At 43.9% G+C, this 141999-nt stretch overlaps 7 protein-coding genes and 1 pseudogene across 14 annotated transcripts; 3 read left to right on the top strand and 5 right to left on the bottom strand.

The window, feature by feature from the left end:
• Positions 1-34827: 34827 nt before the first annotated feature.
• LOC119229891 (nucleolin-like) lies at positions 34828-36560 on the top strand (annotated as a pseudogene).
• A 10001-nt stretch (positions 36561-46561) lies between these two features.
• Positions 46562-55507, bottom strand: zbtb40 (zinc finger and BTB domain containing 40). 2 transcript variants are annotated; one of them, XM_037448156.2, is made up of 12 exons: positions 55374-55507; positions 54822-54994; positions 53723-54159; positions 53410-53603; positions 52568-52787; positions 52040-52435; positions 51528-51734; positions 50922-51086; positions 50571-50785; positions 50312-50468; positions 49488-49741; positions 46563-48097 (listed from the first exon to the last, which is right to left on the bottom strand). In XM_037448156.2, the coding sequence occupies exons 2-12, from the start codon at positions 54971-54973 to the stop codon at positions 47873-47875; spliced, it is 2622 nt and encodes an 873-aa protein (XP_037304053.2). In that variant the 5' UTR covers positions 54974-54994; positions 55374-55507; the 3' UTR covers positions 46563-47872. The 2 variants fall into 2 exon arrangements, with proteins under 2 accessions (XP_037304054.2, XP_037304053.2); XM_037448157.2 differs by lacking the exon at positions 55374-55507 and having other exon boundaries at positions 46562-48097; positions 54851-54945.
• Positions 55508-57564: 2057 nt separating this feature from the next.
• usp48 (ubiquitin specific peptidase 48) lies at positions 57565-71863 on the bottom strand. Of its 5 annotated transcripts, none has more exons than XM_037490748.2 (28): positions 71724-71863; positions 71102-71261; positions 70504-70624; positions 70237-70378; positions 69509-69636; positions 68139-68263; positions 67772-67880; positions 67177-67310; positions 66982-67067; positions 66426-66605; positions 66022-66159; positions 65648-65797; positions 64537-64737; positions 64029-64140; positions 63540-63670; positions 62992-63066; positions 62763-62887; positions 62141-62263; positions 61963-62024; positions 59836-59946; positions 59561-59691; positions 59357-59463; positions 59172-59279; positions 58853-59029; positions 58648-58773; positions 58467-58515; positions 58355-58381; positions 57565-58198 (listed from the first exon to the last, which is right to left on the bottom strand). In XM_037490748.2, exons 1-28 carry the CDS (start codon positions 71728-71730, stop codon positions 58176-58178), a joined length of 3168 nt encoding a protein of 1055 aa, XP_037346645.2. In that variant the 5' UTR covers positions 71731-71863; the 3' UTR covers positions 57565-58175. The 5 variants fall into 5 exon arrangements, 4 of the variants coding, with proteins under 4 accessions (XP_037346645.2, XP_037346646.2, XP_037346648.2 ...); XM_037490749.2 differs by having other exon boundaries at positions 71102-71239; positions 71724-71858; XM_037490751.2 differs by lacking the exon at positions 71724-71863 and adding an exon at positions 71402-71684.
• Positions 71864-72005: 142 nt separating this feature from the next.
• LOC119229833 (calcium/calmodulin-dependent protein kinase type 1D) lies at positions 72006-85990 on the top strand. Of its 2 annotated transcripts, none has more exons than XM_037490592.2 (13): positions 72006-73078; positions 73964-74075; positions 77024-77149; positions 77426-77500; positions 77882-78020; positions 78336-78459; positions 78889-78964; positions 79682-79794; positions 80861-80939; positions 81033-81120; positions 81642-81961; positions 84933-85028; positions 85135-85990. In XM_037490592.2, exons 2-12 carry the CDS (start codon positions 73990-73992, stop codon positions 84994-84996), a joined length of 1290 nt encoding a protein of 429 aa, XP_037346489.1. In that variant the 5' UTR covers positions 72006-73078; positions 73964-73989; the 3' UTR covers positions 84997-85028; positions 85135-85990. The 2 variants fall into 2 exon arrangements, with proteins under 2 accessions (XP_037346489.1, XP_037346488.1); XM_037490591.2 differs by lacking the exon at positions 72006-73078 and adding an exon at positions 73264-73598.
• On the bottom strand, positions 85925-101534 carry lamb3 (laminin subunit beta 3). The gene is made up of 22 exons (XM_037490589.2): positions 101347-101534; positions 99901-100055; positions 97229-97343; positions 96487-96560; positions 96180-96371; positions 95673-95736; positions 95412-95602; positions 95177-95297; positions 94642-94830; positions 94405-94560; positions 93724-93917; positions 93534-93630; positions 91020-91392; positions 90725-90885; positions 88964-89175; positions 88575-88781; positions 88305-88449; positions 87958-88165; positions 87605-87746; positions 87342-87518; positions 86873-87029; positions 85925-86788 (listed from the first exon to the last, which is right to left on the bottom strand). Exons 1-22 carry the CDS (start codon positions 101420-101422, stop codon positions 86649-86651), a joined length of 3546 nt encoding a protein of 1181 aa, XP_037346486.2. The 5' UTR covers positions 101423-101534; the 3' UTR covers positions 85925-86648.
• A 2704-nt stretch (positions 101535-104238) lies between these two features.
• On the top strand, positions 104239-105629 carry LOC119230206 (G0/G1 switch protein 2-like). Its single transcript, XM_037491278.2, has 2 exons — positions 104239-104332; positions 104465-105629. The coding sequence occupies exon 2, from the start codon at positions 104506-104508 to the stop codon at positions 104857-104859; it is 354 nt and encodes a 117-aa protein (XP_037347175.1). The 5' UTR covers positions 104239-104332; positions 104465-104505; the 3' UTR covers positions 104860-105629.
• A 2150-nt stretch (positions 105630-107779) lies between these two features.
• ldlrad2 (low density lipoprotein receptor class A domain containing 2) lies at positions 107780-125385 on the bottom strand. 2 transcript variants are annotated; one of them, XM_037491277.2, is made up of 5 exons: positions 125111-125385; positions 120670-121155; positions 119864-120013; positions 119519-119659; positions 107780-109622 (listed from the first exon to the last, which is right to left on the bottom strand). In XM_037491277.2, the coding sequence occupies exons 1-5, from the start codon at positions 125196-125198 to the stop codon at positions 109318-109320; spliced, it is 1170 nt and encodes a 389-aa protein (XP_037347174.2). In that variant the 5' UTR covers positions 125199-125385; the 3' UTR covers positions 107780-109317. The 2 variants fall into 2 exon arrangements, with proteins under 2 accessions (XP_037347174.2, XP_062419982.1); XM_062563998.1 differs by lacking the exon at positions 125111-125385 and adding an exon at positions 123321-123412.
• A 1580-nt stretch (positions 125386-126965) lies between these two features.
• Positions 126966-140136, bottom strand: nampt2 (nicotinamide phosphoribosyltransferase 2). The gene is made up of 11 exons (XM_037490927.2): positions 139251-140136; positions 136877-137012; positions 136580-136683; positions 136373-136501; positions 135417-135575; positions 134920-135050; positions 134540-134765; positions 133850-133969; positions 133004-133144; positions 131107-131232; positions 126966-130065 (listed from the first exon to the last, which is right to left on the bottom strand). Exons 1-11 carry the CDS (start codon positions 139296-139298, stop codon positions 129904-129906), a joined length of 1482 nt encoding a protein of 493 aa, XP_037346824.1. The 5' UTR covers positions 139299-140136; the 3' UTR covers positions 126966-129903.
• Between the last annotated feature and the right edge of the window lie 1863 nt (positions 140137-141999).

The raw sequence follows: 141999 nt of genomic DNA, 5'->3' as shown, positions 1-141999 counted from the left end.
GTGCAACTCTTTGCTACTTGGTGGCCATCAGTTGCAGCTCGATCAACAGTACTTTGAATAAATGCAAACTCTGGAAGGCACCTTCTACCATGAGGTCCAATGGTGACTTGTGAAGTAAAAGACAACTGACCTGAAGATAAATCCCATGCAAAATTAAGGACTTAAGATTTAGACATTTTATACAAGATTCAGACAAGACATTTTAAATGAAACACAACTCCAACACACAATAGTCAGAGATCAACAAAACTACCCCAACAAAAAGCACTTACTGTATTAAGAACCAAAGTGAGTGTTTTTGTAAGGGTAATCATGAAGACCAAATGTAGACACACAGAGGAGTATTGCACTTCATTCAGTTCCATCTGATTCAAATCACTAAGACAACCCCAAAGAGAAGCACTTATGAACACAATCATCACCAGTGGCTCTATTTGAAGTTATCTGAGAGTTATTGCTCAAACAATGTCTTCTTCTTCCATGCTACTTTTTTATCCTTGAAACCGCTCTCTGTTGAAGAACACTCAACCAAGACAACCCCAAAGAGAAGCACTTATGAACTGAAACATCATCAGTGTCCCAGTTTGAGGTTATCTGAATTGGATTTCATTGACCTTTACCTTCGGTTTTGGTGTGTAGTATTTGTCATGATCATCCGCCCCAACAAGTAGCAATTACTGAATTCAAACACAAGCCAATCCTCAAGTTGAGGCAACATTTAAGACTTCCAGTGAGATGTGATGAGTTCACCTGTAGTGCAGCTGGATCCCTCGTCGCATCCTCTGTGTTGTGTCCTCGAAGGCGTGAAACTTGTGTTTCTTCCACAGATTTACCCATCTTAAATACTCAATCCAACCAAGTCACATAAACTCCACCTACTATTTGATGGAGTTTAAATGGTTTAGACCGTGTAAGTAGACAATGGAATAATGAAGAGGCAACCGTTATCTTAAATGAATGCATACCATTAGCATTTCATAAGTGGTCAATGACTGCAATCGTTCGGCATTGTGCAACTCTTTGCTACTTGGTGGCCATCAGTTGCAGCTCGATCAACAGTACTTTGAAGCAATGCAAACTCTGGAAGGCACCTTCTACCATGAGGTCCCATGGTGACTTGTGAAGTAAAAGACAACTGACCTGAAGATAAATCCCATGCAAAATTAAGGACTTAAGATTTAGACAAGATTCAGGCAAGACATTTTAAATGAAACACAACTCCAACACACAATAGTCAGAGATCAACAAAACTACCCCAACAAAAAGCACTTACTGTATTAAGAACCAAAGTGAGTGTTTTTGTAAGGGTAATCATGAAGACCAAATGTGGACACAGAGAGGAGTATTGCACTTCATTCAGTTCCATCTGATTCAAATCACTAAGACAACCCCAAAGAGAAGCACTTATGAACACAATCATCACCAGTGGCTCTATTTGAAGTTATCTGAGAGTTATTGCTCAAACAATGTCTTCTTCTTCCATGCTACTTTTTCATCCTTGAAACCGCTCTCTGTTGAAGAACACTCAACCAAGACAACCCCAAAGAGAAGCACTTATGAACTGAAACATCATCAGTGTCTCAGTTTGAGGTTATCTGAATTGGATTTCATTGACCTTTACCTTCGGTTTTGGTGTGTAGTATTTGTCATGATCAACCGCCCCAACAAGTAGCACTTACTGAATTCAAACACAAGCCAATGCTCAAGTTGAGGCAACATTTAAGACTTCCAGTGAGATGTGATGAGTTCACCTGTAGTGCAGCTGGATCCCTCGTCGCATCCTCTGTGTTGTGTCCTCGAAGCCGTGAAACTTGTGTTTCTTCCACTGATTTACCCATCTTAAATACTCAATCCAACCAAGTCACATAAACTCCACCTACTATTTGATGGAGTTTCAATGGTCTAGACCGTGTAAGTAGACAATGGAATAATGAAGAGGCAACCGTTATCTTAAATGAATGCATACCATTAGCATTTCATAAGTGGTCAATCACTGCAAGTGTTCGGCATTGTGCAACTCTTTGCTACTTGGTGGCCATCAGTTGCAGCTCGATCAACAGTACTTTGAAGCAATGCAAACTCTGGAAGGCACCTTCTACCATGAGGTCCAATGGTGACTTGTGAAGTAAAAGACAACTGACCTGAAGATAAATCCCATGCAAAATTAAGGACTTAAGATTTAGACATTTTAGACAAGATTCAGACAAGACATTTTAAATGAAACACAACTCCAACACACAATAGTCAGAGATCAACAAAACTACCCCAACAAAAAGCACTTACTGTATTAAGAACCAAAGTGAGTGTTTTTGTAAGGGTAATCATGAAGACCAAATGTAGACACACAGAGGAGTATTGCACTTCATTCAGTTCCATCTGATTCAAATCACTAAGACAACCCCAAAGAGAAGCACTTATGAACACAATCATCACCAGTGGCTCTATTTGAAGTTATCTGAGAGTTATTGCTCAAACAATGTCTTCTTCTTCCATGCTACTTTTTTATCCTTGAAACCGCTCTCTGTTGAAGAACACTCAACCAAGACAACCCCAAAGAGAAGCACTTATGAACTGAAACATCATCAGTGTCCCAGTTTGAGGTTATCTGAATTGGATTTCATTGACCTTTACCTTCGGTTTTGGTGTGTAGTATTTGTCATGATCATCCGCCCCAACAAGTAGCACTTACTGAATTCAAACACAAGCCAATCCTCAAGTTGAGGCAACATTTAAGACTTCCAGTGAGCTGTGATGAGTTCACCTGTAGTGCAGCTGGATCCCTCGTCGCATCCTCTGTGTTGTGTCCTCGAAGGCGTGAAACTTGTGTTTCTTCCACAGATTTACCCATCTTAAATACTCAATCCAACCAAGTCACATAAACTCCACCTACTATTTGATGGAGTTTAAATGGTCTAGACCGTGTAAGTAGACAATGGAATAATGAAGAGGCAACCGTTATCTTAAATGAATGCATACCATTAGCATTTCATAAGTGGTCAATGACTGCAATCGTTCGGCATTGTGCAACTCTTTGCTACTTGGTGGCCATCAGTTGCAGCTCGATCAACAGTACTTTGAAGCAATGCAAACTCTGGAAGGCACCTTCTACCATGAGGTCCCATGGTGACTTGTGAAGTAAAAGACAACTGACCTGAAGATAAATCCCATGCAAAATTAAGGACTTAAGATTTAGACATTTTATACAAGATTCAGACAAGACATTTTAAATGAAACACAACTCCAACACACAATAGTCAGAGATCAACAAAACTACCCCAACAAAAAGCACTTACTGTATTAAGAACCAAAGTGAGTGTTTTTGTAAGGGTAATCATGAAGACCAAATGTAGACACACAGAGGAGTATTGCACTTCATTCAGTTCCATCTGATTCAAATCACTAAGACAACCCCAAAGAGAAGCACTTATGAACACAATCATCACCAGTGGCTCTATTTGAAGTTATCTGAGAGTTATTGCTCAAACAATGTCTTCTTCTTCCATGCTACTTTTTTATCCTTGAAACCGCTCTCTGTTGAAGAACACTCAACCAAGACAACCCCAAAGAGAAGCACTTATGAACTGAAACATCATCAGTGTCCCAGTTTGAGGTTATCTGAATTGGATTTCATTGACCTTTACCTTCGGTTTTGGTGTGTAGTATTTGTCATGATCATCCGCCCCAACAAGTAGCACTTACTGAATTCAAACACAAGCCAATCCTCAAGTTGAGGCAACATTTAAGACTTCCAGTGAGCTGTGATGAGTTCACCTGTAGTGCAGCTGGATCCCTCGTCGCATCCTCTGTGTTGTGTCCTCGAAGGCGTGAAACTTGTGTTTCTTCCACAGATTTACCCATCTTAAATACTCAATCCAACCAAGTCACATAAACTCCACCTACTATTTGATGGAGTTTAAATGGTTTAGACCGTGTAAGTAGACAATGGAATAATGAAGAGGCAACCGTTATCTTAAATGAATGCATACCATTAGCATTTCATAAGTGGTCAATGACTGCAATCGTTCGGCATTGTGCAACTCTTTGCTACTTGGTGGCCATCAGTTGCAGCTCGATCAACAGTACTTTGAAGCAATGCAAACTCTGGAAGGCACCTTCTACCATGAAGTCCCATGGTGACTTGTGAAGTAAAAGACAACTGACCTGAAGATAAATCCCATGCAAAATTAAGGACTTAAGATTTAGACATTTTAGACAAGATTCAGGCAAGACATTTTAAATGAAACACAACTCCAACACACAATAGTCAGAGATCAACAAAACTACCCCAACAAAAAGCACTTACTGTATTAAGAACCAAAGTGAGTGTTTTTGTAAGGGTAATCATGAAGACCAAATGTGGACACAGAGAGGAGTATTGCACTTCATTCAGTTCCATCTGATTCAAATCACTAAGACAACCCCAAAGAGAAGCACTTATGAACACAATCATCACCAGTGGCTCTATTTGAAGTTATCTGAGAGTTATTGCTCAAACAATGTCTTCTTCTTCCATGCTACTTTTTTATCCTTGAAACCGCTCTCTGTTGAAGAACACTCAACCAAGACAACCCCAAAGAGAAGGACTTATGAACTGAAACATTATCAGTGTCCCAGTTTGAGGTTATCTTAATTGGATTTCATTGACCTTTATCTTCGGTTTTGGTGTGTAGTTTTTGTCATGATCAACCGCCCCAACAAGTAGCACTTACTGAATTCAAACACAAGCCAATGCTCAAGTTGAGGCAACATTTAAGACTTCCAGTGAGATGTGATGAGTTCACCTGTAGTGCACCTGGATCCCTCGTCGCATCCTCTGTGTTGTGTCCTCGAAGGCGTGAAACTTGTGTTTCTTCCACAGATTTACCCATCTTAAATACTCAATCCAACCAAGTCACATAAACTCCACCTACTATTTGATGGAGTTTCAATGGTCTAGACCGTGTAAGTAGACAATGGAATAATGAAGAGGCAACCGTTATCTTAAATAAATGCATACCATTAGCATTTCATAAGTGGTTAATCACTGCAATCGTTCGGCATTGTGCAACTCTTTGCTACTTGGTGGCCATCAGTTGCAGCTCGATCAAAAGTACTTTGAAGCAATGCAAACTCTGGAAGGCACCTTCTACCATGAGGTCCCACGGTGACTTGTGAAGTAAAAGACAATTGACCTAAAGATATATCCCATGCAAAATTAAGGACTTAAGATTTAGACATTTTAGACAAGATTCAGACAAGACATTTTAAATGAAACACAACTCCAACACACAATAGTCAGAGATCAACAAAACTACCCCAACGAAAAGCACTTACTGTATTAAGAACCAAAGTGAGTGTTTTTGTAAGGGTAATCATGAAGACCAAATGTGGACACAGAGAGGAGTATTGCACTTCATTCAGTTCCATCTGATTCAAATCACTAAGACAATCCCAAAGAGAAGCACTTATGAACACAATCATCAGCAGTGGCTCTATTTGAAGTTATCTGAGAGTTATTGCTCAAACAATGTCTTCTTCTTCCATGCTACTTTTTTATCCTTGAAACCGCTCTCTGTTGAAGAACACTCAACCAAGACAACCCCAAAGAGAAGCACTTATGAACTGAAACATCATCAGTGTCCCAGTTTGAGGTTATCTGAATTGGATTTCATTGACCTTTATCTTCGGTTTTGGTGTGTAGTATTTGTCATGATCAACCGCCCCAACAAGTAGCACTTACTGAATTCAAACACAAGCCAATGCTCAAGTTGAGGCAACATTTAAGACTTACAGTGAGATGTGATGAGTTCACCTGTAGTGCAGCTGGATCCCTCGTCGCATCCTCTGTGTTGTGTCCTCGAAGGCGTGAAACTTGTGTTTCTTCCACAGATTTACCCATCTTAAATACTCAATCCAACCAAGTCACATAAACTCCACCTACTATTTGATGGAGTTTAAATGGTTTAGACCGGGTAAGTAGACAATGGAATAATGAAGAGGCAACCGTTATCTTAAATGAATGCATACCATTAGCATTTCATAAGTGGTCAATCACTGCAATCGTTCGGCATTGTGCAACTCTTTGCTACTGGGTGGCCATCAGTTGCAGCTCGACCAACAGTACTTTGAAGCAATGCAAACTCTGGAAGGCACCTTCTACCATGAGGTCCCATGGTGACTTGTGAAGTAAAAGACAACTGACCTGAAGATAAATCCCATATAAAACTAAGGACTTAAGATTTAGACAAGATTCAGGCAAGACATTTTAAATGAAACACAACTCCAACACACAATAGTCAGAGATCAACAAAACTACCCCAACAAAAAGCACTTACTGTATTAAGAACCAAAGTGAGTGTTTTTGTAAGGGTAATCATGAAGACCAAATGTGGACACAGATAGGAGTATTGCACTTCATTCAGTTCCATCTGATTCAAATCACTAAGACAACCCCAAAGAGAAGCACTTATGAACACAATCATCACCAGTGGCTCTATTTGAAGTTATCTGAGAGTTATTGCTCAAACAATGTCTTCTTCTTCCATGCTACTTTTTTATCCTTGAAACCGCTCTCTGTTGAAGAACACTCAAACAAGACAACCCCAAAGAGAAGCACTTATGAACTGAAACATCATCAGTGTCCCAGTTTGAGGTTATCTGAATTGGATTTCATTGACCTTTATCTTCGGTTTTGGTGTGTAGTATTTGTCATGATCAACCGCCCCAACAAGTAGCACTTACTGAATTCAAACACAAGCCAATGCTCAAGTTGAGGCAACATTTAAGATTTCCAGTGAGCTGTGATGAGTTCACCTGTAGTGCAGCTGGATCCCTCGTCGCATCCTCTGTGTTGTGTCCTCGAAGGTGTGAAACTTGTGTTTCTTCCACTGATTTACCCATCTTAAATACTCAATCCAACCAAGTCACATAAACTCCACCTACTATTTGATGGAGTTTCAATGGTCTAGACCGTGTAAGTAGACAATGGAAAAATGAAGAGGCAACCGTTATCTTAAATGAATGCATACCATTAGCATTTCATAAGTGGTCAATCACTGCAATCGTTCGGCATTGTGCAACTCTTTGCTACTTGGTGGCCATCAGTTGCAGCTCGATCAACAGTACTTTGAAGCAATGCAAACTCTGGAAGGCACCTTCTACCATGAAGTCCCATGGTGACTTGTGAAGTAAAAGACAACTGACCTGAAGATAAATCCCATGCAAAATTAAGGACTTAAGATTTAGACAAGATTCAGGCAAGACATTTTAAATGAAACACAACTCCAACATACAATAGTCAGAGATCAACAAAACTACCCCAACAAAAAGCACTTACTGTATTAAGAACCAAAGTGAGTGTTTTTGTAAGGGTAATCATGAAGACCAAATGTGGACACAGATAGGAGTATTGCACTTCATTCAGTTCCATCTGATTCAAATCACTAAGACAACCCCAAAGAGAAGCACTTATGAACACAATCATCACCAGTGGCTCTATTTGAAGTTATCTGAGAGTTATTGCTCAAACAATGTCTTCTTCTTCCATGCTACTTTTTTTATCCTTGAAACCGCTCTCTGTTGAAGAACACTCAAACAAGACAACCCCAAAGAGAAGCACTTATGAACTGAAACATCATCAGTGTCCCAGTTTGAGGTTATCTGAATTGGATTTCATTGACCTTTATCTTCGGTTTTGGTGTGTAGTATTTGTCATGATCAACCGCCCCAACAAGTAGCACTTACTGAATTCAAACACAAGCCAATGCTCAAGTTGAGGCAACATTTAAGACTTCCAGTGAGCTGTGATGAGTTCACCTGTAGTGCAGCTGGATCCCTCGTCGCATCCTCTGTGTTGTGTCCTCGAAGCCGTGAAACTTGTGTTTCTTCCACTGATTTACCCATCTTAAATACTCAATCCAACCAAGTCACATAAACTCCACCTACTATTTGATGGAGTTTCAATGGTCTAGACCGTGTAAGTAGACAATGGAATAATGAAGAGGCAACCGTTATCTTAAATGAATGCATACCATTTGCATTTCATAAGTGGTCAATCACTGCAATCGTTCGGCATTGTGCAACTCTTTGCTACTTGGTGGCCATCAGTTGCAGCTCGATCAACAGTACTTTGAAGCAATGCAAACTCTGGAAGGCACCTTCTACCATGAGGTCCCATGGTGACTTGTGAAGTAAAAGACAACTGACCTGAAGATAAATCCCATGCAAAATTAAGGACTTAAGATTTAGACAAGATTCAGGCAGGACATTTTAAATGAAACACAACTCCAACACACAATAGTCAGAGATCAACAAAACTACCCCAACAAAAAGCACTTACTGTATTAAGAACCAAAGTGAGTGTTTTTGTAAGGGTAATCATGAAGACCAAATGTGGACACAGAGAGGAGTATTGCACTTCATTCAGTTCCATCTGATTCAAATCACTAAGACAACCCCAAAGAGAAGCACTTATGAACACAATCATCACCAGTGGCTCTATTTGAAGTTATCTGAGAGTTATTGCTCAAACAATGTCTTCTTCTTCCATGCTACTTTTTTATCCTTGAAACCTATGGGGCGCCGTTTGTAAAATGTTGCACGTTCTAAAATCCTGCGCAGTTTTCGTACATTTAGCGTTATCATATGAATAAAAAAAGCAGGACAATATTCACATGTCACTTTTTCAAACATTTAGAGACAAAATCATGTAAATACAACTTTTCCAAGTACAATGTTTGCTACCCAGCAGCTAAAGCCCGTCGCCATTTGTTTGGATATTACGTTACATACACGACCGAAATTTCATTCAAACAAGTTTTTGTAGAGAGAGGAAAGAAAAATGCCCAAACCGACTAGATCAGAGACGAAGCAACAGGGAGATGTGGCGACAACGGAAGAGGAGTACGTAAGCCTGAGTCGAATTACTGAGTTACTGGATAAACAAAAGGACATCTTTAAGGATCTGCTCCATCAACAACAGGAGAACTTTAGAGGATTCATAAAAATAATAATGGAATCTACTAACAACCGATTGGATTTACAGACAAAGGACATTCAAGAGCTAAAAACAAGCCTGCAGTTCACGCAAGGTGAGGTGGGAACTTTAAAAGAACAGAATCTGAAACTCACGGAGCGCACAAACACTTTGCAAACCGATTTTTATAAAGTATGTGACAATTTGCACATTATCACGGATAAACTGGAGTATCTGGAGGGACGGAGCCGCAGAAACAATCTGGTCTTTGAGGGAGTGTTGGAGTCGCCCGGAGAGACTTGGGCCGACGCCGAGGAAAAAGTGAAGGAAATATTCAAGGAGAAGCTCCAGCTACATCACGCGGTCGAGGTGGAGAGGGCTCACCGCGTAGCGAAACCGGGCAGCGGGAGAGACTGGCCGAGACCCATCATCGCCAGACTACTGCGGTGGAAGGATCGAGAGGAAATCTTGCAGCGCGCTAAACGACTCAAAGGAACAAAAATCTTCATTAACGAGGACTACACCGAATTAATAAAAAGAAAACGTAAAGAACTGATGCCGGAGCTGAGAGCTGCACGAGAAAGGGGGGAGATCGCCTTCTTGAGATATGACAAACTCATTATACGTCCACGCAGCAGTACACCACATCCAGTATAAACACCGGGAAAAACGTATGGATTTTGGTATGTAAAAGCACATAATTTCACATGTCTAGTAATACATATAGTTCTATAGGAAACACCGACTTGGACTTTTCAATAAGGAGAATTGCTGAAGCAAACTCCCAGGATTTTACATTCTCTCAATACGACTTACAGAACACTGAGATCGACATCGACCCTGAAAATAACTTTTTTTCTAGAGCTACCAATGACTGTCAATACTATACAGAGGATCTTTACAATAGTAAACTTAAGAACGTTAAGGCATTCACTGTAATCCACTTCAATAGTCGAAGCCTCTATGCAAACTTTGACCACATCAAAAGCTTCTTAAAACAGTTTTCCACACCATTCAGTGTCATTCTAATAACAGAAACATGGATTAATAATGACAGAGAATTTGAGTTTTCTATTGATGGTTATGAATGTGTAAGTATGAACAGAAAGAACAAGCATGGTGGGGGCGTAGCAATGTTTATAGACTCCAACTATAGTTATAAAGTAATGGAGAATAAGACAATGGTGGTGGATGATACACTTGAATGCCTTACTGTAGAAATTACAAGGCAAAAAAAGAAAAATATTATTGTGAGTTCTATTTATAGAACACCTGGGTCTGATATAGATGTTTTTTCTAATTGGATGGAGGAGCACTTTCCAGGACTAAATCATAAAGTCATGTTTGTGGGGGGAGACCTCAACATCGATCTGTTTAACCACAAGGTATACGACAAAAACTGCCCAATGAAGAAATATTGTAAAAACAGAAAGTGTAAAGAAACACCATGGATATCTAAAGGTTTACTAAATGCTTGCAAGAAAAAAAATAATCTTTACAAAAACTTTATAAATAACAAAACAAAAGAAGCTGAGGATAAATATAAGAAATATAAAAATAAACTGACAGGTATCATTAGAAAATGTAAACAGGATTATTATAATAAGTTGTTAGATATTAATAAGAATAATATTAAACGTTTATGGAACATCTTAAATAGTATAATTAGAAATAAACCAAGAACGATTAATTATCCAAAATATTTCAAAGATGAGGATAACACTTTAAATAATATGAATGAAGTAGTCGAAACATTTAATAAATTCTTTGTAGATAGTGGACCGAACCTTGCTGCAAAAATTGCAAACGTTGAAAACTATAATTGTGAACTGATAAGACACAAATCCTATGTCCTTGTTCCTCAGTCCTGTGGAGGAAAAGGAGATACTGGACATTGTTAAAGGGTGTAAAAATAAGACCTCAACAGATTACCATGACATGGACATGAAAACTTTAAAAACTGTTATTGAAAGTATCTCTAAGCCGTTACCTTACATCTGTAACTTATCGTTGCAAACTGGACAATTTCCGGATAGTATGAAAGTGGCAAAAGTAATTCCTCTGTTCAAAGCAGGAGATAAACATCTCTTTACAAACTATAGGCCTGTTTCCCTTTTACCGCAATTCTCTAAAATCTTAGAAAAGGTTTTTAACTCTAGACTTGACAGCTTTATCGAAAGGTGTAATTTAATCTTGGACAATCAGTTTGGTTTTAGGATTTGATGGGTGGAATTCTATATATCTCTGTGTTGTTGTTATACGGACTGTCTCGTGTTCAGTGTGTTACGTCTAAGATATTATGTCCCTTAAAATGCTGCCGTAGGGGAATACGGGTGGTTATAGGCAAAAGGGTGTTGGTACTGTGTCATGAGTGCATCCTCCACCAGCCCAGAATGCTCTGTTACTTTGGTGGCAGCGATGGTTCATGTGCACCGACTACGGCCCGCCTCGACTAAGTGACGCGTCGGCATCTATGCGCCTCCTGGGTTTAGCTTAGCTCTTTCAGATTAGCTAGTAGGCTGAATCCACTTCTGAGAGCTATGCGCCGCCGGAACCAGGCGTAGAGATGAAGACCCGTTTAACAGCTCATGGCTATTCGGCAGACGGTCGGCCAGCAGAGATCCATATTGACCTGCCTGCTCCGTTTTCTAAAATAATAAACTCATTGTAGGGTTGTCAAGCCTCACGCATTATCCGTGAGACACACGCATTTCAACCACCTCACACGCCACACTTTGATAAGGACACGCCAAACAAGTTGTCCTGCTAACGTTGATGCTGCGCACGTATCGTTTTCCCCTCGGCGTACGCTCGTTACTAGGCAACATACAGCGCGAACACACGTGTCCGGTGGATGCTTTTGATGAAACAAGGCGCGTTACATACTTATAGGAGCTTAACATTTAGTGACTGTACATATACGAGTTTTTTCTTGATTTGGCTGTTGCTGATTATTTTAACGGAACTGACGACCCGGTTCATAAATTAGACCAATTAATAAAATGTATGCAATACTGCATACTAAAAATAAAAACTCTACCTAATCAACTAATGACGTGCCTGTGTCGATAGCAAATGTTATTATTTGGAGCACTGCATTAATGTGATGTTTTAATTTCTTTAGGTATCAGCAGTGATTTCATCACAAAGTACAGCGACCACATCACAGAGATCGGTAGGTTTTGAATTCATCAGAGACCTGGACCAAGCCTGTTTTGTTGTTATCAAAACCTCCATCTTTTCACCAAATTCAAGACCTGTCATTTTTTGTAAGCGTGTTTTTTAGTCGTTTTCAAACGAGGTCCTGCGGGTACCATTGAGTAGTATGTAGCTGCAATTGCAAATCTATGAATTATCTAGGTCATATCTTGTCAGAAATGTTGCATTCATACATTTGCAAGAGTCAATTGCCCATATACATTAAGTTAATTTTTCAAGTTAGATAGAGAATGTTTGTTTCTGTTCAGTCACAATTGAAATCGTTTAAACACGGTTGTTGGAACTTAAATCTTTTGGTATCTTAAGTAAAAAGTGAATGACTGTAATTCAAAGCTGTATTATGTTTCAAGTATCCACTTTGCTGTTCTTCCAGGATGGTAACCTTGGACAGCAGAGCTCCATTTCCAAACAAGATATCGAAAATGTGCTGTCATTAAAGACCACACTGACAGAAGTTGCTTCCATCCTCTGCATTTCCAGACCAACCCTGTACAAACTCATGAGGGAGCACAACATCTCAAGAACAAAGTTTGTACAATTTAGTGATGAGGAATTAGATTCTGCAGTATCTCAGATTAAAGCAGAACATCCTCATGTGGGAGAGGTCATGCTTAATGGACATTTGCGTTCAAGGGACATTGTGGTGCAAAGAAAGAGATTAAGAGAGTCAATTAAAAGGGTTGATTCTGGGGGTGTTGAGTCCAGGCGGAGAACAACGATATCCAGGCGTGTTTATTCTGTGCCATGTCCAAATTTTATCTGGCACCTGGATGGTAACCATAAACTGATAAGATGGAAATTAGTTGTACATGGTGCAATGGACGGCTACAGTAGGATGCTCATGTTTCTCCAGTGCTCTAACAACAATCGGTCTGAAACCGTTAAACAGCTTTTCACTACAGCAATAAGACAGTTTGGCAGACCTCTGCATATCAGAACTGACTTGGGGGGAGAGAATGTTCTTGTTTGGGAGGATATGCGGGAAAGCAGAGGAGAAGAATCTGTTTTAACAGGAAGCTCTGTACATAACCAGCGCATTGAACGTTTTAACAGGGACTTAAATAATAATTGCAGTCATGTCTACTCACCCATTTTTTATGAACTGGAGTCAATGAATGTGCTAGACTTGGACAATGAAACAGATATATTTGCTCTTCATTATGTTTACATTCCTAGAATTAATCGCACATTAAATGAATTCGGGGCTGCTTTTAATAATCATTCAGTGTCCTCAGAGGGAAACCGAACCCCTCTGCAGCTTTTCACATTAGACCGCCATCTGCAGAACCTCCACAACCCAGACACTGCATTAGAACAGCTCTGTAATGAGCCCGCAGCACCAACTCCTATTTATGGAGTAGATTCATTTTGCCCATTACAAAGATGGGATTTACAGGAGCTTTCCCTCACTGTAAACCCTCTTGAAAATGACCATAATAATGGAAAGACATTATTTCAAAGAGTGCAGCAGTTTGTTTTCAGTAAAATTGTAAGCTCACATTTGCATTCTGAGTAATGCCCTCTTGGATTTTCCCATCAACATTTACCATACATGTTCTGTTGATCAGTCTGCTTATTTTCTACTGTTACTTGTTTGGTTCCCCTAGGGTATTGAAGTTGTGTCATGTGTTCCCTGTCTGGTCGTCATCTAAAGCCTGTTAGAGACCCGCTTTTTCTGTTAAGTGTCTGCCCATGTGGGATAAGTTTTGATTTGTTTTGTTTTTCCTTCTCTTGATGGAATTTTGAATTAATTTAACCCTTTTTGGAATCATTATTTTTCAGATATTTTGAGTGTAACCTTAATAAAAAAAGTTTCTGCTCACATCTGGTCTTTATTTGGATCATTTCCTACAAAACCATAACAGCAACATTTGTAGGTTATCCTAAACATTGTAAAGTTAACTATAGCCACTGGAACATAAATATACAATGCAGTTGACAGGTTAGTAGTCGAAACACACTTAAACCATGTGTGACAATGTGCCGTCACTACAAGTGTCCTTAAATGGTGCTAAACAAGCCTCCATTCATCAGGGCCACCACAAAGCAGTACTCAAATTCGTCATCATCAGCCATGTTTTTGGCATTGACAAATATGAGAAGCTCATTTGAGCAGGTGTGCGCAACCGGATGACGCTTAATCTCGTCATGAATGAAGACGATTTTGGGATTTGGCTGGAATCCAACAGCTGGAATTTTGCTGGTCCCTGTTGCAAAAGCCAGGATGTGACCGAGGCCCAAGTTCTGAACAAAGTCCTTCTCTTCTTCAGTCAGTGTTCTGGCCCCAAGGATTTCACCAAGCTCTTTATCTTAAGAAAACAAAACAACCCACATATGAGAACAACATTATTGCAGCTTCAAAATAATTAGCACACGGTCTCTACAGACACAAGTGGCATGAAGTGAAGAGTGCATGTGCCCACTTACTCTCCACACACTGGAGAAATTCTCTGAACTTTACAACCATGAGCTCCTCTTTTGGCCTTTTGTTGCTTCCCAGGACAGAGTAGCTTGGCTTTAAGACGCAAGCAAGAACTTCTGCTGTGACCTCATCTCTCTTCTCAGGCATGTCAAGAAAGATTCTCATGCTACGATGTTCCCTCAGAAGTGGAAGTACCTTTCGGGGGGAAGAAAGGAACCATGGGAATAGTTTTTGTTGCAGAACTAGCTGTTTTGTACACCATGGTTGATGTTTGTCTCATAAGTAATACATTACTTACTTACACTTACTCCATAGTAGGACAGACCATCCATCAGTTGATTGAGTGAATCTGAAATCTCCATGTCTCACAGCAGTCCAGCGCTTCCGCTAGCTCATCCACTGTGCTTGCTTGTTTGACCTGAAGATGAGATCAATTGCAGAATTTACTATTTAAACAAACTTTAGAAATTACCTTTTCATGTAACAGCAAACTCTTCAGAGAATCCCTTAACTCCGCGTCAGCTATGTCATCAGGAGTGACACGTACTTGCAGGATATCTTCAGTCACAATGTAGTCCACTACGTGTGGTGCAAGGAATGCTGGTGGTTCACCACCTTGGACTATTATGGTAGACATCATCTTTCCAATGGTTCTGTACACTCCATTTTGCACATGAGCTATGTTCAGCTTTGGAGTAAACCCGTTGGGAGACTCTGAGGAAAAGAAAAACAAACATAACAGCATTATTGTAGGATTACATTAGGGCAGTATACAACAAAATCAGCTCACCAGGTCAACTGGCATGCATGCTACTTTAAAAACATTTTAAAGACTGTTCAAGTTCAAACAAGCATCGGAGGAAGATATTAAATGTAGCTTAAGCGCAAGTTCAGTCAGGAAGACAACCGGTCTGACTCTGTTCGCCTCCTTTGTAATTAAGTAACAGCTGATTGGGGGCGTGCACATTTTAGTAACCAATCAGATTCTACACACGGTTTCCTTAAGCCAATCACGTTGTTGCTGTCAATCTTTAAATGTGTTCTCCTCTCTGTTGGCTGTCAGCTGTCATTTCAGCGTGTAGCTGAAGCGAGGCGAAGCAAAGCAAAGCGTTCAATTAGCGGGTCCGGCAACACAGTGTTGCGGTAAACTCTAAACTCCGATTGGACGATGATCGATTGTGGAGAAACGAAATCAATAATCTGAGCCGTCGTGCAGCCCGCCGAGGTACCGGTGTAGTAGCACTCGCCTACGAGGCGCAGCAGGAAGCAGTTACGCTAAACGTAAGAGCGCGGTACCAAGCCTCCTCTGCCCAGGTGTGAGTGGGTAAGGCTCACAGCTGGCAGAGAGCGAGCCAACCGCACTAGGACGGGCGGAGTGAATCGGAAACAGACCATTATGTTTTTATGTCACGTCATTCACCATAAGATATAATCCAAGGCACAATAAATGCATTCAGCAGAGGGTACAGAACAAGAAGCAAGAGAGTACAAATAAGTAAGAAGGAAGCCAAACTACAAGTGCTTTATTAAGAGCCAGGGCATAAACAGTCGGGTTGTTGTTAAGGGGTTACGTTATATCTCTCTGAGGGAGCGACAAGCACCCGCTACGCGGGCTAACCGGGAGAGCGCTACACCCCGGACGGGCTCTCCAGCTACTGCGGGACATCGAGGACGGGACTCTCCTTCATCTCCAACGCCTGGGAAACACGCAGCATTCCGTCCAGCAAGCAGCATAGCAGCCTCTCAAAAGGCTAACACGCGGTAAGGCAAGTCGACGCTCCCCATCCACGTTAAACTGCTAACGTAACGACACGCTCAGCTGAAGCTCCGCGATGCAAAGCTATACCCCGGTTAGCATTTATCCGTCCGCCCTCTATGTGATGCTAGCGCAGCGTCTGGTTAAGTAAAGCACTGTTTAAAGTACCGCTCCACGGTGGAGAAACGTAGCCCTGGCGTTGTTTGTTGCGGTGTAATGTAATGTATACCCTGAGGGGGAGCATGAGCTAGACTCGTACAGAGCTGGGTAGCGATCTCAGCGCGAACTACGGGAGTAATCGTTCTGCCACCAGTACCGTAAAACTTTCAAAACAGTCCTCAGGCTCAGTCCACCGAATTGACTACAATAATAACTGCTTCACCTGGACTATTCTATAGGCTATGCTGTAGATACTGTATATGTCGTGAACGCAAAGCAAGGACCAGACTTGAGACTTTAATCAAAGCAATATGACAATGTTTATTTGTGACCGGAGTATTCAGTCCTGCAGTCATACGTGCACGGACCTGTTGCAATCTGTCTAGCAACAGCACTGAAAGGGCCCTTAATACAAAGTGCGCTCGGAATATATAGTCCTTAAGAGCATTCTTGATTGGTTCACTATGATGGAGGCGGCTCCTTGTTTATGACCTTCGGAGAGCCCCATTGGAGCACAGGGATGTCCATCCCTTCAGGCTCTCGGATCATCACGTTTCCTGTTGTTCATGAGTTCACTGCATACTCGAGACAGTTTGTGTGTGAGACATGTTAGTCTCAAATATTCTATTTTATCTACATTTGACCTGGGAGTGCGTGCAGTTCTTTAGCAACAGGTTCGCTCCATTTTAAGGCTGTTTTGCGTGTGAGCCATGGTCACCCAGTCCCATGTATGGACGTGACCCTGAGAGTGCGTGCAGCCTTTTTATCAACAAGTTCGTGTGCTCCGGGTCATACACGGCCTCCACTCGTTATTATTCAATTATTGTTCAAGTGTAATTGCAGTCTAGCGTGAGCATGCATGATTATATTTAATCCTCAACATATAGCATAAATAAATACACTACAGGACCACTAGCAATAGAATAGAATAGAATAAAATAAATAATGGTATGTCTGTATGCAGGTACATGGGTTTCGAGGCTTTCAAGCAAAAGAAGTTAATAACCACTTGGACAGGAAGCTTTCAAGGAACTCTACTTTCTCGACAGTCAACTGCGGTCTCTAGCCGTGCGGCATTGGGTTACCCAGCTCCGATGGCCTGTCAGCGACGCGTCAACCACCTGCTTTGGACATGGAACAGTCATTGCGGCAGCAAGAAATCTTCGGGTATGAAGTCCTAAAGCCTAGTTTATGGTCCTGCTTTTCAGAGAAACGCAGGGGCGTGCTTGGTTCCACCCTCTTGCGACCGATGTTCTTGCGGGATGCGATTGGTTGGCTAACATCCTTTCCATCCATCCTTTTCGCATAATACCAGCATTTAAAAGGATGCTAAGCGATGAATCAGATTGAATAGCTTCTGTCGGAAGTAATGTGGAAATAGGACCACTTATTCAACCAGTCATTGGCAAACTACAAGGACACCCAGAGGGACTTTAATTCATGGCGGGAGATCTCTGCAAACGTCGGGTGGCTGGTTAAGGGGTCCGATAGTTCTGCAGGAGAACACGGGACAAATATGTCCGCGAACGGTGGAAACAAATGAACAAACCAACGGCTTTCATAAACCAGACGTCGTTCTCTGGGTTGTCTTCAACAAGGGACGTTGCTCCACTGTGCTGGCAGTGAAGTTCTTTGAAGCACGTGCAGGCCCCTTTTAGAAACACTAATTGGGACGAGTCATCGACACAATTGCGCGTAAGATGGAGCTGCATTGCAGCACCATGCAAGCTAAACTACACTCGCAGCATGTTGACGAGAGATTGCGGTAGAGTGAGAGGCTCTTTTTCCATATGCTTCATCTCAGGCGGACCTGCGTTTCCGTGCGGCTAGCAGGACATGGCGTCTTTGCAAACTGAATCTGGCAACAGGATCGGTACGGACAGAGCGTGGATGGCAGGGGTTTCATATGATTAGGGTAACCGCCACAACAGCGGTTCTGATCAGCAACTTGAGACAATGCAGGCCATCGTTTTTTGGGGGAAGTTCAGTCAGAGCCACAGCTGGCTAGACCATGGCCTCCTTTCTTCAGATGATGGAATTTAGTGTGACAATAGAGTGCAGCATTAATATCAACTAAGGTTAGCTGGCTGAAATATTAGATGGTCCACTTAAGGAAGTTAGTATCTACAGTATGCAAGGCATTCGTTTAGGGGCAGCTACGTTAAACTATAAACCAAGGTATCTCCTCTTCATCCCTGCCACTAATGGGTTGTTGAACTGCGGCAACCCCTACAGTCACAAACATCGAGGATGGTAAGTTGGGTTCAGGAAAGCTCTTTTCGTTGGGTGGTTGCCCCATGCGGCTCCGGACCTGGGCCATGCTCAAAGCTCCACTACAGGCTGACCATAACACGGTACTTGCAAAGATCCCTGAATCGGTAAAAGAACAGGCAAACATGCATATAACTGGTGGTGGTGGTGTATTCCCTTCCCTTGCGGGAAGGTCACTTCAGCGTCCCCTTACAGTGGACCGCCATGGTTCCTTAGTGTCCCTTGGAAGAGAGGCCGTAGGGTCCCATCAGGAGATCATCATGCAAAGTTTGTGGGCCATGTGTGTAAGACCCACCAGATGCCATGATTCAAGTGAGGGCCGTATGTGTAAGTCCCAGCAAGATGTCATCTTTATCATGGAGGGGCCGGCTGCGTAAGACCCAGCAGATGACATCATTCAAGTGAGGGCCGTATGTGTAAGTCCCAGCAAGATGTCATCTTTACTATGGCGGGGCCGAATGCGTAAGACCCATCAGGTGACATCATTCTAATGAGGGCCGTATGTGTAAGTCCCAGCAAGATGTCATCGTTGCCATGTCGAGGGCCGAAGCCGTAAGTCCCAGCAAGATGACATCATCCTAAGTTTGTGGGCCGAGTGCGTAAGTCCCAGCAAGGCAACATAAGTTTCAAGGTCTGGGGCCGATTTCGTAAGACCCATCCAGGTAACCTTCTTTCTAGGTCTCAGTCTGGTTAACCCGGTGGGCGATCGGCAGTCCATTGCGACGTCCTATTCTGGGCTTTGACTCACCAGATCTCTTACCTCTGTTTGACATCAACCCATGCAAGTTTAACTTCTGTCATGACTAACTTTTGGTGTTTGCTTAGGAATTTCACTACGGCAGTGGGTAAGGTATTTATTTATTTATTCATTTATTTACTTACTTATTCGTAGAAATAAATGTCTTTTGGGGATTGGGATTATTGGACCTCACTATCCCTGCCTTCGGGGATAGTACGTCATGATGGAGTCCAATCGCCAAAGACCTTGCACAATTCATATTTTATGCTTGTGTAATAAATTATTGTCTTACTATTAAACGAGTCTCTCCTGATTGAAATGTAGCTTAAGCGCAAGTTCAGTCAGGAAGACAACCGGTCTGACTCTGTTCGCCTCCTTTGTAATTAAGTAACAGCTGATTGGGGGCGTGCACATTTTAGTAACCAATCAGATTCTACACACGGTTTCCTTAAGCCAATCACGTTGTTGCTGTGAATCTTTAAATGTGTTCTCCTCTCTGTTGGCTTTCAGCTGTCATTTTCAGCGTGTAGCTATAACAAAACAAAATGGTGAATTTTACCTAACAAGCCCACCCTCGCAGTATGTATATATATATATATTGAGGATACTTCCTATTTCCCAAATTACCGGCTTTCTCTCTACACTGTTTTAACAAGCATCATCGGGGCTGCCCCGCAACCAAAAGGTTTCGATAACAACATAACAGGCTTGGTACCAGGTCTCTCATGAATTCAAAACCTACCGATCTCTGTGATGTGGTCGCTGTGCTTTGTGATGAAATCACTGCTGATACCTAAAGAAATTAAAACATCACATTAATGCAGTGCTCCAAATAATAACATTTGCTATCGACACAGGCACGTCATTAGTTGATTAGGTAGAGTTTTTATTTTTAGTATGCAGTATTGCATACATTTTATTAATTAGTCTAATTTATGAACTGGGTCGTCAGTTCCGTTAAAATAATCAGCAACAGCCAAATCAAGAAAAAACTTGTATATGTACAGTCACTAAATGTTAAGCTCCTATAAGTATGTAACGCGCCTTGTTTCATCAAAAGCATCCACCGGACACGTGTGTTCGCGCTGTATGTTGCCTAGTAACTAGCGTACGCCGAGGGGAAAATGATACGTGCGCAGCATCAACGTTAGCAGGACAACTTGTTTGGCGTGTCCTTATCAAAGTGTGGCGTGTGAGGTGGTTGAAATGCGTGTGTCTCACGGATAATGCGTGAGGCTTGACAACCCTACAATGAGTTTATTATTTTAGAAAACGGAGCAGGCAGGTCAATATGGATCTCTGCTGGCCGACCGTCTGCCGAATAGCCATGAGCTGTTAAACGGGTCTTCATCTCTACGCCTGGTTCCGGCGGCGCATAGCTCTCAGAAGTGGATTCAGCCTACTAGCTAATCTGAAAGAGCTAAGCTAAACCGAGGAGGCGCATAGATGCCGACGCGTCACTTAGTCGAGGCGGGCCGTAGTCGGTGCACATGAACCATCGCTGCCACCAAAGTAACAGAGCATTCTGGGCTGGTGGAGGATGCACTCATGACACAGTACCAACACCCTTTTGCCTATAACCACCCGTTTTCCACTACGGCAGCATTTTAAGGGACATAATATCTTAGACGTAACACACTGAACACGAGACAGTCCGTATAACAAGTACACGGAGATATATAGAATTCCACCCATCAAAGTGGCTAACGGGAGCGACCGCTTTACCCGCCGCAGCCGAAATGTATCTGCATTTGGCGGGTGCTAATGTCAAGACCTGCCATTAATCCCTGTGGTAGCTTTGTGGGCTTCAACATGGCTAATTGGAGAATTAGCTAGCTAGCATAGTTAGCTTGCTAGCTACCGTTCCCCCTTAAAAAACAACCGTATTTACGAACTTACCGAGGGCAATGATGTGGTGTCTGTTGCGACGAGACTTGTTCCTGGTGTAGGCGTCGGTTGGTCTTGGAGGGCCGCCCTAACGCCAGCTGCAACAGCTCGCTCTATGACAAGGGCTAATTCAGGACTGGCCATCTTGCCTTGCAGCATGAAGTGACTAAAATACCGCGCTTTCTCCATGCGTTGTTACACAACGGGAACACAATTACCGTAAATATGGGAATGTTCGATCCTCGAGTCTAACATGTCAACTCAACATTTAGATTTAGATTTAACATTTAGATATAGATTTAACATTTAGATTTAGATTTAACATTTAGATTTAGATTTAACATTTAGATATTGATTTAACGTTTAGATTTAGATTTAACATTTTGATTTTGATTTAACATTTACATATACAGTAGATTTAACATTTAGATTTAGATTTAACATTTAGATTTACATTTAACACTTCTATTTACATTTAATATTTATATTATTTAACAACTTTTTGTTACTGCCAAACATTGTACTTGGAAAAGTTGTATTTACATGATTTTGTCTCTAAATGTTTGAAAAAGTGATATGTAAATATTGTCCTGCTTTTTTTATTCATATGATAACGCTAAATGTACAAAAACTGCGCAGGATTTTAGAACGTGCAACATTTTACAAACGGCGCCCCATAGGTTTCAAGGATAAAAAAGTAGCATGGAAGAAGAAGACATTGTTTGAGCAATAACTCTCAGATAACTTCAAATAGAGCCACTGGTGATGATTGTGTTCATAAGTGCTTCTCTTTGGGTTTGTCTTAGTGATTTGAATCAGATGGAACTAAATGAAGTGCAATACTCCTCTCTGTGTCCACATTTGGTCTTCATGATTACCCTTACAAAAACACTCACTTTGGTTCTTAATACAGTAAGTGCTTTTTGTTGGGGTAGTTTTGTTGATCTCTGACTACTGTGTGTTGGAGTTGTGTTTCATTTAAAATATCTTGCCTGAATCTTGTCTAAATCTTAAGTCCTTAATTTTGCATGGGATTTATCTTCAGGTCAGTTGTCTTTTACTTCACAAGTCACCGTGGGACCTCATGGTAGAAGGTGCCTTCCAGAGTTTGCATTGCTTCAAAGTACTGTTGATCGAGCTGCAACTGATGGCCACCAAGTAGCAAAGAGTTGCACAATGCCGAACGATTGCAGTGATTAACCACTTATGAAATGCTAATGGTATGCATTCATTTAAGATAACGGTTGCCTCTTCATTATTCCATTGTCTACTTACACGGTCTAGACCATTGAAACTCCATCAAATAGTAGGTGTAGTTTATGTGACTTGGTTGGATTGAGTATTTAAGATGGGTAAATTCAGTGGAAGAAACACAAGTTTCACGCCTTCGAGGACACAACACAGAAGATGCGACGAGGGATCCAGCTGCACTACAGGTGAACTCATCACAGCTCACTGGAAGTCTTAAATGTTGCCTCAACTTGAGCATTGGCTTGTGTTTGAATTCAGTAAGTGCTACTTGTTGGGGCGGTTGATCATGACAAATACTACACACCAAAACCGAAGGTAAAGGTCAATGAAATCCAATTCAGATAACCTCAAACTGGGACACTGATGATGTTTCAGTTCATAAGTGCTTCTCTTTGGGGTTGTCTTGGTTGAGTGTTCTTCAACAGAGAGCGGTTTCAAGGATAAAAAAGTAGCATGGAAGAAGAAGACATTGTTTGAGCAATAACTCTCAGATAACTTCAAATAGAGCCACTGGTGATGATTGTGTTCATAAGTGCTTCTCTTTGGGGTTGTCTTAGTGATTTGAATCAGATGGAACTGAATGAAGTGCAATACTCCTCTCTGTGTCCACATTTGGTCTTCATGATTACCCTTACAAAAACACTCACTTTGGTTCTTAATACAGTAAGTGCTTTTTGTTGGGGTAGTTTTGTTGATCTCTGACTATTGTGTGTTGGAGTTGTGTTTCATTTAAAATGTCTTGCCTGAATCTTGTCTAAATCTTAAGTCCTTAATTTTACATGGGATTTATCTTCAGGTCAGTTGTCTTCACAAGTCACCGTGGGACCTCATGGTAGAAGGTGCCTTCCAGAGTTTGCATTGCTTCAAAGTACTGTTGATCGAGCCGCAACTGATGGCCACCAGGTAGCAAAGAGTTGCACAATGCCGAACGATTGCAGTGATTGACCACTTATGAAATGCTAATGGTATGCATTCATTTAAGATAACGGTTGCCTCTTCATTATTCCATTGTCTACTTACACGGTCTAGACCATTGAAACTCCATGAAATAGTAGGTGGAGTGTACGTGACTTGGTTGGATTGAGTATTTAAGATGGGTAAATCAGGGGAAGAAACACAAGTTTCACGGCTTCGAGGACACAACACAGAGGATGCGACGAGGGATCCAGCTGCACTACAGGTGAACTCATCACAGCTCACTGGAAGTCTTAAATGTTGCCTCAACTTGAGCATTGGCTTCAATGAAATCCAATTCAGATAACCTCAAACTGGGACACTGATGATGTTTCAGTTCATAAGTGCTTCTCTTTGGGGTTGTCTTGGTTGAGTGTTCTTCAACAGAGAGCGGTTTCAAGGATAAAAAAGTAGCATGGAAGAAGAAGACATTGTTTGAGCAATAACTCTCAGATAACTTCAAATAGAGCCACTGGTGATGATTGTGTTCATAAGTGCTTCTCTTTGGGTTTGTCTTTAGTGATTTGAATCAGATGGAACTGAATGAAGTGCAATACTCCTCTCTGTGTCCACATTTGGTCTTCATGATTACCCTTACAAAAACACTCACTTTGGTTCTTAATACAGTAAGTGCTTTTTGTTGGGGTAGTTTTGTTGATCTCTGACTATTGTGTGTTGGAGTTGTGTTTCATTTAAAATGTCTTGCCTGAATCTTGTCTAAATCTTAAGTCCTTAATTTTGCATGGGATTTATCTTCAGGTCAGTTGTCTTTTACTTCACAAGTCACCATGGGACCTCATGGTAGAAGGTGCCTTCCAGAGTTTGCATTGCTTCAAAGTACTGTTGATCGAGCCGCAACTGATGGCCACCAGGTAGCAAAGAGTTGCACAATGCCGAACGATTGCAGTGATTGACCACTTATGAAATGCTAATGGTATGCATTCATTTAAGATAACGGTTGCCTCTTCATTATTCCATTGTCTACTTACACGGTCTAGACCATTGAAACTCCATCAAATAGTAGGTGGAGTGTATGTGACTTGGTTGGATTGAGTATTTAAGATGGGTAAATCAGGGGAAGAAACACAAGTTTCGAGGACACAACACAGAGGATGCGACCAGGGATCCAGCTGCACTACAGGTGAACTCATCACAGCTCACTGGAAGTCTTAATTGTTGCCTCAACTTGAGCATTAGCTTGTGTTTGAATTCAGTAAGTGCTACTTGTTGGGGCGGTTGATCATGACAAATACTACACACCAAAACCGAAGGTAAAGGTCAATGAAATCCAATTCAGATAACCTCAAACTGGGACACTGATGATGTTTCAGTTCATAAGTGCTTCTCTTTGGGGTTGTCTTGGTTGAGTGTTCTTCAACAGAGAGCGGTTTCAAGGATAAAAAAGTAGCATGGAAGAAGAAGACATTGTTTGAGCAATAACTCTCAGATAACTTCAAATAGAGCCACTGGTGATGATTGTGTTCATAAGTGCTTCTCTTTGGGGTTGTCTTAGTGATTTGAATCAGATGGAACTGAATGAAGTGCAATACTCCTCTCTGTGTCCACATTTGGTCTTCATGATTACCCTTACAAAAACACTCACTTTGGTTCTTAATACAGTAAGTGCTTTTTGTTGGGGTAGTTTTGTTGATCTCTGACTATTGTGTGTTGGAGTTGTGTTTCATTTAAAATGTCTTGCCTGAATCTTGTCTAAATCTTAAGTCCTTAATTTTACATGGGATTTATCTTCAGGTCAGTTGTCTTCACAAGTCACAGTGGGACCTCATGGTAGAAGGTGCCTTCCAGAGTTTGCATTGCTTCAAAGTACTGTTGATCGAGCCGCAACTGATGGCCACCAGGTAGCAAAGAGTTGCACAATGCCGAACGATTGCAGTGATTGACCACTTATGAAATGCTAATGGTATGCATTCATTTAAGATAACGGTTGCCTCTTCATTATTCCATTGTCTACTTACACGGTCTAGACCATTGAAACTCCATGAAATAGTAGGTGGAGTGTATGTGACTTGGTTGGATTGAGTATTTAAGATGGGTAAATCAGGGGAAGAAACACAAGTTTCACGGCTTCGAGGACACAACACAGAGGATGCGACGAGGGATCCAGCTGCACTACAGGTGAACTCATCACAGCTCACTGGAAGTCTTAAATGTTGCCTCAACTTGAGCATTGGCTTCAATAAAATCCAATTCAGATAACCTCAAACTGGGACACTGATGATGTTTCAGTTCATAAGTGCTTCTCTTTGGGGTTGTCTTGGTTGAGTGTTCTTCAACAGAGAGCGGTTTCAAGGATAAAAAAGTAGCATGGAAGAAGAAGACATTGTTTGAGCAATAACTCTCAGATAACTTCAAATAGAGCCACTGGTGATGATTGTGTTCATAAGTGCTTCTCTTTGGGTTTGTCTTTAGTGATTTGAATCAGATGGAACTGAATGAAGTGCAATACTCCTCTCTGTGTCCACATTTGGTCTTCATGATTACCCTTACAAAAACACTCACTTTGGTTCTTAATACAGTAAGTGCTTTTTGTTGGGGTAGTTTTGTTGATCTCTGACTATTGTGTGTTGGAGTTGTGTTTCATTTAAAATGTCTTGCCTGAATCTTGTCTAAATCTTAAGTCCTTAATTTTGCATGGGATTTATCTTCAGGTCAGTTGTCTTTTACTTCACAAGTCACCATGGGACCTCATGGTAGAAGGTGCCTTCCAGAGTTTGCATTGCTTCAAAGTACTGTTGATCGAGCCGCAACTGATGGCCACCAGGTAGCAAAGAGTTGCACAATGCCGAACGATTGCAGTGATTGACCACTTATGAAATGCTAATGGTATGCATTCATTTAAGATAACGGTTGCCTCTTCATTATTCCATTGTCTACTTACACGGTCTAGACCATTGAAACTCCATCAAATAGTAGGTGGAGTGTATGTGACTTGGTTGGATTGAGTATTTAAGATGGGTAAATCAGGGGAAGAAACACAAGTTTCGAGGACACAACACAGAGGATGCGACCAGGGATCCAGCTGCACTACAGGTGAACTCATCACAGCTCACTGGAAGTCTTAATTGTTGCCTCAACTTGAGCATTAGCTTGTGTTTGAATTCAGTAAGTGCTACTTGTTGGGGCGGTTGATCATGACAAATACTACACACCAAAACCGAAGGTAAAGGTCAATGAAATCCAATTCAGATAACCTCAAACTGGGACACTGATGATGTTTCAGTTCATAAGTGCTTCTCTTTGGGGTTGTCTTGGTTGAGTGTTCTTCAACAGAGAGCGGTTTCAAGGATAAAAAAGTAGCATGGAAGAAGAAGACATTGTTTGAGCAATAACTCTCAGATAACTTCAAATAGAGCCACTGGTGATGATTGTGTTCATAAGTGCTTCTCTTTGGGGTTGTCTTAGTGATTTGAATCAGATGGAACTGAATGAAGTGCAATACTCCTCTCTGTGTCCACATTTGGTCTTCATGATTACCCTTACAAAAACACTCACTTTGGTTCTTAATACAGTAAGTGCTTTTTGCTGGGGTAGTTTTGTTGATCTCTGACTATTGTGTGTTGGAGTTGTGTTTCATTTAAAATGTCTTGCCTGAATCTTGTCTAAATCTTAAGTCCTTAATTTTACATGGGATTTATCTTCAGGTCAGTTGTCTTCACAAGTCACCGTGGGACCTCATGGTAGAAGGTGCCTTCCAGAGTTTGCATTGCTTCAAAGTACTTCTGATCGAGCCGCAACTGATGGCCACCAGGTAGCAAAGAGTTGCACAATGCCGAACGATTGCAGTGATTGACCACTTATGAAATGCTAATGGTATGCATTCATTTAAGATAACGGTTGCCTCTTCATTATTCCATTGTCTACTTACACGGTCTAGACCATTGAAACTCCATTGTGGTGGCGGGCGTGGTTTTGGCTCGGCTGCAGGGGAGAAGAGAGGGGGAGTGGTTCCGGGATTGGCGCCAGGTGGAGGCAATGAGCCTCAGCTGGGGGGAAATAATAATCAATTGTGTCCCCATATAAGCTGCAGGGAGGTGGCGAGCGAGAGAGAGACGAGCGAGCAGGACGCCTCACGAGCTGGAAGAGCGGAAAAACCCTCAAAAGACACAATAAAAACATATTGAACCTCCACTCTCGCTGCCTTTGTCCGGAGCCCTTGCACCCACAGCGTTACAGTGGCGCCCAACTCGGCGGGTGACGGGCGATGGCAGACAACGAGCGCCAGCGAGAAATACCGGCCCAGCCAATTATGGCGCTGGGCCAGATTATTGGCGAGCTGGCGGCCATCCAGCGCGACCAGGCTGAGGCGAATCGAAAATTCCTGGGAGCACTCCAGGCCCAGCTGGGGAGACAGGCTCAAGCACTGGAGCAACTGGCGGCCAGGCACCCAGCACCCAGGCCCACTCCACTAGCCGGCCTGACGCTCCACCGCATGACGGCGGACGACGATGCCCAGGCGTTCCTGGAGGCCTTCGAGGCGATGGCGGAAGCATGTGAATGGGCGGCGGAGGAATGGCCGATCAGGCTCCTACCTCTCCTGACAGGAGAGGCACAGACGGCGGCCATGGGACTGCCACCGCCGGCCCGACGGGACTATGCGGCCGTGCGTAAGGCCGTAGTGGACAGACTGGGGCTGCTGCCCGAGGACCACCGACGGCGGTTTCGGGCGGCCAGGTTGGGGCCGGAAGACTGCCCGTTTGCCTACGGGCAGCGGCTTAAAGACGCCGCGGCCAGATGGCTGCTGCCGAACAGTGCCGGAGGGGGGCAGGCCGTGATGGATAAGGTGATACTGGAACAGTTCGTGGAGGGGCTTCCAGCCCGGACGGCAGCGTGGGTCCAGTATCACCGCCCGCCAACGCTGGAAGCGGCCACCACCCTGGCGGAGGACCACCTGGCGGTGCACCCCGGCGGGCAGAGGGACCGGGGGGGCGAGCCGCCCTCCACCCGACCAGCACCCACAACACGGAGGCAGAGCCAGCAGCAGCAGCAGCCAGCAGAGCGACCCATACCGGCCCCACAACGGGCACTTTTCCACCCAGCCCGCTACTCGCCGACTGCAGCAAGCACCGGCACCCTTCCCGACCCACAGGGGGGTTCTCAAGCGTCAGGGCAGGAATGTTGGAGGTGCAGGCGGCCCGGACACCTTCGGAGGGAGTGCCCGCTGATGGAAGTGGGACAGGTGATCCGGGTGGCCGGCGCTCCAGCACCCTCCCCCGGCCCGGGAGCGACGTACCGCGTTCCGGTAAGAATCCAGGGGGGTACACGCCAGGCGATGGTGGATTCGGGCTGTACGCAGTCCATGATACACCAGAACCTGGTTCGGCCCGGGGCATTGGTAGAGGCATCACGGGTGAGGATAAGGTGTGTGCATGGGGATATTCACGAGTACCCCGTAGTGTCCGTGGAGCTTAGGTATATGGGGAAAAAGCATAGCGTGAAGGTTGCGGTTAGCTCCCGCCTGACGCAGCCCGTAATTTTGGGTACAGATTGGCCGGGGTTTAACAAGCTAATGGGGCGGACTGCCGGGGTGCGTTCACGGCCGACAGGGACATGCGATATGTGTGCTGTGCTCAGCGGTGACGCGAGGTCGTCCGACGCCGCCGGGGGAGAGGGGGAACCGGTGGAGCCTCCCGGGGAGACTCCGGCGGTTCCCGAATTCCGCTCCATGGAAGATTTTCCACTCGAGCAGTCTCGGGACGACACTCTACGCTCAGCCTTCGACCAAGTGATAAGAATTGATGGTCAATGGGTGCGCCCTGACGCAGCGCGGTCATATCCGCACTTTTCATTGATTAGGGATAGACTATATCGAGTGAGTCGTGACACTCGGACGGGACAGGAAAACACCCAGTTGCTGGTGCCGAAAAGCCGCCGGGAAACTATTTTCCATGCGGCTCATTATAACCCGATGGCGGGTCACATGGGGTATGAGAAAACACTAGACCGGATAATGACCCGATTTTATTGGCCAGGCATCCGGGGGGACGCGCGCCGCTGGTGTGCGTCCTGCCCGGAGTGTCAGTTGGTTAATCACCCGGCCATCCCGAGGGCGCCGTTACGTCCTCTACCCTTGGTTGAGGTTCCGTTTGAACGCATCGGGATGGAGCTCATCGGGCCATTTCACCGGAGCGCACGCGGATATCGCTTTGTGTTAGTCCTCATGGATTACGCAACCCGATATCCGGAGGCAGTGCCATTGCGCAACATCTCGGCGAAGAGTGTCGCGCAGGCTCTGTTTCAGGTCATCTCCCGGGTCGGAATCCCGAAAGAGATTCTGACTGACCAGGGCACATCGTTCATGTCACGTACACTGAGAGAACTTTACGGGTTACTGGGCATTAAGTCCATTCGTACTAGTGTGTACCACCCGCAGACAGACGGGCTGGTGGAACGTATGAATAAGACACTGAAGTCCATGATCCGTAAATTTATTAGAGACGATGAACGTAATTGGGACAAATGGCTTGATCCTCTGTTGTTTGCAGTCCGGGAGGTCCCCCAGGCCTCCACGGGATTTTCTCCCTTTGAACTTTTGTTTGGCAGGACACCGAGGGGGGTGCTGGACCTCATTAAGGAAAACTGGGAGGAAGGTCCGAGCCCCGGCAAGAATGAGATCCAGTACGTCCTGGACCTGAGAGCAAAGCTCCACACACTGGGTAGGACGTCACGTGAGAATTTGCTCCGGGCCCAGGAACGGCAACAACGGCTGTACAACAGAGGAGCGAGGCTGAGACAATTCACACCGGGAGAAAAGGTACTTGTATTACTTCCTTCTTCCAGCTCTAAACTCCTGGCTAAGTGGCAAGGGCCCTTCGAGGTCACACGCCGGGTGGGGGATGTTGATTATGAGGTGGTGCGGTCTGACAGGGGCGGTGATACACAAATATACCACCTGAACCTCCTCAAAGCCTTCTATGGTTTCCTCAGTATCAGAACGAGAGGACCTTGGGCCGGAGGTGCCAAAAGCGGCCAATCCCACCCCGCTCCCGTGGGAGGACCATCTCTCTGAGGACCAGAGGACAGACATTGCCCAGTTGCAGAAGCGGTTTGCTGACGTGTTCTCCCCCCTGCCAGGCCGGACCAACCTGATAGTTCACCACATCGAGACTCCCCCAGGGGTGACGGTAAGGTCACGACCCTACAGGATGCCCGAACACAAAAGAAAAGTGGTTCGGGAGGAATTAGCGGCTATGTTGGAGATGGGGGTAATAGAAGAGTCCAACAGTGCCTGGTGTAGCCCCATCGTTCTGGTGGCTAAGAAGGATGGGGCTGTACGGTTCTGTGTGGACTATCGCAGGGTGAATGACGTGTCACGATTTGATGCCTACCCAATGCCCCGGGTCGACGAACTCCTGGACCGGCTGGGCACTGCACGTTTTTTTACGACCCTGGGTTTAACTAAGGGCTACTGGCAGATTCCCCTGTCGCCAGAGTCCAAAGAGAAAACAGCTTTCTCCACTCCGTATGGTTTGTACCAATTTACCATGCTTCCCTTTGGCTTGTTTGGGGCCCCGGCCACGTTCCAGCGCCTCATGGACCGGGTGCTGCGTCCACACGCCGCGTATGCGGCCGCCTACCTGGATGATGTCATCATCCACAGCACCACCTGGGTGGAGCATGTGCGGCGGGTGGGTGCAGTGCTGGAGTCGCTGAGGCGGGCCGGGCTCACCGCCAACCCGGGGAAGTGTGCAGTTGGACGGAGGGAGGTACGGTATCTGGGGTACCACTTGGGGGGCGGGCAGGTGCGCCCTCAGGTAGACAAGACAGCAGCTATTGCGGCCTGCCCGCGTCCCAAGACGAAAAAAGAGGTGAGGCGGTTTTTGGGGCTGGCGGGGTATTACAGGCGGTTCATCCCCGGCTTCGCGGACCTCACCAGCCCCTTGACCGACCTGACCCGGAAAGGTGCGTCAGATCCGGTCCAGTGGTCGGAGCAGTGCCAGCGGGCGTTTGAGAAGGTAAAACGGACTCTCTGTGGGGAACCGCTCCTCCACACACCTAACTTCTCTCTCCCCTTTACTCTGCAGACCGACGCGTCGGACAGGGGGCTGGGGGCCGTTTTGTCCCAGGAGGTGGAGGGGGTCGACCGCCCCGTGGTTTACATCAGCCGGAAACGGTCGGAAAGAGAGGCCAGGTACAGCACGGTGGAGAAGGAGTGCCTGGCCATCCGGTGGGCGGTGGGCTCCCTGCGCTACTACCTCCTGGGACGCTCGTTCACCCTCTGTTCGAACCACGCCCCGCTCCAATGGCTCCACCGCATGAAGGATACTAACGCCCGGATCACTCGGTGGTATCTGGCTCTACAGCCTTTTAACTTCAAGGTGGTCCATAGGCCGGGAGCGCAGATGGTCGTGGCGGACTTCCTCTCCCGCCCTCTCGAGGGAGGGGGGGGGGAGTGGGCTAGGCCGGACGGCTCCCCGGCCTAAGTCGGGCGGTGGGGGTATGTGGTGGCGGGCGTGGTTTTGGCTCGGCTGCAGGGGAGAAGAGAGGGGGAGTGGTTCCGGGAACGGCGCCAGGTGGAGGCAATGAGCCTCAGCTGGGGGGAAATAATAATCAATTGTGTCCCCATATAAGCTGCAGGGAGGTGGCGAGAGAGAGAGAGACGAGCGAGCTGGAAGAGCGGAAAAACCCTCAAAAGACACAATAAAAACATATTGAACCTGCACTCTCGCTGCCTTTGTCCGGAGCCCTTGCACCCACAGTGTTACATCCATCAAATAGTAGGTGGAGTTTATGTGACTTGGTTGGATTGAGTATTTAAGATGGGTAAATCAGGGGAAGAAACACAAGTTTCACGGCTTCGAGGACACAACACAGAGGATGCGACCAGGGATCCAGCTGCACTACAGGTGAACTCATCACAGCTCACTGGAAGTCTTAAATGTTGCCTCAACTTGAGCATTGGCTTGTGTTTGAATTCAGTAAGTGCTACTTGTTGGGGCGGTTGATCATGACAAATACTACACACCAAAACCGAAGGTAAAGGTCAATGAAATCCAATTCAGATAACCTCAAACTGGGACACTGATGATGTTTCAGTTCATAAGTGCTTCTCTTTGGGTTGTCTTGGTTGAGTGTTCTTCAACAGAGAGCGGTTTCAAGGATAAAAAAGTAGCATGGAAGAAGAAGACATTGTTTGAGCAATAACTCTCAGATAACTTCAAATAGAGCCACTGGTGATGATTGTGTTCATAAGTGCTTCTCTTTGGGGTTGTCTTAGTGATTTGAATCAGATGGAACTGAATGAAGTGCAATACTCCACTCTGTGTCCACATTTGGTCTTCATGATTACCCTTACAAAAACACTCACTTTGGTTCTTAATACAGTAAGTGCTTTTTGTTGGGGTAGTTTTGTTGATCTCTGACTATTGTGTGTTGGAGTTGTGTTTCATTTAAAATGTCTTGCCTGAATCTTGTCTAAATCTTAAGTCCTAATATTGCATGGGATTTATCTTCAGGTCAGTTGTCTTTTACTTCACAAGTCACCATGGGACCTCATGGTAGAAGGTGCCTTCCAGAGTTTGCATTGCTTCAAAGTACTGTTGATCGAGCCGCAACTGATGGCCACCAAGTAGCAAAGAGTTGCACAATGCCGAACGATTGCAGTGATTGACCACTTATGAAATGCTAATGGTATGCATTCATTTAAGATAACGGTTGCCTCTTCATTATTCCATTGTCTACTTACACGGTCTAGACCATTGAAACTCCATCAAATAGTAGGTGGAGTTTATGTGACTTGGTTGGATTGAGTATTTAGATGGGTAAATCAGGGGAAGAAACACAAGTTTCACGGCTTCGAGGACACAACACAGAGGATGCGACCAGGGATCCAGCTGCACTACAGGTGAACTCATCACAGCTCACTGGAAGTCTTAAATGTTGCCTCAACTTGAGCATTGGCTTGTGTTTGAATTCAGTAAGTGCTACTTGTTGGGGCGGTTGATCATGACAAATACTACACACCAAAACCGAAGGTAAAGGTTGCCTCTCAAACTGGGACACTGATGATGTTTCAGTTCATAAGTGCTTCTCTTTGGGGTTGTCTTGGTTGAGTGTTCTTCAACAGAGAGCGGTTTCAAGGATAAAAAAGTAGCATGGAAGAAGACATTGTTTGAGCAACTCAATAATAATAAATTATTAATAATTTCTCTTCACTAAAATGAGTGTTCTTACTAATGGAAACAGAGAAAGAAGAGTTGTTTTCTCATTTGCTCTCCCTTGATGCTTTGGTTAGCTATTTAACAATTTGGTTTCACTTCAGTATTGGTAAAGAGCATGTACTGCAAAGGTGTAGTGATTCTGTGTGAACTTTAAATGTATTCTGCGTGCTTCTCACGTCTTTACTGTTTTGTCCCAATTCATGTCATAGGTTTTATTTGTCTGTAAACCTTTAATAAACAAAAAACTACTGTGACACAGGCCGGTCGTCTAATTTGTAACCACTAGGATGCCACCACCCCTACTATATATACGGGGCGGTGATACGTCCCCTGTTCTGTGTATCGGTTGGTGGGTGTGTTCTGTTTTGTGTGTGTGTGCATACAGGTGGTACTGATCATCCATGATCTCCATTCATCTTGACTCCACCCCCGCTCGTACCCGGTTCAGCTGTTTTCACTCATCTCCAATCCCATCATGCCCTTCTGTCAGTATATGTACCCCTGTGTTTGTTTCACCTGTGTGGGTGGCACTCTGGTTGTGTATACGTGAGTGCTGGTGGACGGTATAACATTTGTATTCCCAGTGATTTGGTATAACTGTGTATGAAATTAATACGTGTTCTTTGTTTATTTGTTATCTTTATTACAGGGGGGGGGGGGGGGGGGTGAGGAGTAGTTTAGTCCTGCTCCGGAGTTTACATACCTGCACGTAGTGTTACTCCCCTGTCTAACAACACTAGCTACACCTGGCTGGGCCACCCATGTAAGTTTTGTTAGGGCGCCTTGGTAGTGTGCCAGTTAGGTTGTTGACAGGTAAGGGGATGGGAAGCATTTTGTTCTTTTCGTTGCTTTGGTACCGCCAGCTCTCCTCATTTCCCCTGTTAACAGCGATATAAATAAAAACAAGCCTGTTAACCCCAACTTCAAGCCCCAGTCTGTTTTCTTGCACCTTCAACACCACACGCTGTTTATTGGCCACAGGACGCCGTCAAGCAGTGGCGTGGATCCCACTCCCCTCCTGGGGAGGCAGAACGTAACAATGTTCCACCGAGTAGGCTGATCCACGTCTTTGCATTAGCTGTTTCGTTATTTGTTCCTAAACGTCCAGTTATTTGTGTTTCACTGAAACGCACAGCAGCACAATGGTGAAACTTGCAAAGGCAGCAAACAAGCAGGCGACTCAGAAGAAAAAGGCCCCTCTACCCCCCAAAGAAGTGGAGGAGGAATCCAGTGAGGAGGAAAGCAGCGATGAAGAAGAAACAGCCCCACCACCCCCAAGAAGGCTACTCCAGCTGCCAAAAAAGCCGCAAAGGCTGCTAAAGAGGAGTCTGAGGAGGATGATGAAGAGGAGGATGAAGACGAAGATGAATCTGAAGAAGAGATGGACACCACTCCTGCGCCAGCAAAGGCCAAGAAAGCTGGCATGGTCAAGGATAAGGAAGAATCTGAGGAAGATGATGATGATGAGGAAGAGGAAGCCCCAGTGACTCCTGCAAAGAGGAAGGCAGAGGGCAAGAATGACACACCTGCTGCCAAGAAAGCAAAGCCAGATGGCGAAGGATTCTGTCTATTTGTTGGAAACTTAAACGCCAACAAAGACTTTGACGAAATCAAGGACGGTCTGAGGAAATTCTTTTCCAAGAACAGCCTTGAGGTCGCCGATGTGCGGTTGGGTGGATCCAAGAAATTTGGATATGTTGAATTTTCATCTGAGGAGGACATGCAGAAGGCTCTTGAACTAAATGGCAAGAAGCTCATGGGTCAGGAGTTGAAGTTGGACCGGGCCCGAAGCAAGGACAGCTCTCAGGATGGCAAGAAAGAGAGAGATGCACGAACGCTATTTGTGAAAAACCTTCCCTTCTCTGCCACAATCGATGACTTGAAGGAAGTCTTTGAAAATGTAGTTGACGTCAGGTTACCACCAGGCCAGAACGGTTCTAATAGAGGAATTGCCTACATTGAGTTCAAAAGTGAGGCTGATGCAGAGAAGATGCTGGAGGGGGCTCAGGGAGCTGATGTGCAGGGGAGATCCATCATGGTTGACTATGTTGGTGATAAGAGTCAGGGTCAGAAAGGGTCCATGTCACAAGGTGCCGGAGCAGCCAGTAAAACACTGGTGGTGAATAATCTATTGTTCACTGCCACAGAGGAAGCCCTCCAAGCTGCTTTTGAGAAAGCTGTTTCTATTAGGATTCCACAGAGAGATGGCAGACCTAAAGGCTTTGCTTTTGTAGAGTTTGAGAGTGCAGAGGAGGCAAAGGATGCTCTGGAAAACCTCAACAACACTAGCTACACCTGGCTGGGCCACCCAATGTAAGTTTTGTTAGGGCGCCTTGGTAGTGTGCCAGTTAGAGTGTGGTTTTGTTGGGAGATAGGACAGGTAAGGGGGTGGGAAGCATTGGTCGTTGCTTTGGTACCGCCAGCTCTCCTCATTTCCCCTGTTAACAGTGCTATAAATAAAAACAAGCCTGTTAACCCCAACTTCAAGCCCCAGTCTGTTTCTTGCACCTTCAACACCACGCGCTGTTTATTGGCCACAGGGCGCCGTCAAGCAGTGGCGTGGATCCCACTCCCCTCCTGGGGAGGCAGAACGTAACAAGTGGGGGCTCGTCCGGGATCCTCGCTCTGCTGCTTGGGTGTCCCTGTGGTCGGTATCTTTGTAGTGTGGTACGGGTGTGTGTGAGGACTGGCTTGTTGTGGTTTTTTGTGTACATGTTCCTGATTGTTCAGTTTGGTGTTTGTATTGGGTGTGTCTTTGTTTATGTAGTTAGTGGACTCTTGGCGTACAGCATGGCGTCAGGGGCAGTCGATTTGTTTATTGCGGACCCTTCTCTTGAGGAGCTGGAGAAGCTTACTAAAGTAGACCTGTTGGCTGTCGCGGAAAATTATGGCATCAAAACAACCAAACAATCACTCAAGGCCGTAATAGTTGCAACCATATCACAGCATTTATTGGCTCAAGGCTCAAGGTGTTTCCTCACAAGAGGAAGAGGAGGACAAGGAGGAGGAAGGGTTGGAAAGGGTGGAGGTTCCGCCGGGCACCTCGCCTATACGGCCGGAGGCTGGTGTGGGGGTTGAGTCCCGGGTGCCTCTAACCCTGCCCAAGTTTCAGCCGTCTCCTGAAGAGTCTGGTAGGTCGGTGGAGACCGCTAGGCTCCGGCTTCGTGTAGCCCGTCTCGAAGCTGACCTTAGGGATAAGGCAGAAAGGAGACAACAGGATTATGATATTAAGAGGCTGGAACTGGAAACCAGCAAAGAGATAAGGAAAATGGAGTTACAGGCAGAGACTGAGGTTAAGATACAAATACGGCAGCTGGAGCTAGCTGCTGGTGTATCCTCCTCCTCACCAGTGGGTAGAGGGGAACTTTTTGATGTTGAGAAAAACATAGCTATCGTACCTCCATTCCGTGAGTCAGAGGTGGACTCCTATTTCTCCGCCTTCGAGCGAGTAGCAGGGGCGCTTCACTGGCCTAAGGAGGTCTGGCCTTTGCTACTTCAGTGCAAGCTGACAGGGAAGGCACAGGAAGTTGTGGCGTCTCTGTGGAGACGAACGTGGACAGTATGACCTGGTGAAAGCTGCTGTTCTTAGAGCTTACGAATTGATTCCAGAGGCCTACAGGCAGCGCTTCCGGAACCATAGGAAAAGCAGTAATAAAACATTTGTAGAGTTTGCTAGGGATAAAGAGTCTCTGTTCGATCGCTGGTGTGTTGCTAGCAAAGCCTCCACATACGCTACCCTTAGGGAGTTGATGTTACTGGAGGACTTTAAAAATCACCTCCCAGACGACATTGTTGTTCACCTGAATGAACAGAAGGTAGCAACAATGGCAAAGGCAGCGGTTATGGCAGATGAGTATGCTTTGACCCACAAAACCGTGTTTTACCCTAGCATGCCTACCCATGGAATCAGAACGAGTAACTCACAAGCGGTCAGAACTTCTCGTGCTCCTGCTGCCCAGCCCTCCACTAGGGGACCTAGCAAAGTAGAGAGGGAATGTTTTTATTGTCGGTTGCCAGGCCACCTAATCGCTGACTGTCCTACGCTAAAGGCTAAAGGCTAAACCCAAAACCCCTCTGTCGCCATCACAGAGTAAGGGTGTTGGCTTTGTGAGCCCAACAAAGCCCGACTTAGTGTACAGCCCTTTTCTCTCTAAGGGGTCGGTGTCTCTGTGCGATGAGGAAGCAAGCTAGCAGCCAATAACAATACTGCGTGACACAGGGGCTGCTCAGTCTATCATTGTATCTACATCGCTACCTTGGTCTGAGAAGTCATATTGTGGATCACATGTTTTATTGACAGGAGTTGAAATGGGCACAATATCTGTGCCGTTGCACTGGGTTTACCTGTCATCGTCTATCGTCTCTGGCCGTGTCCGTGTGGGGTGGTACCAAAGTTGCCAGTAGATGGGGTGTCATTTCTACTGGGCAAACGACATAGCAGGGGGCAGAGTGGTCCCGGTCCCAGAGGTTGTGGACAACCCTGATCCCGCCTACACTGAAACAGAGACAGACAGGGCAGTGTTTCCTGCGTGTGACACGTGCGCAGGAAAGAAAAATGAAGAAAGTATATGATGTGTCATCCTTATGCCAAGGTGTGTGTGATCCAGACCCACTGCATCCCAACAAAAAGGAAGTAGGCCGGGGCGAGGTGCGCCCCAATTAACAGACGCCAGCTGCGGCGATTTGTTGGTATGGTTGGTTATTACTGTACATTCTGTAAGAATTTCTCTACGGTAATGGCCCCACTCACCTCATTACTAAGTCCAAAAGTGCAATATGCATGGTCGGCAGAGTGCCAACAAGCATTCGAGTCGGCTAAAGCTCTTCTTTGTGCCTCCCCAGTTTTAGCTGCTCCTGATTCCAGCAAGCCCTTTAAGCTGGAAGTCGACGCCAGTAGCATGGGTGCCGGAGCAGTTCTGATACAGGAGGATGACAAGGAAATCGATAGGCCCGTGTGCTACTATTCTAAGAAATTCACGCCCTGTCAAACACGATATTCAACAGTCGAACAGGAGACGTTAGCACTACTATTAGCGTTGCAATTCTTCGAAGTGTATGTTGGGTCTAGCGCCTTACCCGTGACGGTGTACACCGATCATAACCCTCTAGTTTTCCTCAGCCGGATGTATAACAGCAACAGGCGGTTGATGCGGTGGGCGTTGATTGTACAGGGGTACAATTTGACAATCCAACATATTAAGGGTTCTGACAACGTTGTTGCGGATGCACTCTCGCGAGGCTGGTGAGAGATTTGTTGCCAGGGGTCTTCGTTGGCAGGGTACGTGGTGTACTGTCGGTGTGACACTAACTGTATGTTGTGTCTTTTTGTGGTGGGCGTGTTACGTCCCCTGTTCTGTGTATCGGTTGGTGGGTGTGTTCTGTTTTGTGTGTGTGTGCATACAGGTGGTACTGATCATCCATGATCTCCATTCATCTTGACTCCACCCCCGCTCGTTACCCGGTTCAGCTGTTTTCACTCATCTCCAATCCCATCATGCCCTTCTGTCAGTATATGTACCCCTGTGTTTGTTTCACCTGGTTGGGTGGGGCACTCTGGTTGTGTATACGTGAGTGCTGGTGGACGGTATAACATTTGTATTCCCAGTGATTTGTTATAAGTTTGTATGAAATTAATACGTGTTCTTTGTTTCTTTGTTATCTTTATTACAGGGGGGGGTGAGGAGTAGTTTAGTCCTGCTCCGGAGTTTACATACCTGCAAGTAGTGTTACTCCCCTGTCTAACAACACTAGCTACACCTGGCTGGGCCACCCAATGTAAGTTTTGTTAGGGCGCCTTGGTAGTGTGCCAGTTAGAGTGTGGTTTTGTTGGGAGATAGGACAGGTAAGGGGGTGGGAAGCATTTTGTTCTTTTCGTTGCTTTGGTACCGCCAGCTCTCCTCATTTCCCCTGTTAACAGTGCTATAAATAAAAACAAGCCTGTTAACCCCAACTTCAAGCCCCAGTCTGTTTCTTGCACCTTCAACACCACGCGCTGTTTATTGGCCACAGGACGCCATCAAGCAGTGGTGTGGATCCCACTCCCCTCCTGGGGAGGCAGAACGTAACAGGCGGTCACCCAATAAGACTGAGCAACCCAGATTTGTTTTACTCAAGGGACAGAGACATCTTCACCTTACAAAACAAAAATTTATTGGTACAATAGTATAAGGCACAATAGATATTTATGAAAGCTTACTCGTAAAAGATCTATATACTCGCCCAGTTCCCTAGCCACGGCGAGGGCAGGGCGGCCGTCTGTGTGGGGACAGCGAATCTCCCCGTACGTTTAAACACCCAGTGCAACCTGTGAACATGCAACAATACAAACACACACACACAATGACAACAAGAAAAGTTAAAAATGGTTCATTCAAGTACCATATTACACTATATGCGAGGGTCAATCCAAGTAAAGTGCCCGCGCTATTCCTCCACACAGCGAGCACCCCCCACTCAAAATCAATAAAATAAAATGAGGCAAGTACAAAAAAGGGAGATCAACAAGGACACAGGGAGCATACAAGATCACAATGCCATCATGATTACCAATACTCGATCGCTATTCTGCAAAACGTGAAGGAAAACATGGAGCAAAACAGCAGCTGTGCGCCACCTGGAAATTAAGCAGATTCCCACAAGTTAAATAATACGGTGGTACTACAATCGATTCCTACCTGGAAAGGCTGAGAAGTTAGACCCTCCCCGACGAAGTTTAAAGGAACCCCACTCCGCCGGCAAAACCTACAAAGATGTTTTGTAAACCGACCTGAAAGTTAACGACCTACCTGCCGATTTCCCTTTTGCTTACGCTAAGGAACCGGGAGACAGCTGAGACGAAGGCCCTTTCTCAATATGCGTTCTTGTGTGGACTTTTGTTCTCGTGGACTCGTGAAACTGGCCGAGGACGGTCATAATACCCGGATGTGACTCGCCCCGCCCATTTTACCGGATATGCATCGGAGCTGGCTCGTCTGTTCTTGTGAGAGCCAAATATCCCAGAATGCATTTCACCTCAGCAACAGGCAACAACGACAGAGGAAAATAAACACATCTTTATTGTAGCAGGTGGCACCATGGGGTGGCGCTGTGGGGTCAAGGCGGTGCACCTATAAAAGGGGAAGTGGCACTTTACCATGAAGTGCCAGTTTCCTGTTGGGTGGCCAGGGTATGGTTGGGCCCCCAGTAGTGGTGAGAAAGCTCCATTCTCTTTTGATTTGTAAATATATTTGTTTATTCTTTCATATGTACGGGTGGTAGATTTTAATGGAGGTTGCATGACAGGATCGGGAGGAGAGGCACCGATCCGGGCAAAGAGGGAATGAATGGGTGTGAGAGTTTGATGCAGCAGGTATGTTGGGTTTTTTAATCAAATTAAAGTATGAATTAAAGTTTGTTGTTGGCAATTGTGTATCCTTGTGTTTGTTATTATCCCGCTACCTGCTGTCCTTTTGTTAGTTTTGTTTTTTGTTTTCAGCTGTTAGTCCGTTGGTCCATTGTATTTTGTTTTTTTGCGTGTTTTAGATGTACGAGCGGACTAACCACTTTAAGTTTATTTGTTTGTTTTCTGATCACTTTCCCCACATTCCAAGGTACACTTCCTCCAGTGCTCCGGGCAAACCCTGACCTATGGGCCCTTTCTCAATATGCGTTCTTGTGTGGACTTTTGTTCTCGTGGACTCGTGAAACGTCATCAGTCGCAGCCCGAGTACTGTTCCAATTCCAAGTCCGCATCTGGCAGAGAACGGTCATAATACCCGGATGTGACTCGCCCTGCCCATTTTACCGGGCATGCATTGGAGCAGGCTCGTCTGTTCTTGTGAGAGCCAAATATCCCAGAATGCATTTCACCTCAGCAACAGGAAACAACCACAGAGGAAAATAAACAACTTTATGTCGATATTTATAAATACTACATTATTTAAGTAATGTAATTTTATGACTGAAGTTAGTTTTTTAAGCAACTTTTGTTGTTACAATCTGCTCCGTGGATGGAGATGTGAGGTGTAGTTAACGGACCGTCAGACCCTCCAGCACCGGGCGGTCAGCTCATCTCAGCCCACAGAAAGCAGCCTTTTTTCGGCGAGTCTTCTGTGAAATGCTCCGCCGATTTTCCCATCTCCGCAGCGGTTATTCCCTGAGATTTACCTGTACTATAACGAGTCTTCATACGTTTTAATGTGGTGTCACTGGTTTACGTCTGTTTGAGGACAGAGTTTAGATTCATAACTTCATGTTTAAATGTTTTAACGTATTGTCTGTATCCGCAGAGTGCAGCTTGTTTATTGTCCATTGTGCAATAAAACAATGTTTTAATTAAAGGACAAGACTCTAAATCGGCAGTAGAACTTCAAAGAAGCTCTGAATTATAATAATGAATAAAAAAATTCCACATATGAATTATTGTATAGTTCTCTGTAAGATCTTTGATGTGTAGAAGTGCACCATCATTGTCTTTGGCAGGTTGAATTTCTTTTACATTACATGTCATTTAGCTGACGCTTCTATCCAAAGCGACAATAAGTGCATTTTCACATAGAGATACAAACTCAGAAGAACAAGTAACAAGTACAATTTTCATCAAATAAGCAGTTTCAAAACATTTTATAGAAAAGTGCCATTATAAGTACAATTTAAGTGCTACCATTTGTTAGTGCTACGGTTTGCTAGTGTTTTAGTCAAGGTAGTTTTCGACGGAAGATGTAGAGGCTCTCTGCAGTCCTGATGTCATCAGAGAGCTCATTCCACCATCTGGGAGCCAGGACAGCGAAGAGTCGCGATCTTGCAGAGTGCTTTTCTCTCGGTGATGGAGGAACAAGCAGCTTGGCAGATGCAGATCGTAGTGTGCGGGTTTCACCATGTCCTGGATGTAAACTGGTCCAGATCCATTCACAGCATGGTACGTCAGTACCAATGTTTTGAACTGGATGCGGGCAGCCACTGGTAACCAATGAAAAGAACGGAGAAGGGGGTGTGGGAGTATTTCGGAAGGTTGAAGACCAGTCGAGCTGCTGCATTCTGGATGAGCTGCAGGGGTCGAATGGCGGTAGCAGGGAGACCTGCCAGGAGAGAATTACAGTAGTCAAGGCGGGAGATGACAAGAGCCTGAATCAGTACCTGTGCCGCCTTCTGAGTGAGAAGGGGTCGTATTCTCCTGATGTTGTAGAGCGTGTATCTACAGGATCGTGTTGTCGCTGTGATATTGGCAGTCAGGGAGAGTTGGGAGTCAAGTGTCCTGCCGAGGGTCCTGGCATTCTGAGTGGGCGTTAACACAGAGGTTCTGAGTCAAGTCCTGAGTGGGAGAGTTTTATCCAGGGAAGAAAAGTAGTTCGGTCTTGATCTTTAAGTGATGAGCGGACATCCACTGGGAGATGTCAGTCAGACATGCAGAGATCTGTGCCGCCACCTGAGTGTCCGAGTCGGGGAAGGAGAAAATTAGTTGGGTGTCGTCGGCATAGCTGTGATAGGAAAAACCATGCGAGCGAATGACGGAGCCAAGGGAGTTGGTGTAAATTGAGAAGAGGAGGGGACCCAGGACGGAGCCCTGAGGAACTCAACAGTAGTAAGAGGACAAGGTTCCGACACCGATCCTCTCCAAGTTACCTGGTAGGTGCGACCATCAAGGTAGGATGAGAGAAGAGAGAGCGAAAAAAGGTCCAGAAGGATGAGGACGGAGGAGAGAAAGGCGGCTTTAGCAGCGTGGAGTTGCTCCGCGACAGCGAGGAGAGCAGTCTCTGTGGAATGGCCCGCCCTGAAGCCTGACTGGTGGGGGTCAAGGAGATTGTTACGATGTAGATAGGAGGAGAGTTGGTTAAAGATGGCTCGTTCAATAGTTTTGGTCAGGAAGGGAAGAAGAGATACCGGTCTGTAGTTGTTTACTTCAGAAGGGTTGAGGGTGGGTTTCTTCAGGAGTGGGTTAACTCTTGCCTCCTTCAAAGTCTTGGGGAAACAGCCAGATAACAGCATTGTTAATGAGACAAGTGATGAAAGGAAAAAGATCGGGGGCGATCGACTGTAGAATGTGGGATGGAATGGAGTCGAGGGGGCAGGTGGTGGGACGGGCAGAGGTTACCAAGGTAAGAACTTTGTTAGGAGACAGGGGTGTGAAACAGGGAAGTGAGGGCGATTGAGGCAAAGTCCGTGGGATATATAGTTGGAAGGAGGTGGGTTGGAGAAGGAGGAGCGTATGTCAGCTATTTTTTTGGTAAAGTAGGTGACAAAGTGTCCTGGAATAAGGGTGGAGGAGCGAGGAGGACTGGGGTTCGAGGAGGTTAGTGAAGATCGAAAATAGTTTTTGGGGGTTGGAAAATGAGGACTCAATTCTGGATTAGTAGAAAGCACTTTTTGCAGCAGAGATGGAGGCAGAAAAAGAGGAGAGAAGCGACTGAAACTCATGCAGGTCATCAGGTTGTTTGTATTTACGCCATTTCCTTTCGGATGCTCGCAGAGTGGCTCTCGTAGCACGCACCGGTTCAGACAACCACGGAGCTGGAGGGGATCTGCCAGCCCGTCAAGTCTTAAGCGGACACAGCGAGTCGAGAGAGGAGGACAGAGTTGTTAGGAGTCTCTGTAGCAATGTTCGGATGCAAAAGTGCGAAAGAGTCGGTTGAGGGGAGAGCCGATAGAACGTAGGAGGCCAGGGAGAGGGGGGAGAGTGAGCGAATGTTATGGCGGACGGGTGTTACGCCGTCCTCTAAAGTGAGGATACCATAACTCGCCGTCACACGTGAGCTGGTCACAGGGAGGGTGAGGTGAATCCAAAACAGTGGGCGCACAAGCAGGACAAACAAAAACACCGTACCGATCAAACCAGGTTTATTTGACCTATAATACGGTAGTGGGGGAAAAGGGGCTGAGCGGAACCAAAGCAAAGAAATGAATGAAAAAGACCCCTAATCTACCTAGTCTAAACACATGTTTGTTAAACTCTCTGAAAAGTACAGGTGGGTGGTCCGCCCAGATCTTACCTAGTGTGTATAGACAGAGGTTTATCTACGGGTAGTATGTAAACCCCAGGGTCTCTTACCTACACACTCCCATTGTGCGGTCCCCTTTTCCCTGCGACAACTGAAGAAACAAAAAATGGAATAGTACAAACAATGGGTTAAACACAGACAGAATAACAAAAATAGCTTAACCTTGACCAGTTCAAAAGTCCACACCAACGTACACAAAACAAAATGAAATGGCCCATGAACACCACTCTGCTCAACACACAAGTTTGGTTATTCCTTCCCACAAGTTCTTTTTCACGACAGTCCTTCTGCTCTCTCTCTCTCCAACCGCTCTCCCTCTTGTCTCTCGCAACCTCCTTTTAAACCACTCCATCCTGCAGTTGATTGGCTGTGGGTGAGGGTGATTAGTGGCTGCAGGTGGGAGCTGGCAGGGGAGATTATTGGCTGGTGGGTGTGTCAGAACATCTGTGGGAACACAAAATCAAAACATACACACACCCCGTCCCACCAACAGGCCGAGGCACGTAACAACGGGTATAGAGTCGATTGATGGGGTGGGGTCGTTAATTGGGGAGAGCGGAAGAGAGTATCAGAGACATGCAGTGGAGTTACAGTGAGGTTAGTTGTAGCGCAGTTCTTAGTGAAGATGTAGTCAAGGTGATTGCCAGCTTTGTGAGTAGGAGGGGAGGGATTGAGTGACAGTGCAAATGAAGAAAGTAGGAGTATGAGGTCAGATGACTTCTCTGTCGGGATGTTGAAGTCTCCTAATTTCTTCAGCTGCCTCAGGAAGAACATCCTCTGTTGAGCCTTTTTGGTGATGGAGCTGATGTTCAGCTCCCACTTGAGGTCCTTGGTGATGAAGGAGCCCAGGAAACGGAAGGAATCCACACTGGTGACGAGTAAGTCACACAGGGTGAGGGGGGGAAGGTGGGGCTGTGTACTTCCTGAAGTCCACAATCATCTCCACTGTCTTTAGCACGTTGAGCTCCAAGTTGTTCTGGCTGCACCACGTCACCAGGTGGTCAGGCTCCTACCTCTAGGCAAACTCATCCCCACCAGAGATCAGTCCAATGAGGCTGGTGTCATCAGCAAACGTCAGGAGCTTGACGGACTGATGACTGGAGGTGCAGTTGTTGGTGTACAGCAGGGGTCCCCAAACTTGTTCCTGTGAGGGCCAGATAACTTTTCCCTTCTCTGGAGGGGGCCGGGGTCAGAAAAAGTGTGACGATTGCACTGGGTGCCTAAATGTAAACATTTGTTTTCCAGAAAGCCACATATAACCAAATCATTTCTTCACAGAAAAAAAGTCATGAAAATAAATAATATCACTTAATGAAATAAATAATAACCAAATAACCTTCTCTGGGATCTTTACAGAAGAAAATGAAATAAATAATAACCGCTACGGCCTCTTGACAGATGAGAGCATTGAACAAACAAATAATCGTTTGACCACTGCAGGTTAAATACCCTGCATTCTAAATCAACCTTTTCCCCATTATTCCGTTCTATTTCACAGGGGCTTGTCTAGGATTTGCGTGGCCAGATTGAAAAAAAAATCATAATGCCCCTCTGGTATTGTTCAGGGGGCCGGGCCAAATGTGGAGGGCCTTAGTTTGGGGACCACTGGTGTACAGGGAGAAGAGCTGAGGGGAAAGAACGCAGCCTTGGGGGGAACCGGTGTTGATGGTCCGAGAGGCAATGGAGACATCCATTCCTCAACACCTTTTTGTTTTTTCACTGTTGATAAACCATTTCAGGAAGTTGTATAATGTTGGGAGGTTAAATTGAATAACAAAACTAGGAATAGTACATTCTCCACTGACAAGTGGAATATAACTTTTATTCATATGGAATTATAAATATGAGCCCCTTTTACGTGCTTTGTGAAAATAATCATTCCTACATTTTTACTAGCACTTTTTGGTATGATGTCTTGAGAGATCGGGACCATGAGGTGAGTCCTGTAGTCATTCATCGTTTGCTTTCTTCCATGTTCCTCCTCGGTAACGTGATGTTCCAAACTCCCACAACTTTTTCTTCTTCAAACAGACCAGCTCGCGTCGGGGCAATCAGCATCATTGTCTTCAGCTGGGCAGTTGTTCCATGCAGCCTTGCCAACTATGGGAGCTGGTTCCCTCCCCTGCTGCCCTGCTGGGTTGTAGTCCCTGCTGCAACCACTAGGTGGGAATATACCTCCCATTGAGGACCAGACCATCACATTGGCCATTTTCTGCTATTTAAATTAAATGAAATATTAGAAATTGTTATTTTGAAACTGTGAAGTCATAGGAATCCAAACAAATGCAGTATACAAAATATGTAAGACATTTATTAAATACAATCAATATGATTGTGGATCTTCCAAATTATACTCTTAGACACTTGCACATAGTAATTACAAACAAAGGCGTTTGACACATCAGAAAAAAAGTGGCATTCTTCTCATAATTCATAACCCTCATTTTGGAGCGCAAATGAGTAAAGTGGGTTTGCAAAGTTTTAAAAAGCTTGATGAACCAAGAGTGAAAGTGTGGTCCATAAAAATATTTTCTAACTCATGGCCTGGTCTGACTCACCGGGTACAGCCTGGAAGTAGAAGCACAAGCTCTCTTTTCTGCTGCTTTACACATTGCAGAGTATATCCACCTCTTCCTCAGTGACCTTCATGTGTGTGTAGTACACACACTTGGTCTAAGCCAGGCACATACCTACATTGATAGGCACCCTCACTGTGATTGGCTTAAAGAGACAAAGCTCAGACTCTCCCTTAGTGCTGTGGCGATGAGCCGGCCTCTGTGAGACCACTCGTGGCCGCACACTCACCTGCTCTTGTGTCCATATTCCGTCGCTGTGTTAGGAACTGGAGATGCAGCGCAACGAAGCTCAGGTTGGTTCAGGTGCGTCTGTGTTTAACACAGCGCTTTAGCCGACCCGGGTTTTTGTATATAATATAAAGTCAAACACACCACGTTAAATTCAAACTGCCACGCAGACGCTGATGGTGGGCCGAACATGGATGAGTCCTAAGCTTGCGAGTTGTGTCAGTGCAGCCTGCTGTAGCTTTCTAATGACCAGAAGAGTCATCACACCAGGATGCTGCTCTCTACTAAACCTCCAGCGGTCAGAGTTCATGGCGAAGGGTCAGGACTTGGCGGCTTGTCCTCACAGATGAAGGTGACCGAGCTGTTCAGCAGGTCATACATGTTGACCTCCACCACATCCGCAGACTCCGCCCCCTCCTGTCCACCAGTCAACGCCACAAACACTTGCTGGGCAGCTGCCAGCTGGGCCTGCTCCTCAGAGAGGATTGACGACTCCGCCCCTCTGTTGTCTGTTGGATCCGTCGATATCTCCTGATTGGACAATCATATTTTCTCAATATTAGTTCATTTTAAAAAGATAAAAATGCACAGTTCAAAGTGTTTGCACTTCGGCAACATGGTAGTCAGCATTTTCCATCAGGCAAAGCGCGATATGACATAATTAATGGGGTGTGGCCAACGCTGTCCAATAGCATGGTTCTAGACAGTTAAACAGTGCAATGCAGTTTGAAGTCATTTTATGATGGAACACTTTTTATTAATAACTTGAGACTCCAATGATAAAATTGACAAAATAATAGCAAACCTTTCCTTTCTTTGTCTAAAGTCATGTTTTTGTATTGTTTATGACATGTTATTGTTTGTATGAGCAATCACATAAATTGAATTAAAATAATCGAGACAATCTAACTCAGGGGTCCCCAAACTTGTTCCTGTGAGGGCCAGATAACTTTTCCCTTCTCTGGAGGGGGCCGGGGTCAGAAAAAGTGTGACGATTGCACTGGATGCCTAAATGTAAACATTTATTGTTTTCCAGAAAGCCACATATAACCAAATCATTTCTTCACAGAAAAAAAGTCATGAAAATAAATAATATCACTTAATGAAATAAATAATAACCAAATAATCTTCTCTGGGATCTTTACAGAAAAAAATGAAATAAATAATAACCGCCACCGCCTCTTGACCGATGAGAGCATTGAACAAACAAATAATCGTTTGACCACTGCAGGTTAAATACCCTGCATTCTGAATCAACCTTTTCTCCATTATTCTGTTATATTTCACAGGGGCTAGTCTAGGATTTGCGTGGCCAGACTGAAAAAAAATCATAATGCCCCTCTGGTATTGTTCAGGGGGCCGGGCCAAATGTGGAGGCGGGCCTTAGTTTGGGGACCACTGATCTAACTGATAAATGACTTACTGGAAAATGTGCAATATGAATACACAATGCAACAATAGTTAACAAAAGTAATTTCTGGCTTTATATATTATATTGAGTTATTGTTAATTTTTTTGGTTTATTTGATAAGGGGCCGTGCACATTAATAAAACATGCTGTAAATGTGCCAATTAGCCAAAAGTCTTTCATCATCTGTAGTCCCAACAGCGTACAAACAGAAGATAGGATTACATTTAAACAATAGTCATGCTTTTTAAGGTATGGATTCTGTTTTTAATTTATAATACTTGTCTTTTATTGTGTGTCTTTTTACTGTGTCTCTTATTTGCACTTGAACCTGTTGTAAATCCTCCAATTTCCCCGCTGAGGGACAAGTAAAGGATTATTTCACCTGATAATCAGCTGTGAATAGGTTTTTGATCACTATCAGTTCCACTATCTATTATCTTAGCAGGGGGGGGGGGGCTGTACGTGTCAGCTGAGGGCTGAGACTACACCAGCACGTCCCTCCTTACTTACGGCGTGGGAAGTGGAGGCCCGCTCCTCCCCGGCCTCCTGGGTCTCCATGTGGCTGGCGAGCAGGTGGTCCTGCAGCTCCAGCTGGGAGGAGCAGACCAGGGAACAGAGGGGGCAGCTGGACGCATCGGCGCTGTGGCCAACATGCTGGCTGCCAATGTGCTCCTGCATCTCCTCCTCCCCCCCCAACAGGGAGGGGCAGTAGGGACACTGCAGCGTTGCCGCCGCCCCGGCCGGCGACAGACAAACTCCTGTACCTAATGCAACAAAGCAGAGGATGTTTAGACGTGTCGTAACTGTGCAGCTACCAACTAGATGTGTTGTCTCCCTTAAATTCATACAAGAATGAACACTGATGGGACAAACGTCTGTTTCATCAAGTTTGGGGTTTTTCAAGATGACGATTGTGAGGATGTTTGTTGACATCAGTGAACACAAAAGTACACAGCAAACTCCCCATGCGATGCCTGGAGATTATTTCCTCATGACATTTCTCAGAGATACATGAATACATAAAGAAGCTCCATGACAGAGAAATCTTTGTGTTTTCTGGGATGTTTTCATGGAACAGGTCTGTTTGAGGAATGATATTTAAAATCTAATGCTGCGTTCACAAAAGCAAGGCCACCTTTTCGTGCTAGTAGATTCCATGAGTCAATGCACAGAGGCAATTGGTTGCAAACGACACAAATCTTCCACATGTGGCGCAAATGACGTGGCGCGAAGGTGAGAATTTGTCTTTTGCCTGGTGAGTGGAAATATTAAAATGTTTCTACTTCAAACCTTCAAGTAGAGAGAAAAAGACTGAAAAGCCTGCGGCGTCTCACCTTGGTGCTCAGCGGCTTGGTGTTTGGCCACAGTGGCGGCGCTGGGAAAGAACTTGAAGCAGACGTCACACTGGACCAGGGTCTTAAGCTGCCGGGTGTGGTTAGCAAACACCTCCGGATGGTTGGTCCTGTTGTGGTACCAGAGGCCTGACAGTTGCTACAGCAACAGAGATAGACAAATGCACAAACCTAAACATCCAACGACCCTCAGTCCCCTCAAACTGCCCGGTTGTGAAGCTGTGAACCTACGCAGTCCTACCTGGTAAGACTTGTTGCACAGGTCGCAGCTGAAGGGCTTGGTCCCACTGTGCGTGCCTTTGTGTTTGTCCAGGAGAGCAGCACTGGTGAACATCTTGCTACAGGTGGGACACTTGTGGAACTCCTTTGGGTGGACTTCCTGGATGTGCTGGCGATGCTCCTCAAGCGAGGAGAAGCTCAGGCAACACTTTTGACAGTCATGAGGCTCCGACAAATCTGACCGAGAGCGGAAATGAATACTGGGTTTTATGACACCACATGTTTATATTGCCCCAATTACTCCAGCATTACAATATCGGTTTGGTCTAATCATGGTATATTGTAAATGATGCATCCAAGTGTGTGGCCTTACTGTGGAAGGTGTGCAGGTGGACGGTGAGTCCGCTGGCCTGGCTGTACCCTTTGCCACACTCTCTGCACACATATGGCCGATCCCCAGTGTGTGTTCTCACGTGACGCGTCAGCTCAATGGACTGGGCGAACACCGCCTTGCAATACTGACACACGTACATCTTTCCTGAACACAAAAGAGACAAGTGCTGACTGAGCTGAGAAGAGATTTGAAAAATCCATCTGCAAAGGTCATAATTGCTCTGACAGGATAACTTCATAATCTTCAGTGACAAGAGCAGTAGACTTTGGAATTTTGAGTTTTTTGTGTCTCGACCCCATTTTCTTATGGTTTTGTGTCTAACTGACTACTTTCATTACTGAGGGAGAAACCTGCAGAATGCTGCTGCTGACCAACCATCGTGATGTAAAAAGACAGGAGGGGAGCAGACTGAGAAGGGAGAACCAGCTGAGGCTCTTTGCACCACGAAGGAAGAACGCTAAAATGAAAACACTCACTTAATGGAAACATCTTGAAATCCTCCGAAGGATCCTCTGCATCATGGTGTCAGAATATTAGAATGTCAGTGTCAGTATTGGCATGCAGTGGGATGATGTGTGTGTTTACCCTCAGAGTGCTTCTTCTTGGTGTGGTATGCAAGTGCGGCAGCTACACCAAAGCTCATGTCACAGTGTTTGCAGCGGTATGGTTTCTCTCCCGTGTGCAGCCTCATGTGATTCTTCAGAGACGAGTTGGCACCAAACTTTGCGCCGCAGTCCTCACAAGTGAAAGGTTTCTCCTCAAAGTGCTCGGTGCGTTTGTGGTAAATCATGCCTGAGGTGTGAGGAGAGGGAAGACACACATTCCAGGCGAGGTTACAGAGGGCCCCTTCTTACCATGATGAGTAAATACACAGAAAGACAGGTGCTGCATCTAATATCAGATATTCATCCGATGGTCAGTCGCAAAGCAGTGAAAGGTTGTTGTTGCACTAATGAATTGGCACAAAGATAGAACTTTTCTTAGCGACAGTGGCAGAGATAGAAAGGACAAAGCCGTGCGAGCCGCCACGCGGGGAGGACTCCCACCCATCCCTGAAGCCCTTTTCTAGGTCAGTGTTGCCGACATCCCTGACTTACCTGATGGGTGGGCGAAGGTCCTCCCGCAGAGGTCGCAGGCCACCTTGATCTTCTGGGCCCGTGTGGTGATGCGGTGGGCCTCGGCCCGGTGCCGCTGCAGGGCCCGCTGGGTGGCCAGTTTCATCGGGCACTGAGGGCACTGCTGCTCACACTCCTGTGTCATGGGGCAGCGCTTCACGTGGGCCAGCATGCGACACTTGTAGGTAAAAGCCTTCTTGCACCAGCGACAGGGGTAGGGCTTGGAGGGAGACGAGGAGGAGGGTGGCGGGGAGGAGTCTGGCGAAGCATCAACCACCTTCTCATCATCCTCGGTCTCCTCCTTAATGCTTCCCTCCTCCTCCTCATCCTCCTGCTGCTGCTCTTTACTGCTGGTGGCGTTCCGCTTCTCTGAGTCATCTGTAAAACATATACAAAAAAAAGCAAAGCTATATAGACAGCGCAAAATGGCCTGAATGAACAGCTGAACCTAGACTTTTGGTTTTGTTGGAGCTGACACTGTGAGATTCAAAGTCACAAAGGGCTCTTTACCTCCAGTTTGGCTTCCTTCTGGCTGCTGGGAGTTCCTCTCCACCTCCTCCAGCAGAAGGAGCAGTGGGGAAGGGAAGGAGGAGGGGGTTTTGTGTTGAATGGCCCGGAGTAGCCCAAAGAGCGCTCCCTCACTGAGCTGGCCGGCCTTCACTCTGCTCAGCAGCATCTCCAGCGCTGACCTGGGGTCTGCCCCCGCCTCCTCACAGCACTGACTCACAACCTGGCACAAGCACAAATGCCGCCTTGATTATCTGAGCGCAATGCTATCAGAAGCAGGCCTGATTCCTAGTAGTACCTTCTACTAAGAGATCTGATCTTATCGTCTTTATAGAAATTTTTACTCCACTACATCTCAGAGGTAATTACAACACTTTTTACTTCACTAAATCTCAGAGGTAAATATAGTACTATTATCTCAGGCAATTGATTCCATTGTTTTAAATGTATTCTATTGTAGTCAAACCTCTGGTGAAAAACAACTCAAATAATAATTTGATCTTATATGATTAAAACATCACACTGTTGTGTTTACAGAAGTTAACAGAGTCTTATATCACGCATTATGGAACTACTCTGGGTACAATAATTATTTGCCTTAGTGAGTCCTCAATCTGACGTACATGGGAAAGTACAGCAGTTAATGTACTAACGCCGTTCTGATGAAACAATCCAGTACGAGTACTGCATTTAAAACGTAATCAAGTACGTTATAATCAGCTAAATGTACTTCAAGTACCCATGCAGTGAAATTTTCCCTGTCAGTGCCGTACTATTCTCAATGATGTGTATGTCACATGTTTGTAACTCCTTCCTATACAGCACCTCTACACATACTGTCCTACCTGTCTCTCCTGTTCGTCCACACTTGTCTGCGCTGCCTGGCTCAGCAGCTCCAGGGCAGACGGCATGCTGCTGAGGAGCTCCACAAGTTGAGAGGAATGTTCCAGGAAACCAGTGGCAGGCTCGTCCGATGCCTCGGCCGCCGTTCTGTTGTGCTCTTCCTCTACCTTTTCGGTGGCTTGTTCTCCTTCTGTGCCTGTGCATGCGCAGACATAAAGACAAGGCGGTCAGTCGCAAAGCAGTGAAAGGTTGTTGTTGTTGTATTGGATTGGGTTTTAGTAAATGTGTATTCCTGGCTGATACCCTGACGCTCACCTGACGACTCGGAGAGCTCCACGCAGGCCTTTTTACATGCTGGTTCCTCTTGGTCCTTATTGTCCCTCTGAGCCTCTTTCTTCTTCAGCTCAGGGCCAGGCTCTGTTTTGTGTAGAGTCGAGTCCTCCCCGGGTACAGCGGGACCTTCAGGGGTCATGCTTTGGGCTTTGTTGATCATGGTGAGGGCCGGGGCCTGTGTAGTGACGGGTGGGACTGGGACTGGGACTTGTTTTCTCACAAGACTGGTAAGGACATTTTTGAATCCGACAGCCACGTCGAACATCTGCAGGCTGTCTGCAGCGGCGACAATGCGGCCCACGTTGTGTTTGCCGAGAGGCAGCTTGCCGGTGTAGACCATGTCCAGCAGACAGCTGAACTCCTGCGAGGACACCATGGCTGTGTCGATGGAGATGGTGTCGGAGTCGTCCAGGAGAGACCTGAGAGGAAGACCGTTTGGTTGCTTTTCTATTTCCATGGGTGCTAAGGCTGCAAACCTGACAGTTGCACTCTAATTCTATTTATTCACACCACAGAAATTACTTTGGATGAAGACATGACCTGTGTGACCTAAAAGATAAAGATTCAAAATATGACATGAAAAAACAGATATGAGGCGGGAAAAATCCAAATTGGGATAAAATTAAATCAATATTTGAAACCTAGTTCCAGTGTCAATGTAAAAATGGTCAGCTTGCAATCTGCCTACAATCACTTGACATGGTTTTAGAATTGTTATATAAATACGTTGTTTTGAATCAAACAATTTATTCAGATATCAAATGAATGCTTTGATGGTTTCGGAGACGTGTCTGCTAGATGAGAAGAATAGTGTGCAGTCAGAGCTCTACAGCATGCTCGACCAGGCTGGTTTATTAATGTTCTTTCATAGGTTGTTCGTGCAGATGATCTTAATATGTGTATAATAAACCTGAAAACCCAACCCAAGACTCAACACTGAAAAAAAAGATCTTATGGATCTCTTACAAGTTTTCTCAAATGCACAAGGAGTCTAACAGCAGGAGACTCTGGACCATCCTGAGCCCCCTCACACCCATCACACAGCTGAATGGATCACCTGCAGACCCCAGACTCACACTACCTGAAGAGCATGCTGGAGGCGGCCAGTACCAGTTTATGTGCGCGGTGGGGGCTGTCTCCCACCAGGATGGTGCAGTCGCAGAAGTGGCCTTCCTTCCTCAGGGCCCACAGCTGCTGCATCAGCTGGCTGCTGTAGTTCGGCAGCTCTAGCATCCTGTTGGCCGTCCCGCCCCTCTGTGAGGTGGAAAGTAGATGATAGTGCTTATGTTACATCAATACATTGAACACGAGGCAGAATATGGTGTTGGGAATGTTTCCTCTGACAAAGTGTCGTGTCAGGCCATACGTGTCCGCTAACGTTCCATCATGAAGCATCTTCGTGCAGTTTTAAGATGCTGAGGGCAAACGTTACGTGCGCTAGCCCTCTCTAGCAGGCTAGCAGACGCTAGCTTTAGCTTTAGCTGCCGGCGCTTATGTCGTCTCGAAAGGTTACTATCGTTAAACCAGTGGAGCTCATTGGGATACATGCGCGCGGATAAAGTGGACCAGGACCAAACGGCCGCCAGGGACCGTCCGACATGCAGCTCGCAGTCAATGGAGGTTTTGGTATTACCTTGAATTATTCAAACGATCCGTCTCTTTATTTAAACTTCGTCGCTGAACAACTGCTCTGCGCAATAAAGCTTTCGTCGTTTTGAAAATGGCGACAGGCGGTACGGCAGCAAAATGGGTCCGTTTCCGGTTAAGGAAAAGGCTCCGAGTTTTTTCTGCTAACCACTTTAGACCCTGCTAATCTCATGGAAATGGCTAAATTCTATTGGCTGTGGCGATTCCAATTAGGTGTCAATCACGCTATTCGGTCAATCGTTCGCCGAGGAATTGCCTTGACCGCTGACCACCAGTTCCGCTAGACTCCATGGATTTTCTTGTCATTTAAAAAAAAAAGGTTAAATACATAAAAGTCTGGGTTAAAAGCCCTACATCTTTGCATGTGATGTATTGAACACAATTTGGCCCTCAAATAAATAGTTTATAGGTATAGGTATAGGTTAATAGGTATATGACAAAAAGCAAAATGATAATCTTTGAAAATAAAATTCTGTAAAATAGTCTCTTAAAAGTGTCCTTCACATTATTAAAATCATCCTTTGCAGGAAGAATAATAATATATTGTGCTACGATCTGGTCGAGGTTTACACCCATATTATAATACCGAAGGGATAATCATCAGCAAAGTGCTTTTTTTTGTGTCAAACCTGAAAATTATCATTTTAATATTGTCTTAACTTGTGACATATATGCGGATATTTACACATCTGGACCAAAATCTCTCAAGTGTTTCATTATAACACGCAGATTATTTAAAGAGAACTTATTGTTGTTGAGATATTACTTTTTTAGCATGGGTTAGAAGAGTTTTTTAATATTTAATTAGAAGTTGACACTTGACTCCCAACTCTCCCTGACTGCCAACACCACAGCGACAACACGATCCTGTAGATACATGCTCTACAACATCAGGAGAATACGACCCATTCTCACTCAGAAGGCGGCACAGGTACTGATTCAGGCTCTTGTCATCTCCCTCCTTGACTACTGTAACTCTCTCCTGGCAGGTCTCCCTGCTGCCGCCATTCGACCACTGCAGCTCATCCAGAATGCAGCAGCTCGACTGGTCTTCAACCTTCCGAAATACTCCCACACCACACCACTTCTCCGTTCTTTTCATTGGTTACCAGTGGCTGCCCGCATCCAGTTCAAAACATTGGTACTGACGTACCATGCTGTGAATGGATCTGGACCAGTTTACATCCAGGACATGGTGAAACCCTACATTCCAACCCGCACACTCCGATCTGCATCTGCCAAGCTGCTTGTTCCTCCCTCACCGAGAGAAAAGCACTCGGCGAGATCGCGACTCTTCGCTGTCCTGGCTCCCAGATGGTGGAATGAGCTCTCTGATGACATCAGGACTGCAGAGAGCCTCTACATCTTCCGTCGAAAACTCAAGACAAACCTCTTTAGTCTCTAACTTGACTAAAACACTAACAAACGGTAGCACTTAAATTCACACAATTAGCCCAAGGGGAAGGCTATAAGCCATTTACTAAATATTGTACCAGCGTTGAAAGTGTATTGATGTTGAATTGCACATAAACTCCTGAATTATGCCGACATGATCAAAATTCCATTCCATCTGCATATGTACTATGTAAGTGTTCAAATTCTGATTTTGGTGAATGTATATCTGGTTACCTGTATGCAGCAGTTCACCCTTCATCAGACCAGGAGTGTGCTCTAAAAGCCAGATATCTCTCAGGAGCTGTACAGAGTGTAGGAGGCACATTTAAGTTCTCCCTGCGTTGTTGAAAATAGGACGCATAAATAGTGGCCAAAAGAAAGGTCAAAGGGAACGCATTTCAGCCACAACGCAGAGTAATGGAGTAAAACCAAACTGTACTAAATGTTCTGATATCGTCAAATGGATCTCTCCATTGAACACTGTTGAAGCTTTTTGAATTCTACCTCAAAATTTGATGAACACAATTCCAGATTGTTGGATCTATTTATCTATTTTGTATGGTAAATGTATTCTGATACTATCTTAATGTATGCAGTTCCATTGTTTTGGCATGTTTTTATTTGAAGATAATGACACAGGTTATACCTGGACTATTTGATCACTAATTGTTCTTAATATGTGTGCAATGTGCTTACGGTCATTTGACTTCACAGGACTGAACTAATCCCAAAATCAGTTATTGGAATAAAAACTCACAATCTGTGCGTATGCGACAACGGGGTGCTTTGAAAATAACTTTATTGTCCATAAGAAATAACAGTGAAAAGAACAGGACATTTCACTGCTTGCATTCCGTTTCTCACTTCCAGGTATCAGCCTCGATACATACTGTGAGGCTATGTATCTCTAACATGTGGAGTATATGGATATAGATTTGCTTTAGAGGTAATAAATGTTCTAACTTTTAAGAGAAGTTATATTTTTATTGGTTGACAGTTACTCGTGCATTCCTTTGACAAACCCTAAAACTTTGCAGTGAGAACACAGCTTCCACATAATCGAAAGAAAAAACAATTTGTCTTCTGCCATAATTAAAAAAAAATCAAAAACTAAGCCTGTTTCCTTGAGTAACAGTAGACTGAAGCCAAGATTCAGAATGCATCAGATCCACGACCACAGTCCTTCAGAATGATTACGAGTTTTAAATATCAAAGACCAGCTAACCTTATGTAGAGAAAAAACACGGCTTTGCAACATGGTCACAGTTTTATTAAAGAACGCCTACTCAAAACGTAAAAAACAAAACAAATGAAAGAACCTATTGATATATGCACACTTGACAAATTCAAGCCATATTTTTTTTAGAATTCATCTGTCCAATTCAAGCTTTCCTCAGTGTCCGAGAAGCCCAGTGCCTGCAGAGAGCAACAGAAGTCATGAGATCAGAACCAAAACATGGACTTCATTTACCAGATCGACTGATTAGGAATTTAGTCCTTCTATTAATAGGTTGTCCATCTCAGTCGTAACACATTACATTGGAGAACAGAGATGTGTCAGAAAAAACTCACCTTTAAATCCTTCTTCAGGCATTCTCACTGTGAAGGAAGACAAAGACAGTTTACTCAGCCTTTAACTATTAAAAAATAATATTATTAAAGTGGCGGAGATGGGAGTATTTACCCTGATAGACATCGTCCATTGCAGCGTAGTCTGCTATCGGCTCATCGGCCTGTGAGCAAATAATGTTTTTATTAATGTTAATTGAAGGAAAAATATCATCCCGTCAATGTAATCGCCATGAAAAGATGTGATGGGAGTCAAGATTGAAGCTGCAGTGGTTACGATTTCTTTGTCAAAGTACCTTTAGACAGATTATGCTTTCAGGGATAATGCCCAGACTACCCAATGTGGCCGCGTCATCCGTCAGACTCTTTCCATCGATGGAGAGGTTCTGGTCAAACGGAGCCACGGAGAAGGCGTGCATAATCTGAAAGGCAGAAGCTAAGTCAGCTATGTGAATCCACTGGATTAATTCAGGCTGTAATCCAGTCAACTAGAGCTCTCACCTGTATTTTCAGCTCCTTCAGTGTCTGATTAGCTGAAACGATGAGGGCTTTCTCCCCTCTGAGTTTCCTGTGCCGGGTGCTTCTCCTGATGCCCCCTAGCTTGGTCACGTTGGTCCCAGGAGCCGAGGCTGCTGTGCTATCATCACTCAGCTTGAGTCGCTTCGCACCATCTTGGGACTGAAATGAAGGGGTGTGATCGAGCTTGATATTAGCTGTTGGGCCTGACAATGCTCAGTAGCTGCAGGAAAGTCCCATGAGACTGTACATACACAGGGTCTATTTGTCTGTTACTATAGCAACAGCATGGTCATGGACTTACCTGACTGAAGTCCAAATCTGTCTCTCCATTCACCTTTGGAACTTCTTCCTTGTCCTCCTCCGTCTCTGAGCTGCTGGCGTTGAGCTCCGGAGCCGCCTCCTTTGTCATCTGTGCAGAGGACAACAGGGTTCATTCTGTGGATCTCATCTCAGGCGTTGTGCGGAAACGTACAGCTTTCTTCTTACCCTCTGGTCTTCGATGACTTTGCGAATGTAGATGGTGGCTTGAGTGTACTCTCGGAGGTCCCTCTGCTGCTGGAAGAGGAAGCTCTCTCTGCACTCCCAACAGATATCTGAAAACATGAACATGCAGCACATCCAAAAAGTCCAAGCCACACTCGAGCAGTTTTCGTCACTGTAAAACAACTGGAGGCCATGAATGTGTGTTACCAGGCTGAGTAGTGTACTGCGTGGTGGCATCACTCAGTGAGGTCTCTCTGAAGCAGTGGATGGAGATTGGCTGGTCAACGATGAAGAGCCTGCTGATCACTTCCCATTCGCTGGGCCACAGCACAGCTACACTGTGCAGGACAAACAGCACAACATAAGACCAGTTTCAGCTCAGCACGGCTCAAGAACAAGGTTCGATCAATAATGAATAATTATCATACAAATACAAGGTGAGAGCAACTAGTAAATACTGTATATAAATAAGCACAACTCACTGTTGTCCATCTCCGTTGATGAGCGAGTCGTAGGTGAACATGAATCCTCCGTGGGGACACAGCAGCAGAGTGTTGCCCACATTAGACACCGGAGAGGATTTAGTGGGCCTCCTTTAAAATACACGCAGGGAACAAAAATTATCATTTGAGATATTAACTTTTCTGTCTGATAGAGGTTACTTGAAGCCCAAACTCCTGAAACGTAGGGAGATGTCTGGTAGACACCCAGACAAGATCAAACTTCTCCTCTGTGCGAATTTACTGCCAGTAGTTTTCAGAGGACAAAGTGTTGTATAAGGATGGCTTGGGTGTTAGGAAGTGGGAGTGGTATGTATAGTGTGTGAGGTGCTTCTCCTTAATTAGCGTATTACCCCCAGTAGAAGAAGTTTGGACAAACAGACAGGAGTGGCAGCATGGTAGCAAAGCCATGTAAAGGAGTCAGATAGATTTTAAAGAAAGGCCCCCTTAAAAAAAGTATAGTGTTCGCGATATTCAAATATTTTCACTGCTTTATCTTACCGCCAGACAGCCCTTTCTGACAGGTATCTGAAAATGAAACTAACGGAGTTCTGTCAACAGCCACAAGACTAAAAAGACTCATTCCTCACTTCAAAACTCAAACAAATCCTTTCAAGTCACTACTAATTTCATATCTAATATTTATGGTGGACTCTGTTCCATGAGAGCATATCACAATCAGAAGCCATTGATTGCCACATGTGACACATAGAGCAATTTGTCTTGATAATTGAGGCAATATACGAATAAAATAGCATACAACTACACTCAGCTAAAGGATTATCAGGAACACCATACTAATACGGTGTTTGACCCCCTTTCGCCTTCAGAACTGCCTTCATTCTACGTGGCATTGATTCAACAAGGTGCTGAAAGCATTCTTTAGAAATGTTGACCCATATTGATAGGATAGCATCTTGCAGTTGGAGATTTGTGGGATGCACATCCAGGGCACGAAGCTCCCGTTCCACCACATCTCAAAGATGCTCTATTGGGTTGAGATCTGGTGACTGTGGGGGGCATTTTAGTACAGTGAACTCATTGTCATGTTCAAGAAACTAATTTGAAATGATTCGAGCTTTGTGACATGGTGCATTATCCTGCTGGAAGTAGCCATCAGGGGATGGTACATGGTGGCCATAAAGGGATGGACATGGTCAGAAACAATGCTCAGGTAGGCCGTGGCATTTAAAAGATGCCCAATTGGCACTAAGGGGCCTAAAGTGTGCCAAGAAAACATCCCCCACACCATTACACCACCAGCCTGTACAGTGGTAACAAGGCATAATGGATCTATGTTCTCATTCTGTTTACGCCAAATTCTGACTCTACCATCTGAATGTCTCAATAGAAATCGAGACTCCTCAGACCAGGCAACATTTTTCCAGTCTTCAACTGTTCAATTTTGGTGAGCTCTTTTTTGTAGCCTCTTTTTCCTATTTGTAGTGGAGTTGAGTTGTACCTGGTGGGGTCTTCTGCTGTTGTAGCCCATCCGCCTCAAGGTTTTGCGTGTTGTGGCTTCACAAATGATTTGCTGCATACCTCGGTTGTAACGAGTGGTTATTTCAGTCAAAGTTGCTCTTCTGTCAGCTTGAATCAGTCGGCCCATTCTCCTCTGACCTCAAGCATCAACAAGGCATTTTCGCCCACAGGACTGCCGCATACTGGATGTTTTTCCCTTTTCACACCATTCTTTGTAAACCCTAGAAATTGTTGTGCGTGAAAATCCCAGTAGCTGAGCAGATTGTGAAATACTCAGACCGGCCCGTCTGGCACCAACAACCATGCCACGCCCAAAATTGCTTAAATCACCTGTCTTTCCCATTCTGACATTCAGTTTGGAGTTTAGGACATTGTCTTGACCAGGACACCCCTAAATGCATTGGAGCAACTGCCATGTGATTGGTTGATTAGATAATTGCATTCATGAGAAATTGAACAGGTGTTCCTAATAATCCTTTAGGGGAGTGTATATATATAAGCAAAATTAAAACAATATAAATAGATAAAAGAAAGAAAACATACATCCGGACTTCACTCCTTTGACATTGTGACTACACACAGCAATAGTATTTTGTTCAGTTCAATTGTTTCTTGAAACAAACATACCTGATGAATTTTCGCCACTCATCCACAAAAAACAGAGGGACGATGTAAAGTACGTCTGTTTCCTGGAGAGACAGAGAGAGGAGTCAGAAGCCAAATAACACCAATAAGTGAGTCAATGTGTAAATATTTACACACATATAGTGGCTACATTGGGGCCTGACGCTGGCAGACTGTTTACCTCTGGCCACTTGTTGAGTGTTGGCCGGTTCTTCTCATTGAAGAGGTTGAGTAGTTGGTTCTTCTGGTCCAGGGCCATCATCTTACTCACCGCCTCATTGTCCTTTTCCTCCTGCTCTAACGTCTGCCCACCCACACACAAGAGTGAGAGACGCATCAACCTATTGTGGATGCCTTTACTCATTACTCTAAATGCCTGCTAAACGTCTGTAGCTTTCGTGATTACAGTTCCACTTTTCAGGGCATACGTATATAGCCACACATTAAGTGATAGAGTGAGAGCACAGAGCTGTGATCCATCAGCTCGTGACCTTCTCCTTTTCAGTAACACACAGCTGGCAAAACTTCTGCCATGGCTGCGCTCTATCACAGTGAATCAGAGCACATAAGCAGCTTCATGACTGCACAGCAAATAAGGCTAAACTGTAACTTGGTGAACACAATGATTAAGGGGTGTGTAATTACCAACTGAATCTAGATACCCCTTTACTGTCGCCATGGCACTGTGAGCAAGACCATGTTTACACTAGAAACTTAAATGCAGGCGTACAGATGTGCTATTGGGAAAACCAGTGGCTGTGGTAAGTGAGGAGCCAGTGTGGTCCAACACAGCGTCTACTCACCAGGCACTGCTGACACGACTCTTGGATTTGGGTGAATTCTGGGGCTTTGGGGAAATATTCCCTCAGCTTGGTCCAAACTTCAGAAGATACCAGCTTTCTTTCAGTCTCCAAAATAGTCAGAGCTCCTACAGCAGGAACAAACAGACACTTAGGACATACTTATGGTGCCATGTCACAATGCCAGAACGGTTCTGTAACATTGTTCTAAAAGCCTTTGATGGCACAGTACCGTGACAGCAGACAATATCTTCATTGAACGTCTTCATCTCGTCCCCGTTGCCCTCCGACAGCTCTGAGCCAAACTCTATGATAAAAACAATTCAGCATCAAGGCTAACGGTCGAAAATACTCACCCGCTAGATGTCCCACATCAATTGCTTTGACTGCTCAACAGTTCTGTCGTGTTGTGGTGAGTGTACCTCTACTTAAGCTGTTCACATACACATTGTCAGGGAACTATAACTTTGTAGCTGGATGCAACTGTTGCTTATACTAACGTAGCTCCTCAGGGTGGAAGTGGTACACTTTCCTCAAGACAGTAACCAGTGACAAAGCATTAGTCCCGGTTTTACGTACGTACGTGCATACGCACGCACCCACGCGTGCACGCACGCACACACACTGTAGTTTCCTACAAATCACATATACTAGGTTTCCACAAATGTATGCACAGATGAGCATTTTCATATTAACACGTATCCATTTGGAATAGCGCTGGTTCTAGAGGTCATACCAGCATATTAGAGATCCAAATAAAACCACCTGCTTTCCTCCTACCTTTGTGTGGTCCCTGTCCGTTGGTCTGGCCGTTGCTGTGTTTGGTTTCGTGCTCGTCCTCCTCTAGTTGTTCTAAAGCCAACTGCCTCCAGCTACGCAGAGATGCTTTGCCCACCCAGTAACCCTCACCACTGATAGAGAAACACACCCACAGACACACACACAGTGAGTAAGTAAGCTCCATGGCAATCCTGCATGAGGACTTCAGTTCGCTCTTATGGAAGTACTTCACCATTCTATACTACCCCTCATTAACTATGGTCACTTCATAATGTCAGCTGCAGCAACACAAGGGAATGGAATCCTATCCATTAGCATATGGGCTACATAGCATTGAAGTGACGTTAACGTATGTTCCTTATGGCTTTGGGCTGCCAAAAATGACTGAATATTCATTCTGACCTTAAAAGACCCCCAGGAGGATCACAGAGCGAGGGCAACGCTAAGATGATGTGTTATTTGTGAGCCACTATTACGGAATGTATTTACCTGAGCGTGCGTTTCACAAGGTTGGTCACTTCCTTGTAGTCTTCATTGAGCTGGTTCTTCAGCCGCAGCACTCTGCATCGCTGGCCAACACACTCTCTACAAAGAGACGAGCCTGGACAAACACACAGAAGTGCAATATGTTCAAATGAAAAAGACAAACATTGTGGTTTCAGAAGAAGTCAGCATGTGACACATTTATAAAGATTGCAATATGTTTTGAGCACAACGTTTCTATGTGAACGTTTCTATGTGAACTCATCCATGACCGTTTAAACATACTCAAGCTCTAAGAAAAACCACAGGAGTTCACTGCTGTCTGGAGAGGAAATATATTTTTTTCACAGATTAAAGGGATTTGAAGATGACAAAAGAAGTGGATTGGCACAGCCTGTGTACTGTGGTGTTATTTGTGTGTTACAAAATTGGTAGAAATGACTGTGATACCTACTTCTGTGTAACTATTGAAGCTCATGATTTGAGCAGAGAGCAAACCCTGTGTTTGACTGACCGTCCATCCTCGGCCCTCCTCCGTAGCGCTCGTAGAGGAGTTGAGCAGCTTGAAGGGAAACTCTCTTGGAGTCTGCCACCCTGTCTGGGTGCAGTTTGCCATGACAACAAAGAAAGAGGGAGTTGTTGATCTCTTTTGTGGCAGTGGAGTCCTCTAGCCACTTCTTCAACCACTCCAGGGGGATGAACTCATACGGCTCGCCTAAGGGGGGGAAAGCAGAAAGACACATCCGACATTAAGAGAGACGGGACTTTGGATTGTGCTTCATTAAATCCAGGGAGTATATGGCTGTTTACTAGGATAAACACACACAAGGATGAGTATGTGTTCCAACAGACAGCTCTTCTGCTCCTGCCAACCCTGAACAAATCAGATTGTGTCCAACCGAGGTTACGCTGCAGGGTTTCCACCTCGGTCTTCATGTGGGTTAAGATGTAAAATGTTATGTCAGCTGTCGCTTGCTTCAAAGATGGAAGTGTAATGTTGCCATTTTGGCTCAGGTGAAAAAGACTTTGGAATAATGAAACTCCAGTAAATATGTGAAAAAAGGGTTTTCCTAATGTTCTGAGATCCAGGTTGCTAAGCAATAGTTGCCTCATTACTCAAACTAACAAATGGATCCCATTGCATTCATGCAGTACTCCTCCCCAACACATGCAGGTGTAAATCTCTTTTCATTGCATTTTATTGTCATTGTCAGCACATGCTCTCCTACATTACTCATACAATGATACATGGTAGAATCATGTTTTGAGTAAAGTATCATTTCGAATACTGAGCTGCTGTGATACAATAGGGTCATTGCAAAACCCCCAAATAAGAGTGATATTTAAAACCATTAGGTTTTAGGTCCCCTTGCCCTCCTCTATCCTGTGATAGCATGACGTCTGTAAACTGACCCTGGAAATTGTTGATATCATTCTAAGAATTAAGTTAAGCAACAGTATTTGCCAAATGGTCCTGACTCAGTGGACTGTTGTGTAGTACTAGAGACAGCAGTGCCCCCCCATCACATAAACTGTACATTCTTTGAAGTCACAACACACATGTAATCTGGCTTTAGTGTTTCTGTTAAGTGGACTGTGGGTGATTGGGGAATGTTTTTACCGACCGTCTTTTGCGGGTAAAAGCTCGTAGAGCTCTTTCACCTCCTCATGCTTGGCTTTGCCCTTATCAACGCTCTGTTTTCTCATGTCGGCCATCTCATTGCACCACTCCTCAAATTTGTGGTTGTCTTGGTCCACCAACCTCTGAAGGAAGGCTGCCAACCGGGACAAAGGTAAAAGAAACTGTCAGACAAGAACCAGCCTGAAGGCTGTATCTTTACTAAAATTACAACGTTCCTCAAGACATGCCTGAATCCCTTGACGCAAAACAAAAATGGCTGCTGCTTCCTTTTCTGGCTGCCATCTTTGTTTGTTTCAAGGATTAAAGGACACACTAAACAAACACTTGAAGTAAATCAGTTATTATTCTACTTCTCACCTGGCACCTCGACGTTGGTCAAGGAGTGATCTGTGTTCTCCTCTTCCTGGACCTTGTACACCAGCATGTAGGCATTTCGGGAGCAGTGGTAGCCTTTGATGCACTTTGGCTTTCGTGTCTGGGACTTTACTGTCTCAGCTAGGGACCATCAACACCAAGAACAAGAGGAGCAACAACTGAGAAAATGTATGTGTATACACCCATGAAGCTCAGGTGGGTGAAAGATTAGGCTGCAAGTTTAACATTTGACCTGGTTCAAAATACTTTTTTTAAAGTAAAATAAAAAATATCTACATTGAGATAATACTAGTTGACAATAAGACTCCTACAACATAGGACTACATGGAGGTAGCTGTGGATACAGAGAAGGTGGAGCCATTTACTCTCCATTTAGCACCACTCACCAATGTCCTCCTCAGTACCGAGCTGCAGCTTCTTGCCTTCCATCTTCTCAATCTCCTCGTCGTTGAACTTGTACCAATCGCCTGTCCGAGCATCCTTCACATGGGCGATGTAGTGGCCCGAATAGGCACTGATGCCACGATGGATCAGAACCGCACTCAGTTCATAAACACACTTGTGGTCTGGAAGAACAGTCCGTCCAAAGATGCACAAATATCAACCCAATTACTTTTTCAGTCATCAAAAAACAGTGTCTGCTGGTTCTCTGGGATACGATGCATGTTTGAGCAAGCAATATATCGCCAATTAAATACTAAGACGTTAGCGAGCAGTGAACTTGTAGTGACGGAAATCATGACCCACATGACGGTACCCTGCTTTGACTCTGAGGACTGTCTAAAGTGTCGCTTTAGCTTTTTCAATATAAAGGACATGGTCTTAAGAAAAGATATAAAAAAGGGTAATATGCACATTCAGTTTCTTCTGTATAGCCGACATGTCACTATGCCTTGAAGGGAACTTCAGAATGTGTGTGTGTCAGAGTATTATTGCCAATACCTGGTTTTCCTTCCAAAAAAGGCCCCATGTCCAGCTGCTCTGGAAAACTGATAAAGGTGTTGAGCTTCTTCTTGTGGCCCGTTTGCCTGGGGAAGACAACATGGTTCAGAAGACCGTTTGACAGTATGACATGCCTCTGCCTTTTATTCAAAATTCAAGGTTCCCAAAGAGGAATCAATAAAGAATCTGGCTGACCTATCGAAGACAAAGCGCATGAGCTGCAGGTTGAGAGTTGGAGGAATGCTGTGCAGTCTGATCCTGCGCGTGGCACACTGCTTAGTCTGACAGCTCTCACAAAAGTAGCGGTTCTCTCCATCCAACTTCTCCTCCTGCAAGGTCACAGAGAGGTTAACCGGTCTGTCAGAGCTGAGAATTTAAACATTCACGTAGTGTTCCTTGAAAATGCATTCTTCTTACAATAAAGATCAATATGCTTTGTGGTAAAAGGACTCTACTTGAATTCATACTACCAGTCATCATGCAACCATTCCTACACTAATGACAGCAGCTAACAAGGTGCCGCTCTTATATTCACACGATTTGTGGTTAAGTGTGTTGTCCAAGGACACCTAGACATGGACCAGCTGATCCGGGGATCAAACCACCCATCCTGTGATTGAAGGACGACTCAGTTCTACAATTGAGGGGTCCCATGTGGAGTAAAACACGTGTAATTGTTGTGCTCAGGAGGGAAGTGTGTGTGTGTGTGTCTGTCTGTGTGGATGCCTGATGAATACAAACACAGCAGAACAACTGTACCATTCACCAGGTTGTAGGCAGTTAAAGATACCTTCAGGAACTCTGTGACACACTCGGTGAGGTTCTTGTTGCCCTGGATGTTCAGCTCCAGCTCGTAGAATCGGGATGGCAGCGCAGATGATCGTCCACACTCGTTACAGCTAGAAAACAGACAAACCAAGATACCAGCACAGGAAGCTTTCTATTTTAAGCAACTAAAGAGTCTGATTTATTATTTACACAACGGCATGTCATTTCTGTCCCTCTGAATTGCTCACAGCAGTTCTGCCCCAATGTGGGGCATGTCTCCTTGCGGTATGAATTTTTCACACACCGTCATGCAAAGACAGGAGGAACAAGAGACCAGAAATGCACCATCACATAACTCTTTAAGTTTCAAGTTGAGTACGGAGTCTTACACAGTGACGTAGGAGAACTGTCCACAGAACTGTCGCTGGATGACATTCTGCAGGTGAGGGTTCTTCTGCTTGGACAGCGTGTCCTCCAACAGAGACAAGAAGAGCTTTGAAAACTCCTGGGCATCCTAAAAATAAAAAGGATTCAAGTCAGTACAATTTAATAGATACAGCCCAATAACACAAACCAGATGTTTAACTCCTGGAGCTTTATGATGTGTACACTGTACAATAGTCTATCCTTGGACCCTCACGTTGGATAAAGGAACACAGTTTAATGTGGAGATGGCAATATGAATGTAGTTTTCCGTTTAATTTAGATGCAGTCTCAAAAACCTTCAAATACAGCAGTTCTCAACCAGTGGGCTCACGGCAGTGCTCATTGAGAAGAGTGAGAGGGACACGTTAGAGTCTTCAATTACCAGAAAATTGGCTACATTTGTTACAAAGAGCAAAGGGTTTAACAGGTGGCGTGATCCGAGTTGGGTCAAACTGGTATCCTGGTATAAGAGGCTCCTTCCATTCAGCACCACCACTCTAAGTGTGGCTCCTCAGCTCTGGTTCAGCTGAAGACCAAACAGAGAAACACACTGGACATTGACATGACCACATGTAGCCTTGTTAAGTAGAACGCTGGAGCAAAAAGCATCCCCAGTTCTACCGGAATTCATTCCAGTTACATAATTTGAGTTGTTCAACTCACTTTGTATTTCTTGCCTGTGCATGGCAGGACTGTTGAGACCGTTCAAAAAAGGCTGAAGTTACGGGAATTGTTGTGTTTTCCTGTGTCCTTAAGCACAAATCCATTTTGGTTTCAATTGATGCAGCTAATTGAATGCAAAAGAAAATATTTCTCTCTCGAGCATCGTTACTTTGGCTTGGCATTAGAATTGTTGTTTGCGTTAGCATCTATAGGTCTATTATTGCTATTATACATATACATATGCATTATCTCAGGTTCATACTGTATCATATTTTCATTAAATAACTTGATTTGGGTAGTGGCTTGTCATTAAGTTGTGATGGTGGGTCCTGCAGCCAGACCAATAAACATGCAGTCGCTCCCATTCGGTGTGGAGTCCGGAAAACACTGGAATTAATAGTTGGTTAATTATATACTGTATTTGATCACCTGAAAATCACTTTTGGACAGTTGGTCTAATTTCAAGACATCCCTTTGTGCTCAGGTAACTTATGACAAATGGTATTTTTGACCATTCAGGTATTGAGGCAATATAATCATAGTTTTACAGTCGGATACGTGAGAGAAAGTTCCAGGATGCATACACAATCATCTTTAAAAAGACTGAAAGCAGCTTTGTGTTTCTGAATGCAAGTTCCGATGATCTGCCTGGTTCATCGTAGAAATTTACCTGCTGCTGCCCTGTGTCCAGGCCCAGTGCTTTGACCAGTCCTGTAGGGTCGATGTATTTTCTGTTGCTGTTATGCAGGAGTGCAAAAAGATACTGCAGGTGCTCACAGATGGACTGCGGCTCGTACTCTGAAAAAGACAAAAACATTGATACGGTGTTTGACCTTGGTAAATGATTAAGTCATTTGTGTAGGTAGGTTTGAAGTGTCAAGACAGCCACAGACACACTCAAACACCAGCAATTTTGTAAGTGGGCCGTCAAATCATTTTTAATAAGTTGAGTAAAACTCTGAATTGCCAATGCCATTGTGAAAAAAGAGATCAGCGAACAAACTTTATTGAGGCCCGATGTTCAGTTCACTTGATCCAAAGCATGTGTATAGGTTTCCATGTTTGTGTGAGATAAGACTTGCGTAAAGAGCACAATAATATAGTCCAAAAACTGAATTAATATGTTAGAAACAAAACTGTGAATACAACCTTATTCAGACTTATTCAGAATAAAATAAATTAGCATTCTGGTAGTTAAGCAATTGTGCAGTTTGCTTGTTTAGATAAGTGATGTCCACATTGGTCTTTAATTTCATTTAGCGCTCTTAAGTGCAGACACAGCGTGAGAAAGCTTCAATTTCCCTGATTTTGAAAGTGAAATCCAATGAAAACAGTTAACACTGGAAGTACATACACCTCTTAAAGTGCACCAAAAAGTGAAAAGGTTGTCAGTTGTACCAGACTCAGCATTGTGTTCCTCCGCTCGGGAATTGTGGCACTGATAGAGGCTCCTACGCAGCTCCAGGTTGTGGAACCACACTTGCAGGAATGTATTTACATAACATGTTGCACCCAGGTTGGTCAAGCCAACAAATGTGTTCTGTAAGAGGACAAAAGACAGAGGTAGAAAGAAAGAAAAAGAGAGAGAGCGAGCGAATAAATGATCTTTTCAGATATTTTACCAAAGAAACAATGTGCAGTGTGTGTGGCAGATTAAGGAAATACCTTGTCCCGACGCTCTGAATTTGGGTCGTCAATGTTGTGGAAAGCATTTTCATCAATATCCCCAAGCCAAGCCTGTTCACCAATACCCACAAGACAGTTGGGATTTCCTTTGCAATTCCTCCTGCAAGCGCAAGTTATGATTATTGATGTTCCAATGACTGCACTGGTAGAATGAAACTGTATTTATTATGTACAGGAAAAGGCCATATGAAACTCCTAAAAATCTACACTGATAGTTATGTGTCCTCGGTGCAAAGGTGCTCACCCTTACATACAGTAACGTTTAGAGCTAGCTAAAGTTAAGTGACATTTTCAATGTCTGAATAGCTTGTCTACCGTCCTGTACCTTATCATTATTTTGTTGTTAGTAAAATAGACAATTGCAGTGGATATTCATGACCTTTCACACAAAGTGTTCAAATGCTAGGAAGGCTCATCCACACGGAAGCAAATCGGACTTGTGATGTTAACATTATATTAGCATCTTTCTGGGGAGCTGGCCATTACGACAATTCAAACATCTGTAAGCGACATGCTTTACATGCACATGCAAGCACAACGAGTATACGTCCAATATATTTCCTTATCGTAGCGTTACCTGCAAGTTCCTCTCTTACAGGCCGGAAGATTGACGCGATATGCTAGCTCGATATGCTCCTGTCTTATTTCTTCTGGTTTCACAGTTTCCACCCAACGCCAAGCCGCTTTCTCCAGCTGTAAGCGGGGCGCCATGGTCCTACAACGTAATGTTAGCCACACTGTCAGGTAGAAAACAAAAAAAAACAATAATGCTGGCCCGGGGTTAGCAAAACTGTTTGCAGGAATGCTAACATAGCCGGCTAACAGAGGGTAAATAAGTTCCTCCGTGCCATAGCTTAACGTTAATGAAGCAACCTACCGTTAGCTACGTGGTGCTACCTAACCTAGCAGCTAATATTAGCTCACTAGTTCTCTCATTACGCTATTGAACGTAAAATGTGAGCATATCGCCTCACACATCGCAGTAATAAACAGAGCACTGAAATACAAAAAGACACGACAGACTATTTCCAGGACAACGCCAGCAGTAAGGACTTCCCTCGTGCTAACGTCAGCTAGCTAGCTAAAATGTAGCTAGCCGACCGGCAGTGTTAGCAAGTCATTGCCCCTGTATGTTCAATTCAACGCTACCTGACGCTAACATAACGGGTTTATTGGGTTAAGTTCAAATAGTATCGAACCTCTCATGCGTACAGCTGCTTCAACAAAAATATATAATGTGTTTTCACATTTTATTCACGGTTTATTTTAGATTTAGCGCCCTTGCGTCAGTTTCTAAATAAATTATTTCTCCGCTCAAAATCAACACAGCGTCACCAGGCGACGTAGTGACGTCTCTTTGTTGTGACTGCAGGAAGGAGTGTGAAACATGCGCAGCCTCACGTTTCTGTCCGAATATGATCGATGCTTTCTGTGGGCTCGGGAATCAAATATTGTATGTTTTTTGTCTTTTACTTTTACACTGAAAATGTGTTTTAGTCATACTGGTGCTTTGTGATGTCAATACTGCAATACTGATTTGTTTCTTGATCGATTCTCTTCTATTCTAAGATGTATGAGCTCATTGTACACTTATGCAATTAAAATGTGTATTTATAAATACCCCAACATAGCCTTTGTTTGAACAGGAGCAAACCTGTAGCGGTTAAGGTTTAGTTAATTCCCTGGTCTCTTTAACTTATGGTCTGTATAAACATGAATATACTTATACAACTAATAATGTAGTTATATGCCATACTGGGCCTCTATTTGCATTAGCTGCTGATATCCAGCTGTGGCATCAATCATCAAGGGACCTGTCTTGTGCTACAGTATTGCACATCGCCAAGCCTTGCAGACTATGAGGCACCGTTTGTAAAATGTTGCACCTTCTAAAAATGTTTGTAGTTTTGGTACATTTAGTGGTATCATATGAAAAAAAAGCAGGACAATATTTGTCACTTTTTCAAACATTTAGAGAGAAATTCATGTAAATACATGCAATAACTTTTCCACCGATAATGTTTGGCAGTAACACAAAGTTGTTAAATAATATAAATGTTTAATCAAAATGTAAATGTTAAATATAAATATAAACGTTACATGTTATATATAAATGTTAAATGTTATATATACATGTTCAATGTAAATTTTAAATGTAAATCTAAATGTTAAATCTAAATGTTAAATGTTGAGGCCGCAGATGGTCCGATCTACGAGGCAGGAGGCACGATCGCGACCGTCCGTAGATCGGACCATCTGCGGCCCCACACCTTTAACATTTACATTTAGATTCCAACACATAAGGTAATAGTCAAAACCTGATGAGAATCAATAGTACAATTGGTTTAAGTGATCTTGACTGAACAAAATCAATGGCAAAGATCGTATTTATAAAGGGGATCCGCTGGGGGACTAGCATTGAGCCGTTTCCATGAGTCTTTGAATGTAACACGGCAGAGGCCCCGCCCCCTGCGCGTGGAAGCTTGCAGCCTTCCTTCCCCTCCGTAGGTTCCCCTCGGTACCTCAGCACTACCAGTACCTCACCGCTCCTCAGGTAAATATCTCCTCTATGAAGTTAACTTACTTTGGTGACATGTTAACACTCTACCTATACTAATAGGTCATTTTGATTGTAACCATGCTCACTAAACTGGATATTAGAATAAAATGTACTATATGTGTATATTGATAGCCAATAGGAATTTCTCTACAGTGGTTGGTTTTCTTACAATAATCCAATTGATTTGTAATCATTGAATTCATCTTTTAGAATATACAGAGTTCAGTCAATGTACAATATATGAAATATCCCATGTCTCTAACATTGAACTATTTACTTAAAAAAAATATGTAATCATAAAAAAAATATTTCTTGAGTGTTACTTTCATGAATGTTGTGTTTTGGCATATCAATGTTCAGACGCACAAATATTGGCACATTTCAGCAAATATTATTTTAAGGTGTTGACTGACTTTAAGGCCAGGAATATAAAATGTCCTGTCAGGGAATCAGCCACTAATCTGTTCCCACATCAGACCCATGGGAGGAGCCGAGCAGACCACGAGAGAGCAGGGTTGGAAAGATTAACTAACCACAGCTTTTTTTGTACCCTTCTAATCCAGTCTAATGACAGGTCCAAATTGGCTTTAGCCAACGGGGAATTAGCGCAGTCATGAACTGGCACCTGTTTGTGTAAACCAAGATGCTGCAGTTGGGTTATTGTAAATCTCATACTCAATCCTGAGGGTTCTATTTCAAATGTGGCCCAAACGTCCACTTGTCCTCAAGGAGGAACTGATTTGAATTTGGTTGTCAAAGGTTGAATTATTTTTATGTACAAGAGAAGGAAATTATCAAGTGATGACCTTTGGGCAGACATGGGATTAGACTGCTCTGTGACTGAGAAAATGTAAATAATCAATGTTGTCTGTGCCTCAGGAGTCTACGGAAACGTCAGAGCCAAGATGGGGCGGAAGGACATCATCTGCAGCTGGAAGAAAAGCACTGATAATATCAGAGATGTGTTTGACTTCAAGGGGAAAATGGGATCGTAAGTATTGCTGATAAGGAAATGCACACAAACTGGGGAAGGTTCATTCATGGTTTCACCTTTTTTATTGACTTGTAAAGACAACTTTAGACAACGCTGGACCAAAAAAGTAGTTTGATAATGTGGACGTTCAGGATAAAAGCGTTTCTTAGTTGTTGAACAGATTCCTAAAGAAAGAATCTAATTAGTTCCGGTGATGCAGTATGATTTGAAGGAGTGAGGGAAAGCATGGAGGTGTGGCCACTGAAGCCTGCTGCTGGTAGGCATATTTTCCACATGTCACAGTGTGGGTGGATAATCATCTGTCTACTTGTTGCACCAACATACAGAAAACTGCTATCTGACAGCAGTGGGTAAATCACAAGAGATCCCTTTTTCACAGTAGGAGGCCATTTAATGGGGCCGGATTGGAACCAGGACTCCCAGCCCATTTGGTGAGGATAACTGAGCAGATCCTAGACAGGAGGTGGGCATGATCCCTGTGGGAATGAAAGCGCTAAAGACTCAACACGATAAATAGCAGCATTAGCTAGCTGAAAAGAGCGCACCCCCCACCTTTTTGTGTTTGAGATAGGAAACATGCAGGACTCTAGATTTGTATAATGAGTAAATAAAATGAATAAAATGCTATGTATAATGTAATAGTTGATAGAACAGGGACGACTATGGACACTATCCTGTTGCATCGTGGCAAATGTGGGATAGAACTCTTTTGAAAGCTCATCACTCATCAATTTTTCAATTGTCCAGTAACTTTATGAAAGAGGCATCCTCAATCTCTGGCTGGCCCTTTTAACAAAACAAACCCAATCCTGCAATGTTTATTGCCAGCATCTTAGCATCAACCTTTAACACATTAATTACAGCATTACACTACCAATAGGAAGAAATTATGACTTAATAAGCATTGTGTGCACACTAAACCTGAGGTTTCACACTCTCATATGATTAGTAACAAGTGTCCTAAATTTTCCAGCAAACCGAGGCATATTCTCTGGTGTCCTCAGAGCTGTCTTTAAAGCTGGGGGGGGGAGGAGTTCTTGAGCACTGACCTCAGAGCAGCAGAACATCCTAGCACCACTTCGTTATAGGATTAGGAGCGAGACTGATTATATTGGCTGATGAGAATTCTAAGGGTGCATGAGGCGAGGAGGTGTGTGTTTGTGCCAAAAGGAAACAGAAGTGTGTCACCCTGCTGCAATGAACTTACACTGCTTTGCCACTTTGCATTGTTTTCAGTAAAAATAGTGATAAAGTGGAGAACATGCTTAAATCAATGTATACCTGCTCCACTGAAGCCAAATTAAAATCTTTTAGGTACAAGATGTGATGGACTCAATGTCACGGTGCGGTTCTCGGTGGACCCCGAAATGCAGAGACAGGAGGCCAGGATGGTCTTCAAAAGAGTTTAATCACCACAGCAGGGCACACACAAAAAAACACAAGGCGCTGGAACAGAGGAGACGACGGAGGTTGAGCTGGCTGGTCTTTATGGCACAAGTGATTAGGTGGGATGGAAACCAGGTGTGTCTCGTTCTGCGCAATCAACCAACCTCGCCCTCCGCCGTCTCCTATTGCCAGGAAGAGGGAAAGCAAAAAGAGGGGAGGAAAATGGAAGAACACAAAACAACAAGTAACAAAAATCAAACCATGACACTCTAGCTTATGCACGTGTCTTTTTATTATTTCAATTTGTCGATATGTACCAAATTAGTTTCATTCACATAGAGGTTAAAGGCTAACATCCTGCTCTGTATGAGTACCCCATATGAGTCTAATTCAGAACAGTATACAACACTGCATTCACGAGGCATGCTTTTTAAGCCTCACTTAATGGGTCTGAGGTGTTTCAGGTCAGAGCTGCAGTATCTTCTGAATTGAATGAATGAATGATTGAGTCAGCTGACACCGGGGCTACCATCTGACTGTGAGCTTAAAGACAATCTCTGCCGTGCTGAAACCTAGCCAAGACTAAGCAGCCCCTACTAGAGGGAGCACACTGTATGTGCTCTCTGCATTGATACTCAGACGCACGATAATCCGTAGGAGGTGTTGTTATTTATTATTAAAACCGCAATTATGACAGTAATGAAATCAGCTTATAGCTCCCTTAATACCAATAGAGTGGAAAGAAGCCTCGGGTCTTATGTTGGCATGTGCGTTCAGCAGTATGTTTACCTCACTATTGTGAGTGGAATGTGTATTGGGAGTCATTTTGATTCAATGGGGAATGGGCAGCGTTATTGGTTTTCAGATTCAGCCCAAAACATTTTATTTATTTTATGTTAGCACAAACTGTTCAACTCTCTTTAGCTCATTTGAACCTTTCCCTTATTTAAGACATCTAACCAAACAGCCGTTGACTCATAAGAAGAAAACGGAAGTTCCAAAACATTTCTGGGTTTTAGGACTCATTTGTGTACCGATGTATCCAACCAAAGCCTGCTGGAATATGATTAGTCACTAGAACTACAAATGGAAACCACAACGCTTCATGTCTGTTAACAGAGATCGCGTTAGTGCTAAGCCCATCAGCTGGGTGCTACAGTCAAGGCTCTCCTGCTGCCAGGCTCTACCTGTGCAGGTTCAGCCTTACACTGGGATAACCAATAACAAAGCATATTGGCGTACATTGTGGAACTTGGGAAAAGTTAAAGAAAAAGACACTACGGGATGTGATGCATCTTACTTCTGGGGACCCTCAATCAAGTGCCTCATCTCTTGTTGAATAAATCACCCATCCAGAGGGCCTGGATCATTGTCTATTAGAAAGCATCTGCACATAATTGTCCATTATATATTAAATATTTATGTGTCAGTCTTGATGTAAAGGAACATTGAACTTTAATGGTGCTGAAGAAATTAAAACAACACAATCATCGGACTGGTTCCGCTCCATGAACCCTCCATCCAATGGCTGCGTCTCTGTCCTGTCTGTGTTTGTGCAGGGGGTCTTTTTCAGAAGTGTTTATGGTCAGAGAGAAGACAACAGGAAACATGTACGCCCTAAAGTGCCTGAAGAAACAACACCTCGCTCACAGCAAGCTCGAGAACGAAATCAATGTCCTGAGAAGGTAAAGCACACAGACACACACATGCGTACGGGGGGATTCTCTTGTATTGTAGTTTGCAAAGAGCACTGCAGCAGCACCTTTCCCTTCTTTGTTTTTCTCTGTGACTGTATTCAACTGCCGACCTTGGTCAATAGACAGTCTGTGGTTCAAACATTAACGTTAACTTGTGCCACATTCTTCATGCATCTACATGCATACACGTGAAGAACGGGGCATGGGGCCGAACATAACACGATCCACATCTGCTACACATCTGCCTCTCTCTTACCGTGTCAGGATACAGCATGAGAACGTGGTGGGACTGGAGGATTTCTATGAGAGTCGAACACACTATTACCTGGTCATGCAACTGTAAGTGGATTCAGTATCATCATCACATTGTTTAGTATTACCTTTGTAGAAAAAAATGTTGACAGGTATTATACTTAGTGGAATTATATCCAACAAGTATAATAGACAAAAATATATCAACAGAATATCTGCTTGTTAAAGCAATGAAAGCTGTACGTTAAAGGGCTTTATGGTGCAAAGATCCTTTTAATCCACACTGACAGTTCAAATGTTGGATCTCCAAAATATTTGATAGCCCCACAGCACCTTTTTGTCCAACACCACTCTTTTTCCACGCTGCAGGTCAAAGCTGTAACAGGAAAAATGCAGTAAGATCCCTCAGAGAATACTGACGCTTTCCTCTCTGTGTGTGTGTGTGTGGGGGGGGGGGGGGGTCTGCAGAGTATCTGGCGGGGAGCTGTTTGATCGCATCATAGATAGGGGGGTTTACACTGAGAAGGACGCCAGCACAGTGATCCAACAGGTGCTGCAGGCTGTCAGCTACCTGCACCAAAACAGCATCGTACACAGGGACCTGAAGGTAAGACACACACACACACTAGTCATCACCCAGAAGAACATATAAAGCTGGAGTGTTCAAATGAACAGAACACAAAACAGAGATGCTATATTAAACCATTGTTTTATGAAATACATAACAATTTTGCATTGACATAATGTGATTATACTAAGTTCACATATTCAATAATCATATTATAAAATACTTACAGTAGACAACCTTATAAATACATAATTTTCTCAAGGTGTCCTTCCTTATCTCTCTTATTCGGTGTGTCTCTCCATGTCTCTGTCTCCCTCTCTCTCTGTCCCTTTTTCTCTGCCCGTCTCTGAGCAGCCAGAGAACCTTCTGTACTATAATACAGATAAGAATTCAAAGATCATGGTGAGTGACTTTGGTCTGTCTAAGACGATGGAGCACGGTGTGATGTCTACAGCTTGTGGCACACCAGGATATGTTGGTGAGTTACTGGATAGGGTCATACACATTCACACCTCCCTCAAAACAGTACATTTGACTAGTTTCCCATGTAATAATCTCTCATGTTCAAATGTTAAAACGTATTAGCAGATAGTGAGTATACTCTGTTATTGTGGCACGTTGAAGGTCTTTTTGTTTTTCAGTCCCGTTTAAACTGCAAATGTTTATGGGAGCTGTTGCAGATTAATACTCTGATTAATGAATCATCTATGACATAATCATTGGCCATTGGTGGGATTTATACAAGCAAAGATATAAAGATGTTCTATACTAAATCATCTTGTGCTTTCCAGAAAACGTTGATCGCAGTGATCCAGTTCAAACTGCCTTCTCACAATATAGTTTGAAATCCCCCAAAAAACATCACAGTGGATCAACTTTTATCACCATACTCTGTGTCGTTCTACAGCCCCGGAGGTTTTGGCCCAGAAGCCCTACAGCAAAGCAGTGGACTGCTGGTCCATTGGAGTTATCACTTACATCCTGTGAGTACATGTCTGTCCTCTCATAACAAGCACAGCACATGGATTTTCATAACTAGGTATCACAGTCTGCAGAACAGAGGGGATCTATTAGTTATGGTCAAATCTTTCCCCATGAAAAGCTTACATTTTCAATTTCACTTTAAAGTGAAAAAGTGAGTATGGGGCGCCGTTTGTAAATTGTTTCACGTTCTAAAATCCTGCGCAGTTTTTTTACATTTAGCATTATCATATGGATGAAATAAGCAGGACAATACTCACATGTCACTTTTTCAAACATTTAGAGACAAAATCATGTAAATACATGCAACAACTTTTCCAAGTACAATGTTTGGCAGTAACACAAAGTTGTTAAATAATAAATGTAAATGTTAAACGTTCTGCTCTATAACAAGAGCTAATTCATACGGACTTGCCATCTTGGCTTGCTGCATGAATTACCGTAAGTATTGTAATTGTCAGTCGTCATGTCTGACGTTTAAACTCAACATTTAGATTTACATGATTTTGTCTCGCTCGAGTATTGTCCCGCTTTTTTTATTCATAAGATAATGCTAAATGTACGAAAACTGCGCAGGATTTTAGAACGTGAAACATTTTACAAACGGCGCCCCATACCAGAGGTTATGCAGTAAATACAAACACTATTTGGGTAAATCAAAATTCAAAAAAGGTTGGTATAATTGGATAAGCTAAGTCACTGGTTGCTGGTCCCTGCAGGCTCTGCGGCTACCCTCCATTCTTTGAAGACAACGAGACTCGTCTGTTTTCAAAGATCATGAGAGCTGATTACGCCTTCCATTCACCTTTCTGGGACGACATCTCCGAGTCAGGTATCTATACAGCAAAAGATGATTCACTTGGTATTTGACATGTGATTCCCTTAAACCTTCTATTTCGGAATTGTACACAAAAACAGCTTCATGGGTCGCTTGTAAATGTATTGAGGAAAGCGCTGCATCTTCAAGACTCCTGATGAGACGACAACTTGTGTGAGACATGTCAGGGAGAATTTGTTGAGCTCCATTTTAAGTGAAGCCTGGGACCTAAACCAGTCCAGGGTTTTATACGGTTTCAACGGATGGAACCCATTTGTGCCTTGACTGATCCATATTCTGGTTTCCTATCTGCTTGTCAAATATTATTGACTGGGTCCCATTTCTTTGTTTTCTAACATTCCTTTTGCAGGGGGGTCTTAAATTTTGAACAACACAAACTTCTGAAGTATATATAAGCTATTGTTCTCCCCAAGAAGCTCTGTCAGATCTTCCTGCTCCTCTGAGGGAGAGGGAACAATCTGCCACTTTTTTAGCTGAATTGGAGTCATTTGACTACTTAATCACAAAGTAAGTTTAAGACACTTTGGATTTCTCACAAGGGCTTAATCCACAAATTTCCACCACAAGACACTATACTGCAAGAGTGAATTTAGACGAGACTGCCCGATGAGTTGAAAATCCAACAGGGCCATCTATATCCAGTCAGTATTCATTGGAACACATATGATAACTGAAGACCTTTAAGAGAAATAAACAAACAAGGGAAATCCAGGGGACAAAAGATGGAGAGGAGATGTTAAAAGAGTGACACTTACTTGTAAAGCTGAAGCATCAGCATAGTGTTGCCACACACTGTTACATACCTGTGCTGCAGCAGAAGGGCCAATTCATAAAGCTGGACAGAAAGGCTAGGACAGTGCAAACTAATTAATTAATACATCAAAGTAAATGCCGGTTTAAGGAGGCAATGCTTTTAGGACTTTGTTGTCCTTATTTATTATGGCAGATGACTGTCCTTTTTTAAACTGAACAGAAAGCTGGTCTTTGTCAAATGTTTATCAATGTGTGCTGGTTCCATTGTAATCAGACACTAACGGATGAGCATGCCTCCTGTTAACAGCCAAAGACTTCATCAGGAACATGATGGAAAAAAACCCAAAGAAACGCTTCCTCACCGAGCAGGCTCTCAGACACCCATGGTGAGTCCTTTCTGTTGGTCACGCACACACGCGCAGACGCACAACATATGATGTTGTTTTCCAAATAAACTCATGTCCGTTACTTGGTTGCAGGATTGCGGAGAATACGGCTAAAGACGTGGACATTTATCAGTCTGTCTCTGAGCAGATAGAGAGGAACTTCTCCAAATCCAAATGGAAGGTAAGTGACACTGACACTGCTCCTATATCTCAACCACATAGGCTGCCATGGGCCAAACCTTCCAGGTTCATTTCTCTCTATATTGTGAAGGTTTCTAATTAAGTATTTGTTAATGTATCATTCATAGCCTGATTATTACAACATTGTATTACTAAAATATGGAGTCAGTGGATTTTGTATGACGGTTTCACAGCAATTGCCCTTTAAAAACCTTTGACTACTCAATGTGAAGTGAAACAAGAAATCTGCATATTCAACCTTTTAGAAAACCTTTAATAAAGACAAATGTTTCTTAATGTTAAAAATAAAAACAGTATATTAGTTACATTATCTTTAGCCTATTTACCTGGGATATCCACAAACTGATGTCAAGCGGATGATATGGAGGACAACGTCCATATCTTAAATAAAACCAACCATGAGGGGTTCCTGACAGGCTGTCCTAACTGACAGTAATGTGTCACGCCATGGGTCGGCAGCACCAGTAGAACCCTTTCCCTTTGTGTGGGCACTTCCAACAGCAAGCCTTCAACGCAGCCTCAGCCATCCACCACATGAAGAAGCTGCAGTCATCCCTCAGTGAGCCGTGCCCCTCACACCTCACGGCCAACATCACGGAACAGGCCTCCCAGAAGGACCCGGAGGCGCTGGGGCAGCGCCATGACAAGACTGATGCCTTTGACCCGAATAGGAACCCCCTTCAGCCATCCTGCAGCACTCCTGAGTGTCCACCGCTGAAAGCCAATCACAGTGAGCTTGACTCCGCCCTCCACTTTGATGGGCAGAGAAAGGTCAAGAACTTCCCACTAGAGGTTGACACTGCTTTCAGGACATCTAAGAGGTGAGAGCTCATTTGTACATTTATCTATCTATGTATGCATATCTCTTGTTGAAATGAGATGATTATCATGATCTGCGATCTGTTGGATTGTGGAAATCATTAATGTAATTTGTGTCCTAGAATGGAGCGTCTAGGTATGCAACTTGTTATTAATAGTCTGTGTCAGAGGTATGTGTATGAACTGCCTATAGAACAAAAAGTATTATTATATTCAACTTTTATTCCAGGACACATGATCCCATTCAAATTAATTTCTTGGCCAAATAGCTGAAGCTCAGTCAGATTGGAACAGCAAACCATTTTAAACCATTAACATGCTCTCATATAAACCACTTCATTGTAGCTCTGGCTGTATGCTTAGGGTCATTGTCCTGCTGGAAGATGAACCTCGGCCCCAGTCTCAAGTCTGCAGACTGCATCATGTTTTCTTGTATTTGGCTCCACCATGTCTGCTCCACCATGTTTTCATCCTAACTAGTTTCCCTGTAGCTGCTGAAGAGAAGCATCCCCACAGCATGATGCTACCACCACCAAGTTTCCATGTCGAGATGCTGAGCTCAGGGTGATGCCAGTGTTGGGTTTCATCCACAAAGCATTTTGTATTGATCCCAAAAGTTCCATTTTGCTCTCATATGACCAGACCACCTTTTTCCACAGATTTGTGGAGTACACAGCTATTAGTTGTCCTGTGGGATCTTTGCAGCTCCTTCTCCTTTGTTGCGCTTCTGATCAGCATGGCTGGACGGCCTTCACTTGGCCTTGGTTGTGCCATATTGTTTCCATTTTTTGATGATGGATTGTATGGTGCTCTGTGAACGTAATAACGTAACCCTGCTTCATATGTACATTAACGGTTTGATGAGCTTCTTAGTCTTCATGATGCTCTTTATGTCAGGCTGTTGCATGCAGGCAGAGGCAGGACTCACACACAGAGTTCTAGGCAAAAAATGAACTTTTTAATAGATCCCAAAAAAACACACCAACAACATGCAATTAGTGTTGAGCGCGGTGTTTTTGAATTGTCGTTGGTTGTGGAGTTTATGGCGACAAAGACGTTCATGGTGACCGTCTGAACATGGACTGCGGCCGAGGGATGTTTTGCCCGTTTTGTGGCAAACACATGAACAGCTTATTTTGCGTTACGTGTGGTCGGTGTTTGGAGTTTTTAAAGGACGCGGACCAGACGGAAACACCAGACATACTGCATTATTGCGTTCAATATTTTAACGAGGGCCACTCGTACGCTGTAATCGTGGACATGATGTCAAGTCTACACGGTGTAAACATCAGCTTGAGGACTCTTAAAAGTAAACTGAACGAAGCCGGGTTATACCGCAGAAAGGATTATTCCTCGCCAAACGTCGTTGTTATGTGCCTACTGGTTTTTGAACCTACTGGTTTGGCTACGCGTGCATGTTTGTTTTGCCCCGACAGCGGCACATGTTGTCTGCCTCGGTCACCTGATGCGCTAAGCAAACTTTGCAATTCTCCCTTCAAACTGATGTTGCTAATTAAAGTGATTGCTTAATCCCCGTTGTATTTAAGCATTTCACGTCTGTAAAGCACTTTTTAACCATGTGGATGTAATTTGGAAATAACTAACAAGCATCAGGAAAAAACACCGATAAATATGTATGAAGTGTTTCACACTACGCCACCAAAAACCAGTTGTCTTGGTTCCACCTGAACCAAAAGGTTTCCAAGCCATTTACGGTGTACAATTTTGTCATTAAATAAAGAAAAATCTGAGTGATAATTCATGTTTGAGTGGCTGATCGCTTAGTGCAGACGTCTTGAAATGTGTTATCATTTTGCTCGACAAGGTTCGAATCCAGATTGTGGCGATCTTTCATTAAACATATTTTTTTGTGATGCACGGCACTGTATGACAGTCCGGACAGAATATCACCTTTTGTCCAAATGTTTCGGTGGTTCCAGGCTGCAGCCTCGCGAAAAAAGTATCGATACACATGTTTGGAAGTGTTCCCCGATACGCCACCAAACCAGTTATCTTGGCTCACCCTGAACCAAAATGTTTTCTTGCCACTGACGATGTGCAATTTTATGACAAGTATTTAAATCAGATGGGACACTTGGAAGCTCGGTTGGCCGATGGCGTAGCGTCGCCGTCTTGTAACGTGTTGCTCTTTTGCCCGACTGAGTTCGAATCCAGGTTGTGGCGATCTTTTAATAAATGTATGTTTTTTTATGTTTCATCCAACCAGGCAGACATCATCTGCCGCTGTCGGGGCAAAACAAACACGCACGCGTAGCCAAACCAGTCGGTTCAAAAACCAGTAGGCACATAACAACGACGTTTGGCGAGGAATAATCCTTTCTGCGGTACAACTCGGCTTCGTTCAGTTTACTTTTAAGATTCCTCAAGCTGATGTTTACACCGAGTGGACTTGACATCATGTCCACGATTACAGCGTACGAGTGGCCCTCGTTAAAATATTGAAAATATATAATGATGCAGTATGTCTGGTGTTTCCGTCTGGTCCGCGTCCTTTAAAAACTCCAAACACTGACCACACGTAAAGCAAAACCACGTTAAGCTGTTCATGTGTTTGCCACAAAACGGGCAAAACATCCCTCGGCCGAAGTCCATGTTCAGAAGGTCACCATGAACGTCTTTGTCGCCATAAACTCCACAACCAACGACAATTCAAAAACACCGCGCTCAACACCTCCGTCACTTCCGGTATGTGGTACATTCCCTTTCCGTAAAGAATCTTCTTCGTCTTGTTAATTTGTTTTCTAAAATGTAAATGTGTTTTCCCAAATGTTAATTTGTTATCCAAAATGTTAATGTGTTTTCCAAAATGTTAATTTGTCTCGAGCTTTGTAAAAGTGTTTCATTCTTTGTAATGTTGCTTTGCACTTCAGGGCCACCGTATGTTACACTGTCATAGAGCTGGAATAATGTGTGTGTGTATCTTTAACCCGGGTTGTGTGTGATATGTCACAGTATGGATGATGTGTCCCAGAGGAAGGAGCAGCCGCTTCAGTCTGGAGTGTGTTCTGTCATGTGATGGCTGTCTCACCCCAGAAGAATCTCATGCAGGTAAAGTGTTGTCTGTCTCAGCCCAAATGTTCATGTTGGCTCTTCAAATTGCTGAGTCAAACCTGCATTCAATTATAACTAACTTTCGAAAATGTCTCTTTTTTAGTTTGTCTGTTGAGCTGACAGCGCTCAGTGACGTCCCTCTGGATATGACGGTGCTCTGCTGCTCAGCGTTTGAACGTCTGCAGTGGTTCTGTCTTGTGAAACGCACACGGCATATCTGCACTTTAACGTGGAAGGGTTACGTGTCTGTAATCCACAGCCCCTTAAACAGGAATTCAGCGATTAGAATTCATACAAGCTGTGTCACATAGATGACATTTAGTCATATAACTAAATACTTTTAAAATGCTTTGGACTCTAAAGCATTTTAAAGTTGAGAAGATGATGTTATCGTTGTATGAAAAATTGAATTGAATGGCTTGAACGTTGCATAAAGCTGATACTTATTTTACATACTGAATACCCTGTAACCGAATGAGGGAATTTACCATGTATTGTTATTTTCCTATTTATGCTGCACTGATGAATTATACATCCAGTTTCCTCCCTGACCTGAGAGGATGGGTGGTTGTTTTTATTACACATGGAGCCATGCAGGTGGAGTCACTGACCTCCAGTGTTTTTTGTGACGTATACATACGTATAAGTCGCTCATCAAGTGCCACAAGCTAGTAGAAAGAGTTCACAAATGTACTGACTTGTATGATTATTTTTGTAATATTTTCTTAGAAAGTATGTACTAACTAATCTTGATGATTATAGTGTTTAATAGATCTCCAATGAAACTTACAATTAATATGCTTTAATTTAAATACGGTGGATTCTGCTCAAACAATGTACACAACAAACAAACAAAACAAAACAACGTTCGACGTACAATTCAGTTGTGAAATATTCAATAATTCAGGTGCAATGCGGTGGAGTGTTTTGCCGTTGATAAATAAAATGTGTTTGCGGTCTTTGCTCCCAGCTAGTCAGAAGTTATTGTCTTTTTCTATAATGACTCATGATGAAAATCACGTCACATGACATTCAAAGGGTATTATTCAATATACCAGCTATAGATTCCATATCAATCTGATTATTATAGTGCTTTCAGAAAAACCCATATGCCACCCGGTTAATGTTGTGCTAGGTTTATGTTTAGTAACAAAGCTTTTTGTCTAGGGCTATTGAGAAATACATTACATATTGTCCAGGATTAACTTTAGTCTTCACACAGGACACAAACATCAGTCACCTGGATATACAAACACAGGAAAATGCTGTGTTTGTATATCCACCACCCCACCCACGCAGACTCACTCTCCTGTTGTGCTCTATATATTAACCATGTAACAATCACTCCGTATACCATGTCACTTAAAAAATACCGAATGCAAAACCAACCCTAGCTTCTGCCAATCCATGTTCTTCACAAACAGGCAATGCCAACTTTAAGTCAATCAACCCCCAATTAGAAATTTCTACATTGCCCACAATTATTTGACAACTGTCAGAGAAGAGGACGGAATGGTCCCCTTCCTAAAGTGGATAGTTTGCTCCCCGTAGGAGGTCATGAACGTGGCGCAGCTGGTGTGAAGCGGCAGGAGCAGATGCTGCTCTGCTCCGAGGCTTTCAGCCTTGACAGGTGCTGAGGTCTTCACCCTTCTGACGAAGTTGGTCCAAAAGTTCTTTAAGCTTAACGTCGAGTCCTTCAAGCTCTGTTGACTTCTGAAGGACCTCATCCTGCAGCCCACGGAGAGATTCCGCTTTACCTGGGAACATACCGGAGAGTACGAGTGAGCTGGGATCTAGCAAAGACAAAAGACATATCCTCCAGTGTGTTTCAGCTCCATTACCTTCCAGAGCCTTCATCATGTCGTTAGTGGAGTTGACGAGAGCTCCAGCTTCTTCCCGCAGCTTTTCCACTCGATCCCCCAACTCCGATCCTTCTGACCCAGTGGGTGGAGCCTGGTCCTTTAGACGGCCCAGCTGCTCCTCCAGGGTCAACAGGTCCTAGAAACACATTGACACATTTCAAAACCTCACATTTAATGGTTTCATCATGTTTCACCAAACCTTTTCAGGGACACTTTCAGTTACTCAGCGTTGCAAATAGTAATAAGTTCTTGACTTTCCTTTATTTTCAATTCACCAATTAAACGTCTCACCTTTTAAAATTGTTATTTTATAGTGATACCAATTTACTAGTTCTTGAAGCTTAACTTTGCAGTATTAGACACTGAAGAATACCAACAGCTATAAGCCAAGCCCTTACCACAAGTTGCTTATCTAAACTGGCTCCTTGTTGAAGTAAATGGTCCCCACCTTGTTTGCAGCAGCTGCTTCATCCTCAGCACTTTCTGCATTATCCTTAAGATTCTGGGCCAATGGGGCAACAGTCTGCAGCAGGTCCTTGAGCTCGTCCAGCTGAGGCTTCATTGGCGTTATTAGTTTTGATGCATCATCAAGAGCCTTCTCAGCTGGGGTAAGCTGTTTTTCTACCTGCACAATGAGAACCAGGACAGCTCAGTAAGGCATAGAGAGCAGCTTTGATAGGAACCAATGGGACGTGTATCCATGCTTCTTACCTCGATCAGGTTGGTGTTCAGGTTGTCTATGTCGTCCATGGTGTCCTGCAGTCTGCCCTCCAGGTCAGAGAGCGAGCCCTCTACCGAGCCAAAGCCATCCAGCAACCCGTCCACATCGGCCTTTACTCCCAGTGCCGTATCCCTGTGGATATTTAGCCAGATAAGAACAAACATAATTTGGACATAGTCAGAGTGATCCTTGTTAAGAGGAGAGAAAGGCTCATGCAGCGCCCCATACACCTCTAGAAAAACCATGCACTCAAAGTCTACTTTCCATAAAAGTGTTAATGTGTGATGCTGATAATGATAATGCTAAACATAAGGAAGTCTGGTCCTAGAGTGAGGAGTCCCACCTGGCGTCCTGGGCCTCTTGCAGCAGTTTCCGGGCCGCGTCCAGCTGCGGCTCGGCCTCATTCAACACAGATGAGCTGTCTGGTAGATTGGCCGCCAGATTCTTTAGCTCCTCCAGCTTTCTCATCAGACCTGCCAGGTTGAGAGGCAGTTTGGCATTCAGGATCCAGTCACTCACCTCCTGGATATGGGTCAAGTTGGAGGACGGGTCTGCGGAGCAAAACAGGAAAAGTTGGAAACCAAATTGCAAAGGAAGGAACACCTTCTCATGAATTCATTCATAATCAGACATTTCTACTGAAACTGATATCACTCCTCCCTCTACCCTCTGGACCAAAACCTACTTTACCTGATAGGAAATCTTTGAGCTTGTTCAAAACGTCCCGCGTCTCTTTCAAGTCGTCTTCTAGCCCGTCTCTGGCCTGCTTCAGCTTGTTGGAAAGCTTCTCTGCAGACTTTCTTACCTCGTTGGTTGTCTCCTGTGTTTTCTGGAGCTGTAGGGAATTGAAGAATTAAAGCTTCAGAATCTCCATTGTGTTTATATAGTCTGAGAATATGCTGTGCTATTCAGAAAGCATCCAAAACATCAGTCAGAAGAGATGTGAATGTGTTTGTGCACCTTATCTGCAGCATCTGTGATCTTCCCTGTGAGCTTGTCCAGCCGGTCTTTCACGTCTTTGGCATCAGCGTCAGCTCTCTTGGTCAAAGGCAGGGCGCCTACACACACCTGACTCTTCTCACAAGGTGGGGTTCCATCCGGTGGACACAGATCTCCGCCCGCACACTGCAGAGGGGTGCATGGTTCTGAGCGAACACTGCCACAGACCTGGAGGAAAAGAAACAGGTGAGCTTGGGTCCCATTTTGAAAAAGGAATCAATGAATAATGGATCTAGGGCACCTCCATGAGATGTTTGTGTCTGAAACATACTTCAAAGCTGTAGTTTTTAAAATACATAAGACACTATAATCCATCTCCATGCTAAATGAGACATTCGGCATCATGTTACCTGTTTGGCAGCAGGAGTGAGATTGGGCTGGGAGGCCATGCTCTGGTTCAGCTTGTGCAGGTCTCCCGTGTTGCCTGGCTGAACTTTATTTTGGAGGTCCATAGTAGCTTCTCTGATATCAGCTGACTCCTTCAGCGGCTTCTTGGTGGAAATCACCTTCTTGGCTGCATCTGTGGACTCATTGTAGGCGTTCCTAATTGCAGACAATGCTCCTGAATGGGAGAGAAAAGGTCAACATGAGCAGTGTTGGGAAAGTTCACTTTCTACATGAACTAGTTGAAAGTTCAGTTCACAAATTTTAAAATGAACTAGTTCAGTTCATAGTTGAAACTTCAAAATATTTGAACCAAGTTCACAGTTCCAACTAGTTCAGTTCTTTTTTTTCCATATGTTGCTGCAAGCTATTATTTTTCAAAATTATTGCCACAGCCCATATAGAACCACAGACAGCAATCATTTTATCAGTTTTAACACTGAAGCTATGCATCAGATTTAATCTTCATATCCAATTTTGAATCCTTATCCAACCAGGTTTTACATTAGCATTGAGGGGACAGCATTTCCCCATTGTTGCTTTAATGTTGCTGTCCATTCACTCCACACTAGCAGCAGCTGCAGCGTTCACCCCTACAAGTACATTCTCAAACACATGCTGCTTGAATGGTCTTGTTTAAATAAGGAATAAAAACACGACAGTTATCATTAAGGTGCAAATGTTTGCAAAGAAAGGTCAGATTCCTCCCATCCTCACCGACCTTGTCAGTAACTTCATAAAACTCTTTTAAATTATTATACGCGGCCTCTTTGCTACACGCAGCTGTCGCCTCCATGCATTTCTTTTTTTTTATGACGCATGCGGCGGTGCAACACTGGTGGCTGGTGTTGCCAGATTTTTTTTTTTCCGCTACTTGTTAAGGCGCATTTACGGTGTTTTCTATAGAAATCTGTCACACTATTGAACAATGTTAACCTGAAAGAACGTGCCGTTCATAGACACCAGAATGAACGAGTTCACAGTAACGTTCATCGGGCATTAATACAGTACGTTCAGTTCACGTTCGCCGAAAATATGAACGAGTTCAATGAACGCGTTCAGGCACAACACTGAACATCAGTATATTTTATATGACTCTATTTTATAATGTCTCTTTGAGAAACAGTGAAGTTCTATCCTTTCAACACATTTGCACTTTATGGTAATCACATGCTGTCTGGGGCCAAACGTTTTTTTTTTTAAATGTGTGTTTGAATATCTTGGTATACTGCGGCACTTAAACTGTCTTGGAACTTCATAAATTAGATTTCCCTGGAACGCTGATACTCCAATGAGCTCATTTGTATTCATATGTGATGATGTTATTCTTTATACACTAACCTGTTCTCTTGGATAATTACATCGTCATAAAAATGTACAACTACGAACTTGACACTTTTTGGAAAGGTGCAATCCAAAAGAATACACTTCTTGCAGGAATCGCCAATTCTCAAAAGTTTTTGTCAAGATCACAGCTTGGATTTTTTCAGTGTTTTTCCTCAAGTTCTTGATAATTTCTTATCAATCCTTGAATGGTCAAAATTGTAAAAGTGAGCACATAGTCCGTCTAAAAAAAAGGTAGAGATTTGGCCTGATTTTCATCTATATCGTGTCATTTTTGTTTTATAAAAGTCATTGGAGCGCGATGCACCAAAGCAACGAGTGCGGTCGAATATGCGTTGCTCACTGTCAGAGTGTACTAGTAATCGGAGGCTTTTCTGTCTCACCTGTATTGTTTTGACCGACAGAGTTGTTCTTTGCATCCATCTTGGCTTTGTGTTCGAGAATGAGGCTGTCCAGCAGAGCCTGCAGTCTGTCCAGCTCTGAGTTCAGACCAGGAGCTCTCTCCAGAGGTGAAAGGTCATTGTTAATCTTGTCGACCTGGTCTCTGTGTTCAATCAGGCATTTAATGAGAGAAAAACAAAGGGAGAAGAAATTACATTTATGATCATCAGGAAATACATTGTCACAAGAATGATGGGACGCTTACAATGAGTTTGTTAGTGTTTTTGATCTCCTCACCTGAGCTTGTTGAGTTCGGAGAGAGCATCATCAACCTGTACGACAACACTGGGTGGAAGGGAGATGGAGTTCTGGATCAGGTTCAGGCTGGTCTCCAGTTCGCGAATGCGAGGTGTGAAGTTCCCAAGGTCACCATCGACGGGACGGGAAGGTAATCTGAGGGAGAGTTTCTCCAGAGTGGAGCTGAGCTTCTCTCTTTGGGCGTCCAGGGTGAAGAAGCATGAGGGACATGTCTTGCAGCCGGGGAAGGAGTCACAGTGCCCTCGACTGCACGAGTCACAGCGGGTCCCGTTGACACCGGGCCGACACAAACAGGCGCCTGTCCGCTTGTCGCAAACCTCTGAACGAGTTCCTTCAGTATCACAGCGGCACACTGGAGGAGAGACAAGAGGATCAGATGAGAAAAAATCTATACTTTATTTTTTGGGTGGACAACGTAGATCCTTTTGAATAACGTGCCAACAGACATGAACAACTGCCCTAAAGATCAATGTACCTATGACTGATATATTTTTTTCTCCTGTTTCTTAAATCTCTGTTGTGTACAGTTATGGTTATACACGTTTGGATCCCACATTGAATTAATTTAATTCAAAAGGAAAACTAATCAATGAAAATCTAAATTTGACCGAAAAGGTTTCATTTCCTTTTAAATAGATATCATGACTATTTGGTTATCTTCACTCATCATCATCATGCGATACTGTCACTGCTCCACGTCTAACAACAACAAGAAACACCGACCAAACATTGCCTTACATAACAAGTAGTGATAGTTTAAAGAAAAAATTCTTAAGAACATTTCCAGAAACGTATGTATATATTTTTGTTGTTGTATAGAGCAGTGTCCTGGACCTGTCCGGCTACAGGACCCACCCTCATTTTATTGTTCTCACTTTCTCAACGAGCAGCGTGTGCTGCCGTGAACCCCCCCATACACTTTCCAAAAGCACTCATAGGAGGCAGATTCTTCCTGCACAGCAGCAGTACAGTGAGAGCAGACAAACCCCTCCGTCATCCAGAATGGAAATGAGCATGCATGCCCAGACCCTCATACAGAGACCCACTTTCAAGTTGTGACATTAAGAATTTAACCAGTTGATCTAGTTCAAACAGGTTTGAGAGCTGGAAATAGTCTGTGCTAAACATGTGTGAGTCTTAGTGTGTGAGTCTAAGGTACGTTGCAACCGGGTTCAAATGTTCAATTTTATAGACTATGTGTTAAAATCAAGGTTTATTTTGTTTTACCAGGTGCAACACAACCAACAAACTTAAACCGCTGGTGGTTTACTGACACAGTTACAGTAACCCACCAGATCCTTCTTTCCTCCCTTCAGGAACTTGGTGTCTCAGACTCTGCTCTCTGCTTTCTCTCATCCTACCTTGACGGCCGCACTTACCGGGTAACTTGGAAAGGATCTGTGTCGGAACCTTGTCCTCTTACTACTGGAGTTCCTCAGGGCTCCGTCTTGGGTCCCCTCCTCCTCTCTCTCTACACCAACTCTTTCAGCTCTGTCATTCGCTCGCATGGTTTCTCCTACCACAGCTATGACACTGAACTAATTCTCTCCTTCCCTCACTTGGACACTCAGGTGGCAGCACGGATCTCTGCCTGTCTGACTGACATCTCTCAGTGGATGTCCGCTCACCAACTGAAAATCAACCCTGACAAGGCTGAACTACTTCTCTTTCCAGGGAAAGACTCTCCTACCGTGGACCTGACAGTTAACGTTGACAACTCAGTGTTAACGCCCACTCTGACTGCTAGGAACCTCAACGTGACACTTAATAACCAACTCTCCCAGACTCCCAACATTACAATGGCAGTACAATCCTGTAGCTACACGCTCTACAACATCAGGAGAATACGACCCCTTCTCACTCAGAAGGCGGCCCAGGTACTGATTCAGGCTGTCTCCCGCCTTGGTGATTGTCTCTCTCTCTCCTGGCAGGTCACCTTGCTCGCCAATCAACTTCTGCAGCTCATCCAGAATGCGGCAGCTCGACTGGTCTTTAACCTTCCTAAATTCTCCCAGACTACTCCACTCCTCCACTGTCTTCACTGGTTACCAGTGGCTGCCCGCATTCCAGTTGAAAACATTGGTTCTCACGTACCATGCTGTGAATGAATGGGGTCCAGTCTACATCCAGGACATGGTCAAACCCTACATTTCTGTCCTTGCTCCGAAATAGCGCAATGAGCTCTCTAATGACCTCAGGACCGCAGAGAGTCTTTACATCTTCCGCCGCAAACTAAAGACACACCTCTTCAGACTATAAACTTAACATATAAATAAATTGTAGGACTTAAATTGTACTAATAATGGCTCTTATCTGTAGCAAAATGTAAATCGGATTATTTAATTAAATTTTACTGTTGTTTCTTGTTCTTTTATATCCTTATGGTTGAAATGCATTTATTGAAAGCCACCTGTCAAAAGCATCAGCTAAATGACATGTAATGTAAAGGTCTTACATGCCAACCATCCCACAGTAAAGGGTGTAATCACTCACATTTGCAGCCGATTAGGGGGTCTCCGTACGTGTTCTCTGCACACTCTGTACATTTCAGGCCTCCAAAGCCTGGTCTGCACTGACACTGACCTGTCAACTGGAAACACGGAAGCAACGGTTTACCTCGATCCAAATGCCTAGTTGTCATTTAAATTATTTAAAGTTAAGTTAAATATTCCAGAGGTCATACCTGGTCACATGTATCACCGTATGACCTGGTAGAGTCACAGCCGCAGGGTTGGCAGCATCCTGTGAAGGGCGGTTGCCAGTAGCCTTGTGAACACACTTCACATTTCAGGCCTTGGAAGTGGGAGCGACAGGAACACTTGCCAGTAATCGGGTCACAAGCATCCGACTGGGAGCCGTCTGTAGAACAGGAGCACTCTGGAAAGCACAGGTAACATCAGAGATCCCACACAGGTATGCATAACTAGGTTATTAGTAACAGTCGCGGTGAAGAGAAAGCGGCCTCCTGGAAGTGGTGTAGTAGACCCTGAGAAGAAGCTCTGCTCTGTATGTTCATATAAACGACTTATGAAAACTTATTGACTGGTGATTATACCCTTCAGAAAACAGAGATTACATTTGCCAATAAATCCGCTAACTGTTAATCACTGCTCCTAAATTAAAACATTGAAGCGAACAAAAGTTTTTGATTGAACAAATATGATCAGCTTCAATCAGCGCACACAAAGATCAACTCTGATCTTAAACTTTGACACTGTGAATAGCCGCAAACACTTAACACTTAACATTTTGACCTTATCAGTGGCCTACATGCCCTGGGTACAGGTGTGTCCGTTTTGAGCATCTAGGAGTAATCTCATTGGTGTTCCAAACTAATCTGTGAGGAAGGTGTTTATTGACTCACCGGAGCAGCCCAGGGGGTTGGAGGGGCTCAGGTTGTAGTAGCCTCTCTTACAGCGGTCACAGCGGGGACCTTCAACATTCTCTTTACACAGACAGGATCCAGTGCTTTCGTCACACCGGCCCCCATTCACTGTCCCCTCGGTGTTGCAGATGCAGCCTGCCACCGACACAAACACCTGTCAGACTTTGGACGGTGCTAATTTCAGTGTTCTTTTCATTTGATGGCTGAAGCACTCACGGATACAGGCGTCGGGGCGGTCCATTTGGCTGCGGGGGTTCGTCTGGAAGCCCGGAGCACACTGGTCACACTTTGGCCCCGTGGTGTGGTGCATGCAGCTCTCACATACACCTCCACTCCTCCGCCCAGTGGCCTCATACCGTGCCTGGTCAAAACGGCAGCGCTGGGCGTGGTTGTTACACTCACAGCCTGAGGAGAGGGCCGAGGGTCAGTATACACCATATGGCCCATGTGTTCATGATACAATGCATACATTCGACAAGTGACTTCCTTCAATTTATACCAAATAAATGTTACATATAAAAAACCAATATTGCTTTCATTATGTATTTTTTACTAATACATCAGATATTGTGTTTATTTCATTGTGAGTGACAATAGACCATCCATAACAGAAGACTCAAGGTATTTATTGATGGGCAACTTGTAAAGGCATTTCATGTGGTGTGTGACAGATGTTTTTCTACAATCTGTGAAGCTGAAAGGCACAATAAGGCTGTTCACTGAGACCATGAGCGTGTGAGGGTAGTCTTACGTTTGCAGATGTGGGGGTTGCTATCCTCAGCAGGTCTCCAGGGCAGATCCTGGAAGAGGTCCGCACAGCGCTCACAATTGACCCCTGCTGTGTTGTGCTGGCAGTCACACCGAGGGTGAACCTGCACAGACACACAGAACAGAGGCTCAAGAAGAGAGTTTTGGTATGACATAATTGAGCTATTCTAACAAGCATTTTCTGTGTCTACCAGCTACTCTACCACCTGCAGACGTACCTGCACGCTGTCTGGCAGCAGGTTGTTGCTGGTGTCGGGCAGGCATTGGTTGGCGTGTCCGTGACACATGCAGCTGCCCATCACCTTCATCTCCCTCAGGGCGAAGAACCTACTGAAAGCTCTGCCCGGAGGACGCGGCACGTCTCCCAGCTCGGTGAACCTCACCCTCAGACCCGTTAACGGAGACGCATCTGTGTGAGACATCAGTCAGTCAGCGTGCCTCAACGTTCCCACCGCTCTACTCAAAGTTCAGTGACTTACCTTCTATTATTTGGCTTTTAGTAGTGGGGACATTGGCATACTGACGCAGAGGACTGAATGTGATCTGGAGTGGAGACATTTACACCATGAGATGCTGAGAGAAGTCTGTGTCTTTAACCATACATTGGATCTGCTTATTGAAAGTGATAAATTACCTTCATCATATAATAAATACAGGGTATTTATGCTACAGGTCGTAAAAATATATATACATAAAATGGATTGAGTATATTTTAGTTCAAATCACATATAAAAAATGTAAGTTTCATAACAAGAGATAAAATGTTCTATTGATATTACGTTCATATAATAAAACAAAATGTAGAGGACCAGTGTTGCTTAAAATAAAATGTAAAAAAATAAAATGTCCACCAATAATGAGAATAAGCTTCAGATTAAAGTAACAATAACACGGATGAATAAACAGTATTAGCACTGATGTTGGTCATGTAGATATTACTCTAGAACAACAATAATGATTGCATTAAGACTTGTTTTGGTCCTTACTTGGTGGTCCTGGTAGGGGTTTGCCCCAGTAGGGGGCAGTGTGGAGCAGTATGGGTCATCTAGGCGCTGAGGCGACGTTGTGGGGATGCCAGGGAAAGTTCTTCCACAGTCAGTAGCCAAGTAGAGGGCAGGCTGCCAGGACCGGCCGTTATCCAGCGACCTCTCGATGACAAAGGAACCGGGACGAGGACCCTGCACAGGACAACACAGATGCTCTGTTAGCACCGAGGTGAGCTCCATCAACTGTGAAACAACGACTTTGAAGTGATGATGATGGGATCCAGCAGTAATTGCACACTCTTCTGACCTTGAAGTTGAGCACCACGTTGTCGAGCTGGAAAAGGTTGTCCAGGTCCAACTGGAGAGTGACCGGGCTCACTTCTGCAGAACACAGCGTCAGGACCACATTTAAATGACGGATTCATTCAAATGAGCAGTTCAAATAGTTGTCTGGCTCTCTGTAATTACTGCAATATGTATCGTGCTTATACTCCATCACTCATCGCCATCAGGCTAGGCCATCTAACAGGGGCTTAACACATGTGTCCCTATCTCATGCAGTGTGGGGTTCTGCTTGGTGATATGCAAACCTAACAGCTCTCACAATTTGGTATTAAAATGCCTTGATTGTAAATGACTCAAAATATTTTTTATTTTAAAATACATCTTTATTTCCTGCAAAAAAGATTTATCGGCGGATTATGTGAGCCACAAATCAACCAATTTTTACCTCCATTTATCAATCCGTAACTTTTTGAAACAAGAAAGCTGTATTTGAAGCTGTCGTGCTACATTCTAACCATGCTCACTTTTATTTTACTTTTATTGATATTATGAATCCCTCTTTTTAGTATACACTGCTCAAATATTCTGTATCATTGGGGAATACATTTTTTTTTTTTTTTTATTACATTAATGAACTATTTGGGAGGGTCCTGAGGTGAGGAGGGATAAGAACACCCAGAGAAACTAAATACATATCCATAAAACAAAGTATACTCTACTCCTGCCAATAGAAAAGTATTCTCTTTGTTTTATTCTTTGCCCACCTTTCACAGACTGCCACCACCGATTCGGACCAGAGGTGGGCAGGGCGTCCCGCACAGTGTGGGCCAGCTTACTGTTTGGGTTCCTGGAGTCACATGGACAACACTCCATCTTCCTCTAAAGAGCAGAAAGCAAACCAATCAGTAACAGGGAACTTTTCTGCAAAGTTTCATTGTGGCATGTGGCGTGTGCACGTGTGTAGTTGTGTCCCTGTGCGTGTCCCTGTGGTTTGCGCTGGAGCTGACCAAAAGACCAAAGACCAACTTCCAAATCTGGCCTCTTTTCCTCCAGGCTGTGCCAGTTTGATAAGCAGTGTCACTGAGCAGGTCACACCGAAAATCAATGAGTCACAGACGGCTGGCAGCTTTACATTGTGCTAAAGAGCGCTTGGATTCAACTACACGTGGGAGGGGGGGGGAACTTTGCCCCATTTCCATTTGGAACAGAGAAGAAAAAAATTTGTTGTGAAATAAAAAGTCGTTCCACCAGACAGAGTTAAAATCAGATGTATTGTAGATGTCAAAAACAGAAAAAAAGAAATAATCATGAAAAATGAATCCAAAAAAAAGTTTTACGTGGTGAATTGTCTACTGACCCTGAGCCGTTTAAAGCCCCAGCGAAGTGCGCAAACACAAAAACCTCCTCCGTGTATTGAATAAAATAAGAGCTACGTTTGGGAAGGTATATACAAATATTCCTAATTCAAATGCTCTGATCACTAACAGCTTTCTCCAGTCGTCCTGAAGCCCCTTCTCCGTCTTGGGGGCCCTGGACATGGCTGCCGCTCTAGCACTAAGACCATGGCCGCTCTCCATGTGGGGAAAAGCTCCTCCGGGTTGCTGAGTGTTACAACATGAAAGCACACTTTTGTTTCCCGCTCCAGTGACGCAGGGTGACGTGTCTTTTCCCACTCAAGGAAAAAAAAGAACAACGATGCAAGTCGCCCAGATGTGTTTTCCACCGAGGACCCGAAAGTGGTTGGGTCTTGGCTAAAATGCCACATAACTTTTGTTTGAAACCAGCGAGCATTATCCCCTCTGTGCTATGCTGAACTATACAGCTGCACAGGTAACAAACTGAGTATCCTTAAATAGCCGCGTTAGGAGAGTCTGTATACATCAACGAGAAGCAGACATGAGTCAAACACAACAAATGGTTAGAAAAGTATTTGATCTTATTGAACTTCACCCTGTGATGTGTTACCTGCACGACTGATAGGGAGGCTCTTCTTTACTTTGTAGGCCGACATTTTTTTCTTTTTTAAAAAGATTTGTGGATTTTGAGTGTGTAATCTCAAAAAACACACACAGACACACGCTGGCTGCCAGTTGTCTGGTTGTTAGTTATGGTTTAAAGTCTACCGGGGGCGTGATGATAAGAAGAGTTTAACTGAATCTGTGATAGGTGATTTTCTGCAATAAACCTGAATGTACTGTATGCATGTATGAAAAATCGTCTGACAAAAACAGGTCCTCCCTGCAGCATCATCTGAACAAGCCATGTGGAGTATTGGTGGCTTCGGGGCTCTGCGGACCTTTACCAGCTACAGCTTACTAACGGCAGTTTATCTTTACGTTCCTGGAGGCAGAAACTAACAAATCGGCCCGTTCCACAAACAAGCGCTGCAGTAGTATAAAAGTAACACTGATGAGTGCTTTCGTCTTCATCATGGTTTGTCTTATGAGGTAGTCACGCATGCGTGGGTTTGTGTCTGATCTGAGATAACGCTGAGGGTTCTTTTCCCTCGCTCTCCCAGTCCTTACAAGGTGCAGCTCAGTTGTAAAAAAAAAGAAAGAAAAGGGGATGGGTTAAAGAGCCCACGCCTAACGCAGCTATCCGTTCCCTTAGGCAGACTCAACATACGTCAGGTATTAATGTTACGAAACACCAACACAAACGTATGCCTTTCTGTGCTGCTTGGGTGTGACCGGGCTCACTTCTGCAGAACACAGCGTCAGGACCACATTTAAATGACGGATTCATAGAGGAGGCCCAACTCAAATCCTTACCTCATCATAAGCTATACGGACCCTCTACGATACAAGACAGAAATGGTGTTCCTATTATATGTCTGTATACACAACACCACGGAGAAAGGTGTATTACAAACAAAGGGGTTAATCTTCTCCCTTTGAGCCCAACACAGAAATTGCAACATAGCAGGCTTGACAGATGCTCACTGTATGTCCATCTTATTACAAAACCAGTGTTTGAATCCAGTAATGGGCTGTTTGTGCTGAGACAGCAGACGGGCTGGTAAGGGTTTATTCAGACGGTTGGTCAAAGAGTACAGTTGCAACATGATATGATGCTCTGGCACTGAAATCAGACTCTTTCACAAATGGCACGGTTCATTTGTGAAAGAGTCTGGATTCAGTGCCAACCCCCCCCCCTCCATGCTGTCTGTATGCTTACCATGACCCCTGCACCACATCCCCTCCCGACAGAGCAAACCGCACGTAGAGACTGTGCGTTGTCACGGAGAGCATAGGGCTTTGTACCAAGCCATTAGGCAATATTTTAGATCAATATTCACACAGATCTATAATACTCATTACTCATTACTTGATTACTGTGGCATTTTAGAGATTGCTACTAATTCAGTGGAAAAAGCGCAACACAGGACTCCTTGTGTCCTCGGAGATGTACTTTAAACCCGGGACGGGGCTCCTACCTGTTGGTATGGGGTGCAGTAGATCTCGGAGCCCATGAGGCCGCAGGTGGAGGAGGCATGGAGCAGCTGAGCCCTGCCGAACAGCAGGTCATTGCTGGGGGGGTAACAAGCCCCCCGAGAGCAGTCAGTCTGGGCTTGTGATGCTGCAGTGATGGCTGTCAAGAAGAAGCGCCACCAAATGACACGCAAGGTTACAAAGTGTTTTAAGCACGTATCTGGGAACAACACCAGGCATAAAATACATCAATAGTCCAGTTCAACGGTCCTTTAAGGATCGCCGACTCCGCACACAGCAATTGAACCATAGAGCAGACATTTCTTTAATTAACACAAAATGTGGATTCATGACAAGAACACACTTGATCTCTTGAAACAAATATGTTCTTGTTTAGTTTCATCTGGATAATACAATCTTTATCTTTTCTTTATTATTTCAGTTGAGCCAACACCATGTTTCAGGAATCATAAAATCAGGAATCAGGAATCATCTATTACCAAAATATGTCAGACATACAAGGAATTTGACTTGGCGGTTAGTGCATGACAGCAGACAGTTTGACAATGGACAACAAGACAACAAATAAAATGAAATATAATAAAATATAATGCTTTGAACTCTTCTTCAGCCCCCATCTCTATGTGGATACAGTGTTGTAGTAAACTAGCATGAAGGGGCCTCTCCATCATTATGATGCTATTGGATGTTGGGATTTATTATTAGCCAGGAGAAAATGTCATTACTAATATTAATAAAATGATTGATACCACCGATCAGGGGCCAGTCACCCATCGGTGAATCAAGTGTCCAAGTGGTGTTCACTCAGTAGTATTCCACATTCAGAGTAGTCAGTGAAGGTATGAACCTGAGCGCCGATAACATCAACCAGCTATTACCACAACACATATGTACAAATAATCACAGAATAGTTCCCTGCTGTGTGTGTGTGTATGTGTGAGTGTGTGTGTGTTGCATACTTTGGCTTTCTATGTGATTTTCTATGGAACTGTTTTGCGTATAATGACATTTCAAAGTACCTTTCCTACTACAAGTGTCACGGTAAAGCTATGACCTCTGTAATCTTTGAATAAATACACAAATTACAGTGTACTCACTAATAAGCAAACGGTTCCTACCACATCGCAGCCAATTTTCACAAAAGATAAAAACAACAGAAATATGAGAGTGACTGTTATACCATAAAGATACGTCACACTTCTATATATAATCTATATATTAATATATTACTCTTGTCTATATATATATATAGCTTGTCAATATATATATTGACAGGTTTGTTTCTTCCCCTCTGCTCATACAACGGGAGGGAGTGTAATCGGCTGATGAAAGACCTGCATGCTGTTGTAAACGTGTGGTGGGTAAAGTTCAAAGTTCAAAGAGAAAATTTAAACATGAAAGCAAAAGGTAAATCGATAAAGAAATCTTACCAGTTAGAAGTAAAAGTATTCTCATGTTTCGTCCCTCCAATTTAAGAGTCTGGAACAAATGAGAAAAAAATAACATAAATTGTCAGCAAGTATCTGTATTTGCTGATGAGACCCAGTAGTATGGGGTCTTTGAACGTATTGTTTTGCTCTTTTAATCTGCGGCACTGCCAAGCTGCTGCTTTATAAAGCTGGTCTCACCTGGACGTTGTGATACAGTGTTTGTCAGAGTCACACCCTTCCCCTCCACGCCCTCTCTACATGAATCAACACACACACACAGGCGGGCAGACAAAGACACAGCCACAAACTTAAATAAGGTGTGATATTATATTACTACTTTTGACTTCATGACTGGTTATTATTGACCTCTCAGTGTGCTATGGATGCACACTATATCTGACCAAATCAAATAATACATCAGAAATTGAAATAGCTCAGTTTAGGACAGAGGGATAGAGACTGATTTATGATGCAATGCTGATATGTGACACCAAGCACCGCACACCGTGTACCATTCATACACAACATCAAAGTATGTTCCTTTCTTGTGTAGTTACAGCCCAAACTGTCCGTACTGGCGGCACGTTGGTTTTAGTTGGTTGGCTGCAGAACACGAGCAGGTTGTGTGGACGTTTGTCTCGGTTCCGGATGACAGACAGACACGGAAATTCCTTGAATGCCAGAATTTGAACTTGCATGTCTCGACAAATCCTAGACAAATCCTAACCTAAATGTCAGGATATGATGCAGGAGTATCGATCCATAGCCATTTGATTTATTTGTTATAGCTAAAATTATCTAGTTATCTATAACAAATGCCGCTGTTAAGACCCTGGTTTGACCCTGGTCTATTCAGAAAACCGCACAGGTATGAGTGGTGTGTGTGTGTGGGGGGGGGGGCACTCCTCCTTCTCCAGACACATCACATGCCCCGCAGGCAGTGATGAGGCTTTGCCAAGCGGTGTGCAGCAGCGCCTCTTTCTACAGAAACGGTAGCCCGAGGGCCAGAAGTGCGTGTGTGTTTTTTCCCGTCCTCCACAGACACACTGACTAAGTCCAAGTACAGGGTGTGTCTTCTGACGGGACTCAAGCAAACACACTCAGAGAGCAGTGTGCAGGTACAGTTCCAGACAAGCACCGTCACGCCTTCCCCACAGCGGATAGTAACAGCCTGCTGTTTCCTCTCTGTCTTGGTTACAGAGCAAAGGCTGCTTTATTGAACTTGTGTGATAAGGTGATAAACATCAACGCAGAGCACATAAGCCAGGAAACATATATCAGGAGGGGGGGCTAATTACAACCACACAATATACTTGAATATATTTACTTTGAGCCTGAATCCGTAAATGTTTCTCCCTTACATGTTGTTATTGTAGCTAAACGATGTGGAGAAACTAAGAGATCGATTGCACACACACACACACACACACAGAGGTGCTTCTGGTGGGGGCAGAGTTTAATACATTGCTTTGTCACACACGCCAGTGTGAGTAACCCTGATGAATATAATGATGGGTCTGTCTCATTTAGGTGTGCCAGTAAGTCATCCCTGTGGCCAGCAGGTACTGCAGGGCTCTGAGAGGCGGCACATCTGGGCTATTGGTTACATCTGTGTCATTCTTTCATAAATTAGAAGTTATTGAGGTCTAGAATGGATGGAAAGTTAATTCCCTGTTTGTGTTTGAATAAAGATGTGAAGTGGATGCAATCAGGGATTGTTTGATGGGCATCGTGCCGTCACGTCTCTGCACTTCCTGTGCTACTCGTTGTTAGTCAGCATCATGAGTGTGCGTGAGACCTGTGGTCGGCTGTGTGCTTCCACTGTGACCTCAGGTCAGGATGCATGGGGACCGGGTTTACACAACCTTTCCCCTGATTTGGGCACTCTTGATATGGAAGATTCACCTGTAGTGCAACAACTGACAACAGACAACTGAGAAACATCATGTGCTCATGTGTGTTTGTTATTTTAGTCTTTTGATGTCATTTTAACCTATGACAGAATAGAGCTGAATATAGCTTTTTCTCTTTTTGTTTGCAGTAGTCCTTTAAATATGATCTGATCTCTGATCTCTATGATTTAGTTGTACTTCTCTCAGGCAGAAGTACAGTGAACTGTGAACTTTGATACTAGGGATAAAGGTTTTGAAAGCATAGCTGAGAGGCTGGGCTTTTTCTGCTAACCAAGAAACATTCTACAGATAAAATGTGGCAGTGGAATCAGTTTAGCTTCCTCTAGTTTAATGAAAAACATGCAAATAGAGAAAGTTAATCTCACCAGACACCATGCTGCCACTAAATAAAACAAGTGAAGACATTCTCACATTGACAGCACAGATGAGGTCTTGAGCTCTGAAGAAAAGTACTGGAGGACACAAAACCAGGTCAGGAGCTGAGATAATATTGGTTTTCAGCAGTCAACCCTGATGTTATACTCACACTGTTGGTCTGTGTGTGTTGTCATGGCAACATGTGTTCATGGAGACCCCTTTTGTGACAGGACCAACTACATAAGCCACCTGGCTAAGAGGGACTTAGCCCGGTGTTCCTTGTCGTTTCCTACTATCACAACCGTAAAAGATGCATATGCAAAACTATACCATGCTTATTGAGCTCAAAATAAAGGAAGAATTAAATAATAAAATGGTTGTGGTCCAAGCAGGAAAGGCAGACACACACACACATACATTCTGAGAACGTTTCTGTGAATCTCTCAAAGTACAGCAATCACAATGAACTTACGACAGATGCTCTGATGCCTTTTGAGAAGGAACACTAGTAAAATAACCCTACACACAACTGGGTGAAAGTTTCTGGCTCAGAGGTCCTCCTTGCATCATGAATATTTAGCAGCTGTCACTCCTGGGTGGAGACAGTGGGGCTATAAATCACAGCAGTATCCAGTAAAGGTATGTTCTTGCCACAAATTGCAGCTCATGAGTAGGAGTAGGTCCTGTGACTAGAACAAACTACAACGCACATCACAGTAAGTCAATATGTTCATTTTGGATGGCTGCATTAAGAGTTTAAATAGCCACTGGTATTGCATTGACAATGATTGTGAAATATTTTACCTCTGAAAATTGGGAAACCATCTAATGTTGTTCATTTTTAACAGGTCTTCATACAACCTTCATCTTTGCGTCTCAGCCATCGTAAATGGACAGCATGCAGGATCTGATCCCCTTCGCCAAAGAGGTGCTGAGCCAGAAACCCAGTCGTGGTTTGCTGAAGGTCTATCTGGTGGGTTCTGTGTTTGCAGTATTAGGGACGCTCATCAGTCTGGTCGAGGCCATGTGTCACCCTTTCTCCTGCGGTGAACCCATGGACTCAGAGATGGTCTTCATGTTGGCCAAAGAGCAGAGAACTGTTGAGGTTAAGAAACGGAGTGATGCGGTGGATGAGGAGGAAAAGCTGACTCATGAAAAAGATGCCGTGACCCAGAGCACCATCATCTACAAGACCCATAAACTCAACCAGCGGAGCATCGCCAACCGGCTACATGCTTCCTAAAGCCAAAGGGGTCAGCCCCTACTGACTGAAGATATTTACCAAGGAACGGCTCCTGCCACACAGACCTGTGCAACACGTAGATAATCTGAGGCTTTAGAGACAAAAGTGTCTGAGCTACCTGCCATTCTGTGCTGCTAGTTAATGGTGCTTACAAGCGCTGTCAAAAATGCATAAAAGACCCCAAAAGGTTCCAGTTGCAGCCTATATGGGGAGTTGAGACTTTTTGACAGGCAGAGGCCTGGTTATAATATACATAGAAGAGGAGTGCATATTCCCTCAGTGAGACAGGTGTTGGGATCCTCCTAATGGGTTCCTGGGTCATCAGCAAATGTAAAGATTGTTCAATGTCACAATCGGTTTACTTTAAAATGTTATTTTTCTCTTATTCATCCCTGGGGTGAGGGTTTTTTCATTGAATGGACTGAATTAATCTAATCAGGTAAATGTAAGCTACATAAACCCCCTTTATTTATTCTGTTGCTGGAACACAACTGCTGGTTTCTACAAAAAGAAAAAGAAAAGAAAAGTGAAATAAACCCTTTAATCACTCATATTTTACAATCCATTGCTAGGAGACTGAGGTTAAAAGTATGCTGAAGGTTGGAAATGTGCCAGGCTGTAAACTGCTGCATAGCGCCACCTGGCTTCTAGTGGATGCATCCGATCTGGCAATCCAACCACTCACTGTATTCAAGAAGAGCAGCCTGATGCTATGTGTAAATGCTGTAAATATACAATATTTTTCATACCAATAAAGTTGATTTAATTTATGCAGTCCGCTTTCCGTCTTTTTGATTCCCCCCCAATGTTTGCTGCAAAGGTAGTTCACCACCCCATTGGGATTAAGCACAGGAGGAATTATCCTTGTCAAGACAAGTGTTAAAAATAACTGCAGAAATATCTGTGTTGTGCTGTCTTGTAGCCTTATTGAGTTTGAATAATATTTGGCTGGAGAGTGAGATAGAAATAAGTCAATTAAAAACTAAACGAAGATGAACTGATAGAAGCCCATCCACGCGACGTTTTGATGGCTGAGTGCATGCTCCGTAGGGATGAAGGACAGTTCAGCTCCAACAGATCCAGCAGCATGGTCCCCTGATTATACAAGGACAATGCTGCCGGACACCTGCACAGTCTGCACACACATGATTGGGAGCCAATAAAACGAGTCAACATGATACCCTTTGGTCTTGAAATAACTTGAGTTATGGCCTATGTCAAACTGATGACCCTTAAATCTCTGAACACCGTTAACCTCAACATTCAGTCCTCTGAAGCAGTGGTTCTCACCCCATCTGGCTGCAGGACCTGCAATCACAACTTAATGACAAGCCACAAACTTAAAATGGGGGGTGCGGCACCTTCCTTTTCAGATGCGATGATGGTTCTCACGTTGCTCTCAGCTGCAGTCAGAGCAGACAAACCCACATGTTTGAATTGTACATATTGTACATCTTTACGCTGTTCCTTCTGTCACATGACATCTATCGCACTCTGTCCATGCAGGGGAGGAATTCTCCTCTTCCATTCTCTCTATTTGTAATTTGTTATGATGACAAAAAATTTGAGTTGAATTGAACATGAAATAGAGATAAGATTAAGGAAATCCATGAACAGGAACATTTCTGAATCATTTTCTGAATCTATCTAACCTCAGTGCAGTAGCTTTGGTGACCAGCCATATAACTGGATGGGATTTATGTGAAATGCTGAATGATACATTATATCAATACATTTTTTAGTAAAAACATAGGGGGAAAACGCCGTACTGAATAAGTAGGTTATCAGGGCAGTTTTAAAAGAGTCCAGTGAGCGTGCTGCCCTCAGGTGGTCAGGGAGACTGTTGGAGGCGCTGCCGAGCAAAAGGCCCGGTCGCCCATAGTGCGATTGGTGTCGGGGACCCGGAGGAGCGAGCTGCTTGCAGATCTGAGGTCTGAGGGTGCAGGTGGAGGTTTTGGGAGTGAGTAGTTCTGGCAGATAGGGAGGTGCGTGTCCATTTAGGCATTTATGAGTGAGTAGTAGAACTTTGTAGTCAATCCAGAATGAGACAGGGAGCCAGTGTAGTGAGTGTAGTATGGGTGTAATGTGTTCATATTTTATCAGCATCCTGGCAGCGCTGTTTTGTAGTTTTATGATATTCTGAATGCTTTAATGGAAATGGTATTACGGTAAAGGCAAAGAAGCGTACTCTTCTTCTTCTCCTCTTAAGGATCAATTCCAGCTGTTTATCCTGTTAATGTTTCTTCTCTTACACCTTGGTTTGGCAGAGTTTAAGGTTCTCTTTACCAATGCACATTTGTGATTCATCGAATAGATTGATGAGACTATTCAGATGGTTAAAGTCTATTCAACTCTATTTGGCAAATGTTCTTGCTTTCGGCTTGGACCAAAATCCTATTCTGACATTAATGCCTCAACAGAAAGGTTGTCTTCTGTCAACAGGATTAAAGAATAAATTCAATTACCGGTCAAAATGGTAAATTACAAAACGTCAAATCAAAGGTTTTTTTCCCTTGACTTTTACAGAAAGAGGTATTTGACATGAAAGGTGGAGCCGCTGATCCTTTGCTGAGCCCTCCACAGTGTCCACACAGCGAAAGGGGGGGGGGGGCGGTGTTGCAGAGGGGGAAGTGATCACACCCTGTTTTGAACTATGAGCTTTTTCACCAGAATAAAGTGACCTGCGAGTGGAAAAACATGACACACTAATGGATGTGTGTGGATAACATTTCCTCAAATTTAAAACACTGTATTGTAATTCTAGTAAAGCATATTAACCATTTGATGTTAGCGCCAAAAAAGGTGTTTAACGGTCAAATCTTTACAATTTACATTGTGCATATTAGTGGAAATACTTTACACCTCTCTCCGCAGTTGTATTTACAAAAGCATTCCCTTTGTTTGGGAGTAGTTACCTTAGTTCAAATGAAGGGATATTTATTTTAACACCACATTAGTGGAGACTGAAGCATGACGGTAGCATAATGCCCATGTTTGAATCCATGGCAGGTGATGGATGAACAAGTTGTCAAAAAACAATCTTTGTAAAGCCACTCAGAGGTAAAGCAAGTCCCAAGAAAGTGTTCTTTATACTTCTTTCTAAAATAAAATAGTCTCCTGTTCTGATATGACTGATGCTGCTGTAGTTTTCACACTAATCTCTAACGGAGCCATCATTGCTGCTTGGAACCAACAGTTTCCTCTCTGCCTCATCTCCCTCACACCTAAACCAGCCGGGTGGCTGTCAGTAGCTCATGATTGGTTGGACACAAACACAATACAGGAAACTTGTTGGGTTTATGTGAGATATGAGAAACTGAAACTCCCCTGTGCTCCTAGGTGAGTGACAGCATGTACAAAATGTTGCATTCCGTCCAATAGTTGATATGTTTCGGTCTGGATCAAAGTGTTGGACCAACTGAATATAACAACATGCCACTAGCACGGCTGAACAAATAACCACACACAGAAAAACAGGCTTGATCTAGTACATTGCTTGTCAGCTTACTAATCCTGATTAGCTTCACATTGATAGAAACCCACCAGGCTGAGATACAGCTAAGACTTTAAGAGTTTGGGAGACGACAACTGTAGCCCAGCATGATGGTAGATACATGATCACACTATCACAAACACTGTAGGAAAAATGGAAAAAAGTTCACATTTTATCTTTTATCTTCATCATTTGAGTTTAAATGTATTTTGATTGAACTCCACACCTTGCTTTCAAAAATAATTTTGGTTATAATTTTTATTTGTTTCCTTTGCCCACCACAAGAACCGATCCATGTACTTGAGCTGAAAAAAGTTGATCGGTTTTAGCTCTTGAATAAGCATAAGCTTTTGTTGTAATTTATTATACATTTATTTTTAAATAGTTAGATGTTCCTCCCCACAAACCGTTGACGGCTATACATGGGGTTACTTTTTGTTCTATGGTCCAAAAGCTACTTTGGCTTCTATGTGGAACAACAGCGGACTGCAGGGATAAGAGTGGAAAGTTTGGAGGAATTTCACCAGGGGAGAACAGCTGTTGTCACCCGGTGGGGGGTTTCTTCAGCATGTGTCCGTGGCTAACTCTGGGTCAAATGTGTAGACTGGAAGTGTGGTTTCACTGTCTTTCCTTTAAGGTAAAGCAAAAAAATAACTTTTATATACAGACAAACTATAACTAATAAATGAAAAGTTTTCATTGTTTCTTCTGAAAACCGGACAGACAACTTGGGCATAATGTGATGTAAACAAAAACATTTTTGAAATGAAGTCTTTTTTACACAATTCATAGTCATACATTACCCTGCTTCACCTTCTCATAACAACATAGGCACACCTGCATCATCATCAGGAGAGACTTGGTCCTGTCAAGCTGCATAATGTAGTAACTATCTTTAGTATCTGTACACTGTTTACCAAATGTCTCACAATGGGAAAAGGGATCGAGCCGACCCTCATCCTGCACTAAACAGCTGGCGTGGTGACGCGGTCATTGGCACCAAGGCCAGTGGCCACCATGCCTGTCGGGTCCCCGTTGGGTGGTGTGTGTGGGGTGACTTTTGCCAGTCGGTGCTCCTTGCTAGTGGTGCAGCTGCGGGCGCAGAGCTGGCAGGAGGCGCAGGCCGAGTTGCAGCAGGGCAAGAAGCGGCAAAAGCTGACACGCCAAAGGAACCAGCCGGGTGACCAGCAGCACCAGCAGAGCACCACGCCGCCTGCCACCACACCCAGGATGGTGTAGAGAGCCAGCAGGGACAGGGAGGCAGGGGAGTCTGGGGATGATACAAACATGCAATTCACATGGCATCTGTATTTAGTTGACTTATCATGTTTGTATGAACACTAATATAATTAATATGTGATTAACAATCACATATTAGTTAATTAATATGACTAATATGTGATTAACTAAACTTTTGCTGCAATTTTTAGTGATTAGGCTTTTCAGTCTGCACCACATGCTGCATCAGACTCAGACACCACTCCACTCAAGCAGTGTGGTACCCGCCAGGAACCAATGTGGTAAAAACCCATGTATGATCGGCTCTTTGTGGTCACAACGTCTCCTTCCCAGATTCACCACGCCAGTATCAGGTTACTCTTTGCCGGAAAACCCCAAACTCCAGGTCTCCCAGTGATTTATTTCAATATGGATAACAGATTATTATCAAGTGCTAATTATATTATTAAGTGCTACTGGCCTCGTTGGTGATGCTATCAGCTGTTGAGTAAATTTATAATCCTAGTACTTCTGACATGTGGAGGAAGCTGTTATTATTGGAGCCATTAGCAAACCATTTCTACCTCGTATTCTTCAATTAAATTAAATTAATATTCATACTTTCATAAATTCTCAATGGACTTTTTTCAACTTTCAAATCCTTCTTCTTCCTCAATTTCTCAGCCAAAGCCACCAGAACCGCACCACTCAGTCTCTAACAAAGGTAGAGTCCTGTCCCATTGTGTGGACTTAGCTCATTTTCAATGGAGGAACGTGCGAGACATTTCCAGAAATGCTGTAACCAATTAAAATGTGTTCATGCTTGCTGATTTCACATCTATATTAATTACAAGGAGGGAATAAAGATGTAATGTTCACCATTATTGGCCTGTTGTATAAACCACAATGTAATAAATCTATTCTAAACTGGGCCAACTGGCTGCCAAAAAAGGGATGAGTTTGTAATTTCTGGGGGACGACAATACTTGAATGGATGCTGTTTTTTTGTGTGTGTGTGTGTGCGTCACTGAAGCCGCCGGGGGAAGTCCTGGGCCTTTCCCGGGCAGCTACAGTGACCACCGGTGTCCACCCAGGGGTTCCAGGGCCCCTAAGACCTTGAAGCCACAACATGTTGCTGCAGCTTCAGCAATGGAGGTTTTGAACATAGACCACTGGTTCAATATCTCCACCTCCACAGGAATGCGAAAGAAGCTCCAGAGTAGATTACCACGTCCCGAGATCAGCCGCTCAGTCAAGACCCCCTTCTTTCACTTCCACTCATGTAGCAGCGCACTGACCCCATTGGTTTCCCCTCACTGGTGGTATGCTGTTACGGCTGCCGACGGCAACCTCAGGTGAACCGGGAGTCTGCCTGCAACCTCCCACGACGCAGAGGGAAGACCGAGGCAGGACCCACCTGGAAGACTCCCAGCCAACCAGACGAGGGCATTGGAGTGCGCGCCAGGCTTAAAAGGCCAAACGAGTTGCAGCTGGGGGCGGCTACCAGATCCTGGGGAATGACTGTGAGAGCGAGGAAGAGGGCCAGGGCAAGGCACCACTGATTCTGCACCTCACAGACTTGTGTCAGCCACATTAGGAGTAGGGGTGCCGTTGGAGATGTATCTTTATGTTTTAGTTAATGTAAGTAAGGACTTTTGTTACTTGTTGGTTTTGCTATAGTCTTCCTTCTGAAGGCCTCCTTTTGTTCTATTTGGTTTTTGATTTACACGGCACCCCCGGCCCTTTCCCTCAGTTCGTGCGCCTTTGTGTTGTTTCTTGTCTCCAAGAATAAATATTCTTTTTTATCACCCAACGAAAATCTGGGTTTATGTCTGCGTCCGTCTCCCCCTAGCGACTGGACGTAACATAAATGGGGGCTCGTCCGGGATCAATTTAAAGTGTTCCTGAAAAAAAAAAAAAAGAAAAGGATATTTATTCGAGGAGGGTAAGTAAACGCAAGCTGGTAATCTGGTCTAGCCGCCTAGGTGACGTGTTGTTATGGCTTCGGAGCGTTTTGACTTGGAGGCATTCCTAGCCAATCCAACACTTGAACACATTAATCTGTGTAGAAAAGATGAATTGCTTATTGTAGCGAGTCACCTTCAGATTCCGGTAACTAAAGCTATGTTAAAAAGAGATCTGAAATCGTTAGTCATTGCTAACCTGGTGGAGAGTGGGGTGATTGAAATACCAATGGAAGCCGAAATAAAAACGCTTCCTGTGGCTGTCTCACCCGAGGCAGAGGGGGTGTGGGCCCTTAAGCCACCAGCAGTCTCCAGCATGGAAGGCGAGGTAGGTGGAGGGTTAAAAACACCCGTCACGCTGCCACGTTATGACCCATCCTCAGAAAGTAGTGCTTGTTCCAGAGATGAGGCCCGTGTAAAGGTTCGCCTGGCCCGTCTCCAGCTGGAGGCTCAAGAACGTGAACGGAAACAGCACATGCAACATCAACTGGAAATGAGGAAGTTGGAGGTAGAAGCTGATATGGCTGTGAAGTTACGGAAGCTGGAACTTGACAAATCGCAAGGCGCGGGAAGCCTACCTGCTACTGCTCCAGGTATGTCACAGACCACCTTCTCCACCCAAAATTCTGCCAGTGCAATGTCCACGGCTTTTGATGTTAGCAAGAATATTGCTCTAGTGCCCTTGTTCCGGGAATCTGAGGTGGACTCGTACTTCGGTGTATTTGAACGCATTGCAGTTGCTCTGCAGTGGCCGACTGAGGTTTGGGCTCTGTTACTGCAGTGTAAACTCCATGGCAAGGCCCAGGAAGCCATGGCTGCACTCTCTTTGGAAGAGAGTTTAAGTTATGAGTCTGTGAAGTCTGCTATTCTGCGCATTTACGAACTAGTCCCTGAGGCATATCGGCAGAAGTTTAGGAGTCATAGAAAGTCACCGAATCAGACTTATACGGAGTTTGCCCGAGAGAAGGGTGTGCTATTTGATAAGTGGGCCGCTGCCTGCTCGGCAGATGACTTCCATTCCCTGAGAGGACTGCTCCTAGTGGAGGACTTTAAAAAGTGCTTGCCCGATCGCATTGTTGTCTATTTAAATGAGCAGAAAGTAACAACTTTAACTGCTGCAGCAACTTTAGCAGATGAGTATGTGTTGATTCACAAAACTACCTTTTCCCCTGTCTCTGAAAGACCACGCCGTGTCCCTGGTTCGCCACCCTCTGTCCGAAAAACACCAAGTGCAGAAAAAGAGGAAAGGAAATGTTTCTACTGTCATCTGGGAGGTCATGTAATTGCTGCCTGTCCGGCTTTGAAACGTAAAGAACAATCTTCGCGGTTTGTCCAGCCTAAGGGCATTGGTTTGATTAAAGCTAAACAGACAAAGACTGAAAGGGAGAAATGCCAAGAGGTGGATGCCTGTTTCAAACCATTTGTCTTTGACGCACGCATCTCCCTCACCGGCATGACTGAAGATCAGCGCTCTGTCCAGGTGCTAAGGGACACCGCATGTTCCCAGTCGGTTATTTTGGCGTCGGCGTTACCTTTTTCCGAGCAATCAGCGTGTGGGTTTGGTGCGGTGCTCCGCGGCATTGAGATGGGATACATTCCACGTCCCGTACACAACGTTCACATCGAATCTGATTTAGTTACGGGGTTCTTTCCTGTCGCTGTGTGTGCCGCTCTACCAATTCAAGGTGTCATACTTTTATTGGGGAATGACATTGCAGGAGGTAAGGTGACTCCTATGTTAGAGGTGCTAGATTTACCTCTGTCCGGCACCGGGGCTTTGGCAACTTCTCCGGTGTTTCCGGCGTGTGTACTCACGCGTGCACGTGCACGGTCGCGTCAGAAGGAGGATGATAGTTCAGAAGTCTCACTAACTGACAGTATACTTATGCCCATGTTTTCTGGAGGGACAGAGCTTGAGGAAGCGGAGGAGCCGATCGCTGCGCAATCTGTGCCTGACGGTGAAACCAGCGATCCATCCAGCCCGAATGTGCTTCCAGTTACGCGCGGGCGCCTGGCGAGCGCACAGAGAGAGGATCCAACACTACAGCGTTGTTTCCGAAGGGTGGTGAGTGACAACGGTAAAGCAAGTGGGGAGAAAGTAGCCTTTATACAAGATAAAGATGTCCTAGTGCGCAGATGGACCCCTCTCCCAGATACTGATGCAGATTGGAATGTCGTGTACCAGATTGTGATGCCTACGGTCTATAGACAACACGTGCTGTCAGTCGCACATGAAAGTAAATGGTCAGGCCACTTAGGTGTCACAAAAACGTACCAGCTTGTTCTAAAACACTTCTTTTGGCCAGGGTTGAAGGCGGATGTCGCAAAGTTCTGCCGTAGTTGCCACACATGTCAAGTAGCAGGTAAGCCAAACCAAACAATCTCTCCCGCGCCTCTGCATCCTATTCCTATAATCGAAGAGCCATTCGATCGGGTGCTCATAGACTGCGTGGGCCCCTTACCTCGCACGAAAAGTGGAAACCAATACTTGCTTACCATTATGTGCGCGGCAACCCGTTTTCCTGAGGCGATCCCACTTCGTAACATTACGGCCAAAATGATAGTGAAATCCCTCACAAAATTCTTTTCTACCTTCGGCCTACCCCGGGTAATTCAATCAGACCAAGGTACGAATTTTCAGTCCAAAATTTTTAAACAGGTGCTTGCCACACTAAATGTTAAACATGTTGTTTCTTCTGCTTATCACCCCGAGTCACAGGGGGCTCTAGAGCGATGGCATCAGACGCTCAAGTCCATGCTCCGCAAGTATTGTTTGGAAAACGGACCCCATTGGGATGAGGGGGTTCCGTTTGTTTTGTTTGCAGCGCGTGAAGCCGTTCAGGAGTCCCTGGGGTTCAGTCCCGCGCAGCTCGTATTTGGGCATACGCCCCGTGGTCCTCTAAAAACGTTACATGACCAGTTCATGTCGCTAAAGTCATCACCGGCCAAAAACGTATTGGAGTATGTCCGCCACTTCCGTGAGCGACTACATGTTGCTAATACACTCGCTAAACAGGCACTTTCCAGTTCGCAAGAAGTGATGAAACGGCACTATGACCGTTCAGCTGTAACTCGCCGTTTTCAACCTGGTGATTTAGTATTGGCGTTACAGCCTACACCTGTCTCGGCGCTCTCCTCCAAATTTACCGGTCCGTATGCAGTCCGTGAACGCATCAGTGACACGGACTACATTCTCAATACTCCTGAGCGAAGGAGAAAAACGCGCGTCTGTCATATCAACATGCTAAAGTTATACGAACCTAGAGAGGGTCATAAAAGCGGCTCTTTGGACAATCCAAAGCCGCCCCTCACTGTTTCGCCTCCTCGGAGCGCCGCTTTGATCGTAACTGATGCCGCGCTTCCTCACGCCTGTGATGATTTGCGGCCGCGTCATCCAGTCCACTTGGGCACTCGACTCCCTAATTCGGAAGCCATAGCGCAGTTACCTTCCCGACTACTACATTTACCTGTTGAGCATAGACAGGACGTAATTGACCTTGTCGACAAATGTAGGTCTACCGGCGTGTTTAGTGATGTACCGACCACAACAACTTTAGTAAAACATGATATTAAGCTGACCGACCCGCGTCCGATAAAACAACACCCGTATCGTGCCAATCAAACTAAGCGAGAACTGATGAAAGGGGAAGTGCAATATCTTCTTGAAAATGGGTTTGCTGAACCCAGTTCTAGTTCGTGGAGTTCACCCTGTATTGTGGAGGCTAAGCCCGACGGCTCGCCGCGGTTCATTACCGATTTCCGTAAAGTGAACTCTGTTACAGTGCGCGACTCGTACCCATTACCGAGAATGGAAGATTGTATCGATAATCTGGGGAATGCCAAGTTTGTAAGCAAACTTGACCTGTTAAAAGGTTACTGGCAGGTACCCTTGACCGACCGTGCAGCTGTGATTTCGGCGTTTGTTACTCCTGACCATTTTGCGCAGTATAAGGTAATGGCGTTTGGCATGTGCAATGCACCCGCCACATTCCAGCGTTTAGTTAATACTGTGTTAGCTGGGGTAACTAATTGTAACGCATATTTGGATGACGTAATTGTGTACACAGAGACGTGGGAGGAGCACCTGCGCATCTTGGAGCAGGTTTTCCGCAGACTCGCCCAAGCCAACCTCACGCTGAATTTGGCAAAGTGTGAGTTCGGTAAAGCGACCGTCACCTATTTAGGAAGACAGGTAGGGCAGGGACAGGTGCGACCTGTAGAAGCAAAAATAAGTGCCATTTCAGATTGTCCCGCCCCCTCTACGCGTAAAGCGCTACGTTCGTTCCTTGGAATGGCAGGGTACTACAGAGCTTTCTGCCGTAACTTTTCGACTATTGCCCAGCCATTAACTCTGTTATTGAGCCCTAAAGTAGAGTTTGTGTGGTCTACAGAGTGTCAGATCGCATTTGACAGCCTCAAGGCACTCCTCTGTCACGCCCCCGTGCTAAAAGCTCCCGATTTTGCCAAGCCGTTCAAGCTTGAGGTGGACGCCAGCGGCGTGGGGGCCGGAGCGGTCCTCCTACAGGAAGATGCGGAGGGAATAGATCATCCAATATGCTATTTTTCCAGGAAGTTTACTAAGCCTCAACTTAACTACTCCACCATTGAGAAGGAGACACTTGCTTTGCTGTTGGCCTTACAGCACTTCGAGGTGTATGTTGGATCCAGCTCCCTGCCAATTGTTGTTTATACTGATCATAACCCTCTGGTTTTTCTCTCCCGCATGTACAACCATAATCAGCGCTTGATGCGATGGGCACTGATTGTGCAGGACTACCACTTGGAGATCTGCCACAAAAAAGGGTCTGATAACATAGTGGCTGATGCGTTGTCCCGGTTACAGTAAAGATGTAAGGTATTTGTTAGATTTGTGTGATGTGTTGAATAACTGGGAGGTTGTGTTTATGGGAGGGGGTGTTACGGCTGCCGACGGAAACCTCAGGTGAACCGGGAGTCTGCCTGCAACCTCCCACGACGCAGAGGGAAGACCGAGGCAGGACCCACCTGGAAGACTCCCAGCCAACCAGACGAGGGCATTGGAGTGCGCGCCAGGCTTAAAAGGCCAAACGAGTTGCAGCTGGGGGCGGCTACCAGATCCTGGGGAATGACTGTGAGAGCGAGGAAGAGGGCCAGGGCAAGGCACCACTGATTCTGCACCTCACAGACTTGTGTCAGCCACATTAGGAGTAGGGGTGCCGTTGGAGATGTATCTTTATGTTTTAGTTAATGTAAGTAAGGACTTTTGTTACTTGTTGGTTTTGCTATAGTCTTCCTTCTGAAGGCCTCCTTTTGTTCTATTTGGTTTTTGATTTACACGGCACCCCCGGCCCTTTCCCTCAGTTCGTGCTCCTTTGTGTTGTTTCTTGTCTCCAAGAATAAATATTCTTTTTTATCACCCAACGAAAATCTGGGTTTATGTCTGCGTCCGTCTCCCCCTAGCGACTGGACGTAACATATGCCCATTCCAATGAGAGTAGTGAGGTGCTGCATAACTCCTTCATACTGTGCCAGGCCACCGGGCGCTCGCCGTTGAGCCTTCCATCTGGGCCTGGCTCCAGACTCAGTCTGGACGTTGTGACTGACGTCCTCCTCGGCCTTGGCCTCAGTGACCTGCTCCTGGTTGGCTAGTTCTTTCAGATCTTCCAGGTCTTTGAAATGTGTCTTCTCAGAGGCGTTGTCTTTCAGGGTCTTGATGTCGTCTCCCAGTGCCAAGAGCCTCCTTCTCTCTGATTTTGTCCTCATGCTCAGGTCCTCGGATATCTTTTCGATTTCAATCTTGATATACTCTTTGTGGCTCCGTTTGGTCTACAGTGGTTGTTTTAGGTCCTTCAGGTTTTTTAAATGTGTCTTCTCATTCACAGAGGTGTGGTCTTTCAGGGTGTTGATATCGTCCTTGGAAGTAACTCTGCTGGAGTTGTTCCCGGGATGTTCATGATCTCATCTCTGGTGAAAGAGCTCCAGGAATCCCATCAGAAATCAGAATAAACAACAAATACAACAAAAAACAACCAGCACCAATGCAACGAGGCAGCCATCCATGGCTTTCAAAATAAAAGCCCCATGGAGGGAATTCATACTCTGATGAGGCTGATCATTTAATAACTTAATCTAACCCCCTCTCTCCCTCAACTAATCCCATAATTTCAAAATTGTCAATAATTATTTGTACCGTAACATAAAGCTCAGAATGAAGGTTTTTTGTTGAAATACTTGTTCTTTCATATACTACTATTACAACTACAATTCAACTAACACTACAAATAGTAATATTACTACAACTAATACTACTACTATTAGTATGTCTACTGCTATTGATACAAAAATACTACAACTTCTAATATTACTACAAATACTAATATTACTAATACTATTAGACCTAATCTTATTTTCAAACAGATCATTCAAAAAATCTGTAATTTCTTCCAAGGTATTTAATTCTTCCAAGAGAATGTGTAACTCCAGCATTGTGGATTTGGGACAGGAATCAGTTCCAAGGAATTCTATAAAGGCAAGTAAAGAATGGAATGCCGATGACCTGTGATGTATAAGAGCCATCAAACCACAGAAAGAAATCTCCTTCGAGCTGTTGAAACTGTGAAACATTAATGTGTCTTTTTTATCTGTTATGTTTTTTATGTAGAATCCCGGATTCTACTGCCTTCTCAAAGCCCTCTCCTGGTTACAGTGACTCACACTTTCTCAGAAGACATTTTATTACCTTTTTATACTGGCATTGACCGCCTGCTCTCCCCCCACTCTTATCTGGCCCTCTGCATGTGGCGGAAACAGTTTGCACAGTGTGTTTGGCTAACCGCTAAAAGCTAAGAGAAGTACCCGTGCACACACTGCTGTACCTCAGAGCCACTAAGCTTGGTGAGATTACCTTTGGGTTTTGGCACGACTGTGTGGCATGTCAAACTTTGAAGGCCAAGTTAATTTGCTGCTGTTTGTTTACAGCAGGGGTCCTTAGAGAGACACCTGGCTGAGATTTTTAAAACAATGCATAGAATTCACACAGAATGTTTAGTGTCAAACATTTATAAAATGTATATATTTGTATAGTTTGTAGTTATAACCGTCGCTCGATTTACTTTGATAACTTGCCCTGACCAAATACAAAAACGAAGACCGTCAACATATCCAGGGTTCATTTATTCATTGCCATTAAGGCCTTTTTCTGATATAGGCCTTATTGTTGGCACCACTACCAATCTTGTCTGTCTACTGAAGATCAGGATGTCATTCTACTACTTCAGTGATCATGCCTCTAATCAACAACAATTTGTTTTAATACAACCTGCCATTTTATGCAGTCAGAAGAAACCTTGATACCAATTTACTCTGTGTGCCCAATTGAGAGATTTGGGTCTAACTTCCAAGTTAGAAGTGAACAAACAAAGACACCTGGCTCACGAATATGTTAAGACTGAATGTCAAAGTCAATCACCCATACATGTTGATATGCCTGGAGCCCACTGACTGTTCAGATGTGATGAGTAAATTCAAGCACAGCTAACCAGTCAGCTAACAGCTTTTGGTCCCTCACGGTGGGCCGTGCATTGGAATGGATCTCAGCCAATAAACAGCAGGCAATGTGAGCAGCACGCCAATGTGAGTCCCATTCTCTCGCTCTCAATGGAACAGTCTCAACAGAAGAATAGTTATTTTCTCAGGGTGGACTTGGCCAAGAACTAAAAGCAATCAGAAGCTGACAGGGGGGCCTCTGAGTAAAAAGAGATCACTCAAAAGGCTACTGCCTTCCGAGATTCCATCACCAATTATTGGTTTTGCGAGTTTACAAACTCAATGGTCACCTCCATTAGTTGTGTGCTCAGTAACCAGGGCACTTTGCATCCAACTAGGTACTTAGTTCACTGATCTAACATCCTACGGAACATGACATTAGTGCAATACACCTTGATTTATATCTGCAGATAGAAAGTGTTTCAACTAGTTGAAATAATAGACATGTGTGTAAACTCACCTGTTACAGACTCATGACTGGGAGCGCTGACTGGCACACCACAGCTGTGATGAGTAGGAATCGGCACTGTGGGTGCATTCAGTAAAGGTGGAGATGGGGTTTCTATTGGCGGGGGAGGTTCAGGTGGTAAAAGCTGACCCGCTGATGAAGGACAGATAAGGTTCAGACTTTAAATGGTAGAATATAATATGTTGTTGAACAGCAATGATGCCTTACATTTGTTATAGTGGTCCAACAAAATAGTTGTGAAGCATCAACTTTAAACCTTTGTGCATGTCGTACTAAAATGGGGGACTATATCTTTACATATCAGCATCAAAAATGACACTTCATCACTTTACTGACCTTTACAACCTGTTGTTAGGTTTTCCTCCAGGTCACTTCCATCCCCACAGTTGTCAATGCCTTTATCGTCACACACCAGACTAAGTGGGATACACTTTCCATTTCTGCAGGTGAAATAAGGTTCATTGCTGCACTCTGATTGGTTGAAACCTGAAGAGGAACATAACAATTAAGGTATTGGAGTAATAGAGGAGAGAGATGAGGTAAAGATGAAAAACCGAAAGGATTCTTTGATTGAGATTTGAAAGCTAAAGGGAAACATGATTGCTTATTGAGTTGACTTGTAAATAAAAACCTTGAAGGTAAGCAAACATGTTGAATGCATTTTCATCAAAGCGATTCTTTGAGAACAAAAAAGTCTGTCTCTGGTCATATTGTGCAATTTTATTTAACAAAACCTGTAGATATAAATTAATCAGATCTAATTGTGTAATCCAGTACTAATTTCGTAGTAACTTTAACCAATCAAATGATACTATGCATCCATCATTATAGCTATCCTTGCTGCACTTTAATGCATTTTAAGAGGAAACTGTCAACAATTTCATCATAAATCTCAATCATTGTACTTATAACCTTAGTGACGATATTGATACTAAATAAGAAGAAATTCATAGTAAGTGAAAACCCACATTTGCCATTAATGGGTCTGAAGCTTCCTGCTACGTTACCAGTTCTCTTACAATGGTTCAATGCCATTGTTAAACTGGCTTCAGACACAACTTGATGGAATTAGCTATTGTATAGATAATACACTTGAAGATGACCTGGTCCATTATCATCATCTAAGCAAGTGTCTTTCTTACCCAGTCTGAAGGACGTGAAGTCCCCAACAAAGTCCACTCTGGGCTGAGTTCCCCGTGTCACCAGCCTCAGGGTCAGGTAGATCCCTGTGGACAACACTGGCCGGGGCGGGCTCTTCCCACAAAGTGGAGGCCCGAGGGGAGGCGAGTTCTTGTCCCATCCATCATAGAATTGAACATATGAGCCGGCGTGGCATGGGTCCCCCGAGCTTTCCCCAGATGTGGGCTCCAGTCTGGGGTTGAAAGGTGCAGAGCCACGAGGGGACTCAGGAAGGAGAGGGGCTGGGCTTAGAGGGGCCACTCGGAGTAGACTGTAGACTAGGAAGAAGCGGAAATGGAACTGGACCTTGTCCTTAGGGGAGCTGGCCTGCATGGTGAGGTGGCAGTCCGTGGCCATGGTCACAAAGTAGTACTTCTTTGATTCCTGGTGCGAGTTGACTATCATGCCGTCGCCACGGATCGTCTGGCCACAGAAGTCCACCACGTTCACTGACAAGACAAAGACCAATAAGACAAGCTGACCAATGCAGCATTTCAAAAATGGAACAAGTTCAACTCTAAACACAGCTGTTTAATTTTGTCATTTAATAAAGTATGTTGTATTACTGATTACAAAAGGGATTGGGTCTTTAGGGGTCTCATGCTTGGAAGAGATCGTTTTAGGGTATAAATATAGATTTGGGGCTTACAATTAAAACGAATGGAAAGGGAATAAGTTTGCCGAACTGTGTACGGTAAGGAAGATACCCTGTTGACTGCAACTGAGGAGGTTATCGAGTGGTGGAAGCACATTGAGGAACTCCTGAATCCAACTACTACAGGCGCAGCTGGAGGCAGTAGAATCATTTGTCTGGTGGAAGTCAGTCAAACAACTCCGCAACGGCAAAGCTCCAGGGATCGATGAGATCCGTCCAGAGATGTTGATAGCAATATGTATTGGGGGGCTGTCATGGATGACACGCCTCTTCAACATACAACGAGAAGGTCTGGGACAGTGCCAAAGGAGTGGCAAACCAGGGTGGTGGAACCTCTTTTCAAAAAGGGGAACCAAAGAGTGTGTGCCAATTACAGGGGTATCACACTACTCAGTCTCCCTGGTAAAGTCTAGTCTAGGAACCAGGCAGATTTCGTCCTGATCGTGGAATAATGGACCAGGTCTTTGAAGGTGGAGGTAGCCTGGGATTATGCTCATCCGGTCTACATGTGTTTTGTGGACCTGGAGAAGGCATATGATCGTGGGAGGTGCTTCGGAGTAGGATGAGGGGGTCACTTCTTGGGGACATCCAGTCCCTGATAAGGGGTTGAAGACAAGATTAGATGAGAAGTTTGCCGAATTCATATTCAATTTTCATTTTTGTTAACAACCGTCGGGTTGTTTCTTCGTATCCATCATAAGAAGGGATGGCTGGTATGTATATTTTTTTATTAAATTCAATAAAGATGTTCTGATGTCACTCCCTCAACTGCAGCTCAACAAGGAGCTGCCGTCTAGAGAAACACAAAAAGAAATCAACAGCCAGAAACAGCAAGAAACTAAACCAGTTTATATGTTCTGTGATTTTGTTGTGTATATGTCATTTGCATAAAATACAAAACCCACCTAATGTTTACTCACAGAAATGAAATGGATGATGCAAAATGTATTGGATTACATTGTAAAAAATATGTAAAGCAAAAAGGAAGGAATCTTAAGGATGTCACTAAGAAACCTTTGACAAATTTTAACATAAAAATAAAGGTGACATAAAGAAATTATTAAAACTCCCACACATCACAGTAAGCCGGACAAAATCCTTCTCAGGCTGGACCAGTACAGATGGAAGGGCAGATCCGGCTCTAGCAGCCCCCACCCCAACCGCCCGTCGGCCGCTGCCTTTGGGCCAGAGGCCAAATAATGAGAAAATTTACGACCACCCCTGGAGTTTATTAGCTCCGTTACCCTGGGAGACAACTAGATCCTCCTGCACTGACCTCCAGGAATGTCCCAAAGCCCCTGTTGGTGGGAAACAGCTCATCCACCATGCAACGCACAAGTAAATACAAAGTTTCGTGGGACACTGTCCAAAACATGGACGACTACAGGACACCAAGTCCCCAGTAAAGATTTTTGCAGTGTGAAAATGATACTCTTTAAAATGCTATTATTGTCAATGGAGAGTCCAATTCAGAAAACAAGAGGGTGAAAGTGTGTTACACACTGAAGTGAGAAATGTGTGTGAGACAGCATTGTGTAGCAAAGGGCATGAGCCTCACTGTCCATGGTATCTTTTCCTTTTCCTCGGATTTACTTTACACAGATCCGATCAGGCCTCTGTGGACCCACACACGGCCAATCTCCATGGACATAACTGGTCCCACAGGGCAACAGCAGGTCTTTTATCATATCATACTGAATCCTGTATCAACACATACTATTTACTGATACATTCTTTTTTTCACAGAACTCGTATTTCTACCAAATGCTGCTATAACAACACCAGGAAGCTATTTAGGGTTCAGGGTCTCACTCAAAGAGACTGCAACTGTAGACAGGAGGAGCCAGGGATCAAACCACCAACCATTCCCTAATCCACAGCTGCCCCTCTACCAATAGAGGGGGGGGCATAAAGAAAAAACAAAGACCAAAAACAAAGGATATTTGTATTATAACTTACATCGTCTTTAATGGACTTTTCTTGATTTTTTATCTCCTTCAGTCCTTTTCCTGCTCCTCAAGAGGCCATTTAGGAACTGGGAAGTCCTTTAAGATTATGCGCTGAGGATGTATAAACCGGAGGATCGAGGGTATGAGAAAGACCCCCAGTATTTTGTTTTCCTATCAAACCAGCAACTCTTGATGCCCATACAAAAGGCTCGTCTTCCTCCTCCTCCCCCACCATAAACTCTGCAGATCTATATTTGATTGGCATGTTGACCTTTAATTAAGCTTCAGATGAGGCGACTGAGAGCCAGACCTCCCTCTGATGTTGACCTGGCCTGCTCACCACTTGGTTTACTCTTTACTTTATTGTACGTTAACGATCTTAAATTTGATTCATCCAACTTTGTTTCCTTCTTCATGCTGCTTTTTCCCTAGTTGTAATATGTCTTGCATACTTGTAAAAGACTGATCTTGAGGTTTAAAAATCAATCTGCTCATTAATTTGCTGCATTGCCCAAAATGGTCTATTGAAGAGCTATTAGTCTCTTCACTTCCTCGCTGATCAAACGGCTTACTAAATAGCTTTAATCTGCAGGTATTGAAGAGCTCCATTAATTTACATGAGCTATGGACACATATTATCAGAGTATATAACTTGCTTGAGCTGGTCCATTATAATAAACATCAAGCAGGCAGTTTTATATGGAAAATCTAACCTTTAAAGACTTGCGATCTATATTTAGGATAAATGGACTCAAAGTACTTTGACACTACATGACATCATTCACCCATTCAAACCTGCTATACACAGTGGCACCTGCTAACTAACATTCACACACAGCGGTTGCAGCAATAGGTGCAATGCTGGGAATTAGCACTTGGTCAATAATGAAATAGGCGTCTAAAAAGGTGCTAAAAATAATAATTATGCAAAATGGGTATATATTTGAGTATATAACAGTTTACAATTTCTAGAATAGAAAAATTGTTTATTTGATTTGTTTCATCAATATAAACTTTGCCGTACTATTTTAAACGTAATTACATTTACAAAGAACTTCCAGTAATCAGCCTTTTTTTTTTGGTACGTAGTGTTTATTAATGTTGTTTTTAGCCATTTGTTTTCATGTGTTTGTCCTGCCTGTGTCTCTTGTGTGGAGTGAGCTGCTGCCTCTTGGCCAGTAAATGAGAATTGGTTCTACCTGGTTAAAAAAGGTCAAATAAAATAAAATACAATATTAATACCTTTTTTAATAGTTAAAAAAAGTTTATTCTCTTTCTTGGGTTGCGCCACCCTACATACCCAGGACAGCGTCAAAATGTGTTGAAACAATACTAAAGTCAACTTTAGCACATTTTGGTACTATTGATGATGCTTACTTTCCTATCAACAGCTGCCCCACTCTTCCCGTCATCACAGCGCCTCTCCACGATGGGCTAACCTCACCCAGCAGTCTTGGGGAAGTTCACTTTCTACATGAACTAGTTCAAAGTTTAGTTCGCAAATTTTAAAATGAACTAGTTCAGTTCATAGTTCAAACTTCAACATTTTTTAACTAAGTTCACAGTTCCAAAAAATGAACTAGTTCAGTTATTTTTTCCATACGTTGCAGCGAGCCATTCTTTTTCAAAATTATTGCCACAGCCCATATAGAACTACAGACAGCAAATATTTTATCAGTTTTAACACTGAAGCTATGCATCAGATTTAATCTTCGCCCAAAATATGAACGAGTTCATGAACTATCGTTTAATGAACGCGTTCAGGCACAACACTGGTGACAAGTGTACCCGAGGTCTTACCCGTCTCGATGGCGGAGCTGTAAAGGGCCATCGGCCCGAGCAGGAGAAGCAGCCCGAGCAGCGGCCGGTGGCCGCTCTCCGCCTCCATCACAACCGGGCGGAGGATCGAGTGCGCAGAGGAGAGCTCACAGAGGGGACACCGGACTCATCCCGGCGGCGGCCCCGCACCGTGCGCGCTCAGGGAGGGATCGGTCCGGTGTGTGGCATGCAGCCGCTCGGCTCTCCATCATAACAGCCTCCTGTTCTGGCTTTTATTCCAGTTGAAAGTCCCCTCTGTACCCTCCTTTCGCTTTTCCCATCATCTCCATGACAACGCCTAACCAATCAGCTGTCCAGACGGGAATAACTAAAAGTTGCCCCTACTCCAGAATTGTGTCCATGTTAAGTGACAGTTTAAATTGTCAGCAGGTTTGAATGTTTATGGACAGCTTCTGGATCTTATTGGAATTAATTATGCACGTTTTTCTGTAGTATAATCACCTGAAACTATGCATTTCTGCTTAGAATACCATTTGTATACACCCTGGATGTATAGAAGGACCTTTATACACAACATTCATCCTTATGTCTGAAGCAGCATAAGGTCAACCTGAGGGATGCTTAGATGAAATAATACATCTTTTATGTCCAAAGAGCACAGCATCTACTTTAGCCCGCCCCTCCTGCTCGTTCTCAACCACATGAATGGGGGAGAGAGAACACATTCATTGCAATAACACGCTTCACCAAGTTTACCATGAGTCATTATTGGATTTACACCATCAAACCCTATCTGAGGATTGTTAATATCTCATTGTGTTTAGAAGACGGGAATCAAATACCTTGTTAAGGGCGTGGCAGTACCTAACATCATAAAATTTGTTGCACATGTTCATAATGCATCACAGAACATGCCTTGAGATTTCTATTTCATACCTTTATGGGGAGATACAGCGCATTGCCCAATTTCTGCATTTTTTCTCCATGACGATAAAAGACATTTTTTCACAACCTGTTTTGCTATTTTTTACTAAAAGGTGTCAATAATTCTGGAGAGCAATGTAGTTAGGGGGACTTGGCCCGTCTGGTACAGGTGGATATATAATCTGTTAAGTTTTGTGGTGTGGAGCCTTTAGGGGCAAATTCAGGCTGCCTGTCCTCATTGTTTAGTTTGGGGGATTGGACCCTTTAAGACTGGTTCAGGCAAATCTCTTTCTACCAACTTAAACCGTGTTTAGTGTGAAGATTCCTTTGAAAGTGAAACGTATAGCTTGTTGAATAATGAGCTCTGCTTCACGGCCTTTTGGATTCTCAGCTGTTTGACTGCTTCCCTCCAGTGGCTTCAAAGACAAAAGCAGTTTACTGAGCAAGTGTGAAAAGTCCTTTTACTGTAAATAACGATGAATAAGGTATAAATTCAATTAGTAGCACACTCAATGCTCTTTCAAATCATTCCGATAGCTTTAGTTTGTGGAAAAAGGATACTATTGGGCTAAATAGGTAGCAAGACGCATCGGTCTCATTTGACCTGTTAGAAGTTTCCAGGGAAATTTATATATATTCTAATGAACATCTTTAAAAATGACTTAATACATAAAGGAATTCAGCCCTCTTCGGTGGCATCTGGAAAACAAGTGCACAACGGTTCACGGAACCAGAAAAAATAAAATAAACCATAGAGAATAGAATAGAACCAGAAGGACAGGAAACTGAACGGAAAAGAGAAAATATAGGAAAGAAATAGAAGATATATATCAGAAAATTGAACCAGAAAAAAGGAAATAAAAGATGTAAACCAGAAAATAGAACAAGAGAAAACAAGACCAGACCGAAGAACCAGAAAACAGAAGATGTTCTTTATTCTGGTCCTTCAGTCACACTCTCTCTTTACTAAGAAATTCACCCCAGTTCCAAAGTGTTACTGTTTTTTTAATATTACAAAAGGTTGGTTTGTAAAACACAAACAAATGAAAGACAGGTTTTAAAAAATACAGATAAGTTAAAAAGCAAATCATTTTCAAAAAGATATTTACAAAAGTCATGTATGAAAAGGAAAACGTTGTGTCCAGTGTAGACCATCAGTCTCAAATGTGATGCAAGCATGCTCTGACCCTACAGTCTGAGGCTGAACACCAGGGAGGATTGAAAAGAAGCTCAACAAGTCCTGTCCAACAGGACAAAAAGGGAGAAAAAGAGAATCCGAAGGATCAAACTTATAGTTGAAGTGTAAAAAAGCAGAAGTATCTTTGGAGTCGTACAGTATGCATAGGAATCCAGCAGCAGACCAGCTGATCCTTCCACTACAAATTAGAGTGCGTTCTACGTCAGTCAGTAAGTAGCTCCAGTTAGGTAATCACGTTACATTTGACTGGGCGAGATTCCTTTGTGCCTGAATAAAGGTTTCTGACCATTTCCACATCACTCCATACTATCTAGAAAAGGTAAGCTAGCCATTTATTAGAGGTACAAGTTTGATAAATCGAGAAACACTGTTTAATTAATGTGTTGTTGGAAACGATTGCAAATGGTAATTGGATGGACTTGTAAAATGCATTTAAAAATGACTAAATAAAGGACCATGGCCCTTTATATCAGATTCAAGGTGATTCAGTTATCTGAACAAGATCCGAGATCTGTTGATAAAAGAAAATAAATTATTTTAATGATGATTGAAATCTTAACAATAGAGGCTGACTGTATGTAAGAGAATATCACTGAATGTCTAAAGACATGTCATTGATGCCTTTCCCCAATCCAGATGGAATTTTTGGGATCCAGCATACGTGGTTACATAATGGACTCAACTGGGCAGGGCACAGTGACAGGCCTCTGTTCCCTAAAAGCAGCTTAAAAGTTGGTGTTAAATAATGACCATTAATACACAATCCAAACCCGACTGTCTACGTCCACATATAGCGTGGTGGTGTCTGAGCAGAGAAACAAGTGACTCCCTCGGTGCGTATTGTAGCATGAGCTCAAGCACAATGAGCGCATGAGTTAGGACAAAGGCAAGACTAGAAGATGAACACGTCATTAATTACAAAAATAGGTGGATTTGCATACTGTGCGTCTTATTGGTCCAGTGATAACAGTGATCACTGTAGCGGTTGTTTCAGGTCTACAGTGATTAAACTCATCCAGCGTCATAGCTGTCTTTTTGAAACCTCCCACTATTTTTCTGATCAGGCATTTTATAAATAGGTAGCTTAATTTAGATGATTTTAAGAGAAGAAATATTATTATAAATCAGACATCTTTTTCATATTTAATTGAATAAATTGTTTTATTAATCAGCTGTCTCAAAGAATGTTAGAATAGTTGACGCATTAGTCGTTAGATTAATTGACTACTTCCATAAATCCTCTTTGAGTGCAGCCTTAATGCTGATGCATGCGCTCAGTGTGCAGCCTCGTTTGTGCTGTCAGCCTCGTCAGCTACACGATGAGCGCTCTGTGAAGGTCCCTCAACCGAGATATATATATATCGTATAAATATTGAGTTTGGAATTCAGTCTGTGTTCAAAGGTGTATCTGCACAAAAAAAATAACTCACTAGGGAAAAATCTGTATTGTACCAAACATCAATGGATACAAAAGAATCATTCTATTTGAGTTGGTCCACCTTCAAAGATGAAATGCCAAATATCTTCATTGTTTCAAAAACATCATTACAGTAACTATTTGTAATTTGCATATCAACACATGATCTCAAATGATAGATTGTTCAATACAAAAATATTGAAGACCATGTGATCCAACTAATACTTTGTAGGATATGTGACAGAACACATGGTTCCATTCTCACAACCCCTATCTCCTAATCAAGTAGTCAGCTGATTGGTTAGCGCCTTTCCACAGGAGCAGCAGCACTGCTAGCTATGTGGCATCAGCAAACCGTGCTACGCCTTAGCTGTAGTTAGTGTGAATGTGTTCATCTACTGAGGCGTAACAATGTCAGCATTTTGCCTGTCCTGGATAACAGGATACATTTGGTAGCATTTGTTTAACTTGATATCGCAAAAGAGACCGGGTGCAAGTCATTGGCTGAGAATAAAGAAGGCTTCGACCTCACCACCACCAAGGGAAGGGATTTTTATCATTGATTATGAAAATACATCTTCACGGTTTGGAAAAGTACTTAATGTAAACAAAAATAAACCCTGATAAAATGTATGAATGATAAAAATAAAATTACATTGCAGTTAAAGACAGGAGGTGGTGGTGTGGTATCGTGTTCCCTGGCATCCTCCCACAGGCCACCAATGCGCTCTGGGGGTAAACTTTTGTGGTTCTAAATAGCCCGTAGGAGTGTGAGAGTGCCGGTGGGATAGACATCAGCTCATCCAACTCATTAAAAAATGTTTTTTGTTTATAATTCTTACACAAATGTATTTAGATGGATATCCATTGACTTTGCTTTGTGGGCCGATCGCAACAGGATTTGCTTCTCTGCTGCTTTTGCACTGCTGCTCAGTTTAATGAAGTCTTCATTTGTGGACTGAACGCTTGGACAGATTGTGTTACTTACACAAACAAAAAAGGGCAGAACGTGGGGCTGCAGCGATATATCCTCCTGGTGAGCCCTGTCTTCTTTCGCATTTAGGTTACCATTTTCTCCTGGTTTTAAAAATGTACGTAAGACTAAATGCAACAAATAGACTTGGTTATGTAATGTAAAACAATCAACACACCTGATGATTACTGCAATCAATAAAACAATTTTCATATTTTGTCGTTTCTTGTAAAAGCTCATTTCCCTCCACTGCAACCTGTGAGTTTAGACCTGTTCAGAGTGTGCCAGGCTGGGTGGCTGCTCTAATGAATCCCGTTGATGATATGATTGTGCAGCAGCTCCTGTTCGTGGTTGTGCAGGGTGGGGTTCACCTCCTCGTCTCTCAGACGAGCATTCTTCCTTATCTCCTCCAGGGAGTAGTCCATCACCAGGCTGCCATTCTCAAAAACAGTCACCAGAAGATCCTAAAGGACGGAGCAGATACAGCAGGCTTTGAAGAACAGATAAACACATTCTGGCTATATTCCATTTAGACAATACAAGAAAATAATATGATTGATAATATGTTCTCATTATGCTCTGATAAGTGTTTAACAGCGAATGTGGCAGACGTCTGGAGGAGCACATCACTAGAGTGACCACACATGTTGAAGAAACAGCTGTCTCTACAAAGTAGGGACATGTACCAGACAGGAAGGGCCGAGTGACTGACTGTTGTAAAACCACTTCTTTTATCCCATCTTTTTAAACCCACAGTTAAATAATCAAACTTTCAAAAACCCTTATCATTGTTTAAAAAGATCAGATCAACAAAATCTCTTGATCCACAGATTACCTCTTGGACTTTTCCACATTTTGTCATGGTATAAACACAGATTTATTTCATTGAGATTTTATGTAATAAACCAACAAAAAATAGTCCATCATCTAGAAGTTGGGGGAAGTTTACATGGATTTCAAAATTAATTTAGAAAAAAATGTGAAAAGTATTCAGCGCCTTTACTGTGAAACCTCTCACAGATCGGGTGCGACTAATCGCCTTCACAAGTCACATAATTCGTAAATAGGGCCCACCTGTTTGCAATTTATTCACAGTATAAAGACACCTGTTCAGGCCTCAGGGCTCGTTACAGAGCATTACTGAACAAAGAGCATCATGGAGACCAAGGAGCTCACCAAACAGCTCAGGGATGTAGTTGTAGCTAAGTATGAAGCAGGGTTAGCTTATAAAAAATAAATCAGATGAGCAACCAAAGGGGTCCCATGGTGACTGCAGGAGCTGCAAAGATCCACAGGACAACTGTTAGCTGTGTACTCCACAAATCTGCTCTCTATGTTAAAGTGGCAAGACTGAAAAGCTGCTTATGAAAGTAAACCATAACCATAAACCATTTGGAGTTTGTCACAAGCCATGTGGGAAACACAACAAACATGTGGAACAAGATGCTTAAGAGAAGGCCAATTTCTCAATATGTATGTGTTAAAGATGAACTGCAAGAACTAACCTCCTCCGGCTTGCCCGCCCCCTTCTCTATTGTCTCAAGGAAGCCATCAGAGTTTCTCCTCAGAGATAATCGCCCTCTTTTTGACCCTTTGGACGGGTCGGTCACCGGCTGCTTGTACACGTCCATCTGTGAGAAAGAGCACATTCAATACCTTTATCTGTGACGGAAGCATCTCCTGTTTTCATTCATTTTCTTCTAGGCGTCTCATACAGATGTAACAATTAATAGCACAAGTAAGACATGGTTTCCATGCGGTCATAGGGTTTACAGGTGTGGGTCTGTTACAGTGCGGTGTGACACAGCCATACAGTATAGCCATTTGTAGCTGCCATTCTTTCAGTAGGGCGATGAACGGCAATAACATTTAGACCATATTACTCAATTGCCCCTTCCAAATTAGTGGGAAAGTGGGGACTGTGCTACTGCATCTCTTCTGACCACTCAAAGGGCTTTCACACTACATGTGATCGTTCACCCATTCACACACTGATGACAGGAGCCACCTGTCCATCAGGAACAAGCATTCACACACTGTAGTCACGGCTACGTGTCTTGCAAGGAAACATCAAAATGGACACCAGCTGAGCTGGGGATCAAGCTGCCGAATCCTCTGATGGAAGTTGCCCAGCTAAGTGGTTCAGCATTACTTTAGCTTGGCATTTGTGTTTATGGGACTGCTAGGTGTCTAAGATAAAGGAGTGATATATTGTTAAGGTCGCTAAGGGGCGAACGTTTCCAAAAACCTTTCATGGGAAGTTAAGCTTTTAAAAAAAAAAAGCCTATAACAGGGATCTTATATGTAGTCGACTATGGGATCACAGCTAAGCTGGACCGTTGATGCAGCTTGTTGGGAACATTGTCTGCCAGACCCGTAAACATAAAACGTGGTGTTGTTGTCAAGCGTCTTTGTCATTACCGAGCATATTGATTATTGGTAAACTGAACACTGACACATAGCTTAATTTTAAGTTAATTTGTATAAAGCTAACCTTTTACAGCAGTGAGAGTGGGATGTATTTTCATCCACACTAAAGTACATTTTTTTTACATTTACAATTATCCACTGATCTCTGCGCATAAGGGGGCGGTGGGTGTTTCCCTCCCCATGGGAAACATGTGAAACGCTCACATTCTCATGTCAGAGCATACATACTTATAACTGAAACAACGTATACATACATATAAGAAACATATGTATCTAAACGTTTTATGCAAGAGATTCAGTGATGCATGTATAAGTGTTCAACTATATACCTTTTCATATGTGCATGCAGTACGTGTATTAACAAGAACTAACAATGTACATCACTAATTCAGCTTCTTTCCGGGAGTTTTTTGTACTTTCTCGCCTAGCAGGTCTCCGTGGATCTGACTCCTGGCATGGCTCTGCTGACGCCTGCTGCTGCCATCATCATTACACCATCAAAGGTGTTTTTTCATTTTTTGGGGAGTTTTTCCTGTGACGATGTGAGGGTTTCGGGACAGAGGATGTTGCATGTGTACAGACTGTGAAGCCCTCTGATGCAAATTTGTAATTTGCGATTTTGGGCTATACAAAATAAAATTAATTGAATTGAATGAGTGTTTCAGATATACGTATAAGTGTTTCACTTGTATGCATGTAAGCATTTCATGTGTGTGTATATGACACACCAGTACATATGTATGCACGGTAGAGCTGCAACTAACGATAATTTTAATAATCGATTAATCGACAGATTAATCGATGAATCGGATAAAAAAAAATAAAAACATTAATTTCCAACCCTTTATTGAAAAATAGAACTGAAAGTGCAAAATATTTAGAAAGTGCACAAACAGATTGCTCCTTGAACATCCCCAAGTCCTAGAGGGGCCCTCATAATTGTTGATTAAGCGAGCGACCCCCCGAACTTACCCCCTTGCCGTTACTCTCCACGTAGCTGCACTTGAAGGCACAGTTGAGAGTGTCTCTGTTGAGTTTCTGCAGCAATGCGCTGCCGCAACCAAAGAGGACGTTCTCAGCACTCCAGCCTTCATCAGTGAGCTTCTGAAGAATCTACACAGGAGAACAATTAAAAACAATCAATGTGTAGTATTAATAACACACAGCAGTAGAAATGGAACTGTAAAGGCAGCAACTGGCCTTATAGAATATACAAACCTCCATGTTAATTATTGGTTTTAGACCAAAACTTCTAATATTTACTTTTTATAAACACAGTAAGGGATTCCCAACAACTGAATAATTGAAACATTCCCATGACACTTTGCCACGGTGTAGAGTTTATTGTGCGTAACGTTATGTTTTAGGATTTTTTTAAACACTAAAATATATTCCAAATTGGGAAATAGTTGTTAATGTCTTTCCACGCATCTCATGACAAGAGAAACCCAGATAGTGGCTTTCATCAGAAAATGCATCTTTAAGAGGAAACAAGGCTGTATTGTCATACTTTGGATTGTCATGCTGAGTTCTGGGGATACAGTGACACTCAGTCACCGTCTCACATTAAGGGAGCACACCAATTGAACCAAATTCTCCTTGCAATTTAAGTGGGAATGAAACCAAGCTGGCCCTGTACTGTAAATCTGTAAATACGAGGCTTTACACACCATAAGGACTTGAACTCCCCTTTCAGCTTGAGCAGGTAAAAAAGTTTCTAATTGATGATGAAATCAGGAAAGGGGGTTGGTGCAACAGGTGGGAAGTTAAAGAAATGACGTTCTAAACGAAGGCAGGGTTAACCAGACTAGCTCTCACCTCGTCCACAGAGATGAGATCAATGCCGTCTCCCTGAATGATTCGCAGGTAAGGGGGCAGAACCTTGTATCCCATGACATTCAGAGAACAGCCAAAGCACTCCTCCAGGATCTTGATGACCTACAGAAAGTGCATTTCCACAATTGTATGATGGATTTCAATTTACACATGTAGATAATCTCCGACAGCCAGATTGGTTGCCCGTAACTTGCACCTGTGTCTCGCTCTCACGAGTTAGCCCGTAAAAAATGATACATTAGCCGCACTGTTGTATAAGCCGCAGGGTTCAAAGCGTGGGAAAAAAGTAGCGGCTTATAGTCTGGATTTTACAAAAAAACAAGCTTTATTGGCGGAGAAAATAAAGAAGAGAACCTCGGGGAGAGCCTGTAAGATGGTCCACATGAATTCTAATTCAGTATGTCTTTTTTGTGTGCATAATTTGGTGTCTAGTTTTGTTTCTCTCCAGCAGTCGACCCATTAGCTGCTAGTGCTGCTTGAAATACAGAACATGAACTCCAGCAGAGTCATGAGTGCATAGAGTAATTTGTAACGACAAGTAGCGAGATGACTGTATCTACAGTAAATATAACAGAATAAATGTAGTGACCTTATTGACCCAAATAAGAATGGAAACAATACATATGTATTCCGCTGGAGCCCCACACTGAGTATCCCAGCCTCATCATGTACCTCAATCAGAGTCTCTGCCGGGTCTCCAGAGTCCGGCCGGATGACCAGACACGAGTCCTGGCTGCGCTCCATCACTCGCTCCTTCAGCTTGTCTCCCCAGATGTTCTTACAGGCGTTAAAGATGTCGTAGCTGTCGCTGACCACAGACACTGGCCCCGCGGGGAACTGCTCAAGAACTCGCTCAAACGCCTCCTTCTCCCGGCTCCTTCCCCAGGAGATGATGGTACTGGACGACAGGAAGGAGGTAACAAACTCAATCTTTGGACTTAGAGCTATTAATACTATTCTATTAGTTAAAGATGGTGTTCGCTCGCAGTCAAACAAGTTTTTTTTTTTTATTATGACCACATTTATGGTGTCCACGTGTACATGTGTTGTACCTGTGCTCTGCCGCTGGGATGGAGAAGCCAGCCATCGGGCAGCTATAGTATCGCTGAGCCATCAGCAGCCCAGCGACTGTGTCCGTGCTGCAGAAATTCACCAGGTGAGCTGCTCCACCTAATGCTGCAGACTGCAGAGGAGGTGGACACTAGGAATCACTTGGCTTTTTGCTTCTTTCAGTTCACTTCAAAACCACACCTGAGAAAACCCTGTTTGTATCTGAGGGTTGGTTGTTCAGCCAACAAAAAAACTGGTCTACGTGTGACTACTGATCTTACAACATCAAACCATGTTACACCTGCTTGACCTGATTTCACACCTCATGTGTGACTAACAACATCGTCTTCCATCTGGGGATTTTGTGTTATTAATTATAATCCACACATTGTCTCAGGTACCGTTGTGCCTTTAATGAGCCATGTGACTAGCAAGACGTCATCTCCGTTCAACTTCAAAGCTGGTTCCTCACTAACTACAGAAAAACAGTCTTGCTGACCTCCTGTGAAGAGACTCCTCTGTAGCCAAAATCATGCAGTTTCAGGTCTAGACCCTCCAGGCTCCCAGAGGTGGCCTTCAGGTGCTTGGCCAGGATCTTCTTAAACTCCCTGGATATAGTGGCTACGGTGATGGGATACCACATCTGGAGCAGCATGGTCTGGTCAGCAGGTGGGGTGGTTAAAGAAAGAGTGAGAAAGAAAAGATGTCTAGATTACCATAAGAGCGATACTGTGTCACCGACAGCCTTGGTACGTGTTAAAGTAAACATGAAAAGTGACCTCTCAGTCTTTTGGAATGGTTTTCAGTGAGAGAGAAGCCTTTAGCAGTCTTCTTTTTTGTGTGCCTCTCATGCACCGCAGAGAATTAGATTTATAGTGAAAAGGGGCCTGGTTTATGTAACCACAATGCAAGTGGTACCTGTACGTACTCTTATTTTTGTAATATAAAACAGAAGAAAGGGTCATTACAGCATCATGACCCCATTCTAACACCGGAGGTTCTGCTACAAAAAGGTCCATGTTTGTATAAATGTTTCAAACTTGGGGTTTAGCGCCACCGTAACATAAAAGAATCTGGCTAATGCTAGCCCTGCTGAATAGGATTAAATATCACTGATACTTGATGGTTGGTAATTTATTAAAATCAAATACATATTGTGAAAGTGTAATTATCTGCACATTGCAAAAACTAAACAAAAAACTTGCATAGTGAGAGAGCAGACACAGATTTAACACTATTCATTCTCAGCAAATAGTACTTCTTTTTACAAACTTGCCTCTACATACATTTTAAGATGTCACATATTATGACTCTGTTGTTGTTTAGATGTTGTCACATTTGGTGAAGATTTGACTCTGGACTTGAGTACAGAGACTAGGCAGTGATTGGCAAACACATCACCTGGTCTCATCTAATACTGCCCTATCATCCTGTTAGACACATTTGTGAGTTTACCTCAATGTAGTTGGTGAGCCAGTAGAACTCGGGATCTGTATTTTCCACGGTGAAGAGTACGTTGCCTCTGGGTATGATCGTCCCCTCTGGGATGGCTTTGATCCGGATAGGAAGGCGGCCATCATGTTTCTGAGATGGTTACAAGCACATTAAGCTTCAGGTTGGAAATATATGATGATGGATCCGGTTGAACATCACTTTGTTTACCTCAAGGATCTTCCTCCAGCTTCCCTCATCAAAGACAGCTTGTTTGAAGTGCATCTGGTAGAAGAGCTTGGCTTCCTGAATCTTCTCCTCTGTGACCACTTGGCCTGCAGACAACAAAGCACACTAACCAGGTTAGTACAAGGTACTTCATCCGCCAATATTTTCTACAACAGCAGAGTGCCTTATATATATATATATATATATATATATATATATATATATATATGTATGTATGTAGGTATACATAGATCTACATTCACATATCCCTTAGATCAGATGGTAGGACCCCAACTGTACCTATGAGGTACTTCTTCAGCAGATACTGAAGACCGAAGAACACCACTTCACTGAACTGGGAGCCTTTCTTGCGTCTGCATTCAAAGTAGGAGTAGATGTTGCTGACGTTTGGAGGATACTGTTTGTAGTGTGTGATCTGAAAGACAAGACGCGGACAAGAGTCAAGCACAGCCAGCCCGTGGGTCCCAGAAAATTTTAAACATGTCCCAATATCAATCTATTGATCATGCTTAGACACATCAACTCAGCAAGCACACTGAAGCTGTAAAGCTTCTCAACGTGATGCTTGTGTGAACGGTAAACATGTTTTCTGGATCAATATGGTAAGAAATCATGGCGGCTTGAAGAACAAGTCTTTCCTTGTGCTCTTTTTACAGAACTAATTGAATAATTACCAGCAACAACCAGGCAGTCAGTTAAAGAAATAGCTTCAAGAGGCCCTCACTCCACATTCTTCAGCCTCATCCTGCTACTTATTTATATCCCTTTTCCTTTCCCCCTAATCTAGCGTCAAGAAAACAGGCTCAAAATGACTTAAGGCCCTAAAGAAACAAAATACAGAACAGGCAGTGTCTTATTCAAAGATTAGCCTGCAAGAACGATTACCCTAAACGAGTGAAAAAGGTCAACTCGTCACATACTGTAATTCTTAGAACATGTAAGGTGACTCATAAAAGCATTTGGCATGTTAGATGGTCCTATACACTTTGACAGCTTTTTTTGTCCAAACGACGGCACATAGTGAAACGTGGCCTCTGGGTTTAGGGGGGGGACTACCATACACTTGGAGTGGTCTCCGGTCTCCCTGCTTTAATCAGCGGCACCAGATCCATTGGTTTGTGGAACGTGGATTGAGTTTGGAAATTTGGCCGTCACCATCTTTGCTTTTTGCAACCATTGAAGTGCAACATATTTGGATGGGAAGTGACACCATATACGGCTTTGGTGGAGACCTGTCAATCCGAGTGTAGCCCCACCCTAAAACCTCCGATGGTTTATGGTCTTTTTTACTCTCAGTAGACCATCATTTACATATTGAGCATCATTCTGTATTAAAGAGAAGACTTGAAACTAGAAACAGACAACATAATCTCATGTTTACAATGTTTACCGAGGGAATAAATAAAGAGAGAAGAGACATTTTCTCATAGACTTCTATGGGACCAGAGGAGTCTATGAAAAAAAGACAAAAATGAGATGGTAATTTTTTACCAATGATTTAAATCATTACATTTTTCTGCACAGATGTGTTTAAAACGGATTATTCTAAAACTGTAGGCTGACCAGACTATATAATAGACTGGGGCAACGCAGTTAATTACTGTAGAAGAAGACCTTTTTATTTTGCTGGCTACTCTACTTCTATTGCCAACACCTACCAGTACACAGAGTGGACTTTGACATGGGCACAAATTATTTTAAGAGATTGTGATGACACATTTGGACTTATTTCCAAGGGTCCATGGCACTAGTTGGTCAACATCCAGACCATCGCCACTTGGCTCCAGTGTAAAACCTTTTAATGCCATCTAACAGTGACACCTGGCATTCTACTACAAAAGGCATTTATTTGGATAATGCTGTTGTACAATAGCAAGTAATCACCTAACAACCTAGTGTTGGCAAACACTGTTGGGATGTGTTGGCCTACGTGAAAGCTCCTCACAGCAGTTTCGATTGGACTGAAATGAAACTGAAAGTGCCCTGAAACCGAAGGTTTGTGAGAACAGGAAAACCCCAATTGTTTTACAGGGCCCTTTGCGATACCGAGCCACTGTGCGCGCGCACACGCATAGTGTTATGAAATACTGTACTCAAGGTTGGTACCAAATACATATTTGACTCGTTCGGGTATGTGACTTGGATTGAACTATTCTGCATGTATTAACGTTACATGACACTGACACCGAGTAGGAAATCTAGGGGGGGAAACACCATATTTAGAAAATGCGTTTATCGCCTACGCAGTGAAGATGAATGTGTGACCTACGTCAGGTGTGGACTTAACGAAGCCTTTCCCAGTCACATCTTCTCACATTAAGTTCCATTGATTCTGGCGAGGACTATAACGTTATCGTTACCTCCCGTATTCCAGCTCCTGGTTTGAACAAAGTGCAGGGTGCACGATAGCAAGGTCACATATAGCATAGCTACGGCTACTTTCAGTTTGACACACTGCTAACGACTAACGTTACGCTGAGGGGAACCCTATAAGCGGGTGCTCGTCACGCGCGATGCTGTCTAGTGACTCCCTGGACCAAAGGTGTCGCGTTAGCCGGTGGTATCCCGAAACAAACGGATATCACTTCGTCGGGCATAGAAACACCGGAAAACCACAAAAGAGGCTGCTGGCAAGGAGAACAAGTCTACTCACCTTGTACGAATCCGTCGCTAGCAAGAAATTAAATTCCTGTGCTGCCATTGTTGTCGTGGATGAATTAATCCACGTAAAACGTCACTTCAGTCTCTAGAGTGCGAGGGAGAAGCCAACAGAGCGGCAGAGAGAATCAACCTCAACGTCGAGTTCTCGTGACGGTAACCGCGGCGTTTCTTTGCTGGACTCGGATTCGGAGGTTACAAAGCCGGTGTAGCAGTCAATGCAGTAGTCATTTTGTCGGTTGGGGGTTATGGCAAAGGGGCGGGGTTCCAGTACGCATGGCCAGGCGCACGTCCTCCCTCTCACCGCCTTTCGGAACAACAACGTAATGCTGCATTCAAGGACAGTAGTTTTTGAATAGATTCAAAACGCAGCATTACGACATTTTCGACCGTGTCTGCTTCTGTCCGCTTCTGTGTCCGGGTCTACGTTTTCGTCTGCGTCTTGTGTTGACGGACTCTTCTCAATTCATGGTTCAAAAAGGCTTGCGCTTGTTGCAAAGCAATTCACCGCCAGAACACTAGGTGGAAAACGTTTTTTGTTGAAGACTACAGAGTGACGTCTTTGTGTGTGGGAGTCGTTGGTTTGTTCATTTATTTATCCCTTTCCCTATCCCATTTTTCCCTTTCTCAGGCCCTTTCTCAATATGCGTTCTTGTGTGGACTTTTGTTCTCGTGGACTCGTGAAACGTCATCAGTCTCAGCCCGAGTACTGTTCCAATTCTAAAGTCCGCATCTGGCCGAGAACGGTCATAATACCCGGATGTGACTCGCCCCGCCCATTTTACCGGGCATGCATCGGAGCAGGCTCGTCTGTTCTTGTGAGAGCCAAGTATCCCAGAATGCATTTCACCTCAGCAACAGGCAACAACGACAGAGGAAAATAAACACAACTTTATGTCGAAGTTTATAAATACTACTTTTTTAAAGTAACGTAATGTAATTTTCTGACTGAATAGTAAAATATTTAAGTCAAAAACTAAAATAAAAACGTATTAGCAAGACCAGCTGACGTGGTGACGTCATCAAGTCGGCTGCTGTTCCAACTGCGGAAATGACCGTTCTCCGTTCTCCCGAACCTGCGAGTCAGGACTCCCGAGTCTGTCTCCCGAGTCTATTCTCGCGGGAACGCGAGTCCGTTCTCGCCGTCTTAGGTATTGAGAAACGGCCTCAATATGCGTTGTTGTGTGGACTTTTGGTCTCGTGGACTCGTGAAACGTCATCAGTCGCAGCCCGAGTACTGTTCCAATTCTAAAGTCCGCATCTGGCCGAGAACGGTCATAATACCCGGATGTGACTCGCCCCGCCCATTTTCCCGGGCATGCAGCGGAGCAGGCTCGTCTGTTCTTGTGAGAGCCAAATATCCCAGAATGCATTTCACCTCAGCAACAGCGACAGAGGAAAATAAACACAACTTTATGTCGACGTTTTTAAATACTACTTTATTTAACTAACGTAATGTGATTTAATGACCTGAAGTTAGTTGTTGAAGCAACTTTTGTTGTTAAAGCAAATTTTGTCAACATTCAGCCTTTGTAACAATCTGCTCCGTGGATGGAGATGTGAGGTGTAGTTAACGGACCGTCAGACCCTCCAGCACCGGGCGGTCAGCTCATCTCAGCCCGCACAGAGTAGCCTGTTTTCGGCGAGTCTTCTCTGAAATGCTCTGCCGGTTTTCACCTCTCCGTAGCGGTTATACATGAGATTTAACTGTACTACTGTACTGAAGAGTCTTCATAACTTCGAATGTGGTGTCAGAGACTGATGTTGTTCAACGGTTACGTCTGTTTGAGGACAGAGTTTAGATTCATAACTGTGCAGCTTGTTATTGTCCATCATTCTGCATTAAAACTAACAATGTTTTAATTAAAGGGCACGAGGAGACCGTCCTCAAGACTCTAAACCGGCAGCAGAACTTCAGCTTCAAAGAAACTCTGAAGCTCTGAATTATAATAATAATAAATAAAAAAATTCCATTCCATATTTGATGTGTGGTCAGAATTTCTCCCGATTTCCACCCGGACAACAATATTGCTACACCCTCCGTCACTGGGCGCGCCGTTTCAGACCGAACAATAATAAAAGTTACACCTTGAAGTCAAGCGCGGCAATTAGAATGGAAAAAGATGAGACTGGCGCTGCAAAGAAAACCGCTAGCACCCCCCCGTCCCCCCATTGACCGCTAGCACCCGCACCCCCCCGGTCCTTTTAAATATCTCCCTAATTCTGAGGTCTCAAGGTTGGCAAGTATGGCGATGACGGCCTCTTTATTTCTGCTTACGCGCTTGACCATTTCCAGCGTTGAATTCCAACGTGTTGGAACATTTTGCTATTGGCCAGAGTCTCACATTTGCGGTTTCATAGCACGGGGCAAACAACGTCTCTGAATGACAAATAAATAATGACAGATAAATGACAAACCAACGACTTCCACACACAAAGACATCACTCTTTAGGTCGTCTTCAACAAAAAACGTTTTTCCACCTATTGTTCTGCCGGAAAATTGCTTTGCATCACGGGCAAACCTTTTTGAACCATGAATTGAAACGAGTCCGTCGACACAAGACGCAGATCCAGACACAGAAGCATGTTCCAGCCTTAAAGCCTAGTTTATGCTTCTGCATTTTCAGGGAAACACAAAGACACCCAGACGCAAGAGCCCCTTGTGCGCCTCTTCATCCCCTCTTGCGTGCTTGAGTGTACTACAAGCAAATATAATTAGGGTCCTTCGCTATGACTAGTCGTA

Source organism: Pungitius pungitius, chromosome 8, assembly GCF_949316345.1.
Source record: "Pungitius pungitius chromosome 8, fPunPun2.1, whole genome shotgun sequence".
Classification (NCBI taxonomy): Eukaryota; Metazoa; Chordata; class Actinopteri; order Perciformes; family Gasterosteidae; genus Pungitius; species Pungitius pungitius.
This window is presented reverse-complemented; position numbering and strand designations above follow the sequence as displayed.

What these genes read in the sequence shown, in the direction of transcription:
- zbtb40 (XM_037448156.2), bottom strand. Translation starts at nt 54,973, where the DNA reads ATGCTAGAGCTGCCGAACTACAGCAGCCAGCTGATGCAGCAGCTGTGG. An exon ending in GACCTTCGCCCACCCATCAG is followed by an intron (nt 51,735 to 52,039) that starts GTAAGTCAGGGA and finishes CTCACACCTCAG; the next exon opens with GCATGATTTACCACAAACGC. An exon ending in GGGCCTCCACTTCCCACGCC is followed by an intron (nt 48,098 to 49,487) that starts GTAAGTAAGGAG and finishes TTGTCCAATCAG; the next exon opens with GAGATATCGACGGATCCAAC.
- usp48 (XM_037490748.2), bottom strand. An exon ending in AATGGACGATGTCTATCAGG is followed by an intron (nt 58,382 to 58,466) that starts GTAAATACTCCC and finishes CTTCCTTCACAG; the next exon opens with TGAGAATGCCTGAAGAAGGA. An exon ending in GCCTGAAGAAGGATTTAAAG is followed by an intron (nt 58,199 to 58,354) that starts GTGAGTTTTTTC and finishes TGCTCTCTGCAG; the next exon opens with GCACTGGGCTTCTCGGACAC.
- LOC119229833 (XM_037490591.2), top strand. Translation starts at nt 73,565, where the DNA reads ATGGGAGGAGCCGAGCAGACCACGAGAGAGCAGG. An exon ending in GCAGACCACGAGAGAGCAGG is followed by an intron (nt 73,599 to 73,963) that starts GTTGGAAAGATT and finishes TCTGTGCCTCAG; the next exon opens with GAGTCTACGGAAACGTCAGA. An exon ending in GAAATCAATGTCCTGAGAAG is followed by an intron (nt 77,150 to 77,425) that starts GTAAAGCACACA and finishes TTACCGTGTCAG; the next exon opens with GATACAGCATGAGAACGTGG.
- lamb3 (XM_037490589.2), bottom strand. Translation starts at nt 101,422, where the DNA reads ATGTTATTTTTTTCTCATTTGTTCCAGACTCTTAAATTGGAGGGACGA. An exon ending in CCGCCCCGACGCCTGTATCC is followed by an intron (nt 94,561 to 94,641) that starts GTGAGTGCTTCA and finishes TGTCGGTGGCAG; the next exon opens with GCTGCATCTGCAACACCGAG. An exon ending in CCCCCTAATCGGCTGCAAAT is followed by an intron (nt 91,393 to 93,533) that starts GTGAGTGATTAC and finishes TCTCTCCTCCAG; the next exon opens with TGTGCCGCTGTGATACTGAA.
- LOC119230206 (XM_037491278.2), top strand. Translation starts at nt 104,506, where the DNA reads ATGGACAGCATGCAGGATCTGATCCCCTTCGCCAAAGAGGTGCTGAGC.
- ldlrad2 (XM_037491277.2), bottom strand. Translation starts at nt 125,198, where the DNA reads ATGGAGGCGGAGAGCGGCCACCGGCCGCTGCTCGGGCTGCTTCTCCTG. An exon ending in CTTCACGTCCTTCAGACTGG is followed by an intron (nt 120,014 to 120,669) that starts GTAAGAAAGACA and finishes GTTCCTCTTCAG; the next exon opens with GTTTCAACCAATCAGAGTGC. An exon ending in CCTAACAACAGGTTGTAAAG is followed by an intron (nt 119,660 to 119,863) that starts GTCAGTAAAGTG and finishes GTCCTTCATCAG; the next exon opens with CGGGTCAGCTTTTACCACCT.
- nampt2 (XM_037490927.2), bottom strand. Translation starts at nt 139,298, where the DNA reads ATGGCAGCACAGGAATTTAATTTCTTGCTAGCGACGGATTCGTACAAG. An exon ending in GCTGGAGGAAGATCCTTGAG is followed by an intron (nt 136,502 to 136,579) that starts GTAAACAAAGTG and finishes TAACCATCTCAG; the next exon opens with AAACATGATGGCCGCCTTCC. An exon ending in ATCTCATCTCTGTGGACGAG is followed by an intron (nt 133,145 to 133,849) that starts GTGAGAGCTAGT and finishes TCTCCTGTGTAG; the next exon opens with ATTCTTCAGAAGCTCACTGA.